The sequence below is a fragment of the Rhopalosiphum maidis genome, chromosome 2 (genome assembly GCF_003676215.2).
Source record: "Rhopalosiphum maidis isolate BTI-1 chromosome 2, ASM367621v3, whole genome shotgun sequence".
Classification (NCBI taxonomy): Eukaryota; Metazoa; Arthropoda; class Insecta; order Hemiptera; family Aphididae; genus Rhopalosiphum; species Rhopalosiphum maidis.
In genome coordinates this window covers 19,471,646-19,615,824 of record NC_040878.1, presented here as the reverse complement: position 1 = coordinate 19,615,824, position 144,179 = coordinate 19,471,646, and the positions used below count along the sequence as shown (strand labels likewise).

Genomic DNA, 144,179 nt, shown 5'->3' with positions numbered 1-144,179 from the left:
TACTGAGAAAAATACAAACTATTAATTCACTGATTTTGGCGATGGGCGTGTTACAACCACATTCGAGGGTAAACCCGTGAATACGCAATCGACTGATTTCTCCGATACGGTTAATGAAATTTTCTGCGGTGGGGATAGCTAAACCAAACACGCGTTTAATATATAATAAGACTCGCGTTTGCGAAGAGACAGATTCACAGATTTTCCTCGTCCGAGTGGTTCGAAACAGGGACTCTACACTTTATATAAAATAAATATACAAATACCATGGAAATTTATTATATATATAAATATACTAGTATACAATCCGTTGATATTCTAACGGTGCATTGCATGAGAGACTCGATTGATGTAGGTAACATAAACCCTACACAGCAGAGTCAATCGATCCGACAATAGAATGTCGTGAATTGTTAATCATGAAAAATAAAGTTGGAATCAAAAGAAGAAACGTGAGTTACATGATCTACTAGATAAGATTATAAAATTAAATATAAATAAAGTATGAGTTCTCCTATATATAGCTGTTTCAGACTCGGCAAGGGTGTGAACTTTTTTGTTAGCGATACAAGAAAATTTCAGTAACGCTACCCACATGTTTTAATCGCACGGTACTGTAATAGGAGTTTGCCACACAACATATTAACATGATTTCATAAGGAATTAATTCTATTGAAAAATTTAATTGAACTTCAATATAAAGAATTTTTTATAATTATATTATAAAAACTGCTTTTAAAAAAAGTCTTAATCACTGTGAAAATGCAAAATAGAAATGAAAATTGTTGTTATTTTAGAATAATTAAAAAAAAAATAAAAATATATTAAGTATATTATTTGTAACTTAGTAAGGACTCGAATTTACTCTTATATTTACATATATTATTATTTAATAAACACAATGACATTTTCAAAATAATTACACATTTACACCGTTCTACGGTACGATAGTAATGACTTAAAATTAATCTGTAAACTATAATTTATTTAATAGTAGCTAGTATTGTTATACGAAATAATATTAAAATAATTACTTTTATTATGATAAATTATTTGGAAAATAAAATAATCTAATATACCGAAAAAATAAATTGCTTATAGCAATAAAAAATTTTGGGACCTAGATTATAACTTAAAACTTTTTTTTTACATTTTTTTTTTATATATATTATACTCAGAGTGGAGCGAAATATAATATATTGATTTTATAATGATGTTTTTTTGTTTGTCTAAAGAAAAAATTTTCTAGTAAAAAAAATGTTCATCATCAACTTCAATAAGTTTTTGATAACAAATGTAATTTATTTGGTGCTTTAAAGGGGTTTAAGTTGAAAATACTCAGTACTTATTAAAGTTATTAGAAAAATAAATTTAAAATATGTTGAAACTATAATATTATTTTAAAAATAATTGTTTGTCAGTTTAAACTATAGAAAACTTTACTAGAAGTAGACTTAATTGATACACTACTAATATATTTCTACTTTAAAGCCAATAAAAATTGTTAACTATCAAACTATACATTATAAGTAAAGCGTGTTGGATAGTTATGATTTGTTTAATTTATCATAATAAGCTTGAAAAAACATTTTCAAAATTAATTTTTATATATATATATTTTTTTTTATCGATCAAAAATGAATATTTATTATATATATTTATAAAATTTTATCGATTATCTATATTTCTTTTAAGGTAGGCTTTTGTATTGGAGATAGAGAGTTATAGAATTTTAAATAATATGATTGTACATTATAAAACTAATAACAAATACAATTTAGCAACATTACTTAGTACTTACTAAAAACCTAACTCACAAATAAACTCCTTAATATTAAGATACGAAAAAAAATAAAAAATAAAATAAAAATTATAATAATAATAATATTAATAATAGTATACCGTTTAGCCGCCTCTGATGTATATAATTAAATTAAATTAGGTTTATTTTAAATTGCACGATAACCATTCATGTATTTCTTTTTTTTATACTATAATAATTTCTGTCTTATGTCAAAATCTAATGAATTAAATATAGTAGTGCCCTAGATAATCTATAATTTTTTACCACAAGTTGTTTTACGTATTTAACTTTAGCATCTAAAATTCTGTGTTGTCTTTTATTTTTGAAAGTTTCTGTATTGTACCACATATTTCTATTTTTTTCTACTCAATTTATTGCAATTTTTTATAAACTGATCTTATTGGCAGTACTTTAAAAACTTTATAGTTTATAATCGTAGAACCTTCCAAACTTTTTTATCTAGACAAATTCTTATAACCATATTTTGTTAAAGCTGTAAAGGTTAGGATGATATATATCATTTTTTGAAATTAATAATTATATATATATTTTTTTTTAAAACTTCCAATACATTTATCTGGAAAAATCAATCTACTGTATGTAAAATGTTATTACTGAGTAGATAATTTAAGTTCAAATTTAATACTATCATTGCACAAATAGCTTGGTACTTCAAATATTTTTCAGTGATACGCAATATTGACTTGAGTATTTGATTGAATATAGTTTTTTTTTATTAAAATCTTATGTTTCTAATTGTTTATTATTTACTAACACTGGCGATATAACAATATTTAAAAAAAAAAAAAATGTATCTATAATAATTCACATAAACATAAATTAAATGCTCAACGTTTTAAAAAGTTATAAACCATAAATATAAAAAATATTATATTGTAAATATATTATATACGAGACTAATATATATTACTCAATTTTATAAATTAAGTAATTAAAGTTGAAGATACCTAATGTTGTGGAATAGAGAAATTATTTTCATAGCTCATCCATCCTTTTTTAATAATCTTTAAGTAATAAATGGCTTTATCCAGTAAGAGTAGAAAATGAATATAATAGGGAATTGCAACGAGCCACCGAGTATGAATATTTTTTCGTTTATCTTTCAACCGGAAAGTCGTTATTGGAAATATTTTAGGCTATTCAATGAAATATTCTAGATTCCGATATTGCAGTGATTGTAATTATTAACGTTGTGTTATTTCACCAAGCTGGTTAAATATATTTCCGAAATTAGTAATTTGCTTTTTTGTTAAATGTCTATAGGTTTATGTATAATATTGTATGTATCACCTGTAATTGCAGTCTATTATGCAACTTTTACTTATATATTAGATACCACCGCGTTCTCGACGTGAGCTAGATTTTTTATCGTTCTTTGCCAGCACCAATTTATTGTACAAAACTGGTGGGTATTTTAATTAAATGTTTTATATAAAGTCTAGAACTCATTAAATTTGATTAAAACTAATCGTTATGGAGAATGGTGAATGTAAGACGTTACATTACTGATAGAACTGATATTTTATAAACTAAAAATTAAAATAAATTATTAATTGAATGATATATTAATGTTTTAAATTTTACATAAAAAAAAGTATTTTTTTTACACATTCCTTGGTTTTCTGTCTCATATTTTTTATATTTTGATTCTATCGAAGATGTTTTCTGAAATAATAATAGCTTTTATAACATGTATTATATGCGTTCTACATAATTGATTTATGACTTGAATTTAGATATAAATCGTCATATAAATAATTGTTACAATTTCACGATTTTTCAGTAAAAACAAGTAATTTAAAATATTTAATAACTAACTTCACGAGATTATATACATAAAATAAATATTATTTTTTATGAATGTCAAAAATTCTATAAAAAATATATTTTATTTTCATTTTTTATGTTATGTAATATTATATCTATTTTACGAATATTGTTATTTGAGTAGAACAGTTAAACTTATTTTCTATGTTGTTATATTATATTCAGATATTTATTGCTTGTTCAGCACTAAAATGTTGAAAGTACTCGTTTTCAACGATATAGTCACTAAAGCTATATTTTATTAATATTACTTATATTATGGAAGGAGAATCTTATACCGTAGTTGTGAGAATTTATATGCAATATAATGATGAATTTATAAATTACTATACAATAAAAGCTAACGTTTGATTTTATATCTATTAGATTATATTATTATTCTACCGTAAGTATATAACTGATAGTTATATTTAAATAGATTTAATTTTTTTTTAATATTTTTAATTTGATTTATTTTTTTTGTAATAGCTGTTAAAGGTTTTTAGTTAAGAGATGTTTAGTTTTTTCTTTTAATAGTGTAGTCTTACTTTCATTATCATAAAATTTGGCTTTAAAACTTTTTTTTGTACACCACCACTATGTCCTTTTTTTTATTAATTTCTTTACGTGAAAATTTAAAATTGTTTGTAAATAATTAGTTCTTTACCACATTCACTCAATCAAACTGAAGACTAATTATAATATTAGACTAAATGTATATCTTAAATGATTACTTTACGACACCACGAACGACGTAACGATACTGATTATATTTGAAAACAACTTACGTATGTAACTTTTATATTTTAATTTTAAGACATTATTATTATTATTTCGGTTTTTTTTCGTGGATATTCCGATGTCACTAATTTATAATTTTATCTCATGTAGAAAGAAAGTTTTCATACACAAATTATGTATGCAATTACATGTATCTTAATATCGTTTATTTTTCAACTTTTCACTTAATTCTATTAAAACAGGTTATTTTGCAGTTAAATTAATATTGTCTAGCAAAATTTATTTATATATTATTACCTTTGTGAATCCCGTAATTTGTATTTTTACTAATAATTTTCGGCGTAATTAACAATAATATATATATATCAATATAAAAATTACATAATATACATTATGTATAATATACCTTTCCATTTTTAATCTTTATTTTATAAAAATATATTGGACGGCGCCATGTATAGGCAATATAGCTACATTCCTGTGCTTATATAGTTTTGTGTACTATGTATATTATCATTATCACCGCTAGACTATCGGATATACAGAATAAAATATAATTATAATCATATTCCACTATCCAAGTTATCTCAGTCATAAATCATATATATATATATAAAGTATATGATGTGTCTTAACTCTTTACGAGTATCTATATAAAGTATAAAATAATATATTGTGTGCACGTATGCAACTTGAATATTATACGCTTACAACTTTACTTGCAAAAAGTAATATATATTTTTTTAAATTTAATATTATTCATCGTAGTCCAGAAATAATAGTTGCGTATAAAGTAGTCTATTTATGTATTCGTATTGAATCCAGTGTACTAGTATATGTACTCGAGTCTTGAGTGATTATGTATATACTGTTACATGTATAACTACACAATTGTAAGCTCCAGAAATCACCATCTGGTGCAGACACAAGCATCGTATAAAAACGTATGTATAAAGAAACGATAGTAAATAGTGCGAAATCGATTTGGCTAAACTCATGTTCGACAATGTATGCGTTACAATATAAAAATAAATACACAACCAAAATGTGCAGTACTACGCATGTTATACATAATTTATCTATGGATACAATTCTGCAGATTGATCGAGAATAAACAAAACAGGCCTCTATTACTTTGTAATATCATCTATGTAATAACTGTCCAATCGATGTAATACAATACAATACAAGTAATGAAGTACACATATACATATACTCAACGGATCAATGTATTTTATCGTAATATGATGGAACATTATTTTATACACGAGTGTACGGAACAACAAGATTTAGCATATTTGGTATAATATTACTACATGAATTGCTAACTTATAGACGCAATTTTTGTTTGTGTGTGTGTTTTTTTTCTTTAAGAATATTATGTCATTCAAAGTCCATATACGTATAATATATTATAGTTTTATATGCTACCGAGTGTAAGTGAACTGCAGCATAAAAAAAAATCCAAATCGTCAAAAGTCATTGAATAGTTCCAATCCACTTGCCGGAAATTCGTGATCTAGGTAATCCCTAAATTGCAGCTTGACTGCAAACTGTGTGTATATGCGCTCAGGCATCGTATCGTAGGAATATATTAAATTTTTTCTTTGTTTAAAAATGCGTATGACTTTTATTCCATTTGATATCACGAGATACTATTGTGAAAGCCAAAAGTCGTATTTTTGGAAACTACTTATAATGTTTTACCACAAATATAATATAATATCAGTAATAATGTTGTGCTAGATACACAGTTCTTTTTTTTATTTTAGCCAGGTCATTGGATATGACATTGAGTATAGAAAAAATGTACGCTAGTAAATTATTATATGTAGTTTAGACGTTCGATAAATTTAATTAGAACCATTGATTAATGTATTAAACTTTGAAGGGCCGTGACCGGTAAAGTAATAAACTAAAAATAAACGGTTTGACCACCAAAAGTTTTTGGAAAAAAACCATCTTAATCTATTTTTGAAGATAGTCACCTGTACTCAGATAAAATTGAATTTTTGCACGTGTGTTTATTATACTATATTATGTTTAGAATGTTTATTGAACATGATATATAAGAAACATATAAATCAAGAAATTTAATTGTTTTTTTTTTTCATTGTATTGAAATTCCTTTTTTTAATAAGTAAATAAATTAAATAAATATTTTTATTTAATAAATAAATCATGTCATATTGTAATATAACGACAAAAGATAAAGATAATATAGATTTATATTTTGTTATTAAAAGTTTTAGTTATTTAGATATTTTAAGACAGTTATAATATATAATTTAAAATTTTATTTATTTAACTGTATATTTTATATTTAAAATATAAAGGATTCAAATATATTCCCAAGTATTTAGTAAAAAGAATTAAATTAAATTTTATATCCATATAAAACAGAAAAAATAATAGAACAGAATTAAATATTAATCTAATAAATATGTAAGAATATGTCTAAATAAGTACAATATTTTTGTAGCTATATTATTAAAAAATTATTTTTTTTTTAAGTCGAAGAGTGAGGTAGAAAGATAATTTTTTATATATTATGAACTGAAGAGAAGTGATTAGCTATTATAATATGATAGCATACCTTAAGTCGTGAAATATTTCCCTTACGAGGGAGCTATAATTTTTATTTTTTAGGTATGGGCAATTTACTTTTTTTCTTTTTTTAAGTCGAACATACTTCCTATTTGCTGTTCAATACGGATAACTAAAATATAACAATACAAAATCAACTAATTATGGTATTAATGCATCACAACTAACAACAGTATGAAAAATGTTGTTTTATTTAAAACCATATATAAACCAATAAATGATTCTGAGAATCTTAATCTAACCATTCTTAGCAGTGTATTACTCTGAAATAATGGAAGATACAAAAACAAAACATTTAAGGTATTTTAAGTATTTTTCACTAGAATAATAAAATTAAAATAAAAACAGGAAAAAATACAAAATTATTTAATGTTATACAGAGTTACGAGTATACCATATTTATATTTAAAGTTGTTAATTTTTGACAATTTTTTTACTTTTTTTAAATTTAATAATATAAATAAGATTAATATAATTTTGGTTATTAGATAGAATACCTTATTATACGTATTATTATTGTTTATTCTTCATAATGTATTAATGTTTTATACTCAAAATTATACAAAAATTTAACTTATTTTACAATTTAAAAGTTAATAGTAGGTATGTATAGTTGACTACATTATTTGTAGAATTAGATAAAATCTTCGTAATATATGAAAATGGTCGATATAATAATCATAGGAATTTCGGGATTGTAATTGAATCAAAATATTACTGTAATATTTCAGGTGTATTTTTAACATAAGAAAAAAGAAAATTGTTTGCCAATAACACATTGAAACAATACAACTATTAATTTTAAATTTCAATCGGTAAATATGAAGAGTGTCCTTTAAAACTGTAATATTTCTATACATACAAGTGCTGAAGTTTAAAATTAAAAAACTTGTAAAGGAGAAACTTGTGAAAAGATATTTAAGACTGACTGAAATATTTTATTTTATAAATTATGCAAAGTCAAAATACATTTTGAAAAAAACGTTTATATATGGAATTAAATTAATTTTTTTAATCTTAATAAATCATTTTATTTTTTGATATTCGTGTAGTATATTTTTTATTTTTATGCTTAAATTAAACAATAAATATCTTAATTTTGATTTTTTTTTGGCAATCGTAAACAATTTTTTAAGATTTATATGGCTATAAAATCCATGCATTATAAATATAATAACACTTTATAATATTATATAATTTACACCTCTGTAACCAAAACAATACATATATATATATATATTATATAAATAACAAATTTATATTGTATATGCATAGAAAGTTTGAAAGAACTTTATGCATTTATTACAACACTTGCAAACTTTTAAGATAATTTACGTGTGTAATATATATATATATATATATATAGCTTACAACTAGATAAGTCGTTATTGATAAACTAATTTCGATATCTTCGATGACGAAACGAAAAGATCGGCAAGAACTCCTGAAAACATTACATTGTACACTATTATAATTTTCGTAATATTCTGAGCTTTTTGGTAATTTATAAATAAACAAAACGTTTTGTTATATCATATCATAAAAAAAAATACACAACATAATATATTTCGAAAAATCTCTCTCTGATAAGAGTGAATTTTAAATTAAAATAAATAATAATAATGATTTTAATTCAGTAATTGTATCAACTAGATGGTTTTGTAGTTGATTTTTATTTTTCACTTCAAGATAAGATTTCATTTTTAAGTGAAAAAAATACTCGCTAAGGATCGTTGAATTTGGAAAAATGCTTATATTTTCGCAGCAGGAGTTATACTTATACGGCATACCTACCCTCTACCTTCTACTGGTATGGTATTAGATATTATGTGTTCTACACTACTATTACGATCTCGAATTTGTAATAATCGCGGGTGGTAGTACGGCACGCAGCCTTTTCGAACTCATATTACACCTTTATGTATATATATAATATAATATGCTTACGTGCGTATTATGTATATAATGTCATTATAAATTATGTATACTTATATCGCTCCAAATGTATTGTTCCTCGGTTCTCCGGTGATCTTTGTCACCGACATCGCGTTTCTATAATACCATATAATATTAATTTTATACTGTATATATACATATATGCAGTGGCGTCTGTCACCGTCTACGTGTAGAAATAGTCTCAAGTAAGTCATTAGTCAGATATATCGTATTATAATGTTCTTATTGTTATCGCATTTCTACAAAAACTGAAGAGGTGGATACAAATATTGTTTTGCACGTGCAAATGTCACAGCTTCGCCGTCGATGTTATAATTTAAATCATTTATACTTGCCGTCTACGGTATTATAAACACAATTTGTAATGCCAATACGCGCGTTCGACAGTTTATGCGAAAATGCCAATATCGGCTAAGTTGAATTAGTATTAATGACTGCAGTTTCGTGTACATAGAAACAATGGATATCGTTTTTTTTTTTATATACAAATCTATAATATCATAGATTCTTAGAGAAAAAATAAAACATTTAATTCGTTGACCTGATTACAGTCTAAGTCACCGTCCACAACATTATAACATAAAATATGGTTTTTTGCCGTGTAAATAACGTTAATATTCTCGTTCGATTTTTGTGTTTTCAAAATAGGCCATACTATGAGTATAATTATATTATAATGTGTATTTCCATTCTACAAGACCAAATATTTATAGTTTATAGAAGCCCCTAGAACATATCACGATCGTTATCAAGTATATATTAACTCAATATTACTTATGAGTCGTCTTTCTATCGCGAGCCAACTAAATTCTATTATATAACAGCGAATACACAGTATGTTGTATATATACGATACCATAATATTATATTATATTATATATTGTAAACAGAGCTCCAACCCCCGTTGTTATTTTAACGAAATTGTACACCTGCAGACTCCTATAATACATAATATATTAAACATTATACACTCGAGTAAGTCGAGTATTGAGATCGTGTAATTATACGGCCTCTACGGATCGATGGGATTCAGAGTCGGGTAATGCCTGATGAGAACGATCCGACCATTTTTATATTAATACATTATATTATCATCGTTATTATTATTTAACCTCACAGAGTCAGCACTATATTCGTTCTGAAACGGAATAAACAGCAGCTAATGCTTTATAACATTATCTCTTCTATATTTTACAGGTATAGAAGTCATTACTCGTATACACACATACACACGAGCGGCGTTTATACGGCGTTATAATAACATTATACTCTGGATTTCGGTTTTAATCGAAAACCACGGGTGCCGGCATAATATATTATTATAATATACGATGCACATGCGGCGAGGAAACCGAAACCGTTTAATTCGTCTCGCACTCACGAATATATATGCCTGTATAATATACTACTGCACAGCTCCTCCACATACGCATTCTGCACGCACATATATATATATACAAGGGAGATTTAAGGATCCTACGGGAATTCCTGCCGGGAAAACGTATTTACGCGGCGGCGTTTTAGGGGTGCAGTTTGATCGCAAATTACCGTCGACGAACGCGCGAATTCCGGTGGCAAAAAGCGCTCCCGGTTAATGTCCCGGAATCGGATCGAATCGATATTATTCGTCGTGGTACGCGGCCGCTCGTATAATAAATATTATATATATGTATAAAAATCGCTACGGGTCCATTGTTCTTTGTCTCAGTCGCATCTGCACGCACACACAAACAATACTGATTACTGATTACTGTCACATTATTATAAAGTAAAATTTTTTAATTTTATATTATATCATACTGTACTCTCGTGCTGAGTTGTTTTTTTCAATCTTATCAATTTATTTATCTCTATTTGTTTTTGTTTTCTCCCTTTTCTCTACGTTTTATATAATATTCTAAGTACAATTAGTATATACTTTGAATACTTTAGATTAGTACTCAAACAAAATTCCGCCGATTAGAGGTTTTCCTCGGTTGGGGATATGGCTTATACAGATATATGTAAAGTAAAAAAATAAAAACAAGTGTTATCTTTCCTTGAGCCAAATAAATAAAATTATCGACATTATTTTTGTATTGTACAATATATAATAATACATTTTTTTATACACAACAAAACTGTATACGAATACAGTTTTCAATAGTCTACGAAGACGTATCATTATTACTATGTGAGCGACAGCTTATTAAGACTATAGGTATAGGTAGTATAAGTATACGTAGAGTTTTTTGTCGCGATTTGAAACGATATTTGCGTCTGTCTTGCACAGTGTCCTCGAATCGTATCTATACACCTATACTCCGAAACCACAACAGATTCCGGTTTTAAAATTTTAAATCTCTACCCGGGTTATGCTGTAATCACAAAATGATGTGTCACGTCCGTAAAATTATTTGATAATACCTATAGGAACTATAATAATGCTAATGCATAAAAATATAGCCATATATGATGGGTATGATAAACGAAAAGTCCGATATATTTTAACGAGTGCAGTTGTAGTCGATGATAGTACGTTGCGTGCGATATAAGCCACGAAATCATCATAGTTTGCAACAGCGGTTTGTATTTATAGCCGTCTACGATTATATTAGTGCGTTCGACATAAGCACAATGATTATTCAAATAAACGGTCTATTATTATTGATATTAATAATGTATGATTTAAAGTTACATACTGACGCGTAGTACGAACGAAAAACAAATACATTGGTACGTAGATATCTGTATAACTATTATGTCTTCAGCAGTTTAGCGTATAAAACGAGGCAGGTAAACATTATCAATAATAAATGCAGGTTACGTTATATTATTACTATTATGTTTTTATTACTATATATATATATATACTATATGTATTTGTATTACTATAAATTGTATAATACAAATTAAAAACATGACGATTCAAACGCAGGTAAAAAAATTACATTAATAATAAATTATATTAGTATCGATTGCAACATTCAATTTTATGAAACCAATTTATATAATGCGCCATACGCGTTATTGTTTTACCCTCTATTTTGCTCAAAATGTCCGTGCAAATAGTGTTATCGACCAGTTATCGTCGAGTATTTACTATGTTAGTCATTATTTGCGATAGGTATGCTTGTATTGTCTCATAAATCATAATGTGAGTAACATAAATTATTTAAGTAGAATGCTGTGTCGTTATGGGTATCTACTACTTGTATATAAGTCTTTTTGCATACTAAGACAAGTCCAAAAACATGTAATATCTATTTACACTATATTGGGGTAGTCCTCTTTTCGGCCAAAACTTACGGTTGCCTTTTAGGTCACTGTCCCTATTCGACTACAATACTTACAGTTTTATTTAAAATTGAAAATAAAATAACTGGTTTTGTCAATTTTTATAATTAATTAAATATAATTATACTCATAAAATATGTGATTTATATTTAACTAAATTATTATGTACAACAGAGTAAATATAAATGCTTTCATGAATATGTTAAAAATTAAAATTTAGTTGTATTTTTTATAATTATACGATATTTTGTTGACAAAGTGATGCGTGAAAAAATAATAAAATAAAATATTTTGAAATAAAATTTTTAAATATATTCAAGGTAATTTAATACCTTGTTAATAATATTAATATAAAATCAAATATAAAAATTGTTATTTTCAGTTGTTATAATTGTAAATTTTAATGAAAACTGTATGAGCCGAAAAGGGAATTGTAAAAGTAATACAGGCCAAAAATTGAAGGGTACATTTTGGCAGAAAATAGTGACGCCTTTATATTGAATAGTTCTTAATGAGTAATGACCTAATTCCTCTATATTGCAGAGATATACCTATTTTTCTTTGTAATTAAATCGTGTAAACCGCCATGAAACAAACACTCTAATTATGTTTTTAAAATGTTCGTAAGATTAAACACAGTAGTGTAAAACTGTAAATGATAAAATGTTAGTAGAACTATGTGCGAATTTCAAAAAAGAATTAAATACGTGCATATAAGTATACTCGATAACTCAAGTCATTTAGATATTAAAGTTTTAAAACCATTCACACGGAGAAACAATGCAATTGTTTATCCATCTTGATGATTAAAATCTATATGGACTGTAATATGCATGCTAGACACGTGCACAAGGACGGCAATGGTTGCTCAATATGATATAATGAACCTTTGCTGTTTTAAGATTAGTTTTTAAATATAATACAATAATATAATGTGGCTACTATTTTATTATGTTATCACGGATACTGGGTCTATAGTGAAATAATCTTTAAAAGAGATCATAGATTTATCGTGCTTATAAATTGTTAAAATGTATGATGATTATATTAATAAATTGTTACTTACTAATTACTTATTACTTATTACTAATTACTCTATCATTGCATTCATATGAACTCTAGGCAATTGGCTTTTTGGGGATGAGATCGAGATAGGATTATAAACACGATTTTTGTAAGATATTACGATATACAATAAAGTAAATTAAAAGTGAAGTAGTAAAGTAATTTGTAAATTTCATACATATATTTATTCAAAGTAGAGTATATTTATATATTTGTTCGATCAACGATTGCAATTACCGAATACCGAATTTATACTGTCTTTATACCGGCTGGAAAAGACGATTTATCAAAATAAAAATAGTAATAGTAGTATTAATTTATAGAAACGAAAAAACGCCGAAAAACAAACAAATTACATTATAATATAATTTAATTGTGTAACATTAACTGATGCCTTCTGGCCGCGCTATCGCTCGGGCCCAACGACGTCTCTCCGGTGATAAATCATCGGATCGGGTGCGCGAGAACTCTGCATAAACACCCTTAATTACTACCCTCTCACTTATATACTTTTTTCCTTGTTCCACTATCGTGTTATATAAACATTAAGTATATGCAATCTCAAATAAATCTATGTAAAAGAAAAGAAAAAAAAACAATTCAACAGAAAACCGAACAAACGTATTATAATCCTATCGTCATCATTGTTCGCAGATCTTGTTGTTTATCCACCGCTACACAGACGTTATTCGGTCGAGCCTAGTACGCTAAATACGTTTTACATTTTTACACTGTAAGAAACTTGATATTGTTATAACATAAAAATATTGGACGAAAAACGTACTCCGTTTTATATATATAAATGTTGTTAAATAATTGTTAATTCCTATGAATAATATTGATGACCATTTCTATGATGACCTATGCTTGTACGAATGTCCTAACTAATATAATAAAAATAATCATTACAGCCCTGCTATATTTAAACTATCTATATGTATCCGATACGATAATAAAGTTATAAGACTTGATGATAAAATCCTTCAACATTCGCACTGAAATATATTAATATACTTATACACTTATATTTATTATATATTATAATATACTATACATATATCTATGTATTGATGCATGTTGATAAATGTACATATATATATATATATATATTGATTTTTAAAGATAAATATTAAATTATGGATTAATAGAACATACAGCAAACATGGTCTCTTTGAATCTGATGTATTTTATTTTCACTGGAGACGAATATAAGTACAACAATGCATTAAATGCTGTTAAAATTGTATGAGAAACGTTGTGTGTTATAACCTTTTTTACTTATAAGTAAAAAATGTATCTATATAAATTGAAAAAACTTAGAAAAGTCGAAAATGCACAAAATAAAAAATATAGTTTTAAAATAATATAATGTTAATAAAATTATAGTATAAATATTTGGTGAAAATGTCAAGTCTCGGCGATTATTCATTTTTGAATAACAACTAAAAACAATGTCGATTTTTTTTTAATATTTTTGTTTTTCTGTATTTTTGTGTTTTTTGTTTTTCATGATTTTTGTTTTTTTTAAGTTACATTTGTACTTTTACCTACCAAAAACTATAAATTTAATCCAATTTTTATCAGAAAAATGAAATAAAGTTCAAAGCTTTTTTACTGTTTTAAAATGTGATGAATGACATAAAAAAAAAATCACATATCATTGTAAAATCAATACATCGCTCCGCACAGTATTTAAAAAATCGATATTAAAGCACGTATAATGACATTATAAGCTATCTGTCGATTAAATAATATAACGTATCATGCAATACCGTACCTGGAGAGGGGGGTGTGGGCTTAACCATCTTCTCCATCCATAAATTTGTTCTATGCACGGCTTTGGTATTACGTATGGAAACAATAAGTATAGAATAAATCTGATATGTCGTTTGGAAGAGACAATAAAATATTTTAACGATATTATGTGACAGCGGATGCTGTACCAAATCTGAATTGGGGTTAACTATATGTGTATTTTTTCTACAATGGATAATGTAAAAGTATCACAGTCGTGGCAAGTAAGCGAGGGTACTACTAACTATACCATCCGTTATTTAGTACAATAATAATCTGTAACAAGGTAAAAACATCATAATCTAAAGTGCCTATAATACTTTGAAAAGCTAATATATATATGTGTAATCTGTCGATAGCCTGTAGAATGAGGAAACAACTCCATGTTTGATAACATTTCAAACAATGTAACATTTATAATTAAATATTGTTATTTATATGCAATCTTTCGTATATAATATATTTAAAATTTAAATAATTGTACTAAAAAATAAAATTAAAAAAATCAACATATCACTGTTATCAATACATTCATTGCTCCACATCTAAAATACGTGAAAATTAAATCTCATCACCAATGAAAACAGTGAGAATTCAATACATTGAAAAATAATTAAATGACAGTTTACGGTTGTAACATTTTTAAAAGTGAAAAATTGTATTATTAAACGAATTAAAAAAAGTTGACAATCAATCAATAAAATACAAGTGTCGAACATTAATGTGTTTAAAAAACGATCACTAAATACAAAATGCTGATGTATTATGATAAAGTGAACTCTGAAGTAACTATTCGATATATTATTCATATTATTCAAAACGCTGTTTTGAAAAAAAAATTTCGTTCAATACACTTATGAAAATCTTAGTTGAATACTACTAACCAGTCAACGCATATTATTATTGTGTAGTATACAGTATACACATATATTATAAGTGTTTCAATGATCGGTCAACACTTTTACTTATAAAATAAAATTCACCAAGAAAATTCACCTGCTTTTGTGTGAATAATGCAGTTGTTAAAAATTTGAATTTTTAAATATTCATTGAGACCTTATTTTAAAAATTCTTGAGATTGAGGACAATATTGAGGTACCTGTAAAAATGTTATAATTCAATCGAATTAAAAAGTTGAAAAATAAATTATCGTAGACATAATTTGTTCATAAATGTGTTATTCGTTCATGCGATAAAATTATAAATTAATCACTACGGAATAATATTAGTATTATATATACATTAATAAAAATTAGATAAAATTGTATTTGAAGATTAAATTTAAAGTTATACAACTTGTTTACAAATGATTAATATCGTTTCGTCATTCGTATAATCATATGGTGATGTAAAATAGTCATTTAAAATATCAATTTAGTGTAATATTATAAAAACTTTTTATTTATAAAAATTTAAATTATTATGTAAAGAAGTTTCTAAAAAAAGATGTAAGCAGTGATATACAGAAAAAAGGACAATGTTAAATATTTGGTCTATCACTACTTGAACCAAAAGATGTTAGCAATTGCTTTGCAAATTATTTTATGAGTATAAAATCTACGGATGAACGAGTAAGTCGATTTAGTGATTATCGTATATATATGTATATATTGACGAAAATGCAACTTTTCCACCATTTGTTCGGGCGTCGTGTAATACATCAAATGAAAAAACTATAAATGCCTGTAAGTCGTTTCATTCAGTATTCGGAAAATACTTTTACTCGGCTCACCCAACTAATTTTGTGTTGTTTGAAGTTTTGAAACTTATTCAAGTGCAAATATACATTAAAGGAAAATAAGATACAAAATAGTAAATATAAAAGCAAGTATTGAAGATAATATTTCGAAATATAAAAATGGTAATATCAATATTTTCCAATTTACGAAATCAGTAAGTTACCATTACAATAAATAATAAAAAATACGAAAAAAAATATTATTCACGTTATTTTCATTTTTTTTTACAATTTATCACGAATTTACTTATTTATTAATTTATTATATTTCATATTTTACAAGTTATTTTATGGTATATTTTATAGTTACTTTATTTATTATTTGTAATTTTTCAATTTTTTTATTTATTTAAAATAAAATATCTAAACATATTATAATGAACATTTTTGATAAAATATTTTTCTGGCACAATTATTGATTGTAAAACATTTGTATAGTTCAGATACTCTAGATTTCTAGAAAAATTGGTGCAATTTTAATATGGTTATTATGAATAATATCTGGTATATAATATAGTATCATATAGTATGCGTCAACGAATGAATATTATATACTATATATCGATATATGTATAATGCATACATTTCACAATATTGTATAAACGAATAAATTGATTTTTTCTAGGATGTGAATATGAAGATAATTTAAATAATAATAATAAAGAAAAAAAAACGTTTTTCAATATCAACTTCGCGACAACAAAATCTCTATATTATACTATTATACGACTTACGCCATTTTTCGAATCACTACATCTTTTCGCCGATGGTCATTAGTCTCCATTCACATCATTGATTTATTTCATCTGATTTTTTTTTTTTGTGCTTTTTTTTATTCGTCATCGTCGTTTTTACTCTCTTAGAAATGGTTAGTAGTCACTATATTATTGACTTTCAGCGAGTTTATCATCTTTACGACAATGACGAAAGTAAATCGTGAAAATAACCTTTTTTCCGAGAAAATCTCGAACAACCACAATAAATACATAGTATGAACTAAGCCATTGCAGTATTGCACAGTGATAAAATATAATATATTTTTCGATAATCAAATTTAAGAAAATATATACGAAAGTAATAGACCAACAAAATTGATTATGATAATTGTCCTTGATCGAAGTATTGGTTACCATTATTTGATACGTTTTAGGATTCTATGAGCGAATTTTGAATAGTATATTAGTTTTATTGCAACGATATATTTTAGTATATCCGTAATCGTTTTCGAGGTAACAATGATTCGATCAACTCATGCTTTCGAAACTTTTCAGTGGGAAATTGATCACATACATTGTATACGTTAAAGGGATCATTTTTCGATTTGCTCGCGTTTTGTGTAAAGAAACCCCGCTGAAAAATCACGAAAAACACTCCAATTTACGAAACGTTCATTTTTCATAAAATCCATTTTGATTTTTTTTTTTGTTATAATTTAAAAAATATTTAATGTTTGTGACATTAAACTCCCGCCGATCATTTATAATCATGATATAATATCAGGATTAAATTTTGATTGAGCGTTTTCGAGTGTTTGACGTATATTTTGTATTATTTAAATAACAAAATAATTTCACCGTTATTATTACTAATACACTTACTAACTCTATAAAATAGGTTTAGTATATAAATATATACTATGGTTCAGTTACCATGTAGTGGGGGAACTTTTAGTAGATTTGTGTTTTATGTCAAACTTTGAACTTTTCTGTATCCACGAAAAGTTTGTTTGATACTTGATTTTTTAGTACCTTTATCGAAATTACTGAAAACTGGTCTTTGTTTATATAAACAAACGCAAACTGTATAATGAAACAATTATTAATTTTCCTTTGAGATCTGCACATTAGTGGGTATTTATTTTACAACGATTTAAATAATTATAGGTGCCTACTCTTAACGCTCAACGCTACAGACAGATCGATTAATTATAATATGTTCACTTAATTACAATATCTATATTATTATACTAAATACTTATGTAACTAAATAGACTGCAACTAATGGCAACTATAAATTATTATTGTTTAATATATTAATATGTATTATGTACAAAAATAGCGTGTGACTTATTGGTGGGCTTTCGTGTTTAACGGCGATTAATAAAATGTATTTAAGTGAGCGTGAAATAAACGCGGTTTTATGTTAACTATCTTTTCTGATAGTTAACATTTTTATTTTTATATACTTGTTTGTCAAGATCCATTTGAAAAGTATTTAGATACAGGATATAACAGCTGATAAATTAATTCTTTTAATTAACTATGAAAGTTAAAATGTAATGTTTTCATTGAATCTAGTTGCATAAATTACAACGATAATCGATAATAATTTGCAGGAAAATTCGACTGAACTAATATTTTTTTTATCTTTTAATGTATCTTGTTTACATCCATTATATTTTCAAATATTATCAAAATTTTCATGTGTAAAAAAAATTTAATTTTGAACTCCTAATGGCGAAAATCATTTTCGTTTCATATTGGAATAGAATATATTTTCAGAGTACATAATATTATAGAAGCAATGATGAACATAAAATATGTATTATTGGAAAAGAGGTTTATCGATTACAACCATATTAAACTCTGCAGACAAATTGAACTGGGATGAGCAGACGTTTCTTATCTCAATTTGCCATTAAATCCGCTCTTTTCCTATATAATATATGAACTTTGAAATATTTACAGCTTTTAAACCAATCGTACGATATACGATTTTTAATGTACATACACATTTTAAATTTAAGCACGATATCACGATATATAAGTCAAATAATAAACTAAGAAATACTAACTGCAGCAATATATACATGTATTCAAAAAAATAATGCGATAAGTATCGAGCACAAATTAATACGGTTATGCTCAGAAGTCGTAAAACAGTAAACAGGAAAAAAAATTATTGGCGTATATGAAACATATTCAAAATTATATACAATAATGTATCTTACTGTTGACATTTGAATTTTGAATACAATTTGAAAACACGCTTTGAAAACACGTGCGAAAAAAAAACAGAATAATAATTCTGCACGTCATGTATTACATTTGAAATCAAATATGGTTTGAGTGAAAATTAAAGTTTGTCGGAGCTTACCAAAATAATCATATTATATTTAAATTATACAATCATATGATAAAAAAAATCATAATTTTAAATTGCACTGTTCAAACTTATTAGTTAAAATACTAAACTAATAAATATTTATATTAATATTAATAATAAATATAAATTTACATTTAATAATAATAGTATAATGAATTTAAATACTGCATTGTACTCCAAATATTAAAATCTAAAGAAACTATTTGATTATTAAAAGAATACATAGTGTTAAAATTTCTTTAAAGGGAATGCATTTAACTTATTATAAAAAAAAAGTACATGACATTTATTTTAATGATTATATGGATTAAAACGATTTTTTTTTTTTATTCAGAATTTTCACAATCTGTAAATATATATATATATATATATATATTTTATAATAAGCACAAAATATTATGTTTAAAGATTAATAAAATAAGTTAAGTAAAATGAATTAGCTACATTTAGAGACTGAAGACTTGAAATAAGGTGCCATCAAATGATGGACTTTTGTGTCATGGTGTGTGGAGGGTTAAAATACGGTTTATAATGTATTTTCATACAACGGTATAAAAATTTTTTTTGGTGGAATTTTGATTTGAAAAATGCGAGTATTTACTAATAATTTCAACTACATATATCAAAACCATCCTTAAAAAAAAGCTAAAAAACACCATCATTAATATAGTCCTATTTCCAATTTGAATCTTTACTATGCGTATTATATATATACCTAACAGTAAATAAGAAGTATATCGGCTAATATTATTTTGACCTATTTAAAACCAATTTGAATTGATTACTGATCGATCGTGTTCAGTGAAATTAAGAAGAAAAGAAAAACAAAACGCTCTTTTGTACACTACACATGCACCAGAGTTTTATATATTACATACAAGGAATTTCTATGCAACTGTGCAACCATTATTCGTATCTAAAACTAAACTTACCGATGTTATTTCGCAATTACCGAAGAATTCTAAACATTTCGTAACAATTAAATTTCTTTTCGGAATACATTTAAGATAGTAATATTGTTCATTAAATTGGAATGGATTCGTATAGAAGTTGGTTTAGCGTCTTGATAGTAAACGAACACAAATCGAATCATAAAAGACAATGCTCGAGCGCAAAACTCGATTCCTTTGTATCCCTGTGTGCATTGTTGTGTGTTCCATTCTATTATATAATGACAATAATTATATTAACTGCGCTTTGCGAACGGACCTATATGCGCGCGTATAGTCCACAAATAGGGAATATAATAATTTTGATTGCATTTAAGGACGTTCGCAAAGATTGAAAGAAAAAAAGCAATATAGTATGCTGTTTAAGCTTGTCAACGTGATGAATTTTTTTTCATAAACATAATATTCCATTTAACTGCGTATATAATATTATAGGTGCCCTTACTACAAATTTATATGTACTACACATCGCACTGTATAAACCATAAGATGTGTGTGAGTTGGAAGAGTAACAATATTATATTAAACAATACAAATGTGAAATATAATATAATAAGTAATTAATATCCTCAAACTGGCACCAAACGGTACCAAAATGCTCAATTAGGTACCTAGTGAAAACTCATGTCTGACTTCATTAGTATCATGTCAAACAGTTATTATAACGTGCATCATATGAATATACAATACACGACGTTGACGTGTGGAAACAATAACACGTTATTATTGTTATAAACGTATATTTTCATTAAATCGTCCGTAACAAGGTAGGTATTTTATAGTAACTGGTCTAACAAAAAAAATTATCCACAATCAATGAAAGCCGAGAGGCCATGTTATGTATTGCCATCTATCAAATCCTGCAAATTATTAGCTAAATATAATATAATATAATTTATACTAATCTTATAAACTAAAATTTATACCGAATATGATTTCCACCTAGATGCACGATACTATATGGAGCATATATACATGTTTCGTGTTCTTAATTAAATCAAACACATAAACATCATTTTATTGTAAATTATGATATTTCAATAAATAATGTACGAGACGGTTTTGTTTAATTCTGATTTGTGAGTTTCAATCATTGCAGCCGTGTTCAATATACACATACACCTTTAGACGCACCGTTGCACACGCCTATTATAATATTATATATTATGTCGATAATTTTTTTGGGATTTTTGTTTTACAGTGATAAATGCGAAAACATGTGCCGAGTAACAAATAATAATATTCGTGTCAATGTTTATATTATACACGTTTTCGGTCTTCAGACGAAATGTTGAAATAATAATACACGACTCTTATATAACATTATATTAAATAACTTCTCTCGGCAAACGAAAACTAAAGTACATGTACAGTAGCGTAAGCAATATATCACCCGTTTTGGAGTTTGAATATCGGTAGTGAGAGCTCGTCAAGTTGAAATTTTTCCAATACAAAACAAATTTCATTTGCATACGTTACTCGTAATTTGTGGGTAACTATACAGCAGAGGCACGAGCTTATACAGTTATATGTAATAAACGGTACCTATATAGCAGTGATGCCCAAACTTTTTTATTCGGCGTGCCACTTTGGTAAACAATCATCTCCGAGCGGGCCACCAATTATGAAAGTACAAATGAGGGGTGGAAATCCAAAACGTACAATTGCCAAAATACTCATTTTTCAGGAGAAGCAATTATCTGTATCTCCTTTTCTATAACCAATGTCAATTGACTGAAGCACTATAAATGTAAAGTATAATGAGTTAAAGCTATTTAAAAAAAAAAAAAATTATTGTTTAAGTATAAACCTTATTTTTTTGTCATATAAAAATGTATAATAATCCAAAATGTACCTTTTCCATTCATTTAATGGAAATAGTACGTTTTGAAAAATTTAATGAAAATAGTTCGTTTTGGAAAAGCTATTAAAATGTACTACAAAATGTGTTTTTTCCAAAATAAAAATATTATTCCAATTTTGGTAGTTGATAACTCATATGATATTAAATTACAATAAAATAATATTGATCTTAAGTTTCTGAATAATAAGTAGATATTTAAATTAATGACTATAGTTTTAGTATACATATTTAAATGGTTTTTACTTATTTGCATCTCCTGAAAAGTATATAAAATATAGTTAATCATATTGTGATTCAGCTAATTTAATTTATTGTTTTTAAATAATAAATACAATAAAAATAATTAAAATTCTTATTTAATAAGAAACCATTGGTATTTTAAAAAATGTATTTAATTTGAAAACATCTTCCTTTTTTGCTAACTTCACATGGTTTTGTTGTGGCAGGATATCGACTTGGCCGATGTTTTGAAGATTTTTAAACCTTTTTATGACACAAACTCTAGTAACTTCACCCTCATAAAATAGACAAATCAATTTGAAGACAAGGAAGTTTTTTTAAATTATTTAACAATATATTATTTCTATTAAAAACTACTCAAATGTGTTTAATAATCTAGGATTATATTTTTAATTTAATTTCAAACTTAATGATTGTGATAATAACTTAATATTATAAATTATAAATTATATTTTAGTACGTTTTGGATTAACTATTTTATTTCCCTATAGCTACAACATGGGCAATAGTGCGTTTTGACATAACATAAAAAAAAAGTACGTTTTGGCGTAAAACTGGAAAAAGTATGTTTTATCTAAATATAATTGGTATGCTTAGAAAAGGTTTGTTTTGCATTAAACAGTCATTTTTAACAGCTGATTTAACCGGAAAATAGTACGTTTTGGTCTATTCTAATAACACCAACCGATGTTCTGACGTTTTTTTTTATAACACGATATCTAACACGTTTTTGTCAGTGTTGGCAATAGTACGTTTTGGATTAATCTAATAGTATAATTTTGTTATACATAACAAGTGTACATTATAAATGGCATAAATCTTTTTTTGACTATTAAAAAGATCACGGATTGAAGTATACATTTTAGGTACATTATAATGATCAGTATATCAAAAAATGAAAAATATATATATAGTGTAATAATATTAAAAATATTACATACGTACATTGAAGTATGACGACTTCAGGCGAATGTTATGATCGTATGCATTTATTCATAAATAATAATTTTATTTAACATTTAAAATGTTCGAAAATACCGTACACGCGGAACCCAATACAATATTATATACCTAGGTAGCTATAACTACAATAATATACAATACAGTTATAAACTTTCGTCTCAATTTAGTCAAATGTAAAATAATCGATGACTTACAGTGACAGTTTGAAAAAATGAATTTCTGAGATAAAGCCGTTAGACTTTTATTTTTTCTTCTTTTTTAACGAATTGTTATTATGAGTTATGATCCGCAACAGAATATCACATTAAAATGTCGTTTGTCTGTATGATAATACATCATAAATTCGGATTCACTCAAATTCGTTTATTTTAAGTTAGGTTATTTAAAATAAGTAACATTAATAATATTAAATGTATCCACTGCTGTTTGAGAAAAATGTAATAATTTTCGAGTATAAATTCCGTATATAATATGATATAGAATCATTATTTATATAATATGAGAAACGGCAAAACCGGAAACGACAAAAGTCCATTTTTTGTTCACGGAAATTACTTTTTAACAGATAAGTATTATGTTGTATTATACGTTATTTACTTTTGATGTTTAAACCTATTGCAGTGCGTTTTGTGTAAGAACTGCAAGCGAGCATATTTCAGGAACTTTTTTTTGTAACGGTCACTTTAACCTACTAATCACTACACGTTTCTGTAATAGCCACACAATTTTTATACATTTTTTTTTCTTTAATCCTATTTTATTTAGAAATATAAGTGTATAGTCCTCATCTGGAAAAATTATAATAAAATGAGAGACATTCGTACACATTTAATTTTGAAGGACTTTGTTAGAATGTATACGTATAATAACATAATAGGACTTTTTGTTACATATTTTATTCTACTTATTCTATTTATTTCTAGGTAATAACTTTAAAACTATATCGTTTATGTATATACATTTCAAAACTTTACAAATAAAATAGATATGAAAAATATTTGAGGCATACTTCATTATTTTTGCCCATTTATTTGGTTATTAATATAATCAACAATAATATGCAAGTATAGTAAAAAAAATTCTTAATTTTCCATCAAAAAATAACAAAATTGATTTGAGATTTTAATCTTATAACTGTAACATGAATTTATTTCTAATGATATTAAAGCTTTAAAACCGGTATTATATTTTTAATACCACGCAACTCGAAAATATTTAAATATGAAAAGTAAAGAATATTTCATGTATTAGTTTTGATTGCACCTCGTTACGATAAACAGATTATGTAAAAATATGTACATCCTGCAATAATTTAAAATATACGATAAATAATAAGCCATTTTTTGTTTGTTTTAATTAGATATATTTTTTAAGTATAAATTCATATAACTACACGCATGTTTAATATTAAGTTCATTTGTAGATCATTTAAGTTCAATTCCTAAACATGAAAGTGATAATTTATATCATATACAGAATACACAAGTAAACAATCACTTGTTAACATTATTCTTGTAATGTCAGACGGGTATAAATAAATAATAATCGATACTTGACGTAACATGCACAGTATAATATACTATAGTATATATTACATTATTTTTCACGCTGCACATATTGAACTATCAAAACGAGATTCTATTTTTTCTGCATAAGTTTTATCTTTTCGTTGAACACCAATTTTAAATTAAATGTCACTCGGTGTGAGGTATACAAACTACAGATGTACTCCGAACTCCAACGTTACATCAAGGATGTATATATAGTGTACATGATATATTTGTTATTATTAAATAGTATTTACAGCAGTATAGGATATCGGAATTCTAGTTATATTACAAAAAATGTTCTTAAATTCTGATACTGTATAGTTATTTAATGTATTATATATGTGTGTGTGTGTGGGTGTGTGTTTTATTTTGTTTTGAATAAATTTGAGGTTGACATAAGCTGTCGTGTGACCGGAATGCTGTTGGTTCAAGTATAAAATGAAAAAAATAAAAATAAAAAACTTCATCGTAACATTCGAAATTGAAATATACTGCGAAAAATATATCACATACTACGGGTATGTTTTAAATATTCGGATAGCCAAAAACCAACTAATATTGTAGTAGAATCTTTTTTAAATTTTTTTTAGTTGTATTTTTACTGTATAGGTTTTAATTATTTTAGATTCTAAGCGAAGCGATGGATGTATTGATTTTACAATGATGTGATTTTTGTACACTATAAGTTATCCATAAAATGCTTCAATTTTCAAAAATGTGGGTGGTTTTTGATACTTATAATACTAAAGTAAAATAAATTACTTGTATCAAAATAAAATATCACTTGGTAATATAGACCGTTTTTGCTCAAAATTTTTCTTCTTATACGATAATATATCATTGAATTCAAATTCAACACACCTATAATTATTATAGTGACCAACTTTACGCCCAATTTACAGCAGAGCGGTATTCACTAACTTAACTTTTTTAATTTTGTAGATAATTAGTTTTAACAATCGAAAAATATATATTTAGAAGATTAGAAATAATTTTTAAAATATAAATTATACAGCATATATGGATAAAATACGATATAATATGGAAAATATAACATCTGTTTTGTGGATATGTGAATATTTTTTTGGATATTGAAGAGGATGTTGGCAAATTTAAAAGAGGATAATACGTGGGCTCGTCATGGTGGTAAATTAGGGCTAAAAATAATTATATCATGTTAACTTTTTTCGTATTTATAGGATAACATTTATAACTGAGTTTCATTCTGTGGTTAATAACATTATATAATATCATTATAGATGGAAAAAACTTGTTTTTAATTGTATTCATTCATGTGGCCACTATATTATTCTCATCTTTCCACAAAAGGTTAAACTAACTAAAACCACTAGAACAGATATTATACGTTATAATATGAACTCACAATATTCTAATAACGGCTATTATCATGAAGAATAATTTTGTATAAATATTTATTTATAATGTAAATAAAATATGATCTAAAATTTACGAAAAATAGTTTTAATTTTTTTCAAATCAACTGAATTGGTTTGTAACTTGACTATACTGGTAAAAAAAAAGCTTGCAAAAATTAAGTGTGTGTAAATAATACCCATTGTATGACAATAACCTTGTAATGTTACAGAAATGTAATAGCACAACATTTGTAAATGTTCTCATTATTAAATGCCTATAGTATCATATTTAAAAATTATTACTTTTAGTTATTTACTTAAAATATGTTAATAATAAATACATTGACTTTTTTACATTTGACCCACCACTGGATAGGCGTCGTTCAAAAACTGCGCAATGCAGTTATTAGTGACAAACTATTTAAATGAATGATTCATCAAGAATGTTCACCTCACTTTTTATAATAATTAAATTATTGGAAATCTCATTTTTAGAATTTTTGAGTATAATTTAAGACTATATTTTTAAATTCCTGGGAAGTTTTTGTACTAATTAAGGAATTTTTTATGGAAATAATATAAGCTTCTGTTTTTCAAACGAGAACTACCATTTTCTACTGCAAATCTACTGAAATTTTTCGGTGAATTTCGGCGTATCAACGTCATAACATGAACAAGTTTTTGTGTTATTTAACTACGTGCATTGAGGATGTCAGGTTCAAGATAGTAGAATCTATGGATTGAAATTGTATTAATTAACATTAATTTATCATAATTTATAATTTATACAAATTTTCAAAGTACAATAAATATTAGATCTAATGTTATACAAACATTTTAATAACTAAAAAACTAAATAATTTGTTTACATTTTAAATAAGGTACGTCAATATTTTTTAAAAACATTATCCACTAAATAAATCACAGTTAAAGATTAGTTCTAATTAGGAAAATAGAAGTTTGCATCATCAAAATAATACTTCTTAAATAGTTCTTAAAAAAGATCTCAAAAAATGTAAAATATGGTCTTAAAGTATATTTGAAAATTACAAAAGCCATAATTTAATAAATTTATTATTACATAATCAAATTTGAATATAATTATTATGATGAAATAATAGATTCATTATTAAATGAAAAATAAATACTGAATAACTTACGTGTTAACTTTGTAATAAATGTTTGTATGCCGTATAATAATATTGTTAAGTCCACGGCGTATACAAACAAATTTTTTTCTAAGTCGTTTGTTTATCGGAAATCTTCTTCGTAAAATATAGATGTAAAACAATCCATGCGTAATAATAATAACACAACAAATGACCTTTGTGCATCAAAGTCTTACACTCGGAACATCAACAACAATAATAATAATAATAATATAACAAAACCATTCGATCGAATTATGGTAAACGTGAGTATAATATTGGGAAGGTGTGAATACAGATCGCCATGGACCGTCGGTATCCACAGCAAATTTCGCGTTTGACCGGATTTCCGGTCGCGCGTCATATACCGAATTATGTATTTTTGAAGTATATTATGTTGGCGAAGACCGAATATATTCGTTTTCGTGTTCAGCATTTCTAATATATAATCGCAAGGCGAAATACTGCGTAGGCGCACCACAGAATGAGAAACGTATAGCCATAAACTTCCGCGTCGACGGTGTTCAACGGTCATGAGGGGCCGAGGGGTTATGGATGGACGTGTGGTGATGAGAGGGTTGGTGGGTAAACGGGTTGAGGAATGGTGTAACTCAGCCGTTAAAGAGGTTTTTATTTTTTTTTTTTATCCACGAGTGCTCTATATACGACGTGTATATATAGTTAATGTTTCCTTTTTACACACCGACTTTTACTACTCGCAGTTTGGAGAAGACGAAGAGTGAGCTAGTGAAGGAAAAAATGTATACTAATAACGAAGAAATTTAATATACGTGCGTTCCGTCACTTTGGTGGCGATGGAAACGACGGCACAGAACAAAAAACCCAAAGGGCTGTTTGACGAGAAACAAAATATTATAATAATACATACTATTATAATATTACAATATAATATATAATAAAGTAAAAAGTGTTATATTTTAGTATGTACGTATACCTACTATGTTTCGAATTTAATGTTAATGTTTTTACTTCAAAGTGTAAAAGGGTAACCCGATTTAAATTGTATATAATATATAATATAATTCGGAATAATATAAAAACTACTTTCTTGAAAATACCGGTCAACAAATATCGGAAACGGAGGATTTTATCTTTTACAGTAAGCATCCAATTTTAAGTTCAGACAATAGCGGATTAGTATCCCTCTATCCGGAAAGCTGCTTATATATTATTTAAACTTGAAATCCTTATTTAGTACTTATCATTTATAAATAATAAACTAATTGTTCGGTATTTTATACTTTCAAAAGTAAAACAAAAAGTTCAGAAAAATGTTTCAAATATAAAGTAAAAACGTAGTTAATACGTTGCACCAAGGTTAAACAACGATCTTTTTCTAAATGTTTTGTTTTACTTAGGTAGACCTAGTCTAGATTTTTAAGAAAACTATTTTTTTTTGTCTACTAAAATTTTATCTTGTTATAATTTATAACCTTAATCTAAACGTTTATATTATATAGTAAAAATTAAACAGACATTGGTAATAATTAATTGAAAACATTTGTTAAAAGTTAAACTCTGTGAAATTAAAATATTAATAATTATTCATGTTGAAGTTGTATGTTGATTTTTAAGAATTTTTTATCTACTAGTAACTCGTATTAAATGTTTAAAAATGATTTGTTTTTATAATTCAATAATAATGTTATAATATATGTTAATTTAAAAAATACTGAATGGAAAAAAATGTTTATTGAAGACGAATTTATTAATAAATTTAATATTCAATTATAAAAGATAATTATTTACTAGATTATACATCGCGATAGTCACAATGACACTTATAGTTATGTAGATGGATTTTATAATAGTAATACGTTTTTTTACGATACACCCTTTTTTTGTTATGGAAAAACAAGGTAAAATATGAACATGACCTACCTGAATTATGTTGAATTATCCAACTCTGCATGCAGCTTAAAACTATTCGACATAACTATTGTCTCGTGTGTAGAATATTAGACATTATATTATTATTATTATTATTATACCTACGTTATAACATCTCAAGAAAACTACACCTTATTCATAATACGCATGTGCAGTAAAATATATCTAAACGACAATCATAATATAGTGAACATTCCATATAACAATGTTTTACGGATAACAATAAAATATCGTATTATAGAGAATTAAATACATTATCTCCCTTCCTCCTCGCCAATGATGCGGTGAAAAGTGTACAACTCATCAGCTTAACTATAATGTATATATAATGTAATTAACCATATACGTATAATGTATATAATACATATATATATTTATATATATCATACACAACAGTTAACACAAACACACACACACACACACACACTATTTAGGGCATAAAAACGTGTAGTTTTTGGCACATTCGTGTCCTTTGAACAATTATCACTTTAATGTGCCGCCGACGTTAATTTGTTTGGCAGGTGAATAAGCGTCGACTGCCGCACGAATGGTATACGCGGCTTAACGTAAATGAGTTTTTCGAACGACCGAGTGTGAAAAATGGTGACAGTCAACGAGCGTTTGTTTTTACTGTAACACGCGAAAATAGACTGCCGGCGAGAACATGCGGCGACGATACATTATAAAAACGTCTCCTCACAACTACTAGAAATACCGTATATAATACTTGTTGATAATAATAATAATTTGTAATAAAATAGCTCTGATATTTCATGATTTTTCGTATAAATATAATTATTGTACTTGACTGTATATTATAACATTATATATTCTATATCATTGGCCACTACCACTGCCATCTTCAGTATATTTTATAATTTTAGATATATTTTAGCGAATACAAAATATCTAATATAATATGTTAGGATATTTGGTGTTAATAAATTAATCTATAGTGTATAAATATTGATGGAAACAAAGAAATTTTAACTTTTAGTAGCTGAAATATTGACACTTTCGAGAAAGTAAATAGCAATATGCAATTTTCCTTACCACAACTTATCAAAATGCATAATAATAGTGTATACAAAAGGAGTCTACAACTTCCCTGTATAGCACCAATAAACCATTACGTTTGATACTAACAATTATTATTGACGATATTATTTATGATCGTTAGAAATATTAAATTATATTATATTATAATTATTAAAACAATGTTCAAAGGTTTTTATTTGCTTAAGGATGTTTTAATTGGCAGCGCTGCAAAAATAATAAAACAAATTTTTAAGACACACACTAACCAAATACAATATTATTAATAACGTTAGATAATATACTGTTATCACTACCGGCGTATGATGAAACTTGTTCAAAATATAAGATTTTTTTCTACAAAAACTAAATATAATAATATTTTTCTGCCCATTGTTTTGAAAATTTAACGGGGGTAAGGAACTATACTTCAGTGAGCTTTCAATGTAATAATAATTTAAGATTACAAAAAACTTTTTCAACATTTCATCGCCACGTCCTCTTCTCTGTAGACTTACAGTGGTGGTTTCATTAAAAGAAAAAAAAATACCGAGACGGTTTTACGTGACCAAAATATTATTAACATAAGGGATAAAACTTCCCGTTTTTTTCTACTGCTCCTGTGTTTGAAGCAATAACTTTTTTGAAGCAACCCCTACAAACAACTGACTGAAATGCAACGAAGGTTTAATTATTATAATAATATTCCAGGTAGTTTTGTACTTTGTTTTACCTACTCAATTATCACTAACCACGTTATTATTCGATAAAAATACTTACTACAACCGTCGTCGTAATAACAATAGTATACCGACGGGTGTATATTATATTATGCTTATTACAGTAGATGATATTGTTCCTAAATTGGAACTTGAAATAATATATAATACGAATTACAGTAGTCCGTGTTTTCGTAACGATATGTGAATAGGATTAAATGGGTTTAATAATAATTATAAAGAATATTAATATGTGCACGCCGTCGCCATGGATAGTGAAGGTTTTACACAAAATATTGTAAATACTTACGTGCTGTACATAATTACCGTATAATAAATAATATTACATATATTATATAATATTTTAATTATAATGTATGCACATTACCCACATGGGCTTTACTGTTATTAACGTTTTGTATATCGTACTATATCGATAGCGCTTAACGATAATACGTGTATAAGAACAATGTGTTTAGAATATCGACAGTGGTCTTGGGCACCGAATAACAAAACTGAAATCTCGCCTACACATAATGTCGATGAAGATGTTTAGATGTACAAACTGGATTGTTTGTTTAAAATATATAGCGGAACACTTAAGACGTATGAGCTTTTTATTTGTTCTTTTTTTATTATTATTATTATACCATTAATAATAAATTAAATATTAATTTTACATAGCATAGTTTATTAATATCGACGTATATTATAGTATATTATTATATTATATATTAATCATATGATAATAATTTAATAACGAATATACCTTATGTGTGTATAATATATAATGTTTTAGAGCAACTATATTATATTATAATAATAATAATATATAAATTTAATGAAATTTACAACACCATATCATATCATTTCGTCGTAACACAATGAATATGTTTAATGTATATCTATTTAAATGGCTACCATTTTCTAAAAAAAAAAAAAAAACAATACAAATATATATATTATATTATAATTGTAGTATAACCACGAAACCGATTTATTATTCGGTACAAAATAGGGATATAATCAAATTGGTCCTAAAATATAATAGTAAAATATTATGATTTATATTATATTATTAAAAGGTATTACGTACGATTAATAAAATTAGGCCAAAATTTAAAATTTTATTTTATAAAATAATGGTGTTTTAATGATAAGTTTGTTTTTGGGGGGGTTGGGAAGAGGGATAGGTTTATTAATTATTATTATATATGAATATACATAAATAAATCTATATATATATATATATATATAAATATTCATATATATTTTATTATTATATATTATTCGAACGTAATATTCCTATTTCTAGACCCTAGTAATAATTTAATAATAATAACATTAAAAATAATAATGATATATATATATATTAAATGGTATATAATGGTATATACTAATCATCATTATATTTTATATATATAAACGTTACGTATATTAATAATAATTAAAGGAATGGAAAAAAAATATAGAAACGTAAACGGAAAACAAAAATAGAATAATAATAATAATAATAATAATATCTACAAAATAGTATTATAATAATAATGATAATAATAATAATATGTTTGGTCTGAGATGTCATAAATTATGAATGATATGACGACGGGCGCGCGTTACCCTCGTCATCTCGTCTCGTCTCGGTGACGGTGTCGGTGGTCGAAATTCATGAATCCCTGACGAATACGAACTCATTGTAATGATTCCAGCGGCATTCCTCCGAGTCCACGCCCGGTTTAAGTTCGGCAGCGGAAGTGCCACCGGCTGTGCCCGATCCACAACTGCCGGCCATGTAGAACCCTTGTTCCTGAAGCATGTCGAACGCCTGTTCGATAGACGTGTGTTTCAGAAAGAACCTGCGCAACAATTACCACTCCGTTAGTGTCGTCAATATTTATATTGTTTATTATTTTTGAGTTTTTTCGAGTTAAAAAAAAATCTTCTCAAAAATCTTTTATTCGGGCTGTATAATGTATACCAGATAAAATTTTCGATTTAACGCGGCCGCTGACCACAGTAAATAATGTTATTATAATTAATACATAACACTTATAAGTTATTAATATTATGTTGTTATGATGCTATGTAGGCATAACATGTACTTTTTATAATTCTTTCTACACATAAACTACTTTTTTTCCCAATTAGAATTATGAAATTCGATCAAGATGAACCGAAACAACTAGTTGCAGTCTGCAAATGCCTGACAGGAGTTCATATCGGCTACGTATTGCTCTGTACGAGGAAAGAAAAAGCTACTTTTAATTTCGCAGTAAATTTGTGTGTGTTTCGAATAATAACAATTATTAAAGGTGCCAATTTGTAGAATTAGTTCATTCATATATTTTAAAAGCCGTATTGTCTACTTGTTTGTTGTTTACATTCCACTCTCATTATATTTAACTAAACTTAAATTTATAATAAATAATAGATTATATTTAGGTTCATTATTCAATGTATGTAAATATGTACACATTTCGAGTTCAATAAAAAATTATCCTGCCTAGGAATATGAAATTCCAAAAAAAAACAAAATGTTTTTTTTTTGAAAATTGATATACCTACGTCAAGACATCATTTAAGACAAGCGCGTCAAGACGAATATTTAATAGACTCACGAAGTTAACCGCAAAAAATATATATCTACCTACCATAATATCTAGCGTTCAACATAGACCATCTCGTATAGCAAGAATGGGCAACTGAAAGTTATTAGAGGGCCGAATTTTAGAAAATTAAAATTTAGCGGGCCAGAGTATAGAGAGCAAAAAAAAAGGTCATTTAAAATATGCATTTTAATTTAGCATAGACGTATAGACAATTGACTTTGAAATTATATGATGTAATTTGAAAATGTAGCACGAGCCAGATACAAAATGTTCGCGGGCCGCCAGTTGCCCACCCCTGTTGTATATTATAATATATGATGTGTATAAAATAAAATCATCTCTGTGATTAGAGCTCGATTACGTGTTCAAAATTATCTTGTGATGAGATATAGTTCGTCGTGTAACAACAAAAAAAAAATAGTAATAATAATAAAGCTTAATAACCGAACCAACTTGACAACTTATGTAAAAGGGTCGGCCGCCAAACAATGGTATACAATTTCGAGTAATCGTTGTCTCGTCCCAGATAAGGTGAAAAACACTGTCACGTAACTATCCTATGACGTGTATATATAGTAGTTACGCACACTAGATTTAAAAGAGCGCTCTACCCCGTCCTGTGCACTATAATATAGGTGTATGTATTTTATACCGTCTTTCAGCAAAATAAAATATTGTTTTCGCAATAAAAACACACATAACCATTACCAATGACAACATAAAGGTCCAAGGCAGTATTCAAAAAAAATTTTCGGTGGACTTAATACAAATATATGTGGTATATAAAATAATGAACAATTTTTAAACGCTTTAAGCTTTAAATCGGTTTTTTTTTTAATTAAGCTTCGGAAACTATGGACATTAGCTTTGGGATTTTACGATAGGGTGTGGTACGGTAAGTTTTGGAACACATGTTCTCAGATGTGGGGCATGGGTTCGTGGCTAAAAACTAGGGTGGTGACCCATCTGAAAGCTAGGAACGCCGGGTGGTGCTTGACCATAACACCATTCAGCGTCTGCGTCCAAACACAACGTCACGCCATGCCGTTATATTGTAATTTATTGTTTTAGCTGTAATGTTCAATTATTAATATTATATTATTAATAAAAAAAAAAAATGAACCCCTAACCCATCGCCCATAGTTATTGCCTTGTATAGGCCTGACTTGTGATATATGAACATATGGTAAAGGTGCAGAGGGTGGCGTTTTCGAAAACACATTATGGAAGTTAGTTGACTGTACCAACTCACTGATTTAAGGGCTTTGGACAATACCGACACAGCTTTGGCGGTAAACATTGCAGATAATAAAGAAATGTTTAGGGTATCGCATAGAATAATATAACTAGTAATACTACTCTATTGGTCATCGACTCAAATGCTTTGTTCCCGAATGATAAGAACCCATGTTGATTAATTTTATCTCCCAAAATAATTTCGTAAATATATATGTATATATATGTTCCATCAAAAATATATTTCCCTAACAGATTCAAATTTTACCACAGTTAAAACGATAAATAATAATATTGAAACAGCTGAATTTGGTTAATTTTTCATTATTTAAATCAGTTTATTAGAAAAAGCATACAAACTGTGCAGATTTAATATTTAAACAATTTAATACAATAATTTAATATTTATTATCTATAGCGATATCGTCATATATCGCACTGTAATTCTGGATGTGCGCACGTCAACGGGCGACCGCTGCTGTAAATGTATGTTTATGTGGATGTATACTATTATAGTATTACTATAAACCTGCTGTTAAGAGAGTAAGTATTAGCGGAAATAAAAAAAAAAACGAACATTATTTGAATATATAATACTAACACTGATATCGTTGTATGTAGGGTATTTCAAATTTTGTGTGACAAAAATGGTGGGAGTTGTATATTGGTTCTAACCCCTCTCCTAAGCCCTCCTCTATTTATGCCACTGGAAGAAAGGGAAATCGTACTTGACGGATTGAGGGAGCCATATTATACATATATATAATATTTATATACTATATATGTATAATGTATATATGAATACATATATTATACTGTCGTAATAATATATCGAGCTGAAACTGTTTAGGGCACAACAATGACGACTACGATGATAGCTACGGTAGCAATGCCGAAGACACAGAGTATGGTAAAGGCTTATAGTACAATTAGCGTACACAACCCTTTCCCGTTGTTTGGATAGACAATCGCTCGAACGAGAACAATGGCGAATATTTACAAACAAAGAGAACACTTTACGGACATTTTTAGGCTCATTAAGGACGCGCGTATCCGCAAAGGGAGCTTTTACAGAGTCAAAATTAAACAAAATAATAGTGAAACAAAACATTCGGACGAAAACAAACTTTTTTTTAAATAACAATTGCCATTTGTTTTTTAGATGATTTCGTCGTACATTCTCGAGTAGAATAATATTATATAACAAAACAGTAGTGAAAACAATTTTAAAAACTAATTATGCATATTTTCTCGAATTGGTTTATGTAGATTTGATTCAATTTACTCTAAATTGTGTGAATTCAATTTTTTTCCGTAACCATTAACCATAATTTGATTTAATCGCACACCAATATAGCCATACTTATCTATAAATATGTTTTTGCTTTTATTTAATTTCAACTATTCTCGTATTTTATATACGAAAACTTGATCATAATTTAATGTGACGCGTTTATTTATTATTATCTATATACCCTTCTACTAATATAGGTTAATCTATATCGATGATAAATAATAATATTTTATATAATTTAATTTTGCATTACATTATTGGTATTTACTATTTTAGTCGAGAGACACTGTGAATTTAATCCATTTACGCGTACTTACATAGAATATTATAATAACGATATATTTAATCCATTTATGTATATAATGATGTTATGCACATTGGAAATAGAATTTAATTAAAATCCATATTATGTAGGTTACTTTCTTCGTTTCGTTTTATTATACAATAAAAATATGTATAATATATTATAATAATCAATATTTTTTTGATTTTAGGAGCCCTATATTATATATATTTTTATATATAAAAAATATTATTTTTTAATTATTATAATTTATATATATTTTTTTAGCTAGGTAAGCAGCTAAGTATAATAATATGATGTAGGTAATCTTTCGATTTAATGTTCAAAGTATAGATATGCCTACTTATACTAAATATATTAAATATTTTTTTAAGTGAAATATAAAAAAATTAATCATTACAGTGTTATAAGTATATGATAGAATTTATTTTCTATAGCCTATAGATATATATAATATATATGTTAACTGTATTTCCGGTTATTACAACACATGTTTAACGTCACTGCTCCCCTATTTTGGACACAGAGGCAGGTTATTAATAGGCGAATACATAAACGTTTATGAAAATGTTTATTTTTATGGACGATAAAACAAGTTCACAACAAAACAGTACATATAATAAAGACATAAGGATGTACACATAGGCTATAGGCACGTATAATATATCACAAATAACAATTATTTATAACAAGAAACATTTATAGATTTAAAAATGCTCAAAATAATAGTGTATATTTATTTAAGATATCGAGCGAGTAAAATAGATTACAAATAACTTCGTGTAATTTTGTAACTATTTTACACCGTCGCACGTCATCGTTGTCGTATATATCATCGAGCTGAGAAGAAAGGAATTCTATTTCGAATTAAGGGGACGCATGGAGTTTTGAATGGTCGCAAGGTTTAAGAACGAAGAGGTTTGTAGTATAGGAATTTATAGTGTCATACCCGCGTCATATATATTACATGTATACGTCACAAAGTGTGTTCGCAACATGTATATTACACGCGCTACGTTCGCGTAGTATAGCGTATGACGTGTTAAGAAAAGGTTATAAACGGTCCATTCTCGTAGAGACATGCAAATTTGTATAATGTATAAAATATGCACGTGTGTACTCGTATTGTAGTATTTATACAAGAAATTCTCAGAAAACAAGGCAAACAAAATAAACAACAAACATATATAGTGAATCTCTAAATACCGGACACTCAATCGCTAAAATGTTGTCCGCTAATCAGAGTATTTAGTTTGTTCCCGAAATAACGACCGCTATTCGGAGGTGTTCAATATTTATAGTTGTTCGTATTCAGGGTTAAGTTGGCTTAACTTAATTAGTAATCATCTTAAGATTTTAGGACCGATTTTTATTGATATGGTATAAAGATTTTATGAGTAAAATAAAATAGAGATATTAGTCGTACATTAATATAGTCTCGTTCTTAAGACATAAGCTTTATTTTATCCAAAGGCTTTGGCGGTATCCTATCTCATCGTTGATATAGATACCGTTCTTCTTCCGGGCGTTAAATTTAAAAGATAAATTATAAACTTTGCTGTACTTCTCAGTTCCAATTATATTATGAAATATGCAGCAATATATGATAGTTTTAGTATTAAACTGCACCATTATATTATTAAAAGTTCGAAGAAATGACTAGTGTACGTAGAATATAAAACGATAAAACATTAAAAGACAGGCGCGTATAAGAAATAAAAATTTTTGTTTGCTAACAAACAAATTATGTAATTTATAGATACTTATGGCCATAGGGGATGTAAGTTTTTGAAATCAAGTAGCATTAATCATTCATGGCGAGACTTCGGTCGGCAAATGGCCCGTGACCATAACGGAATCTTAAACAGCGCGGAGCCAGACCGGAATACCTTTAAAGCTCTTAGGCAACTCGATATTAATGGTGACGGTTAGTGGGTAGTAATAGGTTGGGGTACTAAGAGTCCAAGTATATGACCGTAACTTTACATATTACATCAATATAATGTAGTATAATATGCGAAAATTCGATTTTGATGCGGTTGTGATTTGATGTGTTGTATAGACAACAGAGACCATTTTCCCTACCATACGAGTGGTCAACATTTTTCTAAGCACTCTGTTAGAAATCTAATTTAAAATATTTCAATGTGATTTATTCATAGATTATAACTAGATAAATATGTTAACTAAGAAAATTAACAAATATTTTTAGAAAAAATATATAACTTAAAAGAGTTTTCATTTTGACAAAAATAAAAAATATTATTTATTTACATAATATACACTTAATTAAAAAAATATCTAGTTTTACCTGTTTTGGACTGAAAAAAAATTCAAATTAACGTTCGCGAATAAAATATAATATAAGTAAATAATATATACAATGAGTTGGTCAAAAAAATATTTTATATGCGGGTCGTTGGAAAAAGAGTCGTACATATAGTTATCGTGAAAATAGTTTTTTTTTGATAGATTTAATTAAGTAAATTATATGGGTATTACGTTACACTTTCTATAAAAAGTTATCAGAAATTCATGTCATTATTAGGTATACCTACGGCAATTTACGCAAGTATGGAAGAGCTTGGATGACTTAGCTACCCAAAATTATGCCAAGTCCTTCAATATCAAATGTATAATTACTAAGTAAATATCATTTTTCTACATTTATAAAATTATTAATTTTAATAAAAATTATTTAAAATTTTGTTTTTTATGAGAGTAATATTAATAAGTGATATATAAATACAAACGATGAGAATTTTTGTTTTTTCCGTAAAAAATGCGGTATGAGAATAATATGACCCAATCGTATAATATTTTATCACAGATGTGTATGTCTGTCAACTAAAATACTCCATTCGCGCTTAATAAATATATACTCGTAAAATAAATATTGAATGTAAATAATGTATCTAGTTTATGTAAATAATAATTTGTATTAACATATCGGTAACTATAGTTGGAGGTACGCCCCGCGAAAATTAGATTATTTGCGTCTATGCTTATGAAAATTATAATGTATTCAATAGAATAAATCATCAAGAATATTGTCTTTGTAGTTTGTACGGTATTTAAATGCGTATTTGAATTGGCATTTTCGACATGCATTATATTAACAGTACCAACTAAAGGTGCTTAATATTTTCATTAAAGATGAAAGGCTCAAACGGCCAATAATTTCATGTTAAAATTTAAAATATTTTTTTTTTGGTCGCCTTTCCAAAAACACAAAATATAAAATACTATATTTAGTCTAATACGATATAATGTGAATGTATTAACGGTAACTTATATAAATGTATACGTATACCATTGCATAGAGTATATGCATTTGGCATGTTATTTTATTATACTATAATATTAGTCTTGACTCTCGAGAAAAATAATTATGTTATGTACATTGTACATATTTGGTAGAAAAGAAACTATATATCAAATATAATTTTGTATTACTCTCTAAAAGGTATTTTATCAAACCCCCTGAAATAATGTTATTTCGGTGTTATCGTTGATCACAACACACACGTATACATATTGTATGCTGTTTCATGTTAGTAAAGTTGTTCTCTAAAGAATAAAAGGTTGAGAATAATGACTGCGGCCTACTGTGTTAAGTTTAACCAAAGTTTGTTTGACGTATTAACACAATAATTCTTTAAAATTTAATAATAAATTCACTTTATAAACTTATTCAGAAATCATACGAAATTCACGTCTAAAATATTTTTATTCGATCAAAAGCCAATAATTAATACATATTATCATAGTTTTATATAAATTATATTATATTTTCAACCCCAGTTTTTTAAAAATTCCATACACGTAAATTAAATAATAATTATAACATTAAAAAAATAATAACACTATTATGATCTATAAAATATTTATCATGAAGAGGTATTGATGTACCATTTTTTTATGTCTCTGACTTCTACTCAGTTTTTTTGTATTTTAATCGATAAACTTTATTTTACAAAATAATGAAAAAAATCACTAATTATACATTTTTGTACTGTCTCGGTTTATTATTGTTATGAATAATGCTATTTCGTGATATATTGTGTATGGAAATTTAATTTATCCTAAACATAATGAAAAATGCATGACTATTCATTATTATTTTTATTTAAAACTGAAAGATGTTTACTAATTCTTAATAATAAATTCTATAATCTATTTTAATTTTTTTAACTGCAATAACAAAAATGCAACGGGTGACCATTTAAAATTAATCAATACATAGTTACTTAGCTCCATAAGTATTTATAATTTGATTAAGCTTTTTGTATTGTATTTTTTAAAATAAAACACAACGACTTTAATTATTGTTGAATATAGTTACTTAACAGATTTAATAGCGTCTATCGTTATTCGCCGTTTACAAAATTAAATTTCAAGTAATTTTATTAGTGGTCGATGGATGACGGCTCTTAGTTATAATATGAAACTTTGTTCGTTTGTTTTTTTTTTTTTTTATAAATATATGTAGTAATTAGAGAGTTTTTGTTTCGTTTGTTGAAGAATATATAACATTTATTGCGTAGGTACCTTTAGTAATTGTCGTTTACAAAAATCGATTTTTTACTGAACTTTTTACGCCGTCGGTATTATTATAGAAATATGTTGCCTACATCATATAAGCGCAAAAAAAGAAAATTTTAACGGAGCGTAAATAAACACATTAACAAAATAATAACGATAAAAAAAAATAATACACCCAGGAAGTCTTATGAAAGGATCTTTTTGTTATGTTTAATGTTTGTCCACGAGTCCTTAAACAAAAACAAAATAAAGCTTTTTCGACCATTTTCGTTTTTATATATAATTATTACTATACGAATTGCTGAATGAAACATGTCAAACACATGTTGCTTTGGAACCTATTAAAATATTCATTTCACAGGCGTCCACACACAAAAGACGCTCTTATAAGCTATAGGCGATCAATTTATTATAATAATAATAATATTACAATGCACCTACAAGTTTTATGTCCGACGTTGTACCTTCAATATAGGTAAATATGATACCCAGGTGTACTCAAAATCATAACGCATGGTTACCAGCAGTTACCTATAAAGTATTAATACAAACACACACACACAATAAACCTGCAGACTAAACAGACACATACTCAAACCCGACGGCGGCTACTGGTAAGATTGGCGAACGGTGGCGTCCCCTGTATTTACATAACCATAACACTTACACGATACCGGTTCAAGACTGGTAACGGTTTTAATGTTAACATATATAAATATAAAAGAGTACTGATTAATATAATATATATATTTACAACCAGACATTTTTTTTAAATACAATTTCCTAACGGTGGTGTGCTGGAGTAATCAGTGGCGCAAATTCAATGAAAAAACTGAGGATAATGAAGTCTTTTATTTTTTCAGTTAATACACAAATAGAATGTATTGTTTGGGCGCTAATCGTTAAGCATTAACTGGAGGTGCTAATCATCCACCAAAAACCACCTCCTCCAAATTACACTTATAGGGCATAAACGTCAAGTATAATATTAATAATCTCGTTGTATTAATTATTGTCCATTAAATTTTTGAATTTTTTTATTTATTATATAAAATTAAATTAATATAAAAAAAAGTTGCATTAAATAATTATTGTTTATTTTAAATGTTTCGTTGTAAATCTTCGTCTATTTGGTGCAAATACGTTTTTGAATCTATTAGAAGAAAAATCTCTAACACGAAACTCGCAGTTACTCTCGACATCGGTCGTAGACTAGACGGCAACTAACCACAAATGATTAAATGTTTTGTTAAAATATTTAATAAAATTTAATGACTTGCAGTTTTCAGATTAGTTTTGATTATGACAATTGACGATTATAACGAGGGGTTATCGGAAGTTATATATAAGTAGGTACCTTTACTGCGTATAACCATATTGAATTCTCAACAATAAATAAATTATCATTTGTAAGATACTTTCTAAAAAACAGATAACCAAACTTGTAACAGATTCAGTTAATGGAATATAAAATTACAGTATTTTTCAGTATTTTGCATCGAAAACCGTTAAATATGCGTTTAAACAGAAAAAAACACAAATAATGCACTTATAAATAAAAAATGGTAAAATATGCAATTATATGCAAAATCATAAACATCCTAACCCTAATTATAATATACTCGACCAATAATAATAATAGTAATAATAATGAAAATGGTGACGATAAACAATAATGACGATATAATGTTATTATGATAACATCGTTTCGGCGAGAAAAAAAAATATAACATAGTGAACACTCACCTGGCCGTATACCGATCCGTGTCGCCGTGGTCCGGGTCTCTGCTCTCGTTGAGCGAGTCGCCGAACACGTCACGACACAGTTGCACGCGACCGCATATTAGTATCCGGGGTATCTTGCGGAAGTTGACGTCGGACAGCCCGTCCCGGCCGAATGCGAACGTGCCGCGATAACCGACAGTGATGTAGCCGGGCCTCTGTTCCCGGAGCCGCTCGGTGAGACCGTCCAGCCTGTAGTAGGCCGCTTCAAGCCGGAGCCGCTCCTTTTCCCGGAAGCTCTCGGGAAGCGACAGCTTGCCGTCCCGCAGGAAGTCCAATACGTACCGGAACAGCACGCCGTCGCGGTCGATGAAGTACCGGCCCTTGCTGTCCTTGGGCAGCGGGTCGAGCCGGCCGCTGAACCGGTCGGCCAACAGCGACGGTTGCGCCTGTACCAGCGTGGACGCGGCCGTCGTGTAGAACACGCCACCGACGTTCAGGTCGACCACCTGGTCCATCGCCGCGCGAGATCTGTAGTTCTCGGTGACGACGACGTAGATAAATTTTTAGTCGCGAGTGCGCGAGTCTCTGGCTATGTTATGCTTAGAGACACGCGAGAGCTCACCAACACGCAACGCGTAAATATGATCGCAATGCGACAACCAAGTGACGATATTGTTACAATCGCGTGCACAGCGATGGCGACTGCTGTCGCGGTGCTATGATAGTATAGCACGTCGTTTTTAAAATATATATTATATGAATGCAATACGACACGGATGATAATTATATACGCACGTTGACGATGACGACACACCAACTGCAACCACCGCCGCCGCCGAAGCCGCCGCTACCACCGGTGGTATACGCTGACTGACCGGAACGCGAAGCGCACGCCGCTGCCGTCTCACTCTCGCGCCGCGGTGGTATAAGTCTAACCGCTTCGCTCTCCTCGCCGACTCTCGCTGGGTGGCGCGCGCGGGTGACCGCGCTCGTCGCGCGTAATCAATATACACCGCCGCCGCCCCGTCACATGCCGTCCCGTCGCCGCCCCGCGATCACGACGCTTGCGCCACAGTCGCGCGCGTCGCATCCGTTGCCGTTGCCGCCGCCGCCGCCGCCACGGTCGACCGACGTAATCGCGCGAGCGACCCATCTTCGCCCGTCCGCGCCGCCCGACCGCCCGCCCGCCAGCACACGCGTCCGAAGCAGCCGTCGCGTGCGACATATTTCAATTTAATTAAAAAGAATTACCGCGAGATCCGAGACCGTCTGTGCCCGTGGTATGATAATATCAATAACGCGGTTAGACGATACGGACGACCCATACGCCATGATGTTCCGAAAGAGGAAAACAACAGATATCATAACAATCTCGCAGTCGTCGTCATTATTATTACAGCTGTCAGCCGTCGTATAGTCACGTCCCCAGACGATGCGCCGTGCAGGGTCCATGTGTGGTCCGGAACGCATTATTATCATTATGTTGTATTCTGCAGTGGTATGCGGTATGATTGGTACATGTTACGCCATCCGAGTGTGGTCGTCAGATATTAATAGTGTGGGCCCGACGCCGACGATCTGATGCTATTATTACTCGTGGCTTTTTATTGTATCACATCACACCAAACATTCGTCCAAACCATCATAACACCTAATAAATATACGGCGACCGCCTTTTCAACTCTCGTCCCTCCGCCGAACAGCCCGTTGTTTGGACTCTGTTGCTTCTAACTCGGACAATAGTGATATGATATAATCACCAAATACTTATGAAAACCAAACATCATTATCGACAGTTCTTTCCCGTCTTTAATTTAAGCAATGTCAATTAACCTACTTCTTACCGTTGTTATTGCATAAAATATACCTAAACAATGTTTCTCAAGATCTATAATATTATCTCAGTAGGTATACTCTATATATATATATAAGTACAACGTTATTAGAATGCATTATTGTTGTATTTGTACGTAATGTGTACGCCTTAACATATCTTGACGTTATAATTATATTATATATTTAATCACTTTGTTATTGAAATTTACTAAGATTACCTATACATCATGAGTATTGCAGGTTGACAGACTTACTCATTAATCGAATTATAATGATATGTTGGTAGATATAGTTTTGAAACTTTCATCTCTGGTCAATTTATCCAAGTCAAGTGTCTATAGCAATTAATTTAAGTACTTATCGGTTATATCGTGTGTTATATTGTAGATTGTAAATATTTTTAAATAAAGCGTGATTTGTAAAAAACAATTTATAATATTGCACCGGTATGCTCGATGACTGCCAATAATTCGTCGAGTACTCTTTACGTTGCGAGAACATTTTTAATCAAGTCTATAAAGTATGTCCCAGTGGACTCTGGCGTAGATATATGGTGTTACATATTATAATAATGAGTATTATTTTGTGATTGTATGAGATAATCAAACTGTTGGAACTCTGCATGCCATCGCATCACAGTATATCACAAATATATGCCATCTAATTTATAATTATTATTCGATTACTATTTATTATAATCGTTTGAATGGAGAAACAGCAATGTGATCCTATCCATTAACATTTTAAAATTACTTAAAAACATTGTCTAAGCTTAACTCAGTTCCGTATCGTTTATTCACCAAATTATAAAACATAGATATATACATTGTCTAAGTACCTATAATAAGCACTAGGTATTTTATATATATATATAAATGGAGCCAAAAATGTATAACAATTCATCAATTGAGAACGGCTGGGCCGATTTGGCTCAATTTTTTTTTTAATTATTCGTAATTGCCAGGAAAAGGTTTTTATATATGTTACAGTCAATGTCGGAAATAAGCCATTATCAGTAATGAATAGTCAATATTAGTAATGTCTAATTAGGTAAGGTAATACTGACAATGGCTAGGCAATATATAAAATGCCTACAACCAATAGTTAATTTGGGTAATATATTATTTACTCATTTTATTTTTACTTATTTATATAATTTAAATCAACATAACCATTATTATTATTATTATCTAAATATATTTTATTTATTTTCACAAGATAAACTACTATGGTATTTTGGATTACACAACTTTTTAGCTGCTCGACAAGCACATCGATTATTTTGGCATTTTGTTTTACAATGACACCTTTGATATCCCTGAGTCCCAGCAATACTGTTATGCCCGGCAGCCTCTCGGAGAGTACTTGCTGAATTTGTGGTCTCCTTCAAATCGAGAAAGTTTTCGTCACATGGAACTATTTCTGTTCGCGTGTATCTGTGCTTTAAGAAACTATTTTCTGTACCTATTATTGTATAAATAAAAAATTTATTTTTTCTTATAATTTTCTTATTTTTAAATTTAACCATTTACATAATTTGTACAAACTATCTTGAACATCGGTGACAACAGCTAATAAATTACGAGGTGATCCTCTAGCCTTATCAACATCAGGGATTGGTATTCGAACAGTAGTTCCTACATTTATACATTTTAGCTTCCTGTTTGATGTTTTAATAAATCGAATGGAGATATCATAATTCTGGTTTTTTAATAAGATTCACATGGGCAAGGGCTATAAATATTTTATGTTTTAATTTATTTAAAAAAAAAAATTGAAGATAGCCATTTTGTAGAATTTATTATTCTGAAAGTATTGACGTTTCAACATTCATTTTTACTATTTTTTCTCGTTTCTAGAAAACTACGAATTATTTAATACGATAGTGGTTTTGATTGTATCAAACATGTGACCCGCGTAGTCGTACGGCCGACGATCGGTTTTTGTGTTTTTATTGAAATTAGAAAAAATTTTAAAAACCAGAAATTAAAATGTTGAAATACCAATATGTTCAAAAAAAAATAAACTCTACAAAATGGCTATCTTCAATTGTTTTTTTAAACTTTTTTAGCAAAAATTAAAATAAATTAAAATATAAAATATTTGTAATTCTTATCCTTATTAATCTTATTAGAATGGGTTCCTGAGTGGAACACACGGTTTTTTTGAAATTTGTATGCTGTTGGCCAGTCAGTTAAGTTATTTTCCGCCATCGATAATTCATAATGTAACGAAAATCATTAAAACTTTGTGACTGCACGTCTATGAGATCCATCTGCGCACGTGAATTAAATGCTTTATGTAATATAGGTTTGGAAACTAGTCCTCTTTTTGGATTAGACGATTTTTTTCTCGCAGTGGATACAAAGTTTCAAATACGTCATAATAGCTTCTTTTGTAATATTACAATATTTTTGTTTAAGTTCAGATACCATCCTATCTCGACCACCATAGACATGTATTTAGAATATCAAACAAATCCTCGTTAGTTACATAGTAAATTACATTAGATGCAGTATCTTTTACACTTCTAATAAGATACTCTTTTCCACTTATTGTTATTACATCGTACTTACGAATATTCTTATAATCTTTAGGAACTCAGGATAATAATAATAATAGTATTTGAAAAAATAAACGGGCCCACGAAATCCTATAATGTCGGCCGATTATAATTGACGAACGCTGGGGTACACTCGCAGGCTAGTAATAAACGACACCGTGGACCCGTCATCCAGGTGATCTGTCACGGTGTACGAAAAAATAAACTCAAGCTTATTAACTTACTAGACGCCTAACGTACCATAACTATTATAATTATTCACTCTTGAAAACAATATGGAATCATCAACGAACATGTTCAAAATAAATGTCGATTCTGCAGCAGACTATAACGCTGATGCCGATAACGAATCCGATCGTTTTGCAAAGAATTGGTGCGAAACGCGATAGGACCACGACGGAGACAGGTAGAAATAGATATATAATAGATATGGACATACATATGGCCGTAATTGGCGATGTGGTGCTTGAAGGTCTTGTAGAGGCGGCATGCGGTCGAGTGATATCACCATCGGAAGACCAATCGAAAGAATTCTGCGCAGGTTACCTTTTAACACCAAATTCGCGTACTCCCCCCCCCCATCGACCACATTTATTGTGTCGTCGTCCTGTCAGATGTTTTTTTGTTTATATTATTATTATTATTATTATTATGTAATTTATTGTGTTTGTTCAAATATATTAAATAACTGTTTTTGTTTTTAATATATATATTGTTTTTTATTTAAATACTGTTTTATTTCCTAATTTTTAAGTCATGCTTAAAATAGCTACTTTATTTACAATTTCTAAGACATTTGATCTGAAATTCTAATCTTTGCCGGAAATGACTGTTTCTATGAATATTATAATTGCAGTTTGTGGCTGAGAAATATTAGGATTTATCTCACTTAAAATGTATATTACGATGCAAAGTGCTTTCCATCTTCTGGATATCGTATATACCTATAATAAGTACTAGGTAATAGATATAATAAATATTTCATTCATTTATCATGTAAAACCAAGAAGTATTATCCATAAAACATAAAAAAAGTACTTGTTCGAATTTTAAATAAGTGCGTTAACATTTTCAAAATCATTTAATTCACAATATTTACAGTCGGTAGTAAAAGTTTGAAAAAAGAATAAGTAAGAATAGTAAGTGTTGCCATAGGATACCCATTATATGGTATAAGAAATCTGATGAATAATAGTATATACTATATGATATAGTAGTATATGTGCCTAGTATATATTTGAAAATATTCCAAAAATGAAAAACTTAAATGATCACATTGCAAGGATGAAATAGGGAGAAGGAGAAGATGTTCGGTGATCACCCCGTTTACAATATTATACATCACACATTGCAATGTAAATCGTGTTCCGCACGACAAAAGTATAGCGATGAAGTAAGCGCGTGAATTATATCATTGCTTGATCTCCGTCAATTTCGAACTCCTCCAAACAATCACAATCACTGAAGTTTTGCTGAAAAACATAATATATTTATCAATACATTATTTATACCCGAATGCAGTTTTATATTGTATAATATGTATGAATAATATAAGTGACGCACACGAATCCTCTCATCCCATTTACATCCGTTTGAATTTAGTTTCAGATCACCATTGACGTTGGCAAATCTATCTCGTACAAGCACTTCAAACGAAATATATTGAAAATGATTCTCTTTCTCTATCAATGCATAAATTATGCTTTCCGAACTCTGCATATAAGATTTTTTCGCTTCCGCAGAATTGCGGAAACGATTTGGTCCGGAAAACGTAGGTACAAAGGCAGCTGACGTTCATTACACGCCCGTTTAAAATTTAAATAACATTTATTTTGAATTCTTATAGAACGCGTTCGTGTTTTACGACGCAATAACCACTTGTTTGTTCTCGGAATCCAAGACCATTCGATGCGTGTTAACGTTTTTTATAGATATAATATATTATATGCGTATAATGCATACAGTCTGCAATATAATAGTATTATATGTATTATTATATAAATACATAGTAGAGATTACACAAAATGGGCTACAATTTACAATGGATAATATCATTAATTGTATTGTTATACTACATAGACATTGTATAATTAAAAACATCGACTCAAATAATCTACATTATTAGACTAGCGTCATAATAATGTGTGTGTGATAACATTTAACAGGAAATTGAATTAAAAAAGAATATTCAATATAAACCGAATTTGGTCTATCCGTATTCACTTCACATCACGATGTACAATTTACGCATTGCACGCGTTATTATACGTGAATTAAAATATATTATTGTTCGCGTAACTTAAATAATATATAAACTGACGTTTAATCGCTGTGTATTACCATTTACGAATTCGTTAAACAAATTTCAACTGTCTACCATCTACTAATATATTGATTACATCATCCACTTCTTACAATTTCTCTATTTCCTGGTATTGGACCGTTTATAAAAATTATAATTAGAGACATACCCATTTATTATTATAAAAAAAAAATATATCGAATAGTATTAAAGTTGGAAACAACATTGACACTGTTAAAAATAAAGGATCTGTACATTTTTTTTAAACTTGATATTATAATCTGTTTATTATTAAATATTTTTATTTTGTATAGCAATAATTTGAGGTCAACATGTTCTACATAACTTTAAAATAATTATATCCATAAAATGTATATCCTAAAAAAATGTTTAACCACCAGCTGTACCTTATCTACTTCAATATAAAGTTGTATTAATTTTATACTTCCACTCATGAATTACACATTTAGTGGCCACCTTGTCATTTCTCGTTGAATATCTATTTTATAATTAATGTGTTTACCTGGACCAGGTTCTTGCAATAACAAACAAACAGAATAATCATAATTCATAAATATTCAGTAGACACTGATAATTATCTACATTTTCCATTTCATGTGACTATTAAGATTATCATTATTCACTAGAAAATAATTTTCACGTATGTAGAAAAATAACGTTATTTTCCAATATAAAGTAATTTACCATAACAATACATACTATATAAAAATATTATACGTTATTTATGTAATTACTAATGCAACATAAAAATAACGAATATTAAATACATAAATATAAATAATTGTCATCATTGAAAAAAAAAACGAATTTACGAATTGATGTGATGGTTGTATAGGAGTCGATCGAAATCTATACCGATATTTACTTGACACTGTTATGATACATACAATATTATAATATTCATAATATACATAATAAATATACATATAATACAATATTATATAATATATTACCTATAGTCTTCTGTTGCTATATTACAAAAAAAAATAATATGTCTTTGAAATTATTAATATTTAAGTTATAGCGTTTAAGCTTGAAATTACAGTTAAATTTTATCGAATGTCCGAATAACAATAAGTTTTTAACAAAAAATATTTATGATTGAAAAAATACATTAATCATTTGGAAAATTGGACTTTTTTTACGCTATTATCATTGTGCGTGGTAACTGTGTGAAATATCGTTCTAAAAGTTTTGTTATTTTGTTGTTGTTGTCGTTATGACAGACATATAGATGATACGCACTGTTAATAAAAACAATAAGCAAATAATTTTTTTTTCTATTATTCATACCAAAGTAAAGTATTATTTTAATATATAGTTTAGAGTTTCTTCAAGCATTTTTGTCCTTAATGCATTTCGGGAATAGCATCTTAATAATACTGTCTCGTTCATTATTATTTTGTTGACTCACACTTTGGGTTTTATTTAACTCCTTGAAATTAAAATAAAAGAAATAACATAAGAAATTTTCTGAATTTTTTATAGATAGGTAATGTTTCAATTATACAAATTTATCCTCACAGTCAAGTCACTTATTAAAAATATTTTCTAATGAAATTGGAAACTAAGATCTACACGCGTTTACAACTCTAGTAAAATTTAAAAAATAGATGACTATTTTGATATGATTTAGAGTTCAACAAAAAAAATATAACAATTTATTAACTTGAGTACCTATAATACTATATGAAAATGGCAAGAAGATCTAGTTCATTCACAAGAAAATGTATTTTTAAAAGCAATAAACATTAAAAAAAAGGTATAAAAATTATATAGTCTATTCTGATATTTAAATATAATAAATTAATAATGATAACAATATAAATTTAATTAACAAATGATTATAATGATAATCGCTGAATAAATTATAAAAAATCCATAAATCCATAAGAACATTAATACAATTTTCAAAAAAAAAAACAAAAAAAATAGAAAGGCTGGCCTGGAGAAACTGCAAGTAAATGCATTAAAAAAAAAATTAAGCCAACCATATAAATATCATGTTGTTGTGGAAATGGAGTCAGCAGGTGGCTACATACGAACTGAATCTCAATAAAACCTTTTAGGACGATTTGAGTCCCGGGCTATCTTAAGGTATAAGGTATAAGGTATATACTAATTAATTAATTTTAACTGAGTCCTGTCAAACTTTAAAAAAAACTATCTTCCTTTCCATTTTGACAGAAATAGGACAAAAAATAATGCAAATATGGTTAAGAAATTTTTTTTTTTTATTTAATATATATTTATAATATAATAATGTACGACTTTAATGTAATATGAGTAATTTAAATATTAGTTGTATATAACTAAATGTATAATTATAGAACCTACATTATAGGTAATGCTAAAATTATGATATTTTATATTGATAAAAATGTGTGTGATAAACATTTTATACATTAAAATTATGTTATTTTCTTTGATTGCAACTGTCTGTATTTGTTCTTCAATTTTTTTCTTTGTTTTTTAAACCATTTCTTATACCATCAATACAATTACTTCTAATTTCGATATATGTTTCGCATTGTACATTTTACAAAACGTTTATATATTGATAAATGTTTGGATGGGTTGAATAAAACATAGCGCTGAAATTTGAATGGAATGATTCACAACTGTTAGTAGTATTTGCCAATAAAAATGATATGAACGATAATAAGACGTAGTCGTCTCCATATACGTATATTATAATTGGTTTTATATTTTACTCAAAATAATCCTCAGACTCAATTTGTACATTTTTGGTTTCCCAACCGCAGACTTTATTAGTATATTTCTCATTTATACCCAGGTTAGTATATTATTTTTGCCTGTTCAGATATTGGACTCAATTAGTATACAACGCTGAAGGTAGGTAGGTATATGTGAATTCTTAATCAAACATTAAAATTAAGTTTAAAAAATGAATGAATAATCATGTGGCTTGAGCTTCGTACAAAAAAATTTTAAAAAGTTAATCCACTTGAGTAAAACACGAGTGTTTTTACGTAGGTACATGTATTGCACAATAATATGAATAATTAATGAATTGTATATTAGGTATATTTCATAGTAATAATGTTTTATAATATCACTAGATGTTATAGACTTATAAGACAGAGTTATTGTAAGTCAAATCAATGAGAATAAATTCAAGGCATAAAAAACTTAAAATGAATCTATATATTTTGAAAATTCCATTTAGTATAATCGTTAACAACTGTAAGTACCTATATAGTATTTAATTTTGATCATGTGTTAAAGCAAATATATCATTCAAAATAATAAAGAATATATTATTTGAACTGTAATTTCTGAATCTCCATTACTACCATTAAAATTATAAATATGTAAATATGTAGAAGAGTTCTGATAAAGTTATAACCCTTATTGAATTACCAACTATAGGTTACCCAAAACCCGTTACATAATCTATGACGAATCCGTATCATTTTATATACAAAACCAAGAAAATACCGTTTGCCGATACATCACTGTCGTCGAGGCTATTTTGCATGAAAATGTAAAATATTATATTATTATGTAGTTTTTCGGTAAAGTCCGGTTTAGATTTTTGTTGACCTTCTAAAATACAATAATATCATATTATTATAATATTACAACTAGAATATAAAAATAATAAGAACAAGTTGATACGGCACTACTGAAACTTGGCATTCGTCTCGTTCTACACATATATATTATATATACCTATACCACACTATACTGATACGAATCAGTAAAAATGTTATATTATATTATTGTTTTTATTATTGTTACTATAAACTTAAAAGCAATGATCAATTTTGATGAGCAGTTTGAATGTTTGTATATAATATTATGTATCATAGTATTTATTCCATAGGATATTTTTCAAGTTTTAAGTGCTCATAAAATAAATTTATGAATAAAGATTCTCAAAATGTATTAAATAATGTACACATGTAACAAAATATAAGATAATAATAATTTCCTTGTGAAAATAATATATATAATACACTAAATAGAGCTTTAAAATAATAAAAACTGGAATACGGCTTATTAATACTAAATATGTAAATGCGTAACACAGTTCTAATATTAACCGATAAAAAATTTTAACGAATGATGATTGAAAAATCAAAAAATCAAAAAATACGAGTATATAAATATATAACACATATAGTATCAAACTAATTCGGTAGAAATCTAAAAAAAAAATAAATCATTTTCACATTAAAATATTACCTAACTAATATCTATGCATGGTATGTATATTATGCAGCTAGTAAATAATTGGATACATGTAATAACATATTATTATGCTGATATTATAAGTATTATTTGGTTAAGCAATATGTGTTTTATGATAAATATGTGCTGTTTTTGTATAAAAAAAAAACAAAATATTAACTACAATTTATTAATTTATTTTTTTATTAAAAAGTAATAGTCAGTGAAAAATTGATTTTAAAACTTTAATAAAAATTAATTTTGTTCGTAATAATTTGTTTTAACCGTTGTAAGCTAGTCAACTTTAAATTCGTTTTAAAATTAAATACACAATTTTAGTTTTTACTCTTTTACGTTCATTAACTTTATTATCCGTGTAATGTGCGAGTATACATTATTATTCTACCATACAGTATTAACTTTGCGTATAGTTAATAAAATAATACTATATAATGAAAGTTTGTTAGTCGGCGTTATTAATTGGAAATTTCACACTTCACAGAGATGGAGCGCATTAAAACAACTTGAATGGTGTATACCTCTTAGAATATTATAAAAACTAAAATAATGTTAATCACTTAATTATAATTATTTTTTTTTTACACTTCAACTGACACTTTCAAGTCACGAATGTGTATAAATAGAAGAAAATAATCCAACCATTAAGAGTTAAAAGTAAATACGTTTATTCTCCTATATATTATTTATGCGTCACGATAAATAAAGGTACCGACCTAATTAAGTTTCTTATAAAATAGAACTTAACTTATAATTTACAGTTCAAAGTTGATAATATATCGTATAAATATGATAGATTAAGTTAAATTTCAATTTTTTTCCACATTCATGAAAAAGCAGATACCTGCAAGGTATACATAGACTATACATCATCATTTTTATACAAATACTATCAAAAATAAACTTTGAAAATAAAGTTATTAATTATTTTATAGAAAAAAAAAGCATTTACATATTGCTCATGTATTATTACAAATTATAGCATAATTTATTCAATATACCTATTTACTATTTAGGTATATTTACATAAAAAAAATAATAATTCGTATTTAAGTGAATACACGCTTTTATCCAAAATAACAGCTATTATATATTTATTTACCAAAATTGATGAATATATTATATTTAAATATTATAAATGATTATATGAAATGATATACAATCTTAAATAATTAATGAGTATAATATGCATCGCGTGTATATATACGGCCAGCAAGCTACACGCGTACCATTAAAAGTTATTTAAGTTTGAAGAGATCGTACAGACATACAATTTATGTTGGATTATCATTTTATATTTTCTGTCATCATATTTATATGCTTTTTATGGTTGATAGAATTTATAAAGTTTTGTGGTAAAAATACAATTTAAAAACGTATAGTTATTACTTATTTTTATGTATTAAAATGTCACTACTAAGATCTGTTAATACGGTATTGAATTTACATTTATAACTACATTTATAAAGCTTGTTTTTTATAGTTGAAGTGCATTGATTATACTCTGTTGATTTATAAATCATTGAAAACTCCTAGATTATAAATCGTACTATAACATACAATATTTTCACTTTTTAGGCTATATTATTAAGTACACCTATCTATCAACCACTAATGGTATATAGGTATAAAACAAGTAATCAAGTATGAATATAGTTCGTGTAACTTTCAAATACTTTCGTATTAAAAAGTAACAATCACTTAAGAAATTTATTTATACAAATTATATTCATAATTAATTATGATTTCAATTTATATTATCATCTTTAATGCTATAAAATATACTTATCATTAAATTGCATGTAATTATGTATTAAGCATTCTCAATTAAACTTAATAGTTAATATTTACTTACAGTTACAATAATACTTTCGATTTTTATTACTTTTAATATTTTTATTGTATCCTTATAGAATAATAATCATAACTTTTCTTCAATAATGAGTATAATAATTCGCCATTTGAATATACCAATCAATAATAACTTTGATGATTATTATTTTTTTCACTTATAGGCTTATATTCTTAACCAATGATAAAAAAATATTTAATTAATTTATTTAAGTTTTAAATACATAAAAGTGTTTAAGTGAATTTATAATATAATAGGCGTACACTTTGGACCGTGGTTAATTTAGTATGCGGATTACTAAGGTAAAACTATAAGCGCGCACGTAGAACAATTAGAACCAATATTAATGACTTGATTCTACTATAATCTATGTGATTGGAATAATTAATGGAATATTTGTGAGATTGTAGTAGTTGAATTATTAACACACACACTTATATATATATATATATATATACATTCATATACATTTAAATGATCACATAACTTACTGCACGTCTTACCATTTGCGGGTACATTTAAGCATTATGTATTTGCATATATACAATCAAATAATTTTTTTTATACCCACTTCATTCCGCAAAGATATTTATATAACCATATAACATGATATACATAATATGTAGTTGTAATATTATAAAGACAAGGTGAAAATAAAATACATCTGGTGTACTTATAACTTATATAGAGATAAAAGATCATGGTAATAGTATCTAATATCTATAGATAGCCGTATTTTTGAAAACTTATCTCCAAAAAAAAAAAAAGATTGTTAAATACTACTTATGTAAACCTAATATCTGTAAATTTTTTAAGTAATGAATATCTCGTTAAAAACCTTCACGGGTTTTTTTTGAAAATATACTTAGGAATCATTATGTTAGCTGCGATAAAATAAAATAAATCTATACATTTGCATATTTATTTTACTCTCTCAGAAAAGTTTGAAAAAGTTAGATACCCACGATCTTTTTATAATATGTTAATTATTTCGAGATAACGATGACAGCCGGGTAGACGCGTGGTCATTATACTGATGAATGTAAAGTTGGAAATGAAGTTTTCTTGTTCCTATTGGGAATTGTTAAGATGGCATGCGACGAACAAATAATAATCATAGTAATAGTAAAGATAACCTTTCTGATGTTATTTTCTGTTGAACGAACGGGAAATATATATACTAGGTATATATTATGACAGTTTTTACGATACTTAAAGAATAGAAGTCCGATGGAATGCAAATTAGAATAAATAAGGAGAAGAAGCAAAGAACAAGAAGAAAAAATACACAATAAACTGCAATATAGGGATATATTAACACCGTCGGACAAAAAATCCTGAAGAATGAGTGAAAGACTATCAAAATGTCGCTGCTGAATTGAATTTTAGTAGTAGGAGTATTATACAATACATAAAACGCTTTTTACAAAACGCCAAATAATAATAATATAACGTATGCAAAGTATTTCGTATACTGTTGTTGGTTTAATGTTAGAAACAAAAACGTATTATTTACACAAACATGTTAGCATTGCGCGTACGCCTAATGTTCACATTTTTTTGTAATTTTTCTTTGAATCGTCATTTAAAAATAATAATTAAATATCCTGTTTCGTTAAAATCTTAACTTGGAAAATTAAAGTGCCTACATCAATAATTATGCCTTTATATTTTTAATATTTTTAAATAATATATTTTTATTCTATGAGAATTAATTATGAAGAATTTTGTATTACGTTTTCAAGCTCTATGACTGAGATAAAAATAATTTATGTACATATAAGAAAGACACAAAGCAAATGTGTACGTATTTCTATTATTATTATAACAGATGGTAAAGTGAATTATTTAATGTATCTAACACTACGAGTCACAAGAATAAACAAGCCGTGCTTGTAATGCATATTAAAATATCCTAATCAGTAGTTCGTCTGTACGGATGTTGTCAATATAAAGACGTTTCGACTAAATAAGCTCAAGTGTATGGCTTCTGGGTATCAAAGGTTAAGTGCTAATGGAAAGCTAGATTAGAGAAACTTCTCTTTTCTTACATTTTTATTCATTATACGTATCATTAGACAAAATAATGAGAATTTAGCCTGTTTTGTATCGGATTCTTCGGTTCTAACAAACAGATAGATATATTTTTTGATCCAATTCCCGCAACAAATAAAATATACATTAATATAAAAGCTGTGTGCACCTGCTTTGTTTTTAATTGCAGTTTTTTTATCTACAAATGTAATAAAATGATTCAAATGCTATAAAAATGTATTTCATACTCACATATATAGCAAAATATAAATATTTATTTATATAAATAAATATATTATATATATATATTTTTTATTTCTATTTTAACCATTAATACCAATGTTTATTATTTTATTTTTGTATTCAAAAACATTATTCGCGGGAATAAAATAAAAGTTGTACATATCTTATCAATTTTTCTATTCACTATACATCATTATAAAATATAAACTTTCAAAATATTATATAATAGAATAATTTTAATATATTTTCTATTTATACTATGACCTTATTTGCACTATTTTATAGTCTTTACTATTTACAATAAAGTATTGTTTACTGCAAAATGAATAACAATAATATAATAAATGCAATATTTTTTTCGAAAAAATTAAATTAACTTCGCGTAATACTAAAAGTAGAATAAATGACTTTAATAGCTACATCATAAAATGTACTTGGTGATATTGGCTGACAGATCGTCTCCACTCAGAATTATTTTTCGTATATGAGTACAATGGTATAGGTATCATTGAATTCAAATTTAACACATTCGTTAGCCGTTGCAGTAAACCACTCAACAATGAATTATGATCAATAATGCGGTACCCACTTTTCTACATTTTTTTCTATTATTAGTTCGGTAGATTGAACCAATTTTTATCAAAAAAATTGCAAGTATGATATACATATTGTTTTCGAGTTATAAGACAACACCGGCATGTGGAACATGTATCGCGTAGAATTGTATGAATAGTTTTGTATTAAAAAATTAATTTAAGTATTTTTTTTAAATTTAATCTATTACATAAAAAAAAGGAATATAAATAATATAGTAGCGTTACGCACATTTCCCGTTTTCATTTTTTTATATTTTTTACTAATTATTAAAAAAAATACTTTTAACCTCCCAACTATCCGACTATATCTAATTTTATACCAGTAACTATCCTCCTAGTTCAATATTGACGCATTTTTACTGTATACAAGAAATGTGCAATTTGATAATGAATCAAAACAATATCGATATCAAAGCGAATATAATGTTATAATTATGTAGACTATCGAAGTGTATAATGTGTTCTGAGACTGACAAAGCATATAGAATTAATCTAATGAGACATTTGACTGAGACAATATAATATAATAACGATATTATGTCACAGCGTACGCGTACGACGCCCTAACTACTTGAAAATTGGGTCAAGTATATATTATTATATTTTCTACGATGTATAATGCAAACGTATCACAGCTGTGGTAAGAGAGTGAATGCGTATAATGCCAACTGTGCCATCCGTTACGCAATATAATAATAATAATAATAATAATAATAATAATCTGCAACAAGGTAAACACATCAAAAGCTAAAGAGCTTATAAATTGCAGAGCTGTAGGTAGGTAGGTACATTAAATCTGGTAATGGCCTAGGGAATTGAGAATCATCTCAATATTTTATTACAAACCGAAAGATGTGACATTTGTTAAATAATTAAGTATTGTTATTTATACTACCTATTCAATCTCACTTTCTATATCTCTGAGTACATTATTTTTGTAATGGTTATTTATCACACTGTGCATATAAGTAATTAACGAGTTCATAATAATAATATAATAATAATAATTTATATATATGGTGATTTTTTTAAGGTAAACACGCATTTCCTCGTAATGTTTTGGCTAATTTTAGACAATTTTTAGTCATTAGAAAGCAACAAAATTTTTGAAAAAAAATATAATTTGTGTAAGTAACGTTATAACTTTTTAAATTTATTTTTTTAGATGAAAACGTTTCAATACATTTTAAATTTCATATCCCGAAGCAGAATAATGTTCTTATAATTTCAATACTCCGGACGAGTATTAATCAGTTATAATTTCAATTGTATGTACTAAAATCTATTCATATTATGAGTTGTAACAATCGTTTAATCGTTTAACTGGTGTTGAATTCATCTGGAAGAAATATAGAAGATCATAATCAGTAAAATCCTAGTGTCAAAATCTGTAGTTTCTTTGCAAGTTTATAAATTGTGTTATAGTTAAGATTATATAATATTCTATGATATGAATACAATAGAAATGCAGGAGGAATTCTTAATATCGGCACCCGGAGATGGTATAAATACGTTTACGATAAATACATAATAAATAATTGGTAATAAGTCCAAATAGAAAACGAGTCTGATCAATTATTATTTATTACGATTGTAATCTATCGTTTCGTCTGCGAAAAATGTCATTAAATCGATGTGACTTTCACGCGCGTTATAGGGACATACGTGTAGGATATAATATACATTTATAGGTATGCGGCAGGTATCGATCAGGTCCGGTAAAAATTCCAAAGGGCTCAAGTCGATGAGGGATGTGTGCGTGCGTTCTCGTGCGTATACCGTTTTGGGTCCTACTTGCCTATATAAAATATATCGTACCTATATATATATATATATATATATATATATGCTATAAATCGTTATCGTGATTGTGCTTGGCAAGACGATGAAGTGACGACGACGACGAAAAGGGTAGGTGTGTTTGCGGTGCGCTATAGTGTATTCCATATCGTGAAAACACCCGTTGTAATATTTTACCGTCTACGCGTATATGCTGTATACAGTAATAGTTACGAACTGGAGGCGAATCGAAATAACTAACAAAATCTGCACTTGCGATCGCCATTCCACATAAATTTACACCGTATATCGTGTACGAATCCTGTCGTGCAGTGCGGTATACGCTGTCGGAGTAAATGATAATTAGGGTTAGAATGTTTATGCACTAAAAAATGTATGAATATGTATGCACTTATGCACTAAAAATCAGCTAAATATGCATGAAAAATATGAAAAATATGCATTTAAAAATAAAGAAATTATTGGACAATAAATATAATAAATAGACAAATTGAAAAAACTGAAAAAATTAAATAAAGTATAAAAAAAAATTAAAAAGAGCTGCATTGAATAATTAAAGTTTGTTTCAAATGTTTCACTGTAAATCTTCGTCTGTTTGGTGCTAATACATTTTTGAATCTATTAAACAAAAAGTCTCAATGTAAAAAATTATATTTATTTAAATTATTATAGTTAAATTATAATAGTCACCTGGAAAAACTCCTCTCCACTTCAACAGACGTAATTGGTGAAAACTTAAAAAAAACAAAATCTTCCGCAGTTAATTCCTCTTCGTCCCCTCAATAATTTCAAGTTCTTCATTGAGTACTTCCGAAATTTGACATACTGTTTTGAATCCACTGTTTTTCTCCAGAATTGTTTTAAATTTACTACATATTTCGTTACCGATTTGTCCACCGGCTTTAATAATGTTATCTATTGTATTATTGATTATTGATATTGCTTCTGACAAAAGCTGCCCGGATGATTCAAGACGAGTTATATTGACCGATAAAAAGCCATAGTTCGATTGAATGAATACTAAATTTGCTTCTATAGATGGATCATTCAAAAGTGTATAACATTTTTGTATGGCTACAGCATCTTCTGGATCCAGTTTATCAAAAACTTTGCGTATATCAGTAAGATGTTCTGCATAATAAACAGCCGCATCCAACCAAGTTCCCAAGCGTGTTATTACAGGTGTTGTGGGAAGTGGCACTGCGGGTGCTTCGTCTTTAAATATTTGTATTCTACTTGGTGCTTTTAAAAATACTTTTTTTACATTTGATATAAATTCATCAACTTTTTTAAAACTAACCCGTATTTTCTCAGCAACACGGTGGTGTGCGTATGCTAAACATGTCACATGTACCATCTTAAAATACAAAGCTTTTAAACTATTGGCTTTTACCATATATGACGCAGCGTCAGTTAGAAATAATAAGACATTATCACGAAGTACACCGTTTGGCCATAATAATTTCATTGAATTATCAAATAACTTACTAATAGTTGAAAAGTAAGCCCTTTCCAACTGTTCTGAAGATAGCAAACAAATTTTACCGGATTGGTTTTTTTGTAGTATACTAACTACTACATTTGCTATATAACGGCCTTTACAATCAGTTGTTTCATCGATTGAAACCCAAATTTTCTTGTCGGTTACATAACTTCGAATTTTATTCATTGTTTCATTATAGCACTCTGATAAATAATGTTTGCGCATTGTCGATTCATCGGGTATCTCTTTTCCTGTATACTTTTCCAAAAAATCATGAAAAATAGCGTTGTTGACCTTATTTAGTGGTATGTTAGCTGAAGTCAATGCTCAATAAATCTAAGTTGAATAACGATATTTTTGTGTTTGATATTAATTGTTGTTTATGATTTTTTTCTTTTTGTTTACTTAATCGAATATTTTTAGCGGTGTCCATATGCTGTTCAACAGTAAATCGACGTTCCCTACCGACCTTAACTTCGCATAATTTGCAATAAACGATTGAACCATCGGTAGTTAAAACGTGCTCTCAAAATTCTTTTACAAAACTTCTTAGTCGGTTAAAACAAGAGCTTTTAACTTTAGGCATAACTGAACGATTTAATAAATCAAATACGTCCACGACAAAACACGAAAACACGAAACGCGCAATATACGGTATTCTACATCGGTTGTAGGCAAGACGGAAACTAACTATAAATTATTAAACATTCTGTTAAAATATCTGATAAAATTGTAATGGCTCACAAGTTTTAAGATAAGTTTTGACTGTGACAATTGACGAGGTTTATCGAAAATTCTATTTAAGTAAGTACCTTTACTCCTATACTATAGGTATAACCATATTGAATTCTCAACAATAAATAAGTGATAATTTGTGAAATACAGATAATCAAACTTATACAAGATTCAGTAAAATATAAAATAACCGTATTTTTCAGCATTTTAAATCGAAAACTGTCAAATATGCGCTTAAAAACAGAAAAAAGACAAATTATGCACTTATAAATAAAAAATGGTAAAATATGCAATTATATGCAAAATACAATTTTGATATTTTGAATATAGATATCATGAAACATATTTCCGTGTAAAAATGGATGCTATTGGACAACCTAAAAAAAAATATGTAAAATCATAAACATCCTAACCCTAATGATAATATATACGATACATAAGTACATAACATGATTTCTATGACTATATATATACACGTATAGATATACAAATATATAAGCGCACAATACCAACTTTATACATTATATTATATGCAATGTAATCTACGTATAATTATTTATCCATTTAACTTCACAATCATTATTTTAAAAAAATACTAACGTTTTAAAAAATATTCTTTTACATAATTTTAAGTCGTTTAAAAAGAACATTTTTCTAAAAAAATATTTTTTTTCTATTTTTATCGTTATATTTTATTTTATTTTTATATTAATGTCACATACATTTTTAATTTTTTATTCTAAAACATATGCTGATACAATATCGGATGAGTATTTTATGATTATAAAGCATTCAGATAAATTAGGTATCCCACAATAATTTTAATACTCATAGCTAGGGCTCGGGATTTCTAGGAGTTTCCATGTTTTTGAATTATCATTAAAAACATAGCTAAGTAATATAGAAATTTGTTTCGTGGTAATACGAGTTTATATTTAAAATTTATAGTTGCATATTTGACAATTATTTATATGAATAGACAAGTTTTTAATTCCCTACTTAAGAAAATAACTAATAGTTTAATGTAATGCTCAAGGTAATTAGTACTATATTAAAAGTATACAAATGTATTCAATTTAAGTAGTTCTTAAAAAAAATTTTAAATTTTTGTAAGATGAAAAGAAATCTGAAAAAGGGAAATAATTATCTCAAATAATTAATAAAATTAATCTATTTGATCTATCTATTTATGTACCTATCATATCTACAAATATTATTGTTATAAATAATATTACAAATATACTTTTTTTAAGTGCATATTTTAATAGCATATTTAGTGATAATTTAGGGCATAAGTACGTCCATATCTTAAGGTTTTTTAGGACATGAAGTCCCTACTTATAGCTATAGTCAACTATAGTACTTATAGCAAATAAATTATTAACATTTATGTAAAAGAAATATTTTTAAAAAACTTTGTTTTCCGAAATAATATTTAATATCATTTTGATCAACTATAAAGTATATAAATACTCTATATTATATAATTCTATTTCGTTATATTTGTATACACGTATTATTAAACACTCGGTTTTCAATGTATAGTAGTAGTAGTAGTATATAAAACGACTTTCAAAAATGTATATATTATTATTGTGTACTACATAAAGCACTTGGATGTATTTAAGAGTTATGTGCCAGTTGCGGTAGACATTTAAAAAAAAATACAAACACAGACCTGCGAACTTTCTGCAGTGTATGTATATAGACTGGTAGAATAGTAATATATACCTATTCCTTACTCCAATTCGTCGAGCTTGTTCGCTAAGAATTATTTCGATCACGCATTTGTATAATATAAACTTATATAATATGTGTATAATATATGCAATATATACATCTTAAATAGCTTGTGACCCTATCCTGTGCGCAAATACGACTGCGAATTTATATATATAATATAGTGCCTATAAATATTAATAATATTCAAAGCAAAGGGAATGAGTTTATTCACTGTATAATATACGATTTTAGTTCTCATTTGAAGATATTATGGGTAGGTTGTTTTTGTGTGTGTGTTTGTATACGTCCGACAAAAATAAAAATATTTTTTAAACGAATTGTACATTTATTGATGTTATAATTAGGATTTCATGATTGTTAAACAAATTTGAAATTATAACTATAGTTGACTAATATAATCCTATAGTTACATGTAGCACAACAAATACATTAATGATAAAATTATAATACAATATCCTATTGTCCCATAAAAACGAATAGTATAATTATGGTATGTATAAGTCTATATTGTCTTAAGTAACGTTTAATATGCCTAAACCAATGTAGCTAGTGCGCAATTAAAATATGAGTATTATGGTGTATTTTTAACGAAATTTTTAATTATTATTTAATATAAATTGTAAATGCACAACAATCATTATATGTGTGACTTAGCTTCCTAGGCTAAAATTAATATGATTAATCGAATAACTTATAACTTAACATTATTAATATTAACTACTAAAAAAAATTAATTAATTCAAACAAACTGTTTTTTTTAACTTGCCCATCAAACACAATTGGTTTTTATACCATTCAAATATAAGTGTTCCGTAGCAGCTAGTATACACTTTTTTCTTTAGATGAGAATCATCCTTTATTACCGTACATTGTTAAGTAAATGACTTCTTTTAAAATGACGATGTATTTAAATCAAAATTAAAACGAGTTTTTGAGTTTTTAAAGTACATATACATTATACATGTACTGAGAATAAAATATAAGATAAAAATCATAAATAATCATTTTAGGTTAAATATAAAATGCAAGTAGTATTTAATAGAACTTATTAAACTCAGAAACTAAAACCATTCAATCAAATAAATAATGCACGAACATTATACACCAAAATCATAAGCGAGAATAGCGAGATAATATTCTATTCTGACCAACAATATAATATATTTTATACATATATATTAAGTACATACAATAATATTGTATACTTCTAACATAGAGAACAAAACAATAACAAGACAATGTTTCTAGCCTTTGTGATTTCCCTGTAGGATATACGTCATAGTATTATCTAACTATTGCTTACTATATAGCACACTACACACGAAAGCAGGCAACCTATACACAGTCATTCATAATAATTTAAGTTTAATTAAAACGAATATAACGGTGGATAACCAAGACAAGCAAAATGTGTACATAAAAAAAATTATATTTGAGAGAAAGCTCGAATCGTTGAACCGTTTTCTGACAAACAGATGTTACAACAGAGAAAATTACAACTCTGAACACTATCAAATGCTTGACAGAGATGAAAGATAGAAAAATTAAGAAAATTAATTTGTTTTATGGTACATTGTACCATGTCCAATTATTATTTCTAATTATATTTCTACTCGATCACTGTTTGACTTAAATTTGACTTGACAATGGATAAAAAAAAATTAACATACCCTGATATAATAAACAATAATAATAATAATAATATTGTGATTTGCAATGCGACAAAATCTTAGCGAAACAACTCTAATGCGTATCTGAGAACTTCATCATTACCGTTGAAATCATAGACATAATATACAAAGATGTTTTTATTTATATGCCACGACTATATCTATGTTTATGAACAAAACGAGTCTCACACTTCCGAAAGATGACAATAGCAGAAGGCATCGAGGTATAAGATGCACATCACTCACACTTATATAGCTATTGCAACAGCCTACATACATACATTTTCCCAAGGTATTGTGAATTCGCCTAAATACATAAATCTAATGGCCGGAAACTCTGCTAAAAATAATATTATCAAGACTATTATTGGTTCGTACAAGCTATAAGATATAAAGATTGCAAGTATAATAAAGCAATTACAAGGTTTTACAGACCACGTCAATTTTATCTTATACTTCATAATTAATGTGGCCATCATTAGTTATTCTATAACATAATTTGTATAACATTTTATAACTTGAAACTGCAATTTATACTTAATTATTATTTTTAGTATTTTATTTTTTATTTTTTTTATATCATAAATTCAGTATCTGCAAACGTAATATTAGTTCATTAGTTTTGTATAGCCCCATGTATAAATAGACAAGTTTTATTTTTATCATCATACAACTAACAAAAAAACCATTGAAGACAATAGTGGCGTTATTGTGTAAAAAATGTTCAACGTACTTTAAATTATTTTTTGAACCTTCAACTACAGATAAAAGTAAATAATGAAAATCCACAACCATGAACCTTGCGGTGGACAAATGATTCAGAGCAAACAATTATTATTCACATCAATTTTCAAAAGCAACTGAAAATCCACACGAAAAACAAAATAAAGTTTCAATTAAAAGTTTAGATGTTCAGTCTTCTAGTAAATTGAAATCACTGATTTGAAATACGCTAAAACAAATGCGTAAAATGCACATTGTAGTATATTGTAAATCCTTTGTACCAACAAATATAAACTGTTCACGCGAAGCTTTAGAAGTTTATACAAGCTAAAAATAGTTTCCAAAATAATAAATTTAAAAGAAGAAAAGATTTAAATTATAGGAAACTAAAGTTCTTAAAACAGTTTACAAAAATAATATAATTGATAATACTACGATAAATAAAATTAATTTTATTTTATAAATTATGAAATTAATATGTAATATTAGTATAAAAACAACAAAATAAACTATTGAAGACAAAAATAAATGTCTTCGCTAGGTGTCCTCTAGTCCTCTACAAAGTAACACTACGCAAATGGTTGTATATTATTATAAAAATATATAGATACCCGGTACCTACCAAACCTATATCAGCACCTATATGAACGTTGTGTATGTAATATATTATGGAAAATTTACTATTTTAGATTTTTAGAATGATTTAGTGGCTTACAATAAGGTTATTATAACCTATTATTCACAAACTCTGTGAAGTTATATATACATGCTTCTATAACCAAAATTAATTATAAAAATAATATAAGCTAGGATCATTATTAGAGTTAAATAATAATAATAATATCTTATTATATGGATACTTCTATTTTATTATAATTATTATAAAAGCATATTTTATTTCTTAAAAAGTTCAATTTAGGCGAACGTCTTCTTCCCCTCCTCCCAAAAAAAAAAACACTGCCTAAATATGTCTCTGGTATTACCTAATTAATTATAAATGTATTGTATTTAATAATGAAATTAATAAGATCTTACATGTAATTACTGTTTAATTGCTTTGAAAAACTTTACGATACTGGACGGTGCACGACGTAAGTGTTTAATTAATACACGAAGTAAGAAAGAGGATCCTTAACTAAATTACTAACAACTAATTAAGTTGGTAAATTTTGGATTACAAAACATAGTTTTCAAAGCTTAAGTAAATAATAAAGGATAATAATAGAATAATAAGAATCGGGCTGAAAAAAAAATAGCTTGATGTGAATAATAATTGTCTTCAATCAATATACTAATATTATATAGTAGGTACCTACGTTAAAATTTAATATAACTATAAAAACTATGATTTTTAAAAATAGTCAAATTATAAATAAGTTTAATAAATACTAAATCTGATATCACTTCTACTTTATATTTTTGTAAAACGGACTTAAATCCTTAATAGAAGCATTTTAATAACTGAAAAATAACTCGTTCGAATTTTGAATTAAGTAGGCATCATATACAATTTTTTTTTTAATTATCCACTAAATAATTTATACTTATATAAAAGCAGTCTTTATTTAAAAATATAGACATTTCTATTGCCATAAGATACTTTTTAAGTAATAAAATAATCTCAAGAATTTAAAAATATAATCTCAGTTTATTTAAAAAATTCCTAAAACCATAATTTGAATGCATTTGTTATTAAATGAAAATACGAGAGTTAGCATATTTGGTAAGTTAGTCTGATGTACTTCAACTTTACTTACATTTTAACTTTATTTATAATAATTTCCTTTATAGTTGTAAACAGAGGTAGTAAGTTAAGGTAAAGTAACCTTAACTACTCCTAAAATTATTTTGCACAGCGTGAAGTGCACACTCGTGAAAATATCCTGTAGATACTCCTATAAATACTTCGATATTAATATATATGTAGATATATTTAGTGTACATGTAAGACTGAACGTCTCAAAATTGAGTTCAGAGTTATTTTTAAAACTTTGAACTTTTAAGGTATGTTGTTGTTATTGGTACTTTATTCAGAAATCCGAACCAATTAACTTATAGAAAGTGGCTTTTCACAACAATGTATAACGGTAGGTATACTAAGTTATTTTTCAACATAATCAAGTTAATTGGAAAAGTTTATAATTTATCGTAGTTTATCTTTTTTGGTTGGATAACAATTTATTATTAAATTTTAAATTCATTATGTACGTATTTTTCTGTTAACATAGGTACTTGTAAATTAATTGTGGTAAATATAAATTTAGCTCTATGCCTATAATTCACCACAATATTATAAATAAACTAAATAATAATAATGATTTTTTTTCTATTTTTTTTACAGATATAATTGTAAAATATAATTATTCTGCGTAAACATTGAACCTTAAAAGTCATTATTTCATTATTAAAAATCTATCCTACATCAGCTGTTTTATATTTGTGTAAAACTGATTTTATAAGGATTAAATTATCCTTATTTCATACATTTTAATAACTCAGAAACTATTTATTCGAATTTTCGATTTTGATATAACTTAATAAGTCTATACAAAATTAACAAATTTACTAGAAAAATGGTTACTGGTTCTCATTTGAAAAAAGTTTTTTTGTACATGATGGCCCTTATATATAAATTGTATTAAAATCAAATTAGTTCTTTATAAAATATAGCCCTAAACTATATTCAGAAATTCCAAAAATCAAAATTTGATTAAACGCATTATAGAATAAAAACACGAGTTAATGTGATGAGTCACCTTATACGAAATAGGTTATATACATTTGATATTGCAATAATTCCGCACACGTCCTTACAATCGACTTTTCGGGATTAAGCACCGCAAATTTCTTCCAGATATAGGTACGATTGTGTCATGTATAAATATATAAACACAAAAATAAGTATCTCACTCTCTGAGTTCGGCCAAAAATGAACTCCACAACGGCACTTATACTCGTTAGCACATTGGCAAATGTTAATGCATAAAAATGAGACAAAATATTTTAGTGAATGCTGAATAAACAGACGTATAACTATAACCTATATAACTATTCATACATTACAATATATTTATATTGTATACCTATCGTTAATATATCTATTTTATTATTATTTTAATATTTTATTAACAAGGGAAATTTTTTTTTTTTTCGAGTGCATAATATAAGTTAAATACGCCTTGCATGACGAATGTGATTGATATGGCAAAATAACGTACCTGTTTAGTTCATTAATATTGTACCAATTATTTCAAAATCATATTATATTATTATTAATACTAAGACATAATATTATTCTTGCATATATTATGAATTTTAATAAATATAGTCTAGTTGCATTAAAATAATAATAATAGTAATAAAATAATCTTTTTTAGATTTTTGAGAATATTTTATAAAAATCAATAGTTCATAGTGAATATTTTTTTTATGTCGTTATACTAAAATCAAAATTAGTTTCCAAATTTTTAATGAGGAATCATCATGTACTAAAGATAAAATATACATAAAATAAAACACCTATAATACATTATAATATTTCTTTGTTTACGAAAAAATTAAATAAGAATTTGAATAAACCAGAAAGATAAGGTGATGATAGAAAATAATGCTCTTTAATTGATTTATAAATATTATAGTATTTATTAATTTAATCTATTATCGTCTTTTAGAATGTTTAATTATCATCTGAATACTAAATAATAAAAAATTGTGACTAAATAAATATTAAAATATTAACTTATATTTAAAAATAATTCTTATATTTAATAAACAGAAGTTCCACGTTCCTCAAATAAAATGATAAATGTTAAGTATTCAAAAATATTATTAGTAAGTATAGTAATAAGTATATTAAATGTATAATTAAAAATTTAAAAAATCAGATTTTGGATTACTGCTTATCGAAGAAAAGTATAAAGTGAACATGTTTAATGAATTTCTCTTTATAAATTAGGTACACATATTTATTATATTATATTGAACGAACAAAATATAGCTATTGTGTAATATATGCTCATAATCAATCAAGCATAACATATACGAAATATAACTTTAATTTTGAAATTACCGCTCTTTCTTGTAAATAATTTATGATGGAAATTATCTTAAAAATAATAATATTATAAAAATGTATAATATAAAGCTCTGAGAAAGAAAATTATTCGTCAGATTTTAAATCAAATTAAATAAACAACAATATCACGAATTAAGTTTACGTTATTTCCTTACGTACTATTATATGGGTAGAACGGTTGCCTATTGATTATATTTGTTTTGAAAATCGCAAAGAAATTTTTGCGATGTGGGTTTAATAATAAACAGGTAACTGTTCTTATACCGCGCTTTACGTTATTTTATTTTATTTGAAATTCGGTATAAAGCAGTTTTATTCGGGAAATGTAATACCAAGAATAATGATAAAAATGCAACCGCACAACGATATTTTCTGATATCATAATATTCTCTCCCGTCTATATTTGTTGTACAAAGTCACGTAACTATAAAAAAAATTACCAAAAAATATTTATAAAAAATTCGAAGAACTCTATAACTAATAATAAAATAAATGTATACATTTTTAAGGCATAGAAGGAGAAGCGTGAAATAACGTGAATAAACACGATCATCCAATTAAATGTAATGTTTATTATTCAAAAAAAATATATCGCTTGACAAAATAATTTTTAGGGGCCCACGCTGCCCACAAATATTTGTTTAACTCATATTACTAATAAGTAATAGTATATTGTTATGAGTAGTTGTAGTATTCTGAATACACCTCGATATGTCATGAATACATTTTACCTATATCTATTTATTCGTAAATCTTAATACATTATTAAACAAAATATAACATAAATTTCATTATTTTCATCAATTTTTTGCCCCTCCCCTCAAAAAAAAAAAACAAAACAAAACAAAAAAAAATGCAAACGTCATTTATCTTTAAATTGGTTTTCATGCATTATATCAATTTAATTAATACTGTAACCATTTAATCATTAAACGGCTCCTTTCTGTTTACTTTGTGTTTGTTACATATATCATATATAGCATAGTGTTTAAATTATTATTATTATATCTCATACACACATCACATCTTAGTACCGCAATATATAAAGAACAGGCCAGAACAACGTACCTATATACGTTTACTCATCATACCAACGCCAATTTACCACACCTAAAAGGTAGCCTGGTGACATTTTTTGAAATCTAAAACAACAAATTTTAAGTAAATATAACTATTAAATTAATATTTTATATCTGTTGAATTTATTATATGCTTATTCAAGGGTGATTATACTAAATTATCGATAAATATTTTTCGACTAAAAAATTTAAATAATAAAATCTCTTTTATTTTTTACTTTCAAAACATTATGTTAAAGGTAAAACCCGGTAACAACGCCGTGTCTCAGAAAATCTTGAATGATTGGCCACCATAACTTATAATTTATTACCTAAGAACGATGTAATAGAAAAATAAAATATTTATCAACTTAATCTTTATGTAATAATATTATAATTATAATTATGTATATATAGGTACATCTCGAATATCTGATATCTGTAACATATAAATTACATTTTCGATTTAAATTACAATGAATAAGTTATGTATAATGTATACCTAAATATTTTTTATATTTATCTTTAGTCAATAGAATATAATTGTAGCCGTATTTCTTAAAATATTATTAAACGTGTATGTATTACATTAAGTAGAAAATGTAATTTATATTTTGTTTTACACTAATTATTTTGATTGCATTAAATTCTTTTCCAACCATTATTATAAAAGAATAGATTATATTATGTATAAATAATATATTATATTATAAATACCATATACTACTATGTATTGTTGTCTTCAGAGTTTTAAAGTAGTACACAAAAAGATGAGTATGAGAAAAATATACCAATAAAAATTTTGAAGCCTTTGTTAATTGTTATAGTAATAATTATCTAATTTAAATAAAATTCTCTTCGATCCAATAATTTATTTAAAATATAATAGACTTATTTCTGTAATTTATAAAAAGTGCCAAACAAGAAAAAACATTGACGACCATCTTAATTCACTTTATGTTACAGATAATTTGTATACCTCGTATACAAATACCTCTATACCTAGGTATTAGTAGTATTAGTTATTTAAAATACATAATGTTGGAGATTAATGAGAATTATTTTGGAATCGATAAATAATATATATATATATTATCAAATACATAGGCTATTTTATTTCTAAGTTATTATTCATTTAATTTAATTTAAATACATTTTACATTGGCCCAACAAAATTAAAATAAGATAACATAGGACCATATTAGGTTATTATTAAAATAGGAAAAGAAAGTCTTAATTTATAGTTAAATTAGAAAATATTTATTCTAATAATTTATTTAATTTTACTCATTAATTTTTAATTTTAACATTTTTAAACTCATCATAAAGTTACCTTGTTTAGAGAGGTTCCCAATATCATAGAATATATCATTTTCAGTTTTTTTCATATGTCAATTATGTATTAGGTACTCATTTATTGTTCATCATACTATTGAAACAGATTGTGAAATAAAAATGAAATCATTAGATCATTGTAAAACTAATATCTATTTTCATCGCTCCACTTGAATTCTAAAATAAATAATCATTTGAATATATTATTTATATGACATAATTATTTAATACATAGGTGCCTATACTGATTTAAACTTTTTAATATCTACAATATTATTCCACCAAAAATTTTCAGAAGATATTTGCACCAATAACATAAGCTATCCAAATATTGAACGTTTTTGGCGAAATTAAACTGAAATAAATATAAAAAATTATAAATTTAGCTGACAAAAATAATAATGATAATTTTAAACCAATACAAAAAAAGTTTTAGTTTTATTATTTTTTGAGAGAAGGGTATACGTAATATATATTTTTATTTTATACCCATACAATATTGATACAACATTTAAGAACATAATTTACCATTTGATGTGAATAGTTAAATACATAGACTTTTATCGCGGGTTTCCATTTTTCCAGATCCATTGAGTAAGAACTCCAGACTTTCCCTAACTATATTTCTACTGGTTTTACGTATCTAACACTAGTTTAAGTACACAAATACCTAAGAAAATGTAACTTAACAGAATACTTAGTAAAAAAAAAAAAAAACAGAACATCTATCATTATAAACACGTCTTAACCTAACAGAAATGTTGGGTAAAAAAACTGATTGTTTAGTTATTGATTAACCGATGATTATAAATGACATTAATGACATTAATTATACATTTTTATAACTTAAATAATACTTGATTATAATCAATAGATTATGTATATTGATATTCGATATTTAAATATATAGTTTGAAAATTTACAATAAATATAGGTATCTAAATGGCTACATACATGATTCATTGAATCTATTAATATAAAAGTTTCGAGATTCAAAAGTACTCAATTATTACCTAGCTATTTCTGAACAACTATTTAGTTCCTACCTAAGTAATAAAACAAACTAAAATAAACTAATAACAATGAGGATAAAAAAAAAAATTTTTTAAAAAAATGTTGATATTGATATACTGTATCAATAATGTAAAATGTATAGACTAATAATTAACTTTTCAATGGAAACCTTTAATAGATAGTATAATCCTAATAAAATAAAAAATAATTATAATAAAATTTGACTATACCTAACTATGAAAAATACTAGAAATGTTACATCGTAAGATATACATAATAGGTACAATAAGTGGGTATTACTTTAGTTTTTGAGTTTGATTGACAATAGACCACTATTATAAGATAAAAACACTTATAAAAATGAATGACAATAACTTTTATAATACCTATGAGATTTTTTCGTCATCAAAAAGCTCTCTTTCGTTATTATAACCGGTATTTTTTGCATTAAGTCACTTCAATGTATTATCAATCAAGGTGTGCGTCTTTTTTCTAATTTTAAAAAGCCAGTGTTATTTTAATGAGTGATGAACATATCTAAATATCTTAATATATTAAATACCTTTAAAACTATTATGATTATAAGATTTTTTTTTCCTTTACAGAACGGAAAACCGAAAATTGTGTTAAAATATTTAAGTCAGGTAGGTAGTTAGAAGATAATATTATTTAAATTATTTTTATTCTTAAATAATGATTATTATACATTGTGTATTTAATTAAATTACGTTTAAATGTACTATTGTATCAATATTAAAATACGTGTTTTAAAAAATATTGAATATTTAGATGTAAATTTTATAAAAAAATCACGTTAATTATGCGTTATTCGGTTGTTCATTTAATAATAGGTAGTTTCCTACCAATCTAGATACAATCATTTAAGTGTCGTGTTAACAACTCTTTATCGTATAAATTAAATTATTCGACAAGTTATATTTTAGAATAAAATCGCGTGACAGTAACCTATTACCTATTTTTTAAGTACGCGCCTATAATTTACAACTATAATCAAAGAATTAACTTTTTTTATTTTTCACAATTATATGCTACCTATAATAACTGTTATATATACATTATACGTGTATAATTAAATAATAACGAATGTATAGTAAAGTGTATCTATTCAAAATCCACGCAGTTTAGATGTAAATATTTACATTATTATTATTTACAACAATTACTTTTATATTATATTTTAATCGAGGTAAACATATCTTTATATAGTATCTGCTATTAAAAGCTTATTTTTCTCACGTATATTTAGAAATTTGTAAATAAGAGTGAGTCTTCTATTAAGTAATCCGTTAATTGAGATTACACACTAAAAAACAGCTGTTTATGGTGAACATGAAGATGTGCTTTAAGAAAATTTGGCAGGTGGAGGAGCCAGAACCTTGTCAAACTAATCAGGTACATACTTACTAAATATTATATTTTATAATATTTAAAAATGGTTTACATTTTTTATTAAAATTTTTTATGGTTAATATAAAATAAAATAAAATTCTCATATGGATAATTTATTTTGATACAGTCGTTTTTTGGATATGTCTCAACACGGAATACTGGTATTATATACTTGTTGAAATCAATTCTAACATTTGATATTATCTGAAAAAATTATTTTTATATGGTAATACCGACACACTGACACTTGTCCAGGGACGTCATTAAGAAAGGACGAAACAATAAGACATTCCGTTCCACATCTCTTACTTTAAAGCTTTTCAAAAAATGCTTAATTTTTAATAGTTATTTTTTCTGTAACTAAACTATTTCTCTTTACATCAATGATTAATAAAACTGTATATTATTAATGATTCCATATAAATATTAAAATAGTATTACTAATAAATAATAATAAATTAAATAGTTACATTTTCATATATTAATATTTTATTTTATTATCTTGAAACAATATAACACTATAACGGTTATGCATTATCACAGTTACTGTGAACTAACCTTTCAATGGTTAAAATATAATCCTTGATCTCGAGGATTTTGTACCTGTTGTCTCCATTATGCTGTGCATTATTTAGTTACACAACACATCGTTTTTTAAGTTTAGGTAAATTTTAAATCTATTTTCCTTGTTGATTAATATTAGCCTTAGGAAAAAAATAACAAATAAATATTTAAACTGTAGATAACATAATACAAATTTATGCATAATAGTTTCTTAAAATGTTGTAGGTAATCAAGAAAAATTGTAGCATAAAAGGAAAAAATTAATTTGTTAAAATGGGCACTTTATAATACAATTTGTAAATATATTATCAGTGTGAGAAATTTAAAATAAATCTAAATTATTTAAATAAATATTATTAATATTATTTGTATTAAATAAAAATGTTGTTAAAAAATTGAGCTTACAGTATTTATGATAGGCATAGTCTGTTTATTGTATGTTTATATAACATGTAGTACGTACAGTGTACACACATACATGCATACATAAATAATACATACATATATGTCATAAATATTATACATACCCATATACCATATATAGGTACTTAATAAGCATAAATATATTAGGTACATTTTCATTTAATACGAATTATTCGGATCTATTTAAAATTTCTTACTTTGATATATATTAAATATTAATTTTATAGAGTATCAATTTCAACAAAGCATTTTTTTTTACATTTTGCTGCAATATTTTTTATTAGGTACCTACAACATTTTAAGAAAATATTAAAAAGTTATATTTATGATTAATATGATATAAACAGTGAATTTTTTGTTATAATATAAGATTAAAAACATATCGCCATGCGTCCGTGTATATTACATTATTACCCATGTACACTTATAAATATTATAAATTAAATTGAAATTATTTTTCAAAAAAAGAATTAATGTTGTACACATTTAAAAATTATAATTGTATGCTATATATATGTTATTATTTATTATGAACTATTATATAACGCAATTATAACTGATTTAATTTTAATGCTATAAATTTGTTATGATATGACTCCTAAAAAATTGGTATACTTGAAGATATCTGTTAGCATCTTAGCACAGCAATAATAGACAATATGCATAATAAAATCGTAGAAAATTGGATTTAAAATTGACCCTAACCCAAAATTTGTGATACAGAACTAATAGAAACTTATTTTTTTGTAAGGGATCAGTACCATGTACGCCGAACCATTGTCCCGGATCGGCGCGAAACATTAAATAAAAAACTGCGTCTTACACATTTGGCTTAACAGGATGGGTCGCAATATCGGCCGGCAAACCGAAAACGCGGTCATACTTTCGCCACACTAGGGGACGAGACGGACAACAATATGATTGTTATCACCGGGTTAACTAGCCCGATCGCATTGTTTAGCATTTCAAGTAGGTTGCTAAGAATTATTTTTAATGAATATTCTTGACAGTCATAACTGTATGTAACTTTATCGTAAAGCATTTGAAACTTGGGTAGTCACTCACTAGTATTTAAATATTTTTTTTCAACATTAATGAATCAAATATTTTAAAGTACTAAACTATTTCTTTTTAAAAAAAAAATTAGTCATTAGATAATATTAAATAATTATTTTTAAACATAATTTTCTAGTTGGTAAAGAATAATAGCCAATAGGTATACTATTAAATATCTACCTATTATTTATAACATTTTTTTTTTATCTTTACAAGATATATTACACAAGGACAACTTCCTATTATATTAAATTGTAAATTGACTAAAGATAAAAAAAATATTGGCAAAGCCAAATTCAATAATGTAAAATGATTAAATTTCCCATACACACAGACTATTAACGTATCAATTTTCACAATCGTAGGAAATCATATAATAGAAAGCTCGAAAAAATAATTACATAATTATATACAGTAACAATTTAAATTATTTTTAACTTAAAAGTACCTACCTAATTGAAATATCGAGTAAAAGTATTTTTGAGACTATGAGACTAGTATTTTATTAAATTTTTAAATATTTTTTGTATACCTACATTTTTTATAACATAAAATTTAAATAATTTATAATTCACTAATATTATTTACTTGATTAACATCTAATCATTTGATATTAATTAATCTTATTGTTCAATCATAATTAATAATTGTATGAGAGTTAATGTATTATTATTTTTTGAAATTGTGAAATTCATGGCTTTAAAATATGTTTTAATTAGTTCTGATATACCTACCAACACATTTAAATCATGCATGTACTCGAAAATATCATAAGTAAACGTCATTCTTGCATATATAGTGAATAAGTTATTACATGACTATACATTATTAAAATCGATATAACATTTATGGCTGTTATTATATAGTCCAATATTTTTTGTATACAGTATGGTTTAATTTATCTTTTTGGTTTATTATTTTAAAATACGTCTTAGTATACGTTAATATATTTTCTTGCATAACTATTTTTTCTGCCCAATTGTACTCTATTTTATACTTGAATGACTACCTATAATATAATATTCATAGGAAATAAATGGACCGGCCCAAGTATTCCAGCATCGTTATAAATAATTCCCTTTAATTAACATTATTTTTCTCTGATTTTTATTTTCTTAAAAACAATGAAGCTCTTCTAGTATATTGTTTACAAAATACAAACATAATAACAGGTGATAATGAATATTTTGATAAAACAATAAAACGAACAAAAGTTATTTTGTTTTTTTTTTTTTTACAAGTAGGTTAGGGCCGAAAGAGTTAATGACAGCTTAAACTAAATAAATGAGTTATAGAAGATTTTAAACGTACCTTATTATTGTGTAAGTCTAAAGTCATCATGTGTAAGTATTTAATTAATTAAAAACTTAAAAATCCAATACATCAATAGACATTCGTGTAACAGGTGATCTACTACCTCTTTTTAGGTGTATCAGGTGATCTACCGTACTATACAAGGTGTAGTTGGTGATCTACCGTACTATACAAGGTGTAGTTGGTGATCTACAATTATTATATTATATTATTTTATACTATTATTATATGCACATTATCGCAAACAGTATTTCGATAACGATTAATGACATTTACAATATGACTACGAGTCTTAGCAATGTTGCTGGATAGGTTAGTTTCAAATTGTTCGTCGGTCGGAGTTTGTCTATAATGCGTGCGTCTGAATTTTATAAAATAATTGTTGATGAAAAATCAACTGTAAATTTTTTACAACTTCACAATTTACTTCCGAATGACAGTAAAACGCCAAATTGTAAAAAATGTGATTCCGAAACAAAAATTGTGATCAGAAAAAAACAACTGGCTTCTGATGAATAACGTGAGTACCAAAGTTTAAAATGCGTTAGAAAAGGATGCCAAACATTCCAGTCTCTGCGTCAAGACAATACATTTTTTTCTTATAAGGATTTAAATAATAAATGTAATTCTAAATTGTCGCTGGGACAAATTTTAGAATTAGTTTTTTACTGGTCAGAAGACATGAGTATTATAAACGTTTGTCGGCTTACTGGATGTTCTAATAAAACAGTAGTAGACTGGTACAATTTTATGCCGCGATGTGTGTTGTACTATTTATGAAAATCGGAAACCTATGGGTGAACCTAATGAATGTGTTCAAATTGACGAGTCATAACTACGAGGGAAAAGGAAATATAATAGAGGTAGGATTCTATTGGGTGATCATAGAGGTGCAAATTTGACGGACGACGATAGTTCTGATTCTGATTCTGAAAATATTCCTCCTAATAACAGGAATAAAAATTATGGCAAACGAGTAGAAGGACCTTGGGTTTTTGGAATGTGTTGGCGGCATGATGATTTTCTTGAAAAACGTTTTTTTTGTTATTGAACGTCGAGATAGAGCTACACTTATTTCAATAATTGAAAAAGAAATACTTCCAGGAACAACAATAATGTCAGATGAATGGAAACCATATAAAATTTTACAAAATACCGGTTATAATCACTTGACTGTAAACCATTCTAAAAACTTTGTCGACCCGCTAACAGCAGCCAACACCCAAACAATAGAATACGTTTGGTCACATCTAAAAATGAAAATACTTCGAAAAATGCATGGCACTACATCGGAACTTTTACCTCGTCATCTGATTGAAGCATGGTGGAGATCCGTTAAACCTGAAAATACTTTTTTAAAATTTTTAAATGATACTAAAAACGTTTACTGTAATTGAAATTATTATTATATTTAGCTAATTATTTTTTATTTTTATGTTTGACGAATATTTGTATGATATGACGTACTCGTTATAAAAAATATAATGTGTTTTTATACTATTAAAACGTAGATCACTCATCCTGAATTCACAGATCACCCCTCCGCGGTAGATCACCTGCTACTACACGAATACCCATCAACACTGTTACCTACGACCATAAATAAGTAGTTCGTGGTATAAATAGCTTAACATTAGGTACTCTAGCTAAATATTGTGAAAGTTTCATTATATATTTATAAGAAATAATGATAACTATAATATTTGTAATGTCGTAATGACGAAAAATGTCAAATCTCATTGATAAATACGTTTTGTATTGTAAAAAAAAACAGAATAGGAACGCTCATTCTGCTAAGAGTGCTAACATGTTAACTTGCGACTGTTCGATAATTTTCCAAAAAAAAAATTCGGGAACCAATAGTTTTAAACAATGTCACCAATCAGGACATTATTCAATACCACACAAAGTTTTTTCAATTATTAAAAAATGAAATTTGGAAGGCCGATAATTAAAAACTGTACACATTTGATTGACAGTTAAAAATTAAACATTTATTGTTATTAAAACAAATTGTCGTAAAAATAATACAATCAATGAGATTTTATAATTTTAATAATACTACCTAGTACTTACCTAATTAAAAATAATTTAATATATATAATGATAATAAAATATATATAGTAGATAATACTTTGATTGGAATAAAAGTTGATCCTAATGTTTTCAAATATTCAATTAATTTCATTTCATTGCTAATAATTATGTGATTTTGATTAAAAATGATTAAATGATTATTGGGTTCTAAACAATAATATGATTTTAGGTAAATGTGTGCTTTATTGATACATATTAGTGTGCGCGGTATTGGATGGTTTGATTTTGGTATAACTGTGTGGAATTGATGTATAAAAATGTGCGTGTTTGCACGACGACCTTTTTTTCGAATGTGTGTGGTTATAACGACCGCCAACAACCAACAACCCGAGACCTGAAAAGGCCGGAACTTCGTGAATTTCAGAATAAACAATAAACATAAAGTGGAAATAAATAACAAGAATAATAATAAAATACAACTTACGACACAATAATAGATATAGAGAAAAATTACGTTTAATCTTAAATATAAATTCATTTAATTCCGAGAAAACTCCAACAAGTGTAAAACTTGGTCAGAAAAATAAAAGAATTAGAGATAAAACTATAATATCTTACCTATGATGACGAAATATAAAATCATCCTGTAAATGTCTGTCCTGTGACATTTATAATAATAAATACATAAACCACCAACTGACAATCAAAGCGACTCTGGACGGCAATTGAACAATATCATATCGATGTCAAGTTATGACAATATTATTTTATGTACGTAATAACTAGATATATACCTACCTCGCATAGTTAAATAGTTTATTTACCTATTTTTTACGCAAAACATCATCACCCATACCCAAAATCGCGAAGAGCGCATTTAGAGCGGTGTACATCTACTACACATTCACGTCATACATACTATAAATAAAGTTTGGATATGATAAATAACGTAATCTGTGGTGTAGTAAAATATCATCACTATTGACACTGTTAAAAATGTGGAGAGAAAATGTTGGATTATAGTGAAACGTACTTGTGGGTTGATGGATGATGCGGTAGCCTAGAATATAAGTATGTATATAATATATATATATATAGTTTATAGCTGGGAATCCGGGATAGAAGGGATAGTACGTGCGTATTATCGTAATCACGAAAATACGAGATACTTCAATAATTATTTGTGTACGGATGTAGATCTGTAACCAGCTTACCAACGTAGATATTACCATTCTGCACATGAAATAAAACCCATGAATAAGTCCGGCTCCATGATTGGTCTGTATACATTTGGAGTGAAAATTTAAATTATTACAGACTTATTATTAACTTAATATGGTATATGTACTCGTAATATTATGATAACACACAATCTGATATTTAATTACATTTCATAACAGCCAATTAGCAGGGGAGTAATTAATAAGGGGTGGTTGACCAATGATCATGGTACTTACATTTAAAAAAAATCCCAGGAATCTACTTAAAAATATAAAACTTTGACCGTTGTTTAACTAATGGAAAACTCAGCAATTATGTATATCTAAATATATTAAATTATTATTATTGAATATTTAAATATAATAGGTATTATTTACTTCTGAAATGAGATATAATGTATTCTTACATATTTCCATAATCGTATTTTTAGTTGGTAGTTAATTATTTAATTTACTCATTAATTATGTAGATACACCTTTAGGCTTTAGTTGATTAATTTGATTACCTATAGTAATAATAATATAAATACCTAAGAACCATTCAAGTCATTATTTGGTAATTTCATATACTTTTACTTTTCATACAAATATCGAAATAGTTGATAAGGTATAATATAAATAATATGGTACTCATTTTTTATTTTATTTTGCTAATTAAAGTAGATTTTAAGAACTTAAAAATACTTCGAATAATATATTTACACCTAGCTATAGGATTCTCGTGGTTATTAAATCCAGAAGCAAAAATAGTCGGAAAGAAATCCCAGAATTCAAGTCACTTCCATGTCAATGTTTCATTTGTATTTCTATCTATTATATATAGGCAACATTGTGCAACGATATATATCGTGTCGTCGCAAGCGGAGGATATCACTAAATACCTCAAGTCGCGGTCGCGTATTCCTCCATCGTTTCGTGTAATTTATTGTCGACGCGCGACGTGCTAAGACTTGCCTACATGGCTAGTGGCTACACGACGGTACCTGTTCAATCGTCGTATAGGAAGCTCTACTACAATATCCCGTTCGACCATCTTCACAATATAATAGTATGATGTACGTTTGCAAGTTTATCTGTGCTGTTACAGCTGAACACAAATTTATATAGATTTGTCTTATCCGAGACGCATAAGGCATAACGAATCAGCAAATATATTTCTCAGTTTCTCACGGTCTGTGCGGCTGTGCAAGTGTGCCGATTTTAATTTGTTCGACTGTAAAAGTCAGATCTGTTGTCTAAGATGGCCTAACTAAGTTGTAAATAATATGGGTTCAAAAAGTCTACGTATAACGTGTGTATGCCCAAAATCATAAATGAAAACCAGTAAAAACTGTTTCATGATCGAGTGTAAATGCAGTGAAAGTGAATATTATATTCCGTTCACATCAGACGAACGGCTACGATACAATATAATAAAACATAATTTTATTTTGGATTTAAGCATAATATTATACGACTAACCACTCGTTAAAAAAGAATTATATCTTTGATACATAGGTATAAAAATGTATAAATCAAAATAATGTCATTCGACTTAATACAAGTAACTACTCCTTTTTTTTTTAACATATTATGAAAATTTAAATTTCGTTATACATTCATAATACTGTAATTATCGCCAATCGATGATCTTATTATATTACAATAATAATTTATCAATAAGTAACCATTGCGAAAAACATTAAATTATTCGTGGTATGACAATATTTTTTTTCAATTTTATAATACGGAAAACGTTTAATTTTGTAATCAATTATTTATATTTTTTAATTTTTGGGTTATAGAAACTTGAAGTTGGCGTCAAGACGGCCATATTACATTAATAATAATATGAGTCGCTTAAGATTTTCAACTTTTATGCAGACAGCGAATTCTTGGTATCGTACACCAATTTTAATTTTCACACCTTTGTTTAAGTTGTATAAGATCATTAATTATACGGTGCACCTATAATGGTTTATGACTATTATTGAATCATTAGTAAAAAAAAAAAATCCTTTTAAAAAAAATATCATTAAATCAACAATAATTAAATATAAAAATGAAATGAACGTTTATTAACCGATTCATGATTATTTTAGTAAACATGAAAATAACGAATTTACCGCGAGAACGGCTGAACAGTTGTAGAAGGAAAAAACGACAGGCATATTAAAATAATTTCATATAAAATTTTATTTGAAACATTAACAATAACTAGTGCTATTAGGGAAAAAATAGTAGGAGATTCAAAAATAATGTGTAAAAATAATGTGCGTAAATAACTAGAATATGTCTTAAATGTCTAATTGATTAAGATAGAAGGGATAATTAGAAGGGATGGGTATACATTAATATTTTTATAAATAAGAGACTTCGTCAGCCTTCAATTCAAGCATTGTACAATAAATATCTTAATCGACTTAACCTATACATGCCACTGATCAATTATATTATTATGTACACATATTATATAAATTGTATATAACATAATTTATAATGACATATTATAATATGATGGTAATTTTTACGGTGAAAAAACATAACGCAAATAACATTTATCGAATACATAGCGATTTTCTGAAACTGCTGTAACTACTCCCCAGCAATAGTGAGTGAAAATAGTAAAATACCGTAGAAGTCATTATTGGGACACGTCGCGTGAAATAATCTTTTAAAAACTTATATTTTGTAGTTTTTATACCATTAAATTTGATAAAGTACCCTTCAATAATTATATACTCGTATGGAAGCATGCAACTGTATAATCAGAGCAACACATCAGATTATTCATTTAGAAACTTGATTACGAAGGAGACTTATCTATGTTTCAATGTTTCAAAGGATAAATAAAGGAAATCTGTAAAATATATACAATTACTAATTTACGTAAATTACATCTTTACTTTAGTTACAATACAGACAATAATAAGAAGATATTGAATAGTTTTAAGTTTTAACAGTAATATATAACGTACAAACTATAAGATATTAGTATATTACATAATACAATTATAGCCAATAAGTATACACTTTTACATTGGTAAGCGTATATGTTAACTTTATAAATATTATTTTTGATCTGTAAGGGCTCGAATTAAGATATTAAGACTGTCGTCTATCATATACATTATACATATTATGTGTCATAATTTCATAATTTATGATTAAGCTAGTAGGAACATATTACCTTATAGCATATAAAAAGTTATTACAATACAATATAATCATATAAAATTATCAAAAAGTGGCTATATTATAAATTAATATGTATACAATATATATTTATATAATTTAGATATATGTCTGCATAAATTCTTCAATTTTTAAATTATTTTTTTCATCATTTATTTATATTACTTGCATATGGATTATTTAAACAGAAAATATAAAATCTTAAATTTTCTATTGAAATAATATATTAATATATTGATAAATATGTTTCATGTTTTTTCTGCCTAAACCAGTTATAGGACTGGCTAAATAATTCCTGATTATTTATGGTCCATGGATATCAAAAGAGACTATAATAATTTACTGATGGATGGTGGTTAATAAAAAAAATAAGTTATTAATAAAACTATTTAAGGGATTTAATTCTCATTTTGGAAGGCAAATATGTCCAGTGTTTACTTTCAAGATCATCAGCAATGGGTATATTCTTACAAAATTTTAATTTGATGAAATAACATAATTTTATTTGCGTTTTTTTTTTCGTTCATGGATTATCACATGTGTATGTAAATGCCCGGTTGTTCGAAATGCATCCCCGCATACAGGACATTTAAATGGCTTTTCACCTAAGATATTATAATAAACTCATAATTATACTTAAAATATCATAAAATTTTGTTTTAAAGATATTTAAGTATACAAATTAGATATGTAAGTAGTTTGATTAAAAAAATAATAACCAATTACCTGTATGCTGTCGCATGTGAACTTTCAAAGTTGAGGTGGTAGCAAATAATCCATTACATTGAGGGCACTCGGCTCTTTTCATCTTACCTGAATGAGTAATTATATGATATTCAAGTGAACTCTTAGTGGCGAATGCTTTATTACAATCTGGTTGGTCACATTTATACGGTTTGTCACCAGTGTGTATTCTTTCATGTCTTTCGAGATCAGCATTCTTTTTAAATATTTTTTCACAGAACTGGCACACTTTTGGCGATGGTTTTTGTGTCTATATTTAAAAAAGAAATTTAAAGTAATTCTTAAAATTGGTATGGTAAAATAGTATTTATAACTTACAATACTAATGGTTCTTTCTGCTGAATTAGTAGCTATATTTGGTACATATAAAACTTTTGGTTCAGCTTTACTACTTGCATGATTAATACTTTTCTTAACTTCATTACTAATACTATTCTTCTTTTTCAAATTAAATGTGTGCACATTTTTTGTTTTTGGTCTAAAATTTAATTATATATTTAAATGAAACATTATAAAATAATAATAATTACATATAACTTATAAGCTTACACAATCTTTTGTGAATCCAATTTAGACATTTTATCACCACATTTTTTTTTTCTTAAAGGAAGCTATTTAACATGACACAGAATTAAGTATACATGTAAATCTTATATATCTATCTAATAAATATACTACCTTTTTAGTGGTTTCTTTTAAAACACTCGATGATATTGATTCATTTTCTGTAGTAGTCATTTCAGGTCCCATCTCCTGAAATATAACAAATAAATAATATTAATAGTTACTTAAGTAAATAAATATTCCAACAAATAAAGTGTCAGTTTTTAATTTTTGTTTGGTACGCTATAAAAGTTTCTATACTTTTTATACTTTTTACAGAATAGAAAAAATTCATAGAAGGAACTTGAATTTAATAACTATAGAAAGACTTAACATTTCTACAATATTCTGAATTTTCTTACTACCTAAACTTTAATTAAAAGCTTATTAGCCAATAAAAACTAGTACTCAAATTATTTCATAAATTCAGACAGAATATATTACAAGTAATATCAAAAATTTCTATGTCAACATTATTCATTTAAAAGTATGAAAATTAAACAATACTAAGTTTCGTTAATAAAACCTTTTTGGACCTTAAACATCTAATAAATATGCTACCTCTTTAGTGGTATCTTTTTTATTAATATTGATTTATTTTCAATAGCAATTATTACAGGTTCTATACTCTGTAATATAAAAAATATATAGTATTAAAATACTAAAAATAATATGTATAATAGTAAAATATAGAAAAATTGTATTAATATCAAGTAAATTATGTAAGGTTAAAATAACTTTATTCTTTTATTTATTTAAATAATATTAAGAATTTAAAAAAGAAATTTGAGTTCAAAAAGAAGAACTCAACATTTATACAATATACATCACTTTTCTATAACAGTGAATGCTATTGAGAGCTAATTAATCAATATAAACTAGGACCCATCTCTCAAATTATGACAGTATTGAGTATAATAATATATGTTATATTATGTAATATCAATAATTTATTTGTTGGTATTACTCATTTAATAGTATGTAAATTAACTAATGCTTAAAAACTTAAATTTATATTGTACATATTTTATAAATATATTGCCTACTTTTATTGTTGTTTCTTTTGCAACATTTAAAGCTAATGATTCATTTTCAGTAGCAGTTGTTACTAATTCCGTTTCCTGTAACATAAAAACTCATAACATTATTATAACTGATAAAAACTAGAAACCATTTTCCAAATTATGACTATACAGGGTGTAACAGGACTATTTAACAAATATAGTAACATTTGTAATGGAAGTTTGTCAAATAGTCTTGTTACACCTTAATATATATGACGTTAGTAGTTAGCACATTACAGCCCTGTTATATGAACAATCATTAAACATTTAATGAATCAATAGTGAGCTAATGGTCCCTTAAACATAATTTTGTAACCCATGATTGATCCATTAAATTATAATGAACAATACAATTTTTTATACAACCTAGCATTAGTGTTTTTGTTAACTGTTCTATTATATTTCTCAATACAACATATTTTAAATGGGAAACACAACACCTACTCAATATACCGATTTTTTAAAACCATCAATATTGATAAGTTAAGTCAAAATTGCATAAACAAAAAAAAAATGTAATCACCTTAATGAAGTTCAGCAAACAACCATATAATAAGTAATGTAAATATAAATACTAATGTAGGCTAATGACCTAGCTATTGAAACCTTTATATGTAATAAAAAAAAAAGGTTTTTTTAAACTCATCGAATAACAACCCAAAATCATTTAAATAAGTGGTGAGTAAATATTTACTAAATGGTTATCCTTACTAAAAACACAAATGTGAAAAAAAAAATTTTTAAATTATAATTGAAAAAACAGAAAATGTATAAAATTAATATGGACAAATAAAAATTGATTGAAGTATCTTCTAAAAATTATTTTAATTATTTTAAGAATTGAAACTAAACATTTTAATAGGTAAGATAAATTATATTTTATTATCCCCTTGGTCTGACTAAGTGATGATTATTCAATGATTCAGTACATGTTATTTTATATAATATATTACATATATTAATTATAATTTAACACAATTAATACAGAACACTATCATACTTTTATTATAGTGGTTATTACATATCGAAAAACTTTAAATTCAATTTATACGCTTTGTACTATTGTCTATGGTTTTAATGAATTTAGTCATATTTTTTAAAATAATTTAAATGATGAATACTAAAATACTAATGATCAGGACTATACAAATTGATTAATTTTTTTTGGATTGATTTCATTGTCAATATAGATCAAACAATAATAAAATATTTAACTGTTATCAATTATTTTAGATCATTTAAATGATGAAATATTATAGTTATCTTATGTTAAAAAAAGGCTTTAACCTTCTACCACGCGTGCGGGGTAATTTATTACCCCATGTTTTATAGGTATCGTTGTATTATTTTTATCTTTATTAACTGAATGCTGTTATCTTATCTAGCTTCCTAAATATAGTTTTAAAACATTTTCTGAGTATTTCCTCTGGGCAAATTTTTACCTAGTGTGCGATGGTAGAAGGTTAAAGTGCTTACTACTACCTTATCATCTATTCTATGCATAAGGATACAAATATTCAAAAAATAAATACTTGAGTTTGGACAATAGCATTTTCGATTGTTGATTGATCTTGTTTATTCTTCATAATAATATAATCTTGACCTATAGAAGCAAATTAATAATTGATTAATATTTTTAGCCATGATGGGCCATACAACAATGTTATACCTCTTTTGATTACTATAAATTAATATGAATTAACAATTTGAACTTAAAAATCTATAAAAAATTGTTTAGAAATAATTGATGAGAAAAAATAATTTATATTACGAACAAATTTACTTATTATCATATTTATAGAAAAAAATATAAACTGTATTTTAATATTAACTATAAATAAACTATAGTAAGAATCGGGTACATAGATGTGCTATGTTACTTATATGTTGATCTCTTCTTAAGTGACTGCATAAGTGACCACAACATGGTTAATTTTATATTCAGGTGAATCCATTTTACATTTTCATTAGAATAAATTGAACATAATCAAACTTAAAAGTAAGAATATTATTTAGGGCTTCACATAGGCTTTTTTAATATTTTAATGATAAAACAAGTTATGAGCGTTTTAAATTTTTTAAATTTACAATTTCAAAATAATAATATTTGTACTTTTAAATTGTATAGTAAGTTCAATTTAATATTAAAAACAACTGTAAAATAGATTCTTCTGAACTTAAAAGTTATCATAGTATAGGTTAGTAAGATAGCAATAACACATGCAGGAACACGAGAGTCCAATTACTATCAATTTTTAAATTGATTAGTTTATTGTTTCTATTATTTTTAGCTTTATGGTAAAATTAACTAAACAAATCACCATATTCTTTATTTAAATTTAAATAATGATACTAAATATTTTACATTTTAAAGCTTTATAATAAATATATATATATATATATAATAAAAATTTAATACCATCTGCAAGAGAAAATGTTAAGTTTTCAATGTCAATGTGATCACTAGTTTTTATATTAGAAATCGGACTTAAAATTTGATCAAAATGTTCACTTTCAATTAGATTCAATCCAAATTCACATTGAGTAGTAATTGGATCATTGCAATCCCTAAAAAATTAGTAACATTAAATGCATTAGAACATTTTTTAAACCAATATATTTAAAATTATAATTACTTTAATTCTGAATTATTATCACCACTTTGCAATTCATGAGCTACTTCTTCAAGCCATTGTTCTAATTTTGAGGGATCTAAACATAAATATCATATAAATAACTAAATAAATGTAAAAAGGCAAATAAAATACATATTATTTGTTAAATTACTGCAAAATATTTTTTTGTGAATAAAAATCAATTGTCCATATTATGTACTTAGTAATTCATTCTATTTGATACAGGAATTGTGAAATACATTCTAGCCTAGAAGTTCTAAGTATATTTCAAATGGTAATTAGAATAAAATTTGCCAAGAAAACATAGAATAATGTTGTATTTGCAATACTGTCATTGAAAAATGCAGATGGGAATATTGTATTCTGTAGATTTTTTTTTTTAGTAGTGGATGAAATTATTTTTTATGGGTTTCTTTCTTGAAAGATTTTTATCCTGCAGTTAATTTAAAATATAAAGATACCTTAATAAATGAAGTAAAAATCATATATCTATTATAAAAGTTGTGGAGGTACTTTTTCCAATTTTCAAAATAGAATAATATTTAAACAAAATTAGTCATGATATCCTCAAAAATTATGTTTAAAACAATGAACTCATTAAATTTTACTGTATAAATTGTGCATTTAAGTTCCAAGAACAAAACATCTACAAGGCATTTACATTTGAAAAAAATGTTTTCTTATTAGAAAACTAAGTACGATTGTTTTTTTTACCTTTAATTAAATGTATAGTTTCATCATCAACTGATTCTATATTCTTAGTTAAATAATTTTGAACAGTTTTATTTAATTCCTTAGTTTTTAATCCATGGTAAACATTCATATGTTTACTAAGAGCATTGATACTGTTGTAAACACAAGAACACATAGAACATTTATGAATTCTTGTTGCTTCTTTTGTAACAGCATGACATTTTTTCATATGATTAATTAAATGGCCTACAACATATCCAATGATGATTTTTAGTTATTATCTAGACAATGTATTAAATCTAAAAAATATTCACACTGTTTAATGACCTTTTTGACAAAAACTCATTTCACAGAATTCACATTTGAACGGTCGTATTCCTTTATGTTTCAACAGATGTCTATTTAATGAATTTTGTTGAGTAAAGTATCTTGAACAAGAAGAGCACTACAAAAAAAAAATCCTATAAATGTCCAGAATAGCAATCACATTGTAATAAGTTAATAAACAACTGACTTCAAATGGTTTTTCTCCAGTATGTGTTCTCATATGACGAAGTAAAAGATTTGACTTATTAAATGACCATTCACAATGATCACATTTAAATCTTTTAACTTTATTGCTTGTTTTATGCAATCTTTTTAATTTTGAAGTAACTTTATGATATTTTTTCAACACTGAATCAAACTAAAATTAAAAATAAATAAATGATAATTAAATTTTACCTCAGTTAATTGATCAGCAATATTTAAATACCTAATTAAAAAATTTTAATTATTTAAATATTGAAATATTATTTATAATACTACTTAGGTATTAAAAATGCCTACTTACTACCTTAATATCTTGAACTAATATAAAAAATATAAACTTCATTTTAGTATTATTTTAGTTACTAAGTATTTTATTTTTAATAAATAATTTTATTTGTAAAATTGCAATCTTTTTTCCTCGTGATCAATTAAATTCTTATACATAATAAATAATAAATCCAGCTTACTTTTCTATGTTCCTTTATGTGCATTTTGTATTCTGGTATAGTTGAAAACGACTTATTACAAACTGTACAAGTTTTAATACAAGCAACAGATGTTCCTTCATCAGGATTAATTATATATTCTTGCATACAATTTTCTTTATGAATGTCTAACCGGTACTAAAATAAAAATATAATTTTATGGCATCGTAAAACATAAAAAAAAACACTGTAGAATACACAAACAAATATAAAGCATTTGCTTATTTATTAGCTGTAATATAGTAATGACTGTGGTTTATGAAAGGTAATTAGATAATATACTCGTTTAAAAGTTTTAAGTTTAAACCAACTTAATACTATTTTATTTTACTTATTATGTATATATTATGAAAACCAAAGATTGAGCAAGATTTGTTATTTTAATTTTTGATATTTATTTTTTAATCATAATTAAGAAAGTATACGTACTTATATTCTAAAAATGATTCACCATTAAAATAAACAGAAATCACTGAATATTATATTTATAAATAAGAACAAATAAACTATAATTAAGTACCTGATTGTCAAATATTTTGTCACAAATATTGCATGTAATCAATTCTTCAGTTTTATGAATTTTTAAGTGAGCCTTAAAGCTAGCTATGCGTTTAAATTCTTTTTTGCATTTTGGACATTTCAAATTACTTGTTGAATGAGAAGCAATGTGGAGTAAATAGTTATTCTGTAAATATAAAATAACATAATATACATAAATACATTTTAAATTATATCAAACAATTTATGAAAAATTATTATAACTTACATTATAATTAAATGATTTCAAGCATTTCAAACATTTAAATGGCTTATCATTTAAATGTTCTAATTTATGTTTCTTATAATTTTTCCAGTTGTAAAATTCATGTAAACATAAATCACAAACAAAATGACCCTAAACAAAATATAATAACTAATTACTCATCTTGACTTAAATCAATAATTAATAATGCTTATTTACCTTATACCTAAATAATTCATCAAAAGCTAACTTACATTAGTATCAACAGGACTTTTAGCGACATCATCTAAAATTTTAATAGCAGTCGAATAACTGTAATTCCCACTAGTTATATCAGTGTTGATTGTAACTTGCAAATGTTCTTTCAAGTTATTACTGTCATTTGTGGTTTTCATTATATCCAAATTGGTTTTATTAACTGTAAAGATATAAATTTCTGTAAAACTATATTTAAAAAAAATATGTATAAAAAAATGTATTAAATAAATAAACTTATTACGATCTGAATAAATATCTTGGAATTGATCATCAGAATTCATAGTAAAATTAATATTTTCAATTGTTGATTTATCAGAATCAACATTATTTGAAATAGCCTGGATATCATTTATTTGTCCGTTAGAGTCAATTTGTTGGAATGTAATCAACTGTAGAAAAAAAAAAAATCATATTAATATTAAATAGTAGACAAAAATTGAAATCAAAATTATTTACCTCTGTGCCATTTACAAATAACGGTTGATCATTAGTCTCTATTAAGAATGTTTGTCCCAATAACAAATCATTTAATGGACTCATGGTACTAATATTTTGACAATGAACTGGGTCTAAAACTAAATAATAATTAATAATGAATATAATATTTCATAAATAGCAAATTACATAAATACATTTTTAGAATTAAACATTTAACTACATAAAATTATTAGTTATAGGTACCTATTAAACGGTCAAACATTTTTTTTTTTTTTTTATATTACGATAATAATTATTATAAACAACTATTAATTTGACATTATAAATAACAGATTTGGTTAATATTAAAAATCAGCAATCACTATCTTTAAATACCTACTTAACAGTAAATTTTACATAAATGTGACTCCAAAAACTCAAATTATTAGATAAAAAATATTACAATGTTTGTTGCACTGGTAGTATACAATATAAGACTGTATTAAACAGAAGAGTTTTTAACAATAACATGTTAAATGTTATTTTTTTTTTACTTTTCCTCAAATCTATGTTATTGTTTCAAGTACATTATCAACACTCAATGCAAATAATTGGATACTTACTCATATCTGTACACTCGTCGGATAATTGTTCGGGATGAGAGACCAATGAATGATCAGCATACGATAAGGTAATAAATTCTGAATTGGTATTTTCTAACATAATATTTAATTGATCATCCATATTTGAATATCTGTTGAAAATCATAATATAAAGTAAACCATATGACAAGGAAAGCAAAAATAAGTAGGTAGATCAATTTAATGGTATACTTACTTCTGAGTATTCTTTACAATTGCATGATAATATAAAATGGATTATTAATACAAATAACCAATGTTTATTCTATCCAACTATAATATAATATATCTACTATGTAACTTCACATCAAATTAATATACAACTATTAATATGCATTATGCCATTACTGCATTAATAATGCACAACCATTGTATGCTCAAAATTTTTTTACAAACTGAAATATTATGAATATTACGATAAAATCAGTAGGAACCCAAAATGTTAGAATTTTCTAATGATCTATAGTTATATAATTCCATTGAGCTGACAGGTATATATAGAAAAATAGAAAATTAGAAAATTGGTAATATAATATATTTATGTGGCATTATGTTTATGTAAATACTACCTATAAACTGAATTATTGCATTATTGTAGTTTCGTTATCATGTTCAGTGTACACTCTCCACTATATAAAGAAACGTGAGTTGAGTTTGCACTCAAATGGTGGATAGATAGCGCGGAATACTCAAATCATTAGATCTGTTCGGTATGTTCTATCCATAATGTTTACGAATATGATATTATTAGAGTTATAAAATAATAATTTTCTATTTAAGTAATATTACCATTTTTGTTTTTTCATACGCACAAATCTGATATTGTTAAATTTAAATCATTTCGATTGATTTTATCCACCTAGCGGCCACAGTAACTAACTCTTCACTGGATTAAGGGAACTAAGGCAAGTAGGCACGAATATTAGTTGGGTGCAAAATTATTATAAGAAAATAATTTCATTATTTTTCATAAACATTTATTAATATGGGTAATATTGTCAAATTCTCAAATCTAGCTAACTATGTGTCGTATATTGTGTTTATTTTATAAATAAACACAACGTATACGTTCAAACCTAGATGTCGCAGCTGATATTGTTATATTTGATTCACAGCAAAATTATTATTATGGTAATGGACCATATTAGTAGGGTTTCGTACGATCGGTAATCAATTAAAAAATTATTGGTCTAAAACCACACGCATTTCGCGTTTGTCGTAAATGGAAAACGACACCTTGTAATCGTTTTTTATTAATTAGTGAAAATATCGTAAGAACCAAAGAATTACTTAAAAGGTACCTATGTGTTAAGTCATCGTTAAATAAATTTAATATGAATTTTCGCGAGCCACGCGGAATGTATTTTAAAAGTAAAAACGTTTAAAAGAAGTTCTTAATTTAATACGCGCCTACAATCTTGTAATCTCACGGTCCAAAATAGTAAAAAATCCTAACGATATTCGTTTCTAGTTTACATATAGCTCCGGAAGTGAAAATAATAGTATCCAGTGATACACGACTGTGTACAGTTCTTATCGCCTCGATAAAATCGACTTTTAAGTCTGAACACCATTTTTATATGTACATATAATTGAAGAGATTATAATAATACTTAAATTTTGTTTTAGTTTCATTTATATAATTATAAACTGACCATTGAAAAAAATCATCGTTGCACAGTTGCACAACACATTTAATTTTATAGGACATTAAATTCCAACCTTAATGATGGCTGTAGGTTAAACTATGATTTGCACGTCCATTTGAAAGATATTTTCATTATTTCTTTAAGTATTACCTACTATTTACTGTAAACATTTTCAAAAAAGTATTCATGGATCGTTTGAGGTATTATTTTACTGCATATACCTAATTCTAACATTTTTTAACGCCCTTATTTGTTTCCCCCTTGTATGTTTGTTCAGTTTGTTATACAAACATTAACTTTTGATGATTCACTAACTTAGGTATAGTTTTTTTGTAATGTATAGAAAAATACTTTTTAAAAAGTGATTATGTACATACATATAATTATATAAATAAATTATAACTAATATTAAATGATTTAAATGTATAAATTGAATGGTTCTTTTTTATAAATTAGCATTTAAAGTTGAAATGAGTGAAGTAGTGCAAATATCGTTTATGCCACTTAATCTCTCTTCAATAAAATTAAAATGCACAGATAAAAAAAAACTAGTACTAGATATATTGTTTTAATAAAAATGCATAATTTTCATAAATAAGTCGTTTCAGATAAAGACAATTAAGGGTAGTACATTAGTACAAATGTTAAAATATCATACCTAGGTATTGTAATAATAGATATCTTATATTCTTCAAAAACAATATTTCAAGAAAATCATTAATATATTTCAAAATAATACGAAAAATTTGTAACATTTTACTGTACAAACATTTGTACAGTATTATATCATAATATGTGACTATTGAAATTAAAGCTTTTTTCCAAATGTATCAATAACTTCATTATAGTAGTATAATAGACAATGGCCATCATATTAACAATATTAACTATATAAATATGGTGATGTATCCCTTTATCCATTAGATTACATGAAAAAAAATGAAGGAAATCCATAATGCTATCTATAGATAACTATTTATACAGACTTATAGGCTAATTTGAAATTTAATTTAATTTTAGGTATTTTTTGAAATTATCCTCCCTGGGCTATTATATTGTTTTTAACACCTTTAAAATTATATTTTAAAAAAAGGATAGTTGTTGTCTTTTTTATAAAACTAATAATTGTACGTAAATAAATTAACAATCATAGAATTGTTTACGGTTTGCAAAACCCGTGAAACGCAACAACTGTTTATTGCCTATACCTATAATAGTTATTAGGTACTTAAATGTTCTCTACTTATTTATAGAAAACTACACGTGCCGTACATGTTAGTAGGTAGTCACCATATATGGGAGTGTGAATTGAGGATATTAAAGTAGTATATAGACATATGGTACACGTATCATGTTGTACTTTAACTATGTTTAGGCCGGACGGCCGTCAATTAACGCATTGCGGTGCAGAACTCTGTAAATTTAAACTCTGTAAAACTTAATCATCTCGAATATTTATTATATCTGTCCCGTGGCTGTTTCGTTATTGGAGTTAAGTAGCATTTTTTTATTTAAAATTAAAAAAAAAATGTATAAAGCATCATAGATATATTTATGGCATTTTTGAGAAAGGCAATTTTTCAATATCCTAAAAGAATTTTGACAAAGCGTCATTAAGAACAACCACTTACCGAAAATCGTCTACAAATTGTTATGAATTTATGACTATACTCAGTACCATACTCTATAGGCGTAAACTAGGGGGAGAGAGCAAGCGGAGGCCATTTTCCCTTAGAATAAATGAGGAGTAATATAATAATAATCAATAATATATTATTATATTAATATGTAACTACACATTTGCCCCCTAATCAATTTCTTATATTTCCCCCTCCCCTAGTAAATTTCCAAGTTACGCTCAAGCTCAGTACATAGTAACATATGTCTATGAAAAAAATTTACCAATTATTAAAAAAAAAAAAAAGTTTTGAGATAATGGATGGTGTTTTCTGTTATGACATGCACCCGGTATATAATATATACATAATATTAAGATAGTAAGTATATTAAATGATATTATCGTAATAATTATCATCTCTAGCTAACAGTAAATCCGTAAAAACTTCTACATCAGTCAGTGTAGGTATATCATGTATAGGTATATTCTATATTATTATAAACATACATAATATACACATTAATTTTTTAGCTCCATGAATTAATTTAAGTTATCGTCAAGCAGCGAGACTAATGTTTTACTATAAACCCGTGCTATTATTGAACTCTTTGTTTGTGCTTACTGCTTAGTGTTGTGATTTATTTTAATTATTTGTATGCCCAACCTTTATAATAATTATGACTATACATTTTTAAAGAGATACATTACTATATATTTATTTTATTTTTTCTGTGATAGCTTATATTTTTTATTCATTAAAAATAATAAAAATTGATTAATTTGAAAATTTCATATAACATGCTGCATCCAAAATTGAAGTTTGTGCACGCCGTATGCATGAGTATTATGAACTACTTATTTAATATAATATTAATATTCTTTAGCAATAGCGAAAAAATAGCTTTCGTCAACTATAATAGTTCAATATGACAATATGCCAACGCTAAAGACTGTAAAGAGTGGCAATACCCACACATAGTCAATTTACTGCCAAACTATCGAATATCGATGACCCTACGAGTATATTATTAATTTATAAATAACGGTTGAAGGTATCCAAAATATTTATTATAAATATAAAATAAAACTATTTTTAAAGTTATTTACCATATAGTTACATACTATGATAATTAATGTATTGTATCATGATATATTAGTATTGATATTACATGTGCTTTATACTGAATATAAAAAACAATTAAACTGTAAGCAAGTAAAAACGTGTTTCCTCTAATATTTTTTTTAAAAATATAATTTGAAGTTATTTTAATTTAGAACATTTAAAAATATATAATATGCGACAATATTTCCTATACGTAAGTATTCAGAGTTTTCATAATAATTATTGATTGGAGTGGAGATGTTCAATAAAGGTTTCCCAAAAAACTTAGCTAAACGCTTAAACTTTAAATACTTATATAAGATATATTATAATATGTTATAGTTCAAAATTCAATTTTTTTTTATTTATAGTACTAAAAAAAAACGAAAGTAATTAAAAGAATTATAAATAATTTTATAATGCCCTAATTTGTGTAAAAAAAATTATTTCGAAAACCTTAATGCTTTTTAAGATAATAACAATTAAACCAGTAAACCACCATGTACATCCTATCTTATACATACCTACTGCCACTACTAAATTGATCTTAAACGACTTAAACTTATGTAATATAACATGTAATAGTATCAATATCACCTTTGAGTAATTATATGGAATGGGCAGCTGATAAATTGGATTTAAGGATGGAAAATCTTCAAATCCTTTATTCTTCTCTTGGTGATAACATAATATAACGCTGTTTAATACCATTATATGTTATATCGATATTTATTAATATTTCAAAATAATATAAAACATTATTATTAGATTTTATCTAATGTAGCTAATAAATAGACCAGAATTAATTCAAAATAATTAACAGTTTTTACAAAAACTGGATTTTATGGCTCAAAACACAATGTTAATTTTTTACCACATGTACAATTGACATTCCAATTTATTCTATGATAATATCTCGATTACAATTAATTTTTGTGAACAGTAACTAATTTTAATAAATTGAAATTCGTTTGAAATCGTTTTTCGAAAGCGATCAGATTATGAATTGTGATTTGTTAATAATAATTAATATTAATATAATATCATATTTTGTACTATTCAGTATTCAGGACTACAAAAAAAATTTACATTTAATTTATAAACTAGTCGATTATGTGTGGCATATTCGATTTATTGGGACGCGTTAAATTAGAAGGTTTTTATATTATATAGATATTATACATTTGTATTTTATACTACATCTATATAATATATGCGTGCATGACCGTCCAACTGACTGTACGGTTGTTACTATAATCGAATCGCCACGCAGTTTATAATACCATTGTAGACTTTATAAAAAAGTATCATTGTCTTATGTTAAAAAATTCCATTTGATCGCGTCCGATAGATATATTATTACATTGAATGTACATACTCGATTGTCTTTTGAATGTATTGTTTTATGGAAAATAAATTGATTAATCGATAGTCTATATTATTTTCTACGTAGTAGATATATAAAGATAGTAAATTTCACATTTATTATAAGCTCACATTAAGTCCACGATATCATTATATAAACATAAATGAGAATTAAAAAATCGCGTATAATACACTACACCCGCATTTGAATTTATCCTAAAAGTGCAATTTCTCGCCATTAACTTCGATGACTTCGGTCCCATCCCTGTTTGAGGGTAGGTATTAACTTATTAAATATATAATTTATTTAATTTATAAATATTTCCTATAATACCTATGTGAGATTATACCTAAATCGATTAATTATAGCTATCGAAGGTGATTTCAGTACAAGAGGGTCCAAAATAGGAGGCCATTCAAATGAATTATATTTTGGAAATCGGGAGGCAATTCGAGTAACATTTTCAAAAAAAAAAATTACTGGAAGCAATTATTCATGAACGCCCTTAATAATATCAGTAGCGTAATTACGGATATATGATCCCACCCCCAAAAACATTTTTTCTGTATTAATTTTTTTTTACTTTTTAGTTTATGATATTAAATTTATTATTTTGGTATTGATTGAGATGTGTCATGTAAACTTTAGATTGCGTGTTTTCTATTAGGTGGGTAAACATAATGCGATAAAGATATAAAAATATCTCGATTTTTCCGAGTACTGTTTGAGACTATCAAGCAAACTCTATAACGATATGATATGAAAAACATGAAATATTGACACACATAATTATTATAAAATTTTTTTTTAATCTTTGTAATTTGTGACAATTATGATATATACCTACATAATACATATTAAATTATCCTTTTTTCCTATACACACTCACAAAATAATCCTAGTTTTGCCACTGAATAACATTATAATTCACCTAAAACACCTACATCATGGTGTTATATTATTTAATTTTTGACTCGCGTACAGAATGGTACGGAGAAATACCAGCAGAAAGCCGCGTTCACGTGTAATAATAATGTATACTGATTTTTGCACGTGTATTTTTTTTTTTTTTTTTAATGCACCCTTTAGGACGGACTAATCGATAAGACATAACCACATAACGTTTAATAGTTATATTGTATTATTAACGTGACAGAAAACAATAATTAATTGATATTATTTTTGTACGGTGTTAACGCGCGTCGCGCGTATAGGTACAATACAATATTAAAAATTATCGTTATTATAAGTACGTGCGCGCGTTCGCTTGCCGAGTTCCTTGACCCACCGATGAAGCGGGTCGGCGGCGGGCCTGTTTTCTTGGGAGACGAGTCGTCAGCGGCGGCTTGTTGGTCTTTGGTGTATGCATGTTTGTATATGTGTGTGTGTGTGTGTGCGTGTGCTCGCACTCGTATAATATAATAATATAATAATATGTATAATATAGTCAGTGGTTCGTCTGGCCGCCGGTTCAACGTCCGGAAACAGTGAAAGTGGTCCAGTTCGAACACGCCGCTGGGTGTTCCGGGGGTCGATGAACCGTAGCCGTGCTCGCGACCGACGACGTATACAAACACGCGGGCGGCACACGTATTTTAGTGCACTAGGACACGACGACTCACATTCACACACACACACACTACACATACGTGTACTCCTTCCCCCCTTTGCCCCGTTAAACCCTCTCTCGATAACATAATGTTATAATAACGCTGCAGTCATCGGTAAACGACGTGTGTCATGTGTGTGTATGATCTACATATTTGACTTGAATGTGTATTTTTTAACTGTTTCTTTTCGTTGCCGCTCTCCCCCCTCCCTATGTCCTGCGGTAAGGGCACTGAGTCAAGGTTCATAGCATCTATTATTATTACGTTATGCACATTTCCGTCGTTCGTTTTGGGATATCTATTATATCCACTACAATACGACTATTAGATATATTGTATAATATAATTTATAAATTATATCATTATAATATATAATGGGTATGTGTATATTATTACTAGCATTAATATTGTGTAATGGGTATAGAAAACTTCTATAATGTAACACTTGGGTTAGGTTAGGTTCCTTTTTTTTCAATTTTATTTTGACTTTAACCTTCAACAATAAAGTCATTAGCTAGGAAAAAAATTTATATTTCATATTTAACATTATAATTAGAATGTACATTCATCATAATAATCATACATTATAAAGGTACTTTGGTAACAATAGTAATAAAAATAGTATTATATTTATGATTATTTAAATTTGGTTGTACAGCTAGGTTAGTTTTTTTAAGGAAATGCATTAATAAATTAAAGTTGTTTAATGAAAAGATATCTTCTAGATTCGCTGGCTGAGAGAAGACTTTTATCTATCTTACTAAGTATAGGAATTCCAAGAATAAGTGCTTTATGGATATTGAAGATGTATTGCAAAATTCGCATATTTTATTTTGTACGAAAAAAAATCCATGCAAATTAGTGTAGATTAAGATTCATTCTTAATCGGTATATAAAAATATAAGTCTTCTATAATGTCGGTATTTGATAATTTTAAGACATCTACTAAATGTATAGTCACGAGGTATATTTATTATACTATGTGTCCATGTAGGATCTAAATCTAACTTACGTGTATATTACAAAATATGTACATATAGTGTAATCAAATTAGAATTCATGTACGTTTTACCTATAACTATCTAGCCTAAACTTATTGTAGCACTATTGTCTATTCGTTTGAATAAGAAAAACGTAATTGAATGCAATATAGCATATAACTAGCCTATATATTTTAGAAGTTGAATTCTACAATATTAAAAATAGGTTTTATTAATAATAAAATATTATTACAAGTTTTAGTAGTTTGCACAACACATAATATTATTGGTAGAAATATATTTAAAAATAAATTAACCCCTAACAATTATTATTACGTTTTGTAATAATCAAACTTAAATATTTTTTACAAAATATAATAAAAGTTTTTACTTATTTTAGTCTACTCGTCCACCTTAAATCATATCATAATATGTAAAACAGGAAAGAGTTAAGAACTTTTATATTTATAAACCTTCATAGTTTCTATAAAACAAAACATTATATGATATTATATAAAAACAAATAAAGACCTATCTTAGTATCTACAACATTTTTAAGTTTCTTAGATTTATCAAAATTATTTATTATGTCTTATATATTTTTTACCATTAAAATCATATAAATATAGTATAAATTATGCCTATAAAATATTATCTTTAATTTCTATAATATTCTATGTTATTTAGATTTAGGGATTGGCTTAATAAAACTTTTTATATTGTATTATTAGAATAGATGGAATACTTTAAAATCATAATTCACCTTTTTTAAACAAAATATAATTTTTATACTTCATCTAAGGTATAAAAGGTATGGAAACCTACAAGTAATTTTTAAAAATACCTATTGTATTAATTTATAGTTAGTTGTATTCTAATGTTAAAGAAAATATAAAAATGAAATTGAATATAATAATATATAATATGCATATATATTATATACATTATACATGTATATTTATTCTATAAACTTAAATAAATTATTTTTTATTCGAGATTCTACATTAGATAGTTACATATTCGAAAGTTTAATGTATGTTTTCCGTTAACGTTTTAAATTATAATAAAGAAAACAAATTTATCAACCATTAATGTTCATTAATTTTACTTATTTGATTTTAGTATTCTTATGTTTGATGACAAATTATTATTTAATACGATAACTTAAATATTAGTATTTATTTTTAATTATTTTGAACCTACCGAATAATAATAATAATTTTATTTGCACATTAAATTCCGTGATAAAACTGTTGAATAATGTTTTTTTGAAAATAAAATTAGAATTAAAATGAATTAAAAAGATATTATATGCTGTAATACTCGTATTATAAATAAATAAATAATAATAATAATAATACGTAATATAATGCTATAAATTAATATTTGTTTATAAATGTTGACGTGCGTCGAGTGTAAGTTTGTTTTGTTCAAGGACCCCTTTCTCTTGTACTTTGCAGCTTGTAGATATATCTAAAGAAGAGAGGTCGAATAAAAAAAAATAAATAGGAAAGGATCTTGAACACGGTCCAAAAAGATCAATAAACTTTTAGTTCTTAAAGTTATTAAAACACCGTTGTACCCTGTATTGCCTATAATCTATACTATTACGTATTAAGTGTTACATATAAACAACAATTTCAAAAACATTCGTCCTTGTAATATGACATGTTGTATAAGCATCGGCTGAATGTTTACTTGATTATGATATTATTTTACGTAGTTCAATGTCAATTTCTCATATTAGAGGCGGATGTTTAGATCGTAGTCTCGTAATTTGCATAAGTTCACAAAAATACATTTTATTGATGTGTTATAAAAATATCGTTTGCATATAATTACCAAAAAATGATCAATTAGCGTTGCCTACAAATATTTTTTTGCAACTATAAGCTTAATAGCCAATTAGATGTACTTGTATAGTCATTGCATGTGATCAGATATCGATAAAATCATAAAATAAACATATAAGTCAGTTATTGTATGATACAAAGTTGTATGTACAACTTAATTAATAACTATATGAGTTGCTAACCTTCTTTTTACCTCGAAGTACAGTAAGCCTTCAAGACGTGCTGTCCTGTCGCCCCTTTTATAACATTATTATTTTCCATGTCTCTGTACCCAAGAAGGTTTGAATAAACTAATGATTATAGGTACTTGTATATCTATAAAAGTTCATGAACATTTATATGCAATGTAAATTATAATAATATATCTAAGTACTAGCTATTTAATTTGCATGATAAATTCTCGTGACCTACATAGACTATAATAATATATATATATCATTGGAATACTATTCACAACTGCAGTGCTTGCAGTTCTATAGTGTTGTATAGCCAAATAGCCTATAAAGTCATGCGGAAATCTGGTATATTCTGTCAACCACTCGCCAATACTTCCTTTTAAGTCTTTGGGAAGAATTGACAAGAATTTATGTGACAATAATAGATTTCTTGTTTTGCAGATTTGTTAGAGTATTTAATGATATATATAGTTAGTTAATTAGTGTAGATTGTTTTGAAACATTGTCGATTACATACTTTATAAAATTTCTAAAAAAAAAATAACAAATGTTTCATTATGAAACTTTTAAATTTTTGAACGAAATTGAACATTGTCTATAATATCTTTCCGAATATCGTTTTGAAAATCAAACATTTTTTCCATAAAACAATTAAACAACTGATGAACCGAATAGTTTCCTATTGTCCAATTCAAAATACAGAAAACATTTCAAGTTTAATTTATTGAATAAAATATATTCAATTTTTTAGTAAATCAAAAAAAAAGACAAGGTGTATAATATTTTATTTTATGATTTTGACTGTAATGTTTGTTTCTTTTATGGTAGTAAATGAATCTATATGCAAATAAACATGTACTACTAGTTTTAAAAAAATCTTATTCAAATCAATATAAACGTATGAACAGTTATATTTTATTATTATTTTCAAAAAGCTATTTATTATGCCGCAGATCTAAACAAGCTATTAAGAACATTCATTTGTGTAACGCATAACTTTTATATGTTAATATTCCTTCATTCTGCCATGTATAACCACAAATGAGTATAATATATATTAATAATATACATTCAAATATTAAAGTGTTGTATTTGAATGTTTTTAATCATAATATTACAATAGGTTATACACTTCTTTTTTACAGTTTTGAACCGACGACGCCATGGAAACTGCTTTACCATTACTTCCAGGGTGCTCACACTTATACGCACTTGTAAACTATATAATTTTTTCTTTTTCTAGTCAATAATTTTTACAATAATTTTTATATAAGTAATAAGCTTAAATAAGGTTAAGATAATAAAGTTTTAATTATATATCTAGAGAGAAGTCGTCTAATGACATGACAAGACACTTGGATATACTATATGTCCTATAATTAAGACCGTAACTATGGGGAGGGTCCAGAGGTACGGACCCCCCATCCTCCCGAAAAAAAAATTTTTATAAGTAGAAATATTTTAGTGGTGAATATAGTAGAGTAACTATAAATTTTCAGCATTTATATTTAAAAAAATGTTGGACCCCCCACTTCCTCCCCCGAATTTTTTTTCAGTTACAGCCATGATTATAATATAAAAAATTATAATTTATTTTAATTGAATCCTCATATTTTTAGTTCTTTACACTATTTTACATCTTATACTCAATTTTTTTAAATTTGCATTTCTAACTCATTAGTTTTAAATTATTTATTTACAATAAAATCATATTATTTATTATAGACATAAATACATAATAATTTCCTACCTCAAGAGCCTTTTTAGTTTAAGCCAAAGTTATAACTTAAACTGCAGAAACATCTGTAAAATAAACCACTGTTTTTCACAAAGTCTGTATACCTACCTACTTATTAGTATATATGAATATTAGTATATACGGTATACATGTTGAGGTTGTTGGCGTCCATCTTTCAAGGGAAATATGCTCCTGAAAATCACAGTTGTAGACTACTTAGTTAAGTCGACATACACACCCAAGGACAACTATATGTATATATATATATATATATATATTTATTTTTTTTTTTGAGTTCGTTATTCAAACCCTGTTCTTCTTTCATTAATTTACATATTTCTCATCTTGGTAATTTGTAGACGCCAGACGGTCATCGGCCTTAGGTTCAGGGGTCAATGCATTTATGGATTGGTATCGTTATTGGATTTCACTGAAAAATTCTTGGGCGACTGGATAGGTTAATGATCTTATATAATGTTTTATTATAACGATGTGATTTATTTTTTAGAACATCTTAAGCATTTTTTGTTCTGGTAAGTGGTAAGAGATGTCAAACTGTTTTAATATTATGAAATTTATAGGTTTAAATTAATAATACTAATAAGATCAATATCTAAGCAAAAAATTATAGCAAGCGGGTTGGTGATGAAAAAAAAAATTGAGGAACTCAAAAACTTCTATTTTATTTTAAACCCTGTAAGTCGCTCTGCTGTATAGAAAATGTGGAGTACATCTCATCATTGAGTAAGTCACTGTAATGGATATGTTTAAATTGAATTTAATATAATAAATCTTCGTATACAAAAAAAATGATTCTGACAAGAGACGGTCTTCGCATATATTTCTTAGAATATTTTATTATATATTTATAATTTATATTATTGTTATTAGTGATTTGGTAGGTTGAACTAATCACATTTCACATAAAATATTATTTATGATAATAGTATAATATTATTGCATATAATTAATATATCATATTACTAGCTGCGTTATTAACTTACTGTTTATGACTTATGAGTAAAGTAAGTATCATTTTAATTTGAAAAATCTAAAAAAGAATTAACCATATATAATTTTATGACTTTTAAATTGGAAATAAGAACAATGATTGACCACAAATTTTCGAAAATGTCAAACGCTTATAAATAATATAAAATTTGTTTAAGCATTTTTAAATGCTATTTATACGATTAATATTTTTTTTTAAATAACAGAATAACACATTGTTCAATTATTATAAATATAATACGTTTAAATAGATTTTAATATTATGTGCGCGATGTATTCGTATACTATATACATGACATAGACCAACATGATTGTTTAATAAAGTATAGTATTGTATAATATTATAAATTATAATATAGTATTATATATTATTTTATGTATTATTACTATATTATATTATATTTTATATTGTGTATTATTTTTTAATATTGAATAATGTATTAGAGATAATGTAAGAGTATGTCATAGATATTTGGCGTATGTGTGATAGATAATAAAACCATTACTCCGATTCCTAATAATCATGTATCTACTAAACTTATAATTTTAAAAAGAACATTTTTTTACGTTTTATAGTAAATATTATGAAAATCTAAATATTGTATTGTTGACGGTTATTAACTATTATCAGTTTGAAGAATGTATTATTATAATTTATAGTATGCAGTGGCGAGCGAACAATATTGTAATTCATGGGGCACGTCGGTGTATTAATACTAATGTGAAAGAAATGAAAGAATACTACTAAATCTATGAACCATAATTATCATTAATCCAGGGCCATTGAAAAAATTAAACTTGCCAGCTTTGACATTTTCCAACCACCCTCCCACCTACCAAATTTTTGTCTGGGATACTTGTCCCAAAAAATCACGGTCGCGACACCACTGATAGTATGTTAATAGTTATATTCATATATAAATATACGTTCGTTTCACGATTGCATCTATCTGTGCAATACCGTCCTAAGACTGTAGTAAATTATAGTCATATTTATTGTAATTAGATAAACTATATTTTTATTTTTATATAATATGTACCTATATATTTTTATGTATACTACACTAAAACATTTAAGGTTTAATTTTTTTTAGTAATGCATATTAATTATATTATGTTACGTAATAATATTTAACCATGTCGATGTATATTGTAGTTTAAATACAACTATGTTAAATAAATTTTATATTAATTATGACAGGTTTGATAAGAAATATTGTAATTTTTGTTGTAATTAATTTATACTTATAAATCAAGTATAGAAACCAGGAACTTACGCTATTTTTTCAATTTCCACAGTAGATTTCCTTCAATTCAACATTTATTTAAATATAAATTCTCAGTTCAATATTAAACTAGTCTATGATACATTGATACAGACATAAACCTATACAGTTTAAGGAAATAACTAATTTATCAAAATCTTTATGGCAGTGAACATTTATATTTATAAAGTATAATAAATATCAATGTATATTTACCTACTGTAATTCTTGAAGTATAGTGTAAAACTACATTATTTTGCAATAAAAAAAAAAAAATGTTTACTACTCTTACAACATATTGACATCGTTAAGATGATTATTTTGATACTAAATTAATAATAGTTATTTTAACAATCATAGATATACATAATTCACTGACCATAACAATAATATATAGGCAGCAATAGTCCAAATTCACGAAAGTCTACGGATGATTAAAAAATACTTGAAGCAAATCGGGATGATAACCTATAAATTAATAATTATTTGGGTTTTATAAAAATATTTTATTAAATAATATTTATTTTTAATTACTTAATTATAAATATACTTTTTATAGACAATTTAAAGCTGTGTAAATCATTTTATAATTACGTTGTTATGTAGTTGTGTACATTTTTTAGTAGTGCCTAATTTCGTATCATAAGCAAATTAATTTTAAGTTGTTGGAATGGTTCGAAAATTATAGATGATTCATGCGAGATTTTGGAATACAATTTTCATTATGTAGGCATATTTTGTATACGTGATATATGTGAGTACGTGACTTATGTACGTGATATACATACTACTGGACATTTTTGAATTTATTAGTTAAGTAGCTGTTTTATTTTTAGGAACTGTACCTAAATACATTAATATTTGATACTTTTATAACCGGAGTGTTCGTACTTGATTTCTAATTTTCTTTGAAAGTAGGTAGTCAATATTTTTATTGCGCACTAAATTTATAATTTGTATCTATAGAACATTAAAAAAATGCCTGTCTGTTTATAGCGCAATTGTTAAGTATAAGTACATACATTTTTAGACATCGAAAAAATGTATAAAAAAACATATCAGGTTCTTTAAAACATTACCTATAGGTATTTATAAGTTACTATTTTTAAATATTGTATATTTTGTAAATATTCGTATTAAAATTGAGAACGTAGTTAAATGTATTCATGTTTAATATCGTTTATCATGTATTTATGTAAATGTGTAGATATAGTGGATACCCCTATAAAACCATGTTGTTTATTTACATGCGTATTTTGTATTCATTAATATCCAAAGAAAATGGGTTAACCTTTGATAACTCAAATCATATTTATCTAATACTTACATAATACAATATACATAAAATACATATTTATACGATACGTTTATGTCGGTATCCCACGTTTAATATATTATAATGGAATACCGCCAAAGACCTTACGTCAGTAGTTTAATACGTAAGTATTTTTAAAAATATTTTCGTTAGGTACCTGTTTGAGGCTCAAACGAGGGCAAACCTTCATAATATACATAATATATTTAATACAAATGTATATATATATATATGTACATAATATATCCATAAAAAATTAATGAAAACCTCTATAAGTGAAAAATGATTTGTGTACCTATATTATTAAACTGCGTATTGAAAAATTGGCTACAATTTTATACTTCGATGTGTGTGTATATTATATATTAAAAACTCGTTGGTATACATAATGTCAGATGATTAAAAGTACGCGACGTAATTAATGTGCCCAAGGTCTGAATGGGATTCCGTTCTACGTCTCGACTGTATATATCGTCCATGAACTGTATATACGTCTGATATTATTATCTCATAATGTATTATTTTGAATATGTTAAGAGTATCGCGAAAATAATATATAATAGCTGACCTTGAAAAGAATTCGTTTTACTTTCAATTGAAAATAATTGGTTCGTAAATAAAAAATATCGTTAAATAGTAATATATTCGTACATACAAAACTTTCTAAATCAACATTAGAAATTTTTAGAAATATAGATCAAGTATACAAAAAAAAAGAATAATTCACAACTTATTAATCATTATTTTATAACCCATGATACACAAACTGATGTACAATATTTACTACATTTAACTGTCGATATATATATATATATATATATATATATTTATAATTATCATTTTCTATACGACTATTGCAGGATCGAAAAATATGTATTTAAAATAGGTCCATCTCCATAGTACGGTTTCTATTCGAATTAGGTTATAAAGCCTAAAAGTTGATTATAACAATATTTTTCCCAGTAAAAGAAAAATTAAAAACTTATAAATGTCAATCAATGTTAATTTATTGTAAAAGTCACCAAAATTTGTATTCAATTATTTAAAAAAAATGTAATTATAAATTTATAAATTAAATATTTTAAAATTTCTAATTCCTCAGATAATGAGCTAATCTACAGCATAGCGGTAATACTAAGGGTGTTAATCGTCCAACAAGCGGCATTGTATAAATATTGTGTTCATTGAGTGATGGCTTTTTAAAAGAAAATTATTAAATATACATATATAATTAAAAGACTATTAAGAATTATATTAATATAAAACAAATTTAACGTAAATTTACTTACAGTCATTTATGGGTTAAAAATCAAACACCGTATATTTGTTAGTAAAAATTTATAAATTAAAACAACACCGTAAGACCTAAAAAGATAACAATTTAAATATATTTATTCTTTACGGGTTCAAAGTAAAAAGTAACTGGAAATCATGCTTAAAAAATAAAACTAAAATATCAAATAATACTTAAGTGCAATCTACTATGTACTCGTAGTATGGACATGGGACTTGGCTATATAGTAAAGACTACTATTTAAAATAAATACATTTAAAGTATTGCAAAAAGCAAAACAAATAGGTTGAGAATTATTTAGCCTTTGTTGGGATGTACTCTGAGTAATGTTAATTGATTCTCAAAAATAAGAACTGATTTAGAACCAAATAAATGCTTATTCAATTCTAAAAATTTGTGTTAAACTCAAAATGTTTAAGTTTATTTCCTAAAATATCTAAAGTTTACAGTTAATATTTACACAAGTTGCTATTTCCGAGCAATATAGCTTATTTTCATATCATCCTCTTGAAAAAAACTAGGAAATGAATTATGAACATTTTAAAGTTGTAATATTTTACATTTTTATAATTCACTTTTTAAAATAATAATATCAATAAAAGCTTATGTCATTGTCTAGATAATATTCTTACCTTTAAATTTGATAATAAATAAATTTACTATAATAGTAAAGCTAACATCGCAAAATGTATTCTGCTGAACGAAAATTTGTTATGATGTATGTTAGTAAGACAGAGATAACATATGCATCCTCTTAAGTTTAAACTGAAACAAAAACATTGAATAGAATATTATGTGGACCACACAATAAACTTATAAAAAAAAAACATTTTATACAAATTATTATAACAATTATTGTTGGGAAAGTACGTAACATGTATACTAATGGTATACACATCATTTTTCTCAAATATAATTCATCACAAAATAAAATTGTGATTATTTTTTCTCTCTTTATTTTGTTAATCATTCTGGTGTCGGTGTCTACGAGATATAAAAAACGAAGGTCGGCCCTCGATGTGGCACGCGTGGGCTAAGCATTTACCATGACTGTTGTTCTAGTTCATAGTTGTATTAATGTATGCCTCAAATAAATTCTTTTGGATTTATTTTTTGCTAAGTTTTATTAAAAATAATATCACACAATTTAAATTTTTTTTAACTACTTAGAATTACACGTTACAGCTATAACTACCAGCGCGTGCAGGGCCGGATCTAGGGGGAGGGCGAACCTGAGCACTTGTCCCCGGAAATCTTGGTCAGGAAATGCCAAATTACCAAATAATAAGTGAATATATTAACAGTTATTATTCATTACAAAATTACAATTTTCATTTTACTTTGGCTATGAATATTTTATATTTGTTTCATTTATTTTTTATTTAGGTTAGGTTATCTGTGTTAACCGTTTTTTAATGTAAAACGTACGAGTCAAGCAACAATTTTTATTTTAAAGTTCGTATTTAAGGTACATTTTTTCTAATCAAGTCTCTAATATTTTTTTTTTCTTTTTCTTTTATGTAACTGGTACATAAGTACAACAGTGGCATACATAGAGGGGTTAAATTATGAGAGGGTACCTACTAATTTTATATTTTGTCTCGAGTAAAAAATATACTTGATCCGTGCCCTGAACACGTGGTTTAAATTCAAAATCTCAATGCTTATTTTTTTTAACAACGATTATTAAAATAATAAAACTTTATATTTTATTAAAAATATTATATTTACAAAAATGCTAATATTTACTAAAATATTAATATATTAATATGTTTCGAATGACAAATAATTCAGTAGCTATACTTAATATCGTTTTTGATTTTTTTTCTTCAAAAAGTCTCAATTCGAATCTTAACTATCTAAATGAGAAACTATAAAAGTAGTCGGTAAATAAGTACCTATTTATATACATTTTAAAAAGTACACATACTGAAAACATTATATATATATATATACTGTCTACACGGTCCAACAACAAATTATTAAATTCTCATAATATAGGACGTCTTCAAGACGTATGTTTTCAATAATAAATTTGTATGTATTTCAAATATATGTTTACAAACTTTATTATTATTAGCATATTGTTGTTATTAATGTTATTATTGTTATTGTTATTATTATTATTAATAATATTATTATGACTAGTTAAAAGTAAATATAAACGAAGTATTTACCGACACGAATTCTTAGCACGTGGATAACTCGAATACTTTTATGTTTTACATAGATAGTGTAAATTAGTTGTGATACCACTATGTCGTTATATACATGATATAAGTAAAAAGTAAATAGACCTTATAGATAGACCTATAAATTATTGAAATACCTTAAATGAATCTTCTATAAAGTGAAATTATACACGTGCATATTTGTGTAACACTGCTGTTTATACTTGAATTAAATACTACAATTAATTCGTCTGTAAATACCGTAAAGAAATGACCGGACTTGAACCATTGACCATGAATATATTTATATTAGCATATACGGCGATTGAACTATAGAGTATAAATTTAGAGACAAGGTTATAAGTGACGTTTTACAAATTTGTTTATTTCGTGAATGTTCATATCAATTAAAGTAGTGAATTATAATAGCATTTCGGATGTTTTTTTTGTGCTATTTTTTTGTTTTGCACTAAATGACTCATATAGTTATATGATATAACTTATATCGCCATCATTGCGTGGCAAACACGTGGTTTCGACCACATGTAAGCGAATATATAAAATATTCGTTTTGAAACGTTTTGATACATTCATTACACTGTATCGGTATTCTAAACACGTGTTTATACAATTGAAGCAGAATTTAGGGGGTGGTTGGGAGGTATATAAAGTTTGTTTATCTAGCTTTTAATATACATGATTATATGATTAAGGTTTAACATTATAGAACTACTTAAAGATAATTTTTTTTTATTATTATTACATATATAAATATTATATGCTCATGATGTAAATAATTTATAAATAATTATGCTTTATCAATTGTAAAACAGCTAAAATGTTAATTAATAATTATCAATAAGTTGGATGACTCTGTCAGGAACACTTTATAATAAACAAAAAAAATATATATATAGATAAATACTCTTAGGTGGAGTGATCCGAGTTTTTACTAATAAAAAATAAAATTTTTTACCAAACACAAACAAATACCTATACCATGTTGTTTTCTTATATGGGCTAATAAGATTCGTACTAAAATTATTTTAGAGATGAACCATCGTTTTCACGTATCTGTGGATCAAGCAATATAACTTGGCCATACGCGGCAGTTTTCATATTTAGATTGGTGTCACTGCTATTTCTAATGTTGTTTAAGTATAAGAAATACAAAATTTACAGTGATCAAGTTTCGAGGCTGAAAAATTATGTTATGTACCTATGTATATATTATATATATACACACGATTATATAGGTACATATTATACTATGATTATTTTATATGGCGATTTTTGAACTGTAATAGATATTTTTTCAACGATATAAGTACATGTCTATCTATAATTATGCCCTACACGTACATTATACAGTTAATGTTAAGCTGAAGATACTCTAACTAGTTTTTTATCTATCCCGAGTTACCGCGATATAGGTGTATTATGATACTAATTTAAACTCCTCGTTAGTTCGATATAATTTGTCTTAGTGTTTTTGACTATTGCTAGTTCAGCATCGTTCGCGATATTATTCATGTTGGATACCTACGTCTTTCAAATATTATGATGTTGTAATGTGGAGAACGGCTGAATAGTTCAATGAACCGTTTTTATTGCATATAATATCTATAAGTATATTTAATAATTTTCTTCACGTGTTTCAAACCTAATATAATATGCGTGTTCTAATAATATATACACACAGAATGTCTTATTTCTTATTGTATTTTTACGCAAATACAATTTTCAACAAAATCGTTTTTTTAGTGTAACACGAGAACGAATAACCGTAGATATTGTAATTTTCACCAAATGTTTATAATACCATTTTCATTACATGATAAAATGTTCAAACATTTTTAACTTTTTTTAGTTATTTAAAGACATAAGAAATTTTCAATTTGTTGTGGATTTTTTTCTTTAAATGTTGATTAAAAATTATTCGCTGCCTCACCGGGTAGAAATATTTGAAAACTGTATACAAAACTTTAAGTTGTCAATTTTTCAATTAAAATATATTAAAAACCTATAACCACATTATTTTATATAGACATTTTAAATTTAAATTTGGTCGAAATAACTTATTTAAACTATAAATAACGATGTTAATTATTTTTTTTATATTTAAAAAAAAAATTGTGAAAACAATTTAAAACTTTTAATTATATTATATGATTATGAATTATAAGTACTATATAATATACACAATGAAAATGTATACAATATTACTATGAATCTGTTTACTGTTGTACGATATTCACTGAAAGATGTTATTACATTTTGAGTTGTATGTTATATAATTTTATATAATATTGTAATCATATACAAAATACAATAACGCCGCGCATCAGATTTATACTTCACTGTGAATGAACGCACTCTTGAAAATTTTAGTCGCTATGAACGAGAAACACCTCGAAAACTGAAATACGATTTGATATTTGTCGATTAATTATTATCAAAACTGTTTATAATGATCCAAACAAAAACGCAACTACTCGTATTTTGCCGAGGATTCGACGAGATTTTACTAACCTACCAATATAGGTTGAATTATTATAATTTGTAATATATAGTGATAAAAACGTTCGTGGAAATATACGAGATAATGAATGATAATATTATAATAATATATTATGTATCACATCAAATTAATGAAGAGCGATGTGCGTCTAACACTCTTACCTTGCACGACAACCTCGGCCCGCAATAAACCTCGAAATCGGAAAACAGGCGGCACGTCTCGTCTGGCCGCCTAAATAGGTGATAAACTGATAATGCTCGCGAATACACGTTATTAATTAATTCATTACATAGACTCGTTTTGCCGGATGTCATCACAATTTACTTCTACAAAACAATATTGAATTATTTTAAGTAAGCAATATGCATTTATGGGTGACGACAACGTTTTCCCAAGACTAGCCAAAGGAAAATATCGCTCATCAGTCTTACCGTGAATATAACATACTATAAGCCGGGTTAATAATTGCGTCGTATCTCGTGGCGTATGTCTTTTATCGTGTTCTGATTGGCTGTTGTAATCATATGACATCGTTGCCATCTTTTATTAAGCATAATCTATCCAGAAATTTCCAGAGTTGGGCCGAACTCAACTTTTAAACACAACACGATACACGGTACGCTATAGACGGCGTAGATGTAGACCCAGCTTAATAAAAAAAAAGGTCTTGACAAACCTTATTTAAGGTTTGCAGGTATATAAAATACTTATATTGCAGTCAACAGCACTTGAGCACTTCAATGGATTTTTTATTTGGATACGTTTTGAAATACTAGTTATTGAAAAAAATAAATAAATAATAAAATAAAATAGATAAATAAATACCACTACAATTCACTATTTAATGAATTATATAGAAAATGTACACATGTCGAAAGTTTTATTTTTATTTTTTCCATAATTTAGTTTTAGTCCATTTAAAAGAAATGTTATTACTTTTTATCGTAATTTACATAAAAATAAAAATCAATGTTTTTCTTATTTTTAAGGTGGTTTTATTTAATCTGTGGATATCAATTGATTTGTGTTTTACTGCTTTAGATCTATTAATGTATGTTATATACTAAAATAGTAAAATTCAAATAAATGAAAAATGATTTTTTATAATTATTAATGATGTTATTATTAGTAAATACCTATTAACTAACACTGCCTTATGCACGAGTCTAAGGCTCGGAAGCTATTACATTAACGTGGTTTTTTTTTTAGGGCTATTAGATTTATTGCTTAGTAAACTTGAAATTAATTTCACGACACTACGAAAAAATATTGAAAGTTTTTAGTGCATATTTTTTAATTTTACGATTTTTTGGAGCATATTTTAATGATATGTTTATAACACAATTTTAAAATTTGACAATAAAAACAAACATTATTTATAATGTATAAACATTTGGAGTTTTCCGCATTTTCACTAGGGATTATTGTATCATGTTTTTCTGATCCCTAGTTATCATACGATTTCGCTTTTTTATTAAAAAAATATTTAGTAGAAATTATTAAATATTAACATCTTATAAAAGTTGTATAAAATAAATAAATCCATATTTTTAAAGCATATTAATTGTTTTATTATTATATAAGCACGTAAGTCCATGCTTAGTTAATACTTTTTAAGTGCATAAGTTCCGAGCTCTAATCATGATTGTTAAATACTAAAATGTATTCATATTATAAGTAACCGATAAATCTAACCAGCAAATGTAATTTTATATTATAATTAATTTTGTTTAAAACCAAAAGAATAATGTCTTTCTCTTTTGAATTATTTTTAACAATACATACGTATACATATATATATATATATATAAGCGGCTACGGTCTACCACATGGAATGTACCCTTATAATTTATAAAATGATTTTCGTGTACCTTCAAAGTGTATTATTATTCTATGGGTTCAACAATTAATAGGTATAACAGATGTATTTAATAATATAATGGGAATATCCGAATATATTATGACTCTTTGAAATCGTCGACATTCCAATAACGCATTGGGGGGAGCGAACCTTTTTTTCGTCTTATAACACGTAGGAACAATACCGAATTCCTTATAGACTGTTCACCCCAATGAGTATAAACGTGTTTGCATCGGATTTCTTGGAATTGCAGACCCTTCGTACATAATATAGGACTTGTTTACATCAATGAAAGTAAAACCGGATCTTACCTGTGGTAGACTAGACTATGTCCTGCAGACGACCTTATCGTCTCATTAATGTGTCTTCAAGGTTTTATTGTTCACGACGTCTGTTCCCATTGAACAATTTTGAATCGGTTTAAAAGTTCATAGAACTCTGGGTGACTCCTTCACTGGATATGAAAGAAAAAAATTACGATTTGTATTTTATAATAACATATTATAATTAATTATATATACATAATATATTTTATATAATGCGAAATACCACTACACTGTATGGGTAATATTATTATTTTAATATAAATAATAAATTATTTAATAAACTGTCGATAGTATAAACATTTTTTTTTGGTAAATATAATCCGGTCCAAGATTTTAGTTATTAGTTAAGATACTTAAATTACTATACTAACAATTATTTTTTTTTTATCAAGGTAATAAATTTCAGAATAAATATTTATTGGCAAAATCTCAACTCTTCATAATTTCAATAATAACTAAAATTTAGCACTACAAATATTAAATTATTATCATGATTAGGCTTTTTCTTAAATTTCGAGGTGAACTACATGACACAAAATGAATAATATGTGATTTTTATAATTTTTGTCTATCAAGCAATTTATGAGTAAACAATTTAAAAGATTTATTTTTTAGACAATTTTTTTATAGCAATATTGTTATTCGTATGTATAATACGTAATATATTTTTTTATTCAATTCGACAAAAATCCATTGTATTACGAATCAACTATTCGATTATGCGCTTAACGCCACAATCACAATGTACATTAGATATTCATACAAATGATAATGTACTAACAGAATGAGTATATAGAATGTGGAATTTATGAATCTGATTTGGTCAAATGTGTACGACAATTTTTATTGAATACATTTACTATTTTTTTCCTATAGCTTACGACAAATATTTAAAAGTGAAATCCACAGCGTGCTTACATACTTTGTACATTATTTTCATTATGGTCTTTTTATGCAGTTTGTACACCGACAAATAATTTTGAAACAAATACACAATAATTATCAATGTTGATATGAAATAACAATAATCCGCCGGCCGCTCGTGGTTTTTCTGCTTTTTTTCACGCGATCAAAATGTGTTTTTTCTTTCGTAAACCATTGTATTTTGACAATACATAATATATTATTATAGACGGCGCAGGTACCAGACACAATACCGTCATAAATTCAGATAATCAGATTAACATCAACACATCATCATATTTTCTACAGTACGGATAATCGTCGTCAACAAGAAGGTTTATGTTGTAGTTTAGTGTCTGTATGCGTTAAAATATACTGACTGCAATCAAAAAACACCGTTTACTGTCGGGTAAGTTGTAATGAACACCAGTTGTTTTTTTTTTTATAGATTTAACTTAAGCTTTTACAAGTATACTGAAATAAACTCTGTCAAATCAATGTCTATAATATTTACCTAATATAAAATACAAATGAATATAAAAATAATAAAGATTTAAAACTATGTGTTACACGTATACAAGTAATCTTGCAGTGACAGTATTATATTAAATATTAAAATGTCGTTCGAAAAAAATATTATTATGATTTAATAAAAACTAAATGATTATGTTAAGATTGTATTGTATACATGGAGATTCAAAAAGCATGCTACCCCCTCCTCATTTTAGATCTTTTAAACAGAGTAAGAATGCACATATTGGAAATATGGCTTTACATCAATATTATTATTATCATTTTTTTGTCTCTCAAAACATTATGGAGCAGTCAACAATTATTTAATCTTTTATTGATACTATTTACGGCGTCAAAGGCATTTTAGTCTTTAGAAAAATTATTCTTTAGTCGAAACGATTCTTTATGATACAAAGTTTATATCAACAATGCCCGCTTATGGATAGACAGATCAGCTGTCAGTGATTCTTATTCGCTTTTAAATACGATTTGTTTGTTTTCGTGACGATAAATAAGTAATCTTCAAATATTAATGAAAATATTTCGATCTGAAATCTGGTATGGTAATAATATTAAATATACATGTTTTCGTCCAAAATCGATCTTTTAGTTTTCGTCTAAATGACTTGTTTTTACCCAAACTTAAAAAAGAGTGAATTGGTTTTTGGTCAAAAAAATGTATTATCGTCAACGAAATAAACATACACATGATTTTACGGACAAAATAATCCCGGTCATCGCTTTTAGCACATTTATCAATGCGTTTTACCTGCACGTAGATAACTTTTCCTCGGCTCAGAAATTGAATTCAAATTAACACATCCACTACAGTGATCTACTCGAAATATACAGAAGAGAAAATATCTATGTTTTTCCATTGATTATGAATTTATTCAAATTTTGATTTTCAGAATATTTAACTATATAGACACATTATATGAAAATATGAACTTTTTTCAAAATATGAAAACTCCCTTTTTATAGTCGTATATTGTTAAAAACATAATTTATTTTTTTAAATGTATATGTTACGCTGTCAATGTTGAAAATGAGTCATAATAATGACTATAGTCTTTATCAATTCGGTTAGACAACGTTGTCATTGTTTATACACTATATAAAATGTCTAAAATTAGAATAATATTATTGTGTATTCAATTAACTGAAAAAATCTAAGTAAATAAAAATTTAACCAATTTTTTTAAACTTATTACTATTAATATTATTAAACTACTCCTATGGAAATTATCTTAAAACTGAGGGTACACAAAAAATGGCAATAAATAACAATATTAACAATACACTAAATACAGAAAAATGTAATTAAATTATTTATTTATAAGGTATTAGGATCATTCAAGAAATTACATTAATACATTATATCTGATTTAATATTGTATAAGTATAATATACATAGTAGTATATATTGACTACTGACTAGGTTATTATTTATTATGTATTTGAACATTTTATATTGTAATTGGCTATTATGTAATATGAAAATATAATAATATTTTATAAATGTGCATGCCTAACACTGTGCCAAACACAGTTTAAGAAATACTGACCTAGATGATATTAAAAATGTGTATGGTACACCTCTATAGCAATACAATTTTAAAATTTAAAAAACAATAATTTAGTCATATATATATATAAATATGTATATACGTTTTATGCTATCAACTTACTTTATTGTTTTCTTATGTCGTATTTTGGAATAGTTCTTAGCATTATTCCTAAAATGCGGTTAAACGAAAAATATATATGTATAGCGTTCCCATTGCGTCCGACAATAAGAAATGCTGACATTTGAATATTCCGCCGGACTCTAGCGTTTAGTGTTTAAATTTCTTTGTATTTTCCATATGATATTATGTCGTTTCACAATCGTATAGACTATAGATACGTATACCGTTTGAAATCTGTTTTTTTCTCCCGTATCATACCCGCCGGACACATTCTGTATAGTTTGTATACATTTTTTTTTCGTTCGCCTGCATTTGGGACGCAATCGGATTATAATATAATAAACATGCTCCACTTAACAACCAGTTTTGAACGGGACGCGATCAAAACACGGGGAAGGTAAAAAAAACTATATACAATTAAATAAAAGGTCGAAATGTGTCGTGAACGGAATACGCTCGCGGTGTGCACAATAAATAAATAAATAAAAAAAAAAATAACTCGGTGTGACATACTGTAGCAAAAGTCGGGCTGGCAGCAGTACTTACGTATATAGCTACTACCACTGTGTCGATTGTTACTACCCCGCAAGCGTTACGCTTTGTGTTTGTTTATAATTATAATATTATTCAATATTTCATTTGAAAGCAATAATGATAAACTTAACATAAAATCATCTCATTCGATGACAGACAATATAATATAAGTAGGATATAATATCATTATGAAAGCCTGCAGTAGTCAATTATAGAAAAAATTTATTTTCGTAAATGTGTAGGTTATAAACCACACTTGCAGCACATACTGTCATTCTTCTGCCATTTTTCGTCTTAGGTACATTCGTCATTAGTGTTACGTCATAATTGTTATTATTCCTTATAAAAATTGATAATTGGATTATTTGGATCAAAACAAATTAATGCATAATATTATGTGAACAAATTAAATGAAAAATATATAAGTTTCAATATACAATAGCTAGTAATAATTATACTTAAAAACGCGCAATTAATTATAGTTTAAATATTAATTTGAGCAATATTATATAATAAAAATAATTAAATATATTTTAATAATTATTATACTACAATAAATGAACAATATAATTCAATATAACTTTACATTTATTTGGATCCAATAAGTGTATTAATAAGAAATAATAATAACTATGGCGTACACATTAATCAACCGTGTACTGTACGGAAGTTAATACATATAATATCCGCTAAGAGGAAACCCCTAAGACCATCTATAAAATTCATATTGATCACGTTTCGTAAAACTTTCGTAGCCCGGAATCTAAGACCAATAATTTATTACAGTATAGTGTTTAATATATTATGATATATTACTGTGTTTGTCACGTAACTGAGATGAACTTGCGAAATAAATATAAAAAAAAATCTATAAAACTATAAAGACCTATCCACTATCCACTGATCCTTTCACACGCACCATTCAGTTGGTATTGTAATTCCACTAAATTTACATACGAGTATATTCTTCTCAATTTAATAGATTTTAAATATAATTGTGTTTATTTATTTTATAATAAATAAACATTATTAAGTGTTATTATAGGTTTTCTAATTTAATTAATTGCATCGCATGTTGCATCGTTATTTGTCCCCTGGTAGGTTAGGTACCATGTAAGTACAAGTACCTAATACAACGATGAAAATGTTAACTATAATTTAAAATCACAATTTCGTAAGTACCTATTATTATACTACAATAATATTATATTCTATTGAATCGTGTTAAAGGAACTTAAATCATGTTTTGGATCATTGGTGTAATATTACTCGGTGCGTTGTATGCTAGTTATCTATGGCGATCCAACAGAAACTTACCTCCAGGCCCTTGGGGTGTTCCAATCCTCGGCTATCTGCCATGGCTAAATCCTACACAACCTTACAAAACGTTGACGGCACTGGCATATAAGTATGGACCAATTTACAGTATTCAAATGGGGAAACATTTTGCAGTAGTTATGTCGGATCCAACATTGGTTAGAAAGGAATTAGCACGAAATGAACTTGCCGATCGCACTAATTTCGAAGTTGTCAACGAAATCATGCAAGAACATGGTAAGTATCTATATAACCAATGGCCTATACGGTTATACCGAGTTGAATAGTATTTAATTATTCGTTGTATTTAGTTATATTTAAAAAATATATAATGAAAATGAATTTAAATGTTTTCTATAATTAAAAAAATATTATGTATAAGTATAATATGATAAAATAAATGTAATAAATGTACTGTTAAAACTGCGTAAAATAATTAATTTAAATATAAAATTTAAATGTACTTTTTTTTTAAACATCGTAAAAGTAAACTTCCATAATAATTATATGTTGATATGCATATTCATTCCACCGTACTTATCATAGTTCTTATAAGTAATTTTGGAATGTAAATACAATTTAATAACGTATAGGTCTGATATTTACACGCGGACCTCTTTGGAAAGAACAGCGAAAATTTGTTTGCAATTGGCTTAAGGAAATTGGCGTGTCTAAGTTTGGGGAGAAGAAAAATAACTTACAACTACTTATTTCCGACGTCGTGTCTGCTTCAATTTCGGTAACACTTTATACCAAGATAATCAAAAATTATTTAAACTTATACTATTTTTTTAATTATAATTAATAATGTAATATATTTTTTATTTTAGAAATTACGACAGTCAAATGAAAGTCCAATTGACACAGGAACTTTTTTTCTAGTACACGTAGGAGATTTCATAAATCTCAAAGTGTTGGGTAAAGCGTGGCCAGAAGATGACCCTAATTGGATTTATTTAAGAAATTTGGCTGAAGATGGATCCAAAAAATTTGCTATAGCTACGCCATTGAGTGTTTTGCCAATATTGAAGTTAGAAACGAATATAATGATTTGCGTGATACCCGTATAATCATGTGTTTAAATAATATTTTGTTGATGTAATTTTCTTAGGGTAATACCGAAGTACAGAAATACTGTTTTTGAAGTAGTCGAGGGAGTTAAAAATACGCATTGCATATATAAAACATTGATGGAAAAACGAGGTAACGAAATCAATGAATGTGACGATCTGATGGCTATGTTCATGAAAGAAATGACAAAAAGAATAAACAACACGGATTCCCACTTCTTCACCGAAAAACAATGTTGTTTTCTTCTGTCTGATATTTTTGGTGCTGGTGTAGAAACTACCGTGAATACCCTAAGATGGTTTCTTCTTTATATGGCTTTAAATAAAAAAATACAGGTAAAAATTCACATATTTTTTTAAATAATATTAGTTAATTTAGGTATAACAATTGTATGTTATTATAACATACACGCAGATTCATTGTATGTTCTTTTATAAATATTTTATTTTTAAATGTTGAATGTATTGATTTTATAATGATATGTTTTTTTTATTTGAGTACACGATGAGTTATCGATAAAATTCTATGATTTTAAAATTTGAGGTTGATTTTGAATATAAAATTGAATCTAGTTTGTACATTTAAGAAGTCAAAATTAAAAATTCCTAATATTTTTTTTTATTATCGAGAAAAACAAACAAAAAATTTAAAAAAAACTGGAATTTTCACGCTATACCAGATTTTGATTAAATTGATTTCTTTATTTTATTTTTGAATAAAAATAAAATATAACCATAAATATATGAAATGTTCATAAAATGTTTAAATTGTCATTTTCATTTTCATTTTCATTTTATTATTTGTATTACGAAAAGTAAAATTAATGACTTTAATAGCTATACAAGTATATTATCAAAAGAACGTATTACGAAATATGCTTACTATACTTATATATTATAGGCTGACCGTCTCTGCTTAGAATTATTTTTGTATTCAACGATATATCATTGAATTCAAATGTAACACACCTATGATAGTAACCCACTTGACACTTATTAGTGTACAGCAGAACGGTACACACTCGCCTACCTTTATATATATATATGTTCATGGTTCATATATTCTATCGTAAAAAATGCAAAGAAAATAATAAAATACTGATATAACCTCATCTACATATTTCTATAAACTATTGGCTGTAGGTTAACTGCACTGGTATCTAATTAATTATGGTTTCTAATTTTAATTAATGCTATTACATTTAATTAAAATTGTTTATTTATTTATTTTTTTTTTAATATGATCATTATAAATATTTAATATGACATGGTACCCTGATAGATTAATTTTTTAAGAACAATTAAATAAAAATATGTAGATAATAATTTTCAAAATATCTTGAAGTTAATAAAATAGCAGCACATGGCTATTATAATTTATAATTTAAAATAAATGATGATAATTAATTCAAATTTATAAGATATAATTATGTGTATAATGAAGTGTCACGTACGTTTAAGTCTCTAAACAAGTGTAATAAATATACATACTAATAAGAAAATCACTGATAACGTTTTCTTTATAAAATTTTGATATAATAAAACATTTTTAGAACGACGTACAGAAATTGTTGGATTCTGCATGCACCAATAACGGAATAATAGATTTAGAGCAGATTGAAAGCATTCCATTGCTAAAAGCTTGTGTGTCTGAAACTATGCGTTTACGGCCAGTAGCTCCATCTGGAATACCCCGATCGGTCAACAGCGAAATTACAATTTTAGGTTACCGCATACCAAAAGGGACCATGGTTTTACCTCTGCAGTGGGCAATGCACCACAACGAAAAGTATTGGACGGACCCGCAAGTATTTCAACCGAAAAGATTTTTAGATGACAAAGGAAATATGATACACAACAAAGCGTTCATGCCATTTCAAGCCGGTTAGTAATTATTACTAATTAGAAACGTTCATTTTTTTTTTAAATTGTTGTACCATAGTAGTCAATATGAAAATATCTAACAATGTTTTCAGGTAAAAGAGCTTGTGTTGGAGACACGCTTTCCTATTGGTTACTCTATTTATTCGGTGCAAATATTATTCATAATTTCAATGTTTCCATAGAAGACGGTCTATCTGAAAAAGAAATTAACACCATCATGGATGGGGAGTTTGGCATAACGCTCAGTCCGGCTACGCACAACATTGTTTTTAAATCTCGAATTTAAGATGAATTGATGCTCAATTTTTTTTCAATTGATTAAAATGATTTTTAAATAAATATATAATCATACAAAATTATATAAATACAAAAATATTCTAGATTTGTTATGAGTACGATGTTCACCAAATGTACTCGTATAATATTTTAAGGCGCTTATTATATAGTATTGTATATTGACTATATTAACTGTACACGATAATTTCACGTGTATAATTTCCCAATAAAATATTGATGGTCATTTTCGTTGAATCTATCGACGTCATCAATAAAATTCGTTCGTTTAAAAATCACGATTACCGATTATTTGAAATTTGTATCGAAGAAATCAATAACTACAGTACTACACACAGGTAAAACGAATCACCCGCTAGTTAACCAATCACTAGACCACTGAATGAGTGCGAGTGAGTGTGTGTTTGTGAACGATTTTTGCTCATTTTATCCGTGTTTGTATACAAATTAATTAATTAATAATTCATGATATGTGTAGTGTATTTCTGGCGGGAAAATTATTCTATTAATGTAGGAAGTATTATGTCCAATTAAATTGTAATACTATAGGTACATAATAAGTAATAATTAATAACGTAAACATGACCGGTCTGGTCAGTTAGTCAGTTATGTATATAGGTTATATTTACTGTATTTACTACGCTTCTCGGTGTCTGCCATTTAGTGTTTTTATAATTATCAATTAACATAATTCATGATAATTATTTTTTTTTTTACAAATTGCGTCCGGTGGTAAATTAATTGAAAAACGGCACATGATCGATTTATAATGCTTATACTATTACATCATACAACTTGTAGTTCTTACAAGTAAAGAATTTAAAAATTATTTAAAACCGTACGAATAATACGAATTTGAATATTATCGTGATATAATCTATTATCTAGCCTTAAAAATCAAGTTTTTAATCAATACACAAGTAATCAATACTATGTTTAAGCACTTAGACTGATTAAAAACAATACAATATATTTGTAATATTGTAAGTTATAAAAATTAATGGGTTTTCCGTCTCACCAGCTGAAATAGGATCTAAAATTTTAAATATACTATTATTAATATTATTATGATTTAAGTCATTTAGAAGATGGCAAAGAATATATATAAGAATCGATTAATAGAGTACCAATTATATATTTTATTTTTTTATTTTACGAAGAATATTGAAGTATTTTCTTTATTACCCTTAAAATTATGATATAAAATATTCGATGGTCAAATTTAAATAACAGGTTTTTTTCGCCCAATAACCCAAATGAGCATTAAAAAAACAAGACATTTTTCATTCTTATTATTAATTTATACACGGTAGGTAGGCCACTAGGGTTATGTATGTGTTGCATAGAATTACGATTTACAAATTTATGAATACTATGTCATTGGAACGTATTTTGGTCATGTGTTTTTATCGAATTCTATAAAAGATCTAAATGCACCGCATATACAAAATATACGCAAATGCACCGTAATTTCAGTTTAGGTAAGTACTGCAAATTATTAAGATACGTATTATGTAGGTACTTACGAGATATTATACTTATTCTTTTAATTTGTATTTATTATTTATACCTAATAATGTTATAATAATAATAATAATAATATTATTATTATTTTATTTTACCATATTATACCATTAATATTATATGTGTACGTACAACTATGTATAAGGTACTTATTTAATTATAGTAAAATTAATTTATGTTTTAATTCATTATGCATATTTATACAGTATATAATAATTTTAAATTCTTTTATACAAAATTTACGAAAATTAAACAAATTTTGCTCACTCTAATGCAAATGCATTAACATTTATGAATGATACAAATACAATTAAATGAACAATGAGACACCATTTGTTACCGGTACACTATACAAATTTACATTATTATAATTCATAACATCAGGTAGAAAGCCTAAGGATAGATATTTAATGCCTATTATAAGACTATAATGTTAAGAACGTCAATACTAAATTGTTTATTTACCAAAGACTTTTCTTTGAAAATTACTAAAATAATGATAATATTAGCTATTTCAGCTGTTCTTTATCAAACATTTTAAGCTCGAAAAACATGATAATAATATTTATTTTGTATCGTATATAAAATAAAATAGAAAAGCTGTTTGACTCCTATTAACTTTTTCTGATGATGTACTTGTATAGTATGTACTTATATTAGAGGTCAAATACAAAACTGATATTAGCAACTAGTAAGATTAAAATATAATTACTATCTAGTATCTATGAATACTTTAATACTCAACTATTTTGTTTTTCAAATTCATTTAAAACCGTTACAACGCCATAAAAATATAATTGATGTTGTATTGAACATAGTGATTTTCTATATACAGAACAAAATATAAATGTCCGAGTATAATCAATGTTATGCTTAATAATTAATCCTATATTAAATATATTTTTATAATCATAGAAATAAAAGAGGTTAGATTTTTTAGATTATTTAAAATTTAAAATTATCTGTTGTTAAATTCCTATTTAATCATATGTAGATTAGTATGCATATTTAATACCTAATAATTAGTTTAGTTAAACATTTTTTGAAGAACTCTCGTCTCCTGAACAAGACAAGTGTACTTTGCTTTAGGATACAAATTGATATATTAATGGTTTTATAGAATATTTTGAAATAGAAAATAAAGTTACTTATTTACATTGCGCACATGTTATAGTTATTACACTGTCATTAACTTTCGAGCCATAAGTGTACATGTTAAGTTCGCTGAGGTAAGTAGTAGAGATTTTTAAACAAATGCGAACAACTTGAAGGTACGATTTAAAAGTGGATTTTGATTAAAAGGTGCGATTTGCCACTAAAAAGTATATTTTACTTCTAATATACAATGAATTCTTCATAAAGGCAATGAGAAATCATATACTTTGTCGATTGAAAATGTTATCCATAAAATACTCTAAAAAAGGCCATAGACAATTGTTTTGCTTAAGCACTAAGAACGTTTTTTAACAGAATATTGTAAACAAAACAATAAAATATTATTATTAAGTAGATAACAAATTTTTAATTTTGGTCATTTTTCTGTTTTCTTTACGTTTTATTTATGTAAAATTCACCATTTTTATGTACCAAGACCTGAATATTGGATACAAGGTTAACTATATAATATAATATACATTATTATTCTAACCAGAATTAAAAAATCTCAATAATAATTATTGTTTGTTAACTTTAATATCGATGTCAATACATATTATATTGTATATTTAATTATGTTAAACTTATATTCTATACTTTAGGCCGCGGCCCGTATTGAAATAAAAATAAAATACATTGTTTTTTTAAATTGTATTTTTTTTTATTTAATTCCACTTTACTTATATTAGGAGGTACTCTTAATTCGTGTTTAATTAAAATTATGACTTAAGTTTTCAAGTAATAATTAGTAACTTATATTGTTCTTATAAATTGTAAATGAATTATAAACATAATATGTAAACATTGTTAACCAAAATTTGCTCAGAATTGCTTTTCGAATGCGACAGGTTCATCATTGCTTTCAGTGGTTGGGGATAGACGAGTGTCTTTTTTTATGTATAATAGCATTGTAGCCTTTTTTACAACGACAAAAATCATCATTTTAATTTTAATTCTATAAACCGTGTTTTTGCTTTGCACTTGTGAACAACATTGGCATGTAATTTAAAAAGTTTAATTTTACCATTGGCGTAGGTACTATATATTTATATATGTATTATACATATATAAATATAATATAGTACCTACGTACATAATGTTAATGTATAATATATAATATATATATTTATAACTGTAAGTTTTATATTATTAACTCTACAGTGTAGATTCTCTCAGGTTTAAAGTACTTTCTCACACACTTTTACTTGTAAATTATCAGATGAGATCTATGCTTTAAAACTATGTGGTATTAACTATTAAACAATGAAACTGATGTTGAAAAATAATTTTAAACCTTGGACAGCTCCGATTTAAAACGATTTAATAGTTCTTAGTCAAATAAGATGTCATTCGTGTCATATTAGTTGCATGAATAGTTCCCCTGAAGTAAATTAATATAACAAGTGATTGGAAAAAAACATATAACATTTAATTTTAATAGGTTGCTTGTACATTGGTAATATTAAAAAAAATAACAATTATACCTAAATACGAAATAAAACACTACATCAAATATTTTTTACAAAAAATGGTATATGGCACTAAGTACATAAACATATCAATAGGAAAACATGCACTTCTAACTACTTTAAATAAACAAATACAATTTTTATTTTATATAACAGTATAAATTAAACTAAACTAGCTAATCAATAAATAGTATGTTCTTAAATTAAATGTTAGAAAATGCATATAATTTATAGGGAACCACGTACAAAATTGGTAAATAAATAATAAAACATTTTTAAACTAAACAATTATCATGGAATATTACTCGAATAAATACATAATATTCCATTAAAAATACATAAACAACCTAAGTAAGAGGATCTGAGAATAAAAAAGTAAAAATTAAATCTATTTGTGGCGTGCTTTCATGACGACCCTGAACGATTGTGGAGTCAGTGTGATACCGACTTGACCATCCATGCTAGGTAATTCATCACCATCAGGTAGACATATATCGAATTCGTGTAACAAGGTTGAAAAGAACAAATATAGTTCCATTTGAGCTAACGTCTCACCCAGACATTTTCTCCGACCTTTTATAAAAAAAAAAAAAAAAAAAATGGGACAATTAATTACTATTTTATAAAATATCACTTATAAGTTATAACACATAGGTACATTTATTATGCATATTATGTGTACATAGTACGATAATATATTGTATTGTGTTTAGAAAATAAAAATAATAGCTTACCGACTCCGAAAGGTAAAAAACAATCGGGTTTTTTCACTTTGCCTTCGGCATTTATAAATCTCTCCGGCTTAAACGCCTCCGGTTCGTCCCATAAGTTCGGGTCGTTGTGTACAAAGTGTTGTAAAGGTATGATTTGAGCGCCAGTCGGTATATGATAACCATTGAGTGTTACATCACTGTCAAAACAATACAACACTTCGTGAAATGCTCGCACGCATAATATAATATTTGACAAGTATGTTACATATACGAAACGAGAATAAACAATTTACCTGGTTGTTGCGTGTGTTGTGCCCAAAGGCGTGATACTCGATTTCCGCAGTACTTCGTATAAGGTAGCCTGTGTATATGGTAAATTGGGGTAATCGTCGAGCACTGGCGATTTATATTGACCCACAACCGAATCGATCTCGTCTTGCACCTTGGTCATCACATCCGGATAATGGAGCATGTACACCATGGCCCACAAAATCGTATTCTTAATAGTCTCCATGCCGGCCGAAAACAAGTCACCGAGAATTTGCTGGACCTGCCGGTTTGGATCCAAACCCTGAAATAGTTGATCCATCGTGCCGGCTTCCTGGGAGCGTTTTATCTCCAACAAGTAAGCGTCGACCAGGTCTCGAATGCAATTCGGATCGAATATACTTCTGTGTTCATCGATAATATTTTGAAAGTATCCAGCGATTTCTCGATGGTTATTCTTGATTTTTTCCTGTATGTTTCGTTCGTCATTAATATGACGTCTCGGCAAAAACAAACTCACCGGCCTCAACATGCCGAACAGCTTGAAACCTTCATCGACCATGTGCATGTACCGTTCGAAGCGCGGGTCGTTCGGTTCGAATCTAACACTCATCGTCAATGAACTAATTACGTTGGTGATGGCCAGACATAACGAACCCGCATTTAGATCTATTGGTTTACCACAAGCCTTGTGAAATGTTTCCGTTAACGTCGATACTTCGATCTGTGTACAACAAAAAAATAAAATAATGATAATAAGCGTACGTTAGGATTAAATTACATTTTTATTGATTAGCAAACGTCGGCATACAGAAAGCCCTCATTTACGCGTGATTTTATTATATTAAAATTTCGAAAATATTGGTTATCGTGTACAATATTAGTTATTGCGAAGTATAGTATTTATGTATTAACGATATGACGTTACTTACCATTATTCTGTTTTCCATGTTCAACCTGTTGTGGCCCGTGAACGTCATCCCCATGTGTCGAAGTACCAAATGCAAAAACTTCCTTTGCGACTCCCATAACTTCCCAGTACTATTTACCGCTCCTGTATACATAAAAAATAACGTTTCTAATAACAAGTCTGGTCGGTATGGAAATAACATACAGTATTTTATTATTATTATTATTATTATTATTCTAGCCATTATTCGCGTGTCCGCACACGTTGTGTAATGTAGTAGTAGTAGTAGTAGTAATAGTAATGGTTGCAGTATTGTAGTAGTGGCAGTAGCAACAGTACGGGCCACGTGATTATTTAATAATTAATATTGTGCCGGCGTATAGTATGTCAAAAAAAATTGCGACACAGTTTCAAAATATTATATTCAACGTGCATGATATCTCGTCATCTCGAGGACACGCGTATATATTTTATTTGAATAAAAAATTAAAAAAAAAATTAATAGCTTACATCGGTACACGACATAATATTATAGTATTAATAATATGCATTTAAAAAGTCGATTTGCGATGAAACGATGACGAGAAAAAAAAACCCATGGTAAAAATTACTAACATAATTTTATGTTCGGGTACAATCAATTATTACATTATACACACATATACGTCGGTCGTGTCGTCTTAATAACGTCCGAAAATAAAGACCTTCGTCCGCGCGCATCGAGCAACACAAAACGTATATTATTATTGTAGGAACGAACGGATTAAACAGCGACTCACCGTATCCGCCGATGATGTCCATGTACCCGTCGTCGGGCCGGCCGGTGATCTGTTTCATGTCGAACGCGGTCTTGATGAGCTTGTGGTCGCTGAGAAGTATGACGGTGTTGCCGCGCTGCGTGAACGAGCATATGGGCCCGTACCGGCGGGCCAGCTCGTTGTACTTGAGGTACGTGCAGTGGTTGGACAAAAACGGCGCGTACCCCAAGAACGGTACGCCCCACGGTCCGGGTGGCAGCGTCCTGGCGGCCCGCAGCTGCTGGTACGCCGAGTAGGTCAGACCCAGCGCCGCGGCGACCGCGTTCAGCCACAGTTCGCGGCTGTATCCGCCGCCGTCGGACATGGTCTCGGCCGTCATCTCGCGCCGCCTCCGCCGCGCGGAGAGCCGATGTACCCGGTGCGAACAAAACGGGCGAAGGGGCGAGGAGACGTATCGTGTCGGGCGACGTTCGTGGCGGACGGTAAAAATATTAAAATACAATATTTATGTATATTTATTATGTATCGGATGGATATATAACAGTATTATGTGAAACGACTTTTTTATTATTATTATTATTATTATTATTTCAAAAAAATCACTCCCGACTGCAATAATAATGTAACGCGCGAAAGTAATAATAATCTATACGATATTATTATTAATGATAATATCGATGGCGATGGTGATGGACGATGGTTGATGGTGACGGCGATGGTGGATATATAATAGCAATACAACAACAATATGTATGATACAGTATAACAGCGTAAGCGTGTATGTACTCTGCAGAGTCAGTGTTTACGCAAGAGACGCGTGCGTCGGCATCGAAGAGTTGGGATCACTTTTGAAAATAATCGTGGGAGAGTACTTCTTTTGGTCTTTTATAATATATCGGGGTGTCGAAAGCCCATATAGTAGGGATAGGCGTGTGCGTGCGTGTGTGTGCGTGCGTGCGGGCGTGCGTGTGCGCGCGAGGTAGGTACACCTCGTATAATACATATTATATTATATACGCCCGGGTATACAGGTGTGTGTGTGTGTGCGCGTGTGCGCGTGTGTACAGGTATACACGTGTATGCCTGCACGCGTGTGAGTGTGTGTTTTCTTTCTTTTTAAATATTTTGTTGTTGTTTTCTCTCTCTCTGACCAGCGCGCGCGCGGTTGTAGGGGGATACCCGCGATCCGGGGCGGCGGCGGAGGAGGAGCGCGAGAGCGTTCGAGATTTCCTTCCCTTTTTTTTTTTTTTTTTTCTGCTTTTTCGTTATGTCTCGCTTTTTTTTCTCTCTATCGCGCACGACAGGTGCCCACACGGCGTTATTTTTTCTCTCTATCGCACTCTCCCGCTCACGCACACGCGCGCACACACACGCGCACACACCTATACACGCGCGCACGCGGCGCGGTCCCTACTCCCGGCGCGCGGCGGTGACGACGGCCCAAAGAGCGAGTTTCGCCAGGCCCCGGCGGTCGTCGCGCGGACAGACGCGGCTGAGCGTTGGGCCGGCGCACACCGCGACCACCGATTATTTATTTCACGCACGTATACGTATACACGCACACTCGTAGATCCTCCCAACGGCAAGCCGCGCCGCGCCCACAACACATGTATTTCGAACGAACGTTATTTTTGATTTTTTTTCTCTTCGATATCTCACGCCGTACACATGAATAATATATAAACGGTATAACATATTATGTGTGTGTGTGTGTGTGTTTTTGTTTTGCTTTTAATTCCGACATGTCTCGACGTATTCTCAGAGAACTCTGAAAATGATGTTTCATATATTATTTAGTCGTTTAAATAGTTCGTTAGAAAACCAAATAGAAGGATATATATATATATAATAATAATAAATAACCAGAACATAGGACACCAGAAACGGCAAGTTGAGTTTGGGAACTTTCGCTTTAGACATTTATATACCTATATTATATTATATTAACGGTCATTTTCACAAAACGAGTCTGTTATATTGTTTTGTTTGTGTTTACGTATGGGAAAATAAATATTTCTAACCGTAGAACTTTCGTATATTAGTTATAGGTACTACATAAAAAACCTACGCGATACCTTGCCCAGTTTGTTGTATACATAGTGTTCAATATTTTTATCACATTTTATTTATTTATTATTATTTTTATTTTTTTTTTTGATATTTGTAAAGTTTAATGTATAAGAAATGTATTAGTTTGAATATTAAAAAAAAAAAAATGATTATTTATCGCAATGTACATCAATAATGCATGTATTGCTTATATACGTAAATAAATAAATAAATACTATTGATCGTACGGATTGGTTTCTAAATTATTTTCTTACGCGTGTTAGAATTATTAATATTATAATGATACTAATTATTTTTGATCGATAGATAGACTTTCAATATAATATGGATTATCGGTAAAAATATAAATATTAGTTATTACTGAAGTATTAAAATAAATGTATATAATATGTATATATATTTTTTTTAATCACTTCACAAATTTGTTATTGTAAGTGTATTTAAAAAACATATTCGTCTATGTACAAACGATGTACAGCAATTAAGGTACCCATAATGTTTTAATTTGGTTTTAAAATATTAATAATGTAATAATGGACGAGCGCTGTTATTATTGTGATCTCATTATATTAGTGTAATGAAATTATCAGAAAGACTATTTAGCATTTAAATAGACTTAAAAATTACTTATGTTATTTTTGTTTAATTTATTTACATTATACAATCAGAAACGGACTATATTCCTATAGTTTTAGTTGATAAGGTAATAATATATTTACACACACATAAAAATATTAAATATATATTTAATAATAGTTTAATAAACTGTAGTGACTCGCAGGAAATAATCCAGCATTAATGTACTTATAGATATATTGATACTAATAGAATACGATATTATCAGAATTGGTGAAAACATACAATAATCTTTAAATAATATTTTTTACCATATATTTTTATTGAGAGAGATGAACCGTTTCATTTACAAACGTATTGAACTTCGAAACATACTTATAATGACAATTCATTAATTCTATAGACAATAGATTAGCAATTCAATACAGATTCTGCAATAATCTTATAAAAAAAAATGTTAAGTTATTTGAAGATAAATTTTCAAAAACTACAAAAAAAAAGAATTTATTTTTTTATATTTAAAACCTTTAAACTAAAGAAAACTGTGCCAAAAGATAACAACGATTCAAAAATAGTTACTAAATAATTCGTCTGGTTAACATTTAAAATTCTAATCACAATTAAATTGAATATTGAGCGTTGAAATGAACCATTACGACTTATTTTGGATTTATTTCATATAATTTTTACTTGCTGCAAGTATTAAATATTATAAAACTTAAAATTTATCTAATTATTTATAAAATACTCTATTTATACTCAATAAATCTTTAATTATTTTAATTATTTTTTTTAGTAAAAAAGTTACATTATAAAATATATGTATATATGTATAAACGTTCTATACACACAAATTATATTAATCAAGCACTAATGAGAATCATTTTTTAACTGGTATAAATTATGGTAATATAATATCCTGAAAATAAAATTAGTTTACAATACTCAACTACTATGCACGTCGTATCCTGTTTTTTAAAATATATATTTATACAAGGAAATACGTGAACATTTTAATACTATGTTCTAACGACATGTAATTATTTTTTTTTTGTGTGTCTATAATATTCTCTGTAAATTGTTTAATGCATATATAAGTGCATTTAACCAACCCCCAATTTACAAATGTTTATATTTATTTTTTATATAAATAATTAATGTCATAAGTTGAATTCCTCCAATTATTTCTGAATCTGCACGCCACTTATTTTACATACAATAATGTTTTTTTTATTTCTCACAATTCCTCAACCCCGACTAAAATTCTTTTCCTCATATTTCCTTTGCGTGAATTGAAAACTTTTTTTATGTATTAAGTGAAATTATTAAATATATTGACGACTAATCATACCAATAATATACGATTAAAAATGTTATGTGATATTAGCCATCTAGATAATAATATTAGTACATAATTACTTCTTACTTAATCAAATTTTTACAATTGGAGTGTTGTAAAGTTTATTGATATAATGCTATGTATAATTAATAATTTGTATTATTATCTTTATAATAATTTGGAGGGTTATTTTAAGTTAGGTTAAATTAAAATAAACTGTTATCATTACCTACAATCACATAAATGTATACCTAGTAAATATTTTTTAAAATCTAGTAACTTTAGGGATCTTAAAATTGTTGTATATTTTGTTATACATGTACATGTCAGGTTTTTAGTATTTTACTATAGATATAATTATTAGTTTATTACTAATACTTTGAAAATCACGTTGCTTAACATTCTTTATTTGATTTTCAATACTTAAATAAGTATGATATACAAGCCTTCCGAGAGGGTAACTCTAAAATTGTAAGATAGTGTTCATAAATACATTTTTACTGAACAATAAATAGGTACTAATGTATATAATGTATGTAGTAATGTATCTTCATAATTTCTATAATCTAATCTAATAAGGTATATTATAAAAAATTCAATGATTTATCAAATATTTTATATCAGTTTAAAAATTATACGTATTTATGCCTAATATATTTAAATAGTAAAACTATTGAATATATGAATATTTGCATTTCTGTTAATGTAATCAATACACGTTTAATATGTGTAATCTGTGTATTAAAAATGATTTTCTTATCGTTAAACAGGTATACGTCTTAAGCTTTAATGAAAGTCATTGATAAAATTATTATCAATATGAATTAAAATTTGTTATAGAATTTAATTTTGGGTAAAAAAAATTATTGTTGAATAATTATTTTTTTCCTTTTAAAGCAAAGTACCTATGTAGTGTTTAAGGCCATTGTACAATACAATTTAACTTATAAATATTTATGAAGATTGTAGTTTACATTTGTTGCGCTAGATACATTACCCACCTGCTTCTTCGAAAAAACATCAGATTATTATATCTAAAATTTGACACTATATTTTTTTAGGTCTGCTCTTAGTGAGAATCAAGAAAATCAACAGTTTGGACGTTCTGTAGTTTAGATTGAGAGATTCTGACATATGAGTAGTAGTAGTATAAATTTTTAAAAATAATGTTATTATTTTAAATTTAGTATTTTTAATGCTATTGTAAAAAAAAAACAACACGTATATCGAATATTTAACTATAATATGTATAACTAATAGTTATTTTGAATTTGAACTTCAGTAGCAAACAGACATTAAACATTTATCTTAATTAAAAATTCCCATACATCAATATTTGTTATGATAATTACTAAATTAAGATAAAAAACAAAGTTGTATTATAGCATTAATCAGTGAAGTATAATTTATAAAATTTTTGTTTTGTGTACTTATACATAAAAATTGTTTTGTTTATTACAATTATCAAAATAATAAATTACATAATCTTTCAAAATATTTACGTATAAATAATGTTTAGTGTAAAGGCAATTATCCACACATTGACTGTATTAAAAACATATAAAAAAAACAATAAAACAATAATTAATTTCATTAGTCTTTAAATAACTATTTTTAATCGTATTCAAAGTACAGAATACTATAATATATTATTGAAGTATATGACAATATATATATATATATATATATATATATATAAATGAACTAACAACCAACAATTTTCCTGAGTACGGTTATTTAACACATAAATAGCTTATAGACATATTTTAAAACTAAAAGTTGGGTAACTTAATAATATATTATTGCCTATTGGTGTATTTCAACCTCTAGCTATCTAAGAAAATTATTAAACACATTCTATCATATCAATTTTATTATAAAACTATAAAAAATATAATACTTTTAAAAGAAAAAAAATCTGATATCGAAGTTGTATTTTCATACCTACTAGTAATTTTATTGGTTGACGATATGCTTGAATTGGAAATCAATAATTAATAATTATCGTGGTGGTGACGTTAAGAATCCAAATGAGTATTATAACCCATTACCCATCATTGATTTAGCAAAAAAAAAAGTAGAGACATTTAGTTGAAAAAGAGAGTGTCAGTTCTGTTTCAAAATTGAAAGCTTTGAAAAAATAGTTAGATCAAACAATTGAATAAAAAAAAAAACCTCTATAAAGACATAAAGTCCGACCTGAGCAAGAGTATAATAATAAAGAACAATTGATGTGGAATATATTTATATATATATATATATGTGATGTAGTTTCGCCACTAAACACTATGAAACTAATAACTACCTATTCAATTTTAAATTTACCATAACCACTAACATGTTATGATATTATATTAGGTATGAGTCAATGTCAAAAAAAAATCTTTATAATGCTCTGACATTGAACTTGAAAACGAAATGATGAATGATACGATAGAGGCCCGAAGATGAGTAGGTTGAAAACAAAATCTTATGGAAAAGCAACGACGCCGACAACAACAACAATAACAACAACAAAAATAACAAAAACAACAACATCGATATCATGCCGCCGCCGCCGCTGTAGTTGAGTAAGGTTGGTGTACGTAGAGAAAAAACAATGACGTCACTATACGATCGTACCTACTCGATTTATTTGCTACGTCGTCGTCGGTTGGCCCCGTCGCATATTGAGTACTACTTATGCTTTGTATATCTACGTCATCACATAACGTGTATCGAAACGAAAGTATATATAGTATTAATAATAATAATAATAAATATATGCGACGATAACCCCCGTTTGGGACATGTCTCTTCCACTGCTTCCACCGATTACCGTTGTACCGTAACTACAGGGGTCACGACATCAGATGTACATATTAAACCACCTCCACTTATGTGAGTTTTATAAGTCGCGTGCCACCTTTGACGTAATAATTTGGCCAAGACACGAGTCTCCATGTATTATTATTTCGGAAAAATAGAATTCCGAAGATATTCGATTTTTTTTTTAAAATTATTATCATCAATTTTACTATATTGTCTATGTTGTGTAATGTTGCGATAACAATTAATAATATAATATAGTACTATTATTCCACGTGGGTTGGAAAATTCGACGTTAGAAAACTCAAAATATTAAATACAGAATAAATTGTGTTTAGACATCTGGTTAAATCGCTAATCAAAGTAATAGACCATAAAGGTATATAAGAATTTCAAATGCAATATTTTAATTATAGAATACGAAATTAGTTGAAAATTTGAAACAAGTTTACAATTCAATATCAATATAATAATATATCATATGTACTGACTATGAACTACCATTTATTAATTCACAGTATATAGGTACTTAGCATTCACACCAATATTAATGTTAAAAACACAATATTGGTTGGACGTAAAATTACTATATTATATGCGTGTGTAGTATTTTCTTAAATGAGATTTTTAGAAATTTTTTATAACTTATAAATAACAAGAATTATTTCAATTTTTACGAGTTGTTTCAACTGATATCATTATAGATATAATATATAGGTACCCAGAGTATACTCACTCATTACAGCAGCATTCAATCTTTAATTTTCATACTACTATACTCATCTAGTTATTAGTCGATATAATTATGAATATTTCAATTAGGTATAGGTACTTATATATATATTATGTATATTCAGGTTGTGTGTATTTAACAGCTAACACATTAATCTATGTATGATGATTTCTGATCTCCGCCCATCAGGATACAATGGCTGCTGGATACTGGATGTTGTGCGCACATCTTGCTTTACTAACATGTGCAGAAGAAATAATACCTATACTATTAATATGTATAAATATATTTAAAATTATAAAGCAACAATAAACTATAGAATTTAAAAATAATTTAGAGCAATTTCGGATAAAAAAAATATGACATGTGAAATTGTTAGAAAGCAGTATAATGTTTGTCATACACTTTTCCTATTGAATGTCCAAATTAAATAACTAAATTGTTTACATTGAAAAAAATTACTATATTTATCGTCATAAATTACTGCTAACTATATATAGCTCCTACTACTAATTTTTCAATTTATAAACTCTAAAATGTTATTATGAGTACATGTGTTATATAATTGAGCTGCGTATTAAATTATTTCATGTACATTTACAGTAAGGTAAATTAATACAAACTTGTTTTAATTGAAATCTGTGAACTTTATAAAGTAATGACGTGTGTAAAGTTCATTACACCTATTATACTTTTGTTAATATTGATAACAGCATATTAAATATATTATTATTACATGGTTATATGCATACATTAAATAAAGCACTATAGGTACAAATGTATAACATTGTGTAAAAAGATAATTATTTTAAGAGAACATTCGAGATATTTATATTTAATTTTCAGATTAAATGCTTTTGTTATTAAAGCTAAACACCACAATTTGTTGTTTAATACAATGAGATAAAAACAATTATTGTTCATAAAATATTTTAAGGAATATATTATGTGCAAACTGCAACTACAGTTATCTATGCTGTGTTATATTGTTATTTTAACATTTGAAAATCTAACTATGAATGGCATTGACACACTTCTATCTCAACCAAGTACCGTGGCGCAAAGATTACTTTAAAAAAAGTTGGGCGGGGCAGTGTACTACTGCGGGGTAAGTGATTTAATTTTAATAAATACAAATATTGTATATAAAAATGTATAAATTATAGTAATTACATATTTTTCTTAAATCGTTTGAAAAACAATTCGGTTTATATGTAAAGAAAAGTGTAAAAATTTAGTTAAAAATAAGTATCTCATATAAGTTAAAGTTCTAAAGTTTAGGTGAGCGGAGTGGAGTGGTACGGGGATATACCGCAAAATATTCGTCTACTACTCCGCTTACCTAAACTTTAAATAGGTATATAACTCATAAGCAACTCGTCTGAATTTTGATTTTTAAGTATTGAAATGTTTTGAAAAATATTCTACTTCAGAATATGAAATTAAAAATGTATGCTGTCATTAAAAAAATTAAAAAATTATAACTATAAATAATATTGAAAAATATTATTTTATTTCTAATTAAAATTATGTAAAAATAATTAATAACGTTAGTATATTTTTAAATAACGAATGTAAAAATGTTAAAGAATCATCCATTATAAGTATATGTATTAAAAATATACAATAATTGATACTTGATACACGTTTATCTACCTACACATCTATTAATATTATACAGTATTTATTAAATTAAACTAGAATTGCTTAAATACGAGTATATAAATAATATATAAAAATTTATTTTTGAAAATTCAAATTTCAAATCTTTTTTCTTTATGATACATCTCTTTAGTTTTTTTATATACTTTACAAAATTTACAATAATTTTATGTGTGTGAATTAGGGGGTTTAGCTTCCTAAAAACTCCTAAAACTTCCCACCTAATTTTAATTTGTAATAAGTATAATAAACTATATTAATAGGTGCATGTTAATTAATATTTCTAGCCTCACCAGATTTTTAATCATATTTATGACAATGAATACTGTTTTGATATAGCTCTATTGCAGAACATGAATAATTTTGCTTATAAAGTCCTCATTTACGTATAAGCATTAGGCAATAAGCATTTTGTGTTGTGACTTTGTTTTAAGTATCACTATTGAAACGCAAATTGTAATCAAATACTTATTTTGTGTGTAGAATATTCAAAAATCAAAAAACCCTTCATTTTAATAAATAATTTTAATTTATGAGGTCAGTTAAAAATTGAAATAATGCTTTTATACCTACACAATAAACGGGTAAATGATAATCATTTGTGCCAAATTACAAATAACTATAAAGATTATGTAATGGCTATTTTTGACAATGTTGAGAATGCCTTGAAGTTTCACTTGACCGTGTTCACTGACGGTCGACCACATTTCGTTGTAAAAGAACATTCCGCATCAGATTGCTGTTATTGGCACACCATTATATTCACGTCGTATTCCATTAGATGTACTGTCTTCCACTTTTTTTTAGAAATTATTTAACATTTATTTTTTTTTTTGCGTTTTATCAAATAACAATTTATGATTTCTTATTAAACAACATAATAATACCCCGTGATTCTAATCCAAATATTTTAATACAAATTCGTGCTTATATCGCCACTAGCATTATATAACACAATGTATCCAATTGGATGGGCACTACCATTTAATCTATTCTGTGGTACTACTGCAGAACAGTTAAATAATTATGCAATTGAAATTTTTTATTTTAACAATAGTAGTCACTAGTCGGTATACAATAAATTCAAAACTGTATTCAATAGGTGTATTTTGGTCTTTGCTCACTTTCATAAAAGTTAATATTTCGCTTGGCCTGCAATAATAATACCTTCTTCTTGTAGATAATATATTATAATGCTAATCACGAATACACAATTGTTCATTCACATGCTTACCAACAATTAATCATAACCCATGTACTTAAAGTACTAACTGAACAAAGTATAATAATTTGATTAAATTATATAATAGAATAGTTAACAAACCATTAAATTAAACTACAACACATTTTACTATTTATTACATTTCCAACAAATTATACAAATTATTTGTTATTAATCTATTTATATTTTTATTTATATGCCGCATACAATTTTTAAGTA

The 144,179-nt window shown here is 26.7% G+C and overlaps 5 protein-coding genes and 1 pseudogene across 7 annotated transcripts; 2 read left to right on the top strand and 4 right to left on the bottom strand.

The window, feature by feature from the left end:
- Positions 1-33,138: 33,138 nt before the first annotated feature.
- On the bottom strand, positions 33,139-44,317 carry LOC113552729 (BTB/POZ domain-containing protein KCTD8). The gene is made up of 2 exons (XM_026955603.1): positions 43,404-44,317; positions 33,139-33,525 (listed from the first exon to the last, which is right to left on the bottom strand). The coding sequence occupies exons 1-2, from the start codon at positions 43,895-43,897 to the stop codon at positions 33,336-33,338; spliced, it is 684 nt and encodes a 227-aa protein (XP_026811404.1). The 5' UTR covers positions 43,898-44,317; the 3' UTR covers positions 33,139-33,335.
- A 2,102-nt stretch (positions 44,318-46,419) lies between these two features.
- Positions 46,420-47,653, bottom strand: LOC113551070. The gene is made up of 3 exons (XM_026953105.1): positions 47,598-47,653; positions 46,751-46,878; positions 46,420-46,682 (listed from the first exon to the last, which is right to left on the bottom strand). The coding sequence occupies exons 1-3, from the start codon at positions 47,651-47,653 to the stop codon at positions 46,420-46,422; spliced, it is 447 nt and encodes a 148-aa protein (XP_026808906.1).
- A 32,587-nt stretch (positions 47,654-80,240) lies between these two features.
- LOC113551065 lies at positions 80,241-80,844 on the top strand (annotated as a pseudogene).
- A 5,414-nt stretch (positions 80,845-86,258) lies between these two features.
- Positions 86,259-95,218, bottom strand: LOC113552020 (zinc finger protein 665-like). Its single transcript, XM_026954671.1, has 20 exons — positions 94,889-95,218; positions 94,675-94,805; positions 94,091-94,209; positions 93,876-94,023; positions 93,631-93,794; positions 93,401-93,529; positions 93,155-93,319; positions 92,617-92,772; positions 92,133-92,303; positions 91,946-92,063; positions 91,640-91,864; positions 90,926-91,001; positions 90,709-90,857; positions 89,822-89,892; positions 88,272-88,346; positions 87,301-87,375; positions 87,172-87,233; positions 86,941-87,100; positions 86,605-86,872; positions 86,259-86,483 (listed from the first exon to the last, which is right to left on the bottom strand). The coding sequence occupies exons 2-20, from the start codon at positions 94,793-94,795 to the stop codon at positions 86,380-86,382; spliced, it is 2,556 nt and encodes an 851-aa protein (XP_026810472.1). The 5' UTR covers positions 94,796-94,805; positions 94,889-95,218; the 3' UTR covers positions 86,259-86,379.
- On the top strand, positions 94,580-126,758 carry LOC113552021 (cytochrome P450 306a1-like). 3 transcript variants are annotated; one of them, XM_026954672.1, is made up of 8 exons: positions 94,581-94,742; positions 119,681-119,860; positions 123,420-123,743; positions 124,100-124,245; positions 124,337-124,536; positions 124,618-124,912; positions 126,130-126,460; positions 126,553-126,758. In XM_026954672.1, the coding sequence occupies exons 3-8, from the start codon at positions 123,431-123,433 to the stop codon at positions 126,744-126,746; spliced, it is 1,479 nt and encodes a 492-aa protein (XP_026810473.1). In that variant the 5' UTR covers positions 94,581-94,742; positions 119,681-119,860; positions 123,420-123,430; the 3' UTR covers positions 126,747-126,758. The 3 variants fall into 3 exon arrangements, with proteins under 3 accessions (XP_026810475.1, XP_026810473.1, XP_026810474.1); XM_026954673.1 differs by lacking the exon at positions 94,581-94,742 and adding an exon at positions 119,477-119,624; XM_026954674.1 differs by lacking the exon at positions 119,681-119,860 and having other exon boundaries at positions 94,580-94,742.
- Positions 126,759-130,969: 4,211 nt separating this feature from the next.
- LOC113550992 (cytochrome P450 18a1-like) lies at positions 130,970-134,416 on the bottom strand. The gene is made up of 5 exons (XM_026952975.1): positions 133,572-134,416; positions 132,815-132,936; positions 131,909-132,606; positions 131,637-131,812; positions 130,970-131,475 (listed from the first exon to the last, which is right to left on the bottom strand). The coding sequence occupies exons 1-5, from the start codon at positions 133,927-133,929 to the stop codon at positions 131,291-131,293; spliced, it is 1,539 nt and encodes a 512-aa protein (XP_026808776.1). The 5' UTR covers positions 133,930-134,416; the 3' UTR covers positions 130,970-131,290.
- Positions 134,417-144,179: the final 9,763 nt, after the last annotated feature.

Coding starts and splice junctions, on each gene's coding strand:
- LOC113552020 (XM_026954671.1), bottom strand. CDS start 94,795: ATGGATGATCAATTAAATATTATGTTAGAAAATACCAATTCAGAATTT. Junction 92,064..92,132: donor CTGGAGAAAAACCATTTGAA/GTCAGTTGTTTA, acceptor TTTTTTTTGTAG/TGCTCTTCTTGTTCAAGATA. Junction 87,234..87,300: donor TAAAAGAAACCACTAAAAAG/GTAGTATATTTA, acceptor CATGTTAAATAG/CTTCCTTTAAGAAAAAAAAA.
- LOC113550992 (XM_026952975.1), bottom strand. CDS start 133,929: ATGACGGCCGAGACCATGTCCGACGGCGGCGGATACAGCCGCGAACTG. Junction 131,813..131,908: donor ACAACACACGCAACAACCAG/GTAAATTGTTTA, acceptor TTGTTTTGACAG/TGATGTAACACTCAATGGTT. Junction 131,476..131,636: donor TTTTTTACCTTTCGGAGTCG/GTAAGCTATTAT, acceptor TTTTTATAAAAG/GTCGGAGAAAATGTCTGGGT.
- LOC113551070 (XM_026953105.1), bottom strand. CDS start 47,653: ATGGTATCTGAACTTAAACAAAAATATTGTAATATTACAAAAGAAGCT. Junction 46,879..47,597: donor ACAAAAGAAGCTATTATGAC/GTATTTGAAACT, acceptor AACATCAAACAG/GAAGCTAAAATGTATAAATG. Junction 46,683..46,750: donor AGATAGTTTGTACAAATTAT/GTAAATGGTTAA, acceptor ATACAATAATAG/GTACAGAAAATAGTTTCTTA.
- LOC113552729 (XM_026955603.1), bottom strand. CDS start 43,897: ATGGACCAGGTGGTCGACCTGAACGTCGGTGGCGTGTTCTACACGACG. Junction 33,526..43,403: donor ACGGATCGGTATACGGCCAG/GTGAGTGTTCAC, acceptor ATTGTTGCGCAG/GTTCTTTCTGAAACACACGT.
- LOC113552021 (XM_026954674.1), top strand. CDS start 123,431: ATGTTTTGGATCATTGGTGTAATATTACTCGGTGCGTTGTATGCTAGT. Junction 124,913..126,129: donor CTTTAAATAAAAAAATACAG/GTAAAAATTCAC, acceptor AAACATTTTTAG/AACGACGTACAGAAATTGTT. Junction 126,461..126,552: donor GTTCATGCCATTTCAAGCCG/GTTAGTAATTAT, acceptor CAATGTTTTCAG/GTAAAAGAGCTTGTGTTGGA.